The sequence below is a fragment of the Tympanuchus pallidicinctus genome, unplaced genomic scaffold, assembly GCF_026119805.1.
Source record: "Tympanuchus pallidicinctus isolate F22 unplaced genomic scaffold, pur_lepc_1.0 scaffold8, whole genome shotgun sequence".
Classification (NCBI taxonomy): domain Eukaryota; kingdom Metazoa; phylum Chordata; class Aves; order Galliformes; family Phasianidae; genus Tympanuchus; species Tympanuchus pallidicinctus.
The window spans coordinates 6,179,963-6,324,141 of record NW_026294802.1 but is presented as its reverse complement, the minus strand read 5'-3'; the positions used below and the strand labels follow the sequence as shown (position 1 = coordinate 6,324,141).

Here is a 144,179-nt window from a genome sequence, read left to right as displayed (position 1 = left end):
ACTATCCATACTGCTTTCAAAGTCTGGTTCAGTGAATGTAAGAATGGCAGTGCAGTTATCAGAATAAAAATTAATCTAGGTGATTTGGTGCCCAGAACTGATCGCTTAGAAGTTTAGCAATGAGCACTAGCTCATGGATTCATAATAACATATCTTGGGCCAAGATAATAGCTAGCTACTGGCAAGAGATAAAGTTCCTGCTCTTTCTCTGAGATTCAGTACCCCCAGCTCCTGGATTCACAAACTCTTGCCTGTACATTTCTGGTGCTCACTCAGTCATGCAGCACGCAAACTCACCGAAATAGCAGAAAACTATTATAACAGCAGAAACAGCACTTAAAAACAGAAATGAAAAATAAAAATAAAAATGAGAAAGTGATTTTGTATTTGGTGAGTTGATCTGGCTTGCCCTATGATCAGTCAGGTACCAAGACAAACTGAGGGTTCAAGCACTTGGAGTCAATGAAGGTGGGAGGGAAAAGCAGGGAAATCTAGATAGGAGAAGGAAATGAAAATGGAAATACCTAATTCAAAAATTATCATCTGTGCAAGTTTTTTGTGCTTTTTTTTTTTTTTTTTTTTTCTTTTCTTTACATAAGTGCATTACTTTCTACATTTTTACCTCGAGTTTCATTGGCTATTTTATTATTTGGTCAATCACCATCATGCAGTTCTGTGGCAATTCAGTGTATCCAGCACTGTAGGCAGCATTAGATCTTAGTATTCAGAACCTAGGAGGACAATGACAGCTACTGCCTTCCATTGTGAAAACAGATCACATAGCTCAATGCACTCTTTCCTACTTTTTAAGTACTTACCTTGAGAGAGCCCTTCCTTCCAACTTGAGAGATCTAAAAGGATTTTCATATGGAGGCTCGTTGCCACCTTTTCAGGTGACAGATGGACCACTAGGGCATTGATTTTGTCCACATGATGGATAATTTTCCTGAGCAAAAGTCATGTTGATACATATATCATATTTAGTATTCACTTCTTTCTTTTTTTCTATCACTGCATCTTTATGTGAGTTGGGAATTCTTCTGTGATTTTCATGCAGGAACAGAGAGTCGTTAAATACTGGGGCCATACTGCCACCTTCCATTGCTCCAGCACTTCAGTGATGCTGTGCTTTACACATCATGGCTGTTCCTCAGACAATAATCTTTAAGCTCTAGAATAAATATCATCTATTCCAAGTAATTTTCATTGTTCTTTTTTTATTATTATTATTATTTGTTTCAAGCTATCCAGTATTGATTCTTTGAGTCAGTCCTTTCTGATGAAGAATGTCTCTACTGTATAAAGTCCAGAGGCAGCCATGGCCATTAAATACCTCTGAAAATCTCTGCGGTTAGCAATATTTCCAGTCAAAAATATTAAACAAATAGTCTCTGTTGTAGGCAAAAACTCCTCTGAACAGGCAGTGCATATTTGTGTGCATGCACGTAAAGGCTGAATGTCCAAATATCCCGGCTGGAGAAAGACCTTGGGAATAGTGAGATCTGTTGAGACAAATGCTAAGGGATGCCCAGGACCTTGGCTGATAACACTAGAGACTGACAGTGGCAAGCAGCTGCACAGCAGAAACTTGACTTGCTGCCTGACCTTCCCAGACCAGAAAGGACTTCCCATCTAGGAAGGGAAATGCAGACCTAAGGAAGACAGTGCTTCTGGGACAGCAGGCAAGCATGTGAAATAGCTAGGTAGGATCAGAGCTCTAACCTTGAATGTTTTTGAATAGACTCCAATATCCAAATTCATATGAGTTCTGATTTTGTCTGTGTCTCATGAATCAAGCCCACTACATCTTTCCTCATTTATTTATTGTATAACAGATAACGGTAAATTGAGGTTTAATTTCCCTCTTTATGCTAAGAATCTTTAAGTGCACTTTCAATGTTTTGAAATATTGCTTCTCAATTACAAATATATCTGTTATTATTTTGAGAAAGATTGTATGTTTCCCTATTCACCTAATTCTCATAACTGAATAATAAATGAAAAAAGTCATTAATGTGCATCTTGCCCTAGAAGTTAAAGAACCATTAATACTGGGCAATGAATACAATTATAAATGCAATCAGAACTGGTGTTGCAATTATTTAAGCTGAAAGTGATTTCCTGGGGTGAGAGTACATCTAATTGAGCTCTGTTTTAAATCCAGTATGTTTTATTCTATGTCATTAATTCTCAGTTTGTAAATCAAACTTACATTTATTCTACAGCAAAACTAGTCTTTAGAAACCAATACTTCTTTTTCCTGATCAGAATCATATATTAGACTACAGGGTCTGAACAACTCCAGCTCACTCCGTATGTCCTTGTAGTATAGATGTTCTATCCCTTGGATCATTTCTGTAGCCCTGTGGTCATGCTCCAGCTGGTCCCGTGCCTCTCATGTCCCTGAAAACTTCTAAGCAGGAGTCAGAGGAGCAAAAGCCCTCCCAGAGTAAAAGTGGATCGAGTCTGATGCCACCTCATGAAGCTGAATATGTAAACAAGTCTCTGGGGCCTGATGACATGCATCCCATGATTCTAAAGGAAATGACTGACGTGATTGCCAAGCCATCCTGTCATATTTGAAAAATCTTGACTGTCAGATGAAGACCTCAGTGACTGGAAAAAGGGAAACATCAGTCCCATTTTCAAGGGAGAAAGGAAGGTCTGGGGAGCTACAGGCTGTTAAGCTTCACATCTGGGCTGGGGAAGGCCATGGAGCAGATCCTCCTAGAAGAGATGTTAAGGCACATGGGATGAGGAGGTGATCCGAGACAGCCAGCATGGCTTCAGCAAAAGCAGATCACACCTGACCAATCTAGTGGCCTTCTATGATGGAGTGATGGCATAGGTGGACAAAGGAAGGGCTACTGATGTCATCTACCTGGACTTGTGCAAGGCCTTTGACATGGTCCGGCACCACATCCTTGTCTCTAAATTCGACAGATATGGATTTGAAGGCTGGACTATTTGGTGGGTAAATAATAGGTTGGATTGTCATAGCCAGAGGGTTGTTTCCAATGGATGTATGTTTAGGTGAAGGCCAGTCACAAGTGGTGTTTCCATGGGTCTGACTTGGGACCAGCATTCTTCAACATCTTTATCAATGACGTAGATAATGGGATTGAGTGCACCCTCAGCAAGCTTTCTGATGACACCGAGCTGAGTAGTGTAGCTGACACAGTAGAAGGGAGGGATGCCACCCAGAGAGACCTGGACAGACTTAAAAAGTAGGCCCATAAGAAACTAGAGAGGTTCAACAAGACCAAGTGCAAGGTGTTGGTTGCACTTGTGTCAAGGTAATCATAGCATCATAAAATGGCTTGGTTTGGAAGAGATCATTAAGTTCCAACATCCCTGCCATAGGTTTGTGGTTCCCAGGGTCCTCCTTTCTCCCTTTCTTGTAAATGAAAGGGATGTTTCCTCTTTTTCAGTCTCTAGGGACTTCACCTGACTGCCACAATCACAGATATGAAAACAGACTGGGAGAAGAACTCATTGAAAGCAGCCTTGTGGAGAAGAACTTAGAGTTCCGGTGAATAAAAAGCTGGACGTGAGCCAGCGGTGTACACTTGCAGCCTAGAAGGCCAGCAGCATCCTTGACTGCCTCAAAAGAGGGATGGTCAGCAGAGGCTCATGTGCAACTTACCATCCACCAGTACACCCACACCCTTTTTGGCAGGGCTATATCCTTACACCTCCCAGCTTGTCATGATTCAGGTGTAAGATCTTGCAATTGAATTTGTTGTTGTTTCAGAACAAGGGGTTCTGAAAGCAGGACAGGAGCTATTTCATTACTACCTCTTACTTGAGTTGGGTTCTGGCAGAGCTCAGTCCTTAACCCTGCTCTCCAGCATGTTGATGAATTTAGATTCTGTTTCCTAGCCAGCCTGCTTCAGAAAAGGAGTTTTGTACCCCAGAAGCTGTTCCTAAGTCTGACTCACAGGCACCTGACGTTCCTGTGGGTACCCAGAGGTATAGACAACTTCAGAGAATCAGCTATTTTGTTCTGATAAAGCTAAACTGGAATGACAGTTTGATTTGTTAGTTAATTACCAGCATTTTGCTTTTTTCTTGGAACATTGTTAGAATTTGGTTCATACTGACCTGCAGAAACTGCCTACTCACTTATTTATCTCTTCTAGTCAGCAACATGATGAATAGCAGCCAACATCATTGTAATGGCTTTGCAGATACATTCAAACCTGATGCCAAGCCATATATTAAGATTTCTCAGTGCAAATCAGAATTTGATAATAATAGCTATCTTCAGCTTTATGGTTTGAGGTGTAATAATAATCAATACCTGGGATCCAGGCAGGTTCAGGGTGATGATAACATACTGATTTTACCTGTGAGAATGATTGATCATGGACACAAATTATTGTCTGATTGGAGTGGATTCCCTATAAAGTAGAAATGTTCAAATCAAGGTTGCTTTCAGAAGTATGTAGTTGCTTCTGTCTCAACAGAAATTGTTACAGGAAAGAGTGATAGTAGGGATCAGATTGTATTATTGCAGTTTTCACTTTTGGTCTTAAAACTTCATACATTTTATTTCTTAGAATGGAAATGTTTGCATTTTGAATTATTTACCAGTTTGCATTTTTATTGTCTTTCTCCATATCTTCATTGCACAGTAAAAGTAAAAATAAAAAAAAAAAAAGTTTTGTACCTTTATATCTGAAGGGCAAAAAAGATTCCCATCTTTTCAAGCCATCTTTCATCTCTTATGAATTACTGATAAGGGCAGATTATCTTCTCCCTAAGTGTGTGCTGGGCTCAGATAGTCCACATCTCATTGTTATCCCTGTAGGTAACTGTTATACGCCTGAGTGCACAGAGAAAAGGACTGAATTTGTACTGGATTAGGTTTTGTGCTTTTTTTTTTTTCTGTTTTTTTTTCTTTTTTTCCTGTCTAGCAGGATTGGTAGAAAGAATAGATCTAACAAAATTAGTATGAACCCCAAAGTGAAAATATATTTAACAACCAATCTGAACACACTAAGACATAGCGTGCTATAACAAAGAGATTTCTTCAGTTTCAAGTCCCTTTCGGTCACAGGCAGGCATGCCAAAGTCCAAATAACAACTCTGGGATTTTCAATACACTCAGATAGTTTTTCCTCTTTCTCATTTCTCTGAGCTTGTGGCTAGTTCAGCAATTCTAAAGGAAATGCTAATTTCTGTTTTGTTTTGTGTGGCAGGTATCCACCCCGCACAGCTGTCACAGCAAGTCAGTACCCTCACCATTAATCTTTACAAAACCACTCAACTCCTGCACTTCCATGGAAAACTCATACAGGATTTTACAGGAGGAAGTGTGCATGTATGCAGATTTTCATGCAGGTAGTTTCCAATAGCCTGGGTGTCCAACTAGCTGTTTTCTCGGTTCCTCTCATGGCTTTTGCAGAAAATATGTTTTTCTGAAGATTTAGATTTTGGTGAGGGAAAATGGGAAGTCCCTAAATCATTGTTTTCCTGCAGTCAGCGCTGCTGGCTGGGGAGCATGAAATACGCTTACTTGACAATTTGTTGTAAAGGGATAGAATCAACAAATTTATTTTCCATCAATGACTGCAAACCTCCAGTTTCTCTTTTTTTCCTGCCTTCCCTATCTTAGCTTCTGATGGCCGTGGTCACTACAAGTCAATTTCAACTGACTGTTAATAGCTTTTTAATTACTTGTTAATTACCTTACTGGCCGTACCAGTAGAAGGAGATTTTTGCTTGATTTCAAAACTCTTTACATTCCCCATTGTCCCTGGTATAGGAATCAACAACTTTCAAATTAAAAAATTACTTGTATACAAAGGAAGATTTGAAGAGAGAAAAAAATGCACTGATCTTAGACGTGCTTTGGTACTTCCTCCTTTTGAAATACAGCCTAAAGGAAATAATTTCTTCACCTATTGCATCTAGGAAGCATTGTACTCAGAAGGTGGATGGGATCATGGTGTCTCCTGGGATTGCCTGTTAGTGATTTGTTACTGTCTTCCATGTCTTACAAAAACAAATTTTACAGGGCTATACTGTTATAAATTCAAATATTATAGGCTTGTTATAGCAAGTTATGGAAGATGTATGGTATAAAAGCAGATACAAAGCAAGACAATAACTTAAAAGCATTCATTCATTCAAATGGATCAGATACAGTAAGTAATTTCAGGGCCTGCACTAAATGTGCCTTCACTGTGCAGTTAGACCAGGCACCTCCATGGTTTTCTCCCCAGTTCTACTATTTGCATAGATAATCTCATGCAAGTGAGTCAATTAATCCCCCTCCAGGAAGTCCAGGGGCTGAAGAGGCCACATTCCAGGAGGTTGCTCTCTACAAAGTGATTACGAAGCAACAAGAATACAATTCTCCAATGCTCTTCCTAAAAGTCACTCAGAAAGATAGATATCATTTGACCCAATTAATAAGCACAATATCTGCACCTAGGGTTATAGAAGCTGCCTTCAAAGGCAGAAAGGACAGCTATTTAGCTAAAGATTTGCAAAGAGTATCTGTTTTGCCTATATTCTAGTTTGAGGGTGCTGAACATCTAAGATAACATAGGTAGTAGGTTTCTGCTTGAAATAGCAGTTCCTTTTGAAAGCTTCCATTCTCTCCTCTAGAAGCCCATAATTTCATTTATCAACTTAGTTGCCATATTTTGCAAAGGAAGCCTTAGAAATAAAAAAACTGCATTTACAAATAAATAACTGAAACCAGTAACTCAGAGGGGCAGCCACCCTCTTCTGGTAAAATTCCTTCCCCAAAAAGAAAAAAAACATCACTGAGGAACCCAGCTGAGCTTCCTGGCATTTTCATGCCCTTCTGAAGTTTAGCTCAAGTTTTCTTGATAAAGGGAAACTGAAATTATATTTTAAATTTAATTGCAACAAGAAGAATGATGATAAAGCTTCAAGCTTCTTTATTGCTGAAAAAAATGTTGTGGAACATTTAATAAAACATAGGATTAATTTGCCTGGGGAAGCTGTTGTGTCCCTGTTATCAACTTAATAATATATCAGAGTCAGATAGCTGTTGGTCAGTGTTGCTGCAGTACAGTATAACCTGCCTTGGGGCAGATGAACAAAATAGTTGATTTACTGAGGTCCCTCCCAGTCATAATTTTCTAAGACTGCATGCCATCCCAAGAAAAAAGCTTTCCATGCTGCTCAAGCACTTGGTGCTCTTCTACACATCTTAAGCCTTGTTATGTTCATGCATCCGATGAGATGGTGGAAAGGTGAACACTGTTTCTGCTCTGCCACTTGCAGTGGCTGACATAACCAATGCAATCCTCATCCAAGCAATTGGCTGAGCCTGGGCTTCAGTGTGGAGAGGGAATTCTTCACAGCTTCTTGATAATTAGGGAAGCGGGGAAGGCAGATGTTTAATGGAACAAGCCATTGTAGCAATTTAATGGTAAGTTTGCTCTGTGGAGAAGAACCACCCATTTGGGGGAATGTATCTACAGGCATTGTATCCTGCTTCAGTAGCTATTTACCTGGCTGATACCACAGATCTGCTCGGAAATTTAATTCATGTTTCTAGAATCATAGAATCATCATAGAATCATAGAATGGCCTGGGCTGAAAAGCACTTCAAAGATCATCTATTTTCAATGCCCCTGCTATGTTCAGGGTCACCAGCCACTAGACCAGGCTACGCAGAGCCACATCCAGCCTGGCCTTGAATGCCTCCAGGGATGGGGCATCCACCTCTCTGGGCAACTTGTTCCAGCATGTCACTACTCACTGTCTTAGTTTAAAACCATTTCCCCTTGTCCTATCACTATCCATCCTCGTAAACAGTCATTCTGCCTCCTGTTTATATGCTTCTTTCAAGTACTGGAGTCACAATGAGGTCTCCCCTGAGCCTTCTCTTCTCCAAGCTAAACAAGCCCAGTTCCCCCAACCTTTTCTCAGAGAGCTCCAGCCCCCTGATCATCTTAGTGGGCCTCCTCTGGACTCATTCCAAGGTGCTCTTTAACATCTTTATTAATGACTTCTATGAGGGAATTGAGTGCACCCTCAGCAAGTTTGCTGACGACACCAAGCTGAGTGGTGCGGTTGATACGGTGGAAGGAAGGGATGCCATTCAGAGGGACCTCGACAGGCTTGAGGGCTGGGCTCGGGTGAACCTAATGAGGTTCAACACGGCAAAGTGCAAGGTTTTGCATTTGGGCCGGAAGAACCCCAGGCACCCGTACAGGCTGGGAGGAGTGGGCCTTGAGAGCAGCTCGGCAGAGAAGGACCTCGGGGTCTGATGGACGAGAGACTGAACATGAGCCAGCAGTGCGCTCTGGCAGCTTGAAAGGCAAATGGGATCCTGGGCTCCATCAGGAGAGGGGTGGTCAGCAGGGAGAGGGAGGTGATTGTCCCTCTTTACTCGGCTCTTGTGAGGCCCCACCTGGAGTACTGTGTCCAGGTGTGGAGCCCTCAGTACAAGAAAGACATAGAGATCTTGGAAAGGGTCCAGAGGAGGGCGACTAAGATGATCAGGGGGCTGGAGCACCTCCCCTATGAGGACAGGCTGAGGGAATTGGGCTTGTTCAGCCTGGAGAAGAGAAGGCTGCGGGGCGACCTCATTGCAGCCTATCAATACCTGAAGGGAACCTACACCCAGGAGGGGAGTAAACTCTTCAGAAGGGCTGACAACAGCAGGACTAGGGGAAATGGATCCAAGTTGAAGGAGGGAAGATTTAGGTTGGATGTTAGGGGGAAGTTCTTCACAAGGAGAGTAGTTAGGCCCTGGAACGGGCTGCCCAGGGAGGTTGTGGATGCCCCGTCCTTGGACATGTTCAAGGCCAGGTTGGACGGGGTCCTGGGCAACCTGATCTGAATGTGTATGTTTGGTGGCCCTGCTAGGCAGGGGGGTTGGAACTACATGATCCTTGAGGTCCCTTCCAACCCAGGTGATTCTGTGATTCTGTGATTCTGTGAACTCTGCATCTTTCTTGTGCTAGGTGCCCTAGGCCATATAATTCACTTGTGGTAGTTGCTATAAGGTCCCATTCATTTCTTGTTTAAAAATTCCATAGTCTGTAGAGTATAAAACTGTTCAAAAGAAAAAATAAATCCTATATAGAGTAAAAAGTGTAAGTAAGTCAGATTTTCAAAGGGTATTACATTTTTCTTCTATTTTAATTTAGAATGACTATTCTATTCCCTATATACGTTGCATATGTATACTAAAAGCTTCTTAACCGTGTGAAATGCTTTACTTCCATCACTTCTGAGATGAAGAATGAACAGATGCTGTTAGCAACTGATAAAGCACACTTCATTTAAGGTTAATCTGTATTGTTTGTGTCATTACAACAAATTGCTTAGCATTCACCTTAAAATTTCTACTGGAATACAAACTAAGTACAAATGTAGCAGTAATGAAATATTAGGCTTTCTCGTGCTATAAAATTTTGTGTGTAAAATACCTATAACTGTGTGGACTGAAAAATAATTTCTTCATGCAGTTCTTTTAAAATTAACATCTTACTGAAAGAAGCAGAGTAGAATGAACTTCTATTTAACACAAATTTTTGTTATGGGCTGTAACATAACATGCAGTTTTCCCAGGTGATTTACCACATAAGTAATCTGAGCTAACAAACATTATTGTAATTCCTTGCATTTACATAAGGGTGTTCTGGAGCAATTGATCCCATAGTGGTATGCATTATCCCACACTGCTTTAGAAATGTGCATATGTATCAAAATGCTAATGTAAGTAGCAGATAAAATGCTTTAAGAGTAAAATTTCTACCACTGCAGAAAGAAAGAAAGGCAGCTAAAGAGCTGCCTGGAAAAATAATTACAGGTACAAAAATTACATCGATATTGTTTTGTCATCACTTTAGGATCTCCTTGAGTCCATTACTACAAGATTAATCTCCCTTTCCTTTATCTCAAACAGCTCATCTAGTCTGTCAGGGGCTCTCAGTAGTGTATAGAGGGCCAGGGATGTGTCTGGGAACTGATGTACCTCAGCTGCTGCCACAGGATAAAGTATGATCCAGGAGAACCTCTCCACCCTTTCCACCATGGGTTGTTGTAGTTAGCTTATAACGTGCCTCCTCAGTTTTTGGAAGGCTATGAGGTAGTAACCTATCTTCTGACTGGTTCACAGATAAAGAAATCTTGTCCATTTCCACAGTTTTAAGTACAAATCTTCATATACTGCAAAGACTTAATCAAAGTAAGCACAAATCAGAGTGTGTGGAATTTGAATTGCTCAAAGGATCTCCTAGACACTCATTCCAGGAGAAAACATAATTCACTAAAAGTGCAAGTACAGCTTCTGAGGCCCATTAAGCCTATTTTCTAGAACAGGAGAACTTAAGAGACAAGACTTACCTCTCTATTTTTCTTCATTTTTCTCTATATATCAGAAAAGGGGAGGGGAGGGGAGGGGAGGGGAGGGGATGGGAGAGGAGGGAATGGGAGAGGAGAGGAGAGGAGAGGAGAGGAGAGGAGAGGAGAGGAGAGGAGAGGAGAGGAGAGGAGAGGAGAGGAGAGGAGAGGAGAGGAGAGGAGAGGAGAGGAGAGGAGAGGAGAGGAGAGGAGAGGAGAGGAGAGGAGAGGAGAGGAGAGGAGAAAAAATAATGATTGAGCTTTGAAGCCTAAGTCTGATCTGCTTCCTTCTCATTTTGCTCTTCTATGAAGTGCACGTAGATCTCTGTGTTGCAGAGTCCATACCATCCACAAAAGAAAACAAGGAAGTGTATTGGTAGCATTGCTGAGATAGCATCTCTAAAGGCAGGAGGGTCAGTGGAGGAGTCAACAATACAATGATTTTACAAGACACTTAAACAAATATCAAGCTTTAAATGTGAAATGTCCTCTTCAACCAGTGTAGAAACAGGACCTTTGTCAACAAAGCTGTTCATATTAAAAAGCTTTCCAGAGAGTGCAGTAAAACAGATGAGCTGGTAGCTTTTGGCTTCTGGAGGAGAATAACTTACAATCATTGTATGAGTCATGGAGACAGGCAGATACAAATATGCTTGTTAGCTCCAAGGAAAAAAAATATTCTGCACTGGAGATCAGCATTCTCATCAGGCCACCACTCTGCCACATCTTGTATACATTCCTAGCTCAGGGCAGATAAATAGGTCATTTGAGAGAAATGGACTTCAAAGAATTACAAAACCGGAGCAAAGGACATGCACTGCCTCACTGCTGATTTTTCTCATTACTTTCAAAGCTACTGTTCAAGGGCTTGGGTTTGTGCTTAGATATACTATATACAATTCAAAATCAAAATTCTAAAATAATGTAGTTACAGCTCAGTGAAGGTTTGTGCTTCTTTTCACAGACAATGGAGCATAGAGAACCTTTCAGGACAAGAGTTGGTTGCTTATTTTCTGTTCTCTAAAAGGAGGTGTTTTGTCTTCTCAGAGTGAAGACTTATATTTCCACCAGGGAGTAGAGCAGAGAAAATGAACAAGAAAAGACTGATGGACTGTTCTTCCATGAATTTATCTCCTTGCTTTTGTAATCCACATATACCTTTGACCTCCTGAGCTTCCAAAGGCAGAGATTTTTAGAATGCAGTATATGTAAATGTTCTTCCTTTAGTGATTCTTCCTTTTATGAAAAGAAAAAAGAAAAAAAAAAAAAAGGTTTATGAAGTCTAGGGAGATGTATTTGTTTACAGTAACATTCATGCAGTTCTCCTATTGTTTAAAAATTGATAGACTCAGCTATTTGGACACGGCAAATAGTAAGTACTAAATCATTTTCACTGGTTACCTGAGCTGCATATCTGTGAAAATCTGTAATATAATACACACAGAGAAGAGAAACTGATACAAAGCACAACAATACAGCCACATGTCTTCAAACAGGAGAAAGTAGTGGGAAAAATTCTTTGTCCAGAATTTTATTTCTTGGAACATTTTGCCAGGATATGATCTCAAAACTGTTAGGAGGTTGTCCTGTGATTCCACTTTGGATGGCATCACCTCTCCCTACAGCTAATCAAATAGAACTCGTCTGCCTGGCAGAAGTAACCGTATACTCCAACCTCTGTTCTTTTTGCAGGTTACAAGGATCATAAGGAAATCTCAGGAGGCTAAAACCCGAGACAAGTCAGCAATAACAGTAGGCCCCAAATAGACCTTCCAAGGTGGCTCTTATAGGCACCAGTAGTTCATGAATGTGAGTGGCACATTTCCTTCCTTCACTACTGCCTCTTCTGCTCTAGAGAACCAGACTTTCCTTCTCTTATAATGAGAGCTAAAGGAATCAACAGCTCTTCTAAGATAAAAGTTACAGTGGATACACTGGATAACCACTATGGTGTGACCAGGGCTATAGAATTATTTCAAAGAGTCTAGATTGGATACTCGTGCTCTACATTGTATACACATGCACATAAATCAGAAAGCTTGTGTGATATCGTGACACCATTCGTATGCCAGGTTAAGAGGTCCATAAGAAAGGAATTAGAGTTATTCTCTGAGGATTAGTCTGACTACCTTGCAGTTGCCTTAAGTGAAAACATAGAAATAACAAGCTACAATAGTAGCTTATGTGAAGAGGTTGTCTTATTCTTTTCAGATGTCTTTCTTTCTGAAATGTACAGACATAAAATCAGATCACTTTCCAGAATCAGAATATTGCTTCTTTCTTCCAAATCCTTTGTTCTTCAGGGACAGTGAACTAACACTGCAATCAGTCAGTGTCTAACAAAAGCAAGGTACAGTAACATAACAGAAACAGTCTCTTTTACTGTGCAATTTATATAATCCCTTGAGCACTATATAGAAGATCTCAAATAGGCTGACTTGCATTCTCACCCTTCCAGTATGCCATACATGCCCTAGAAATGTTGTGAGATTTACTGTTATGCCACTGATGATGAGAAATGTACTGTAAGCTTTACTTCTGGAGACTGAATCTTGCTGAACTGATTTTTTCTCTTTATAACACTTCCTATCTTTTTAAAGGGATTTCCTTGACATTTCACACACCTTAAAAAAATGTGCATCTGACTGAAATAACCAGGGCTTCTGTCACTGGTAATGGCAAAATGAAACAAAAATGAAACAAAACCTCAGCTTCTGTCCACTCTGAGTAAAAATTTTCTTTGCACCATTTTCATGTGCTTTTCATGGACTACAGTGAGGAAGTGGTTGTCAAAAAACATCTTCACACTAAATTCCAGGAAATATTTCCTCATGGTCTTATCCTAATCAATAAACTTTGAATCTCATCAATGCTCATTTATCTTTGCTGAACTGGCAAAGGAGAAGTGGATTTTTGAGATGAACACTTATCTCAGTCTCAGCCAGACAGAGGTTACTGCCTCTTTGAAATATCTTCTGGCAGACATGAATTCTAAGCAGCCACAAATGATGATTTTCGTTCAATATAGACTGAATCAAAATTCAATCAATTTTGAAATAAAAACAAGAGGTGATGAAGCTCAATCTTGTCAATTTCCTAAGTGTCTTCAACTTGCTAAACTTAATCATATGTTACTGATATTGACCTTTCTTTCCTTGACATCAGGAAAAGGGTGGACCTACTGAATTCTTTTCCTCCAACCTGATGGGGTTGCCTACAATTCCAGCAGACTGTAGGATGTAGATAATGATATGAATTCCCTCTCTAATGATCAAACACAGACGATCCCATTGACACTCATTGACAAAAGCCCACAATGAAAATGCTGGACTAGAAACAATGTGATTTCTATGCTATATATTCCTCCCTGTGCTTGAGGGAAAATGGAAAAACTTCGCACATGGATAAAGAATGATATTACTTTCTGGCTATTATGGAGTTCTATATTCTAAGGTATTTTTTAAAGATGAACTAGAATGCATGCATTTTTGAACATGAAATTATATAGAATTTGACCAGATCTGCTGAACTATAACCAGAAATTGCTGTTACAACACATCAAAAAGACATTTAAACAAATTGGGGCCATTTGATCACTAAAAATACAAGTTCAGCAGATATAAAGAGTCTTGAGTGAATACCTGACAGACATCAAGAGCTGAGCAAAATTAATCCACCTTTCAGTAGAAGTTACACTAATTAACAGATTACAGACATAGTTCTAAACAGATTATGTGCCCCATATACCCCCAGATATTCTTGTGTATCAGAGCAGTGAAAATATTCAGTTGTTCAAGTTTCTCTCCACATTTATGCTAAAAAGCCCACTTCTGCTGGTATAGCTACAAAATGGCTTACTAGTTCTCCTGAGGAGGAAGTCAGTGTTTGTTGGACGTTAGCTGGCTGCTGTATTCTTTGCTTGTGACAGCTAACCAAAGGGGAAAACATAAACACAAGTCCTTTTGGTCTGGGGTCAGACTACAGGATGGCCCTATAAATATATAGCTAACTTTTCTTACATCAGGATGAAGAAATCAGTCTATCAATTTGTTTGTGTCTCAACTATTCTCACCCTCACCCTCTCAGAACATGACACTGCTCTGCTTGTGGCTTATTTGTTTTTTTTTGTTCATGTGCTTTTTTTTCATATATATGTATGTCCTTTCTCAGCCATAGCATTCTGAGTATTATGAGCATAGAAACAACAGTGAAAGTATATGAAAAATTTATTTCCTTTACTCTCTCCTTGCAGTTATGTTTTCACTGCTTCAATAAATAGTAAAATCATTCCTTTCACACATCATTACCATTGAAAAGATTAAAATAGACTGGATATAAGAAAAATAAAAGTTCCTCAAACCAAGGAGAAGGTTCTGCATGTACCCATCAGCCCCAAATTCCAGCATGTGGTCTCTCCTTGCTCAGAAATGTCTGTATCTTTCCAGAAGACAGGAGGTAGTCTCCCTCATACAGCCCAAGCAGCCATGAATGTGTTGAAATATGAGCAGTGAAAACAAAAATGGATCATTAAAACCAAGATAAAGCGAAACAGAATACAAAATAAAACAAAACTAACAGCACGCAGAGAAAAAAAAAGAAAAATAAACAATGTGAAGGCTCTTTGCCTGTAATCTGTCAACAGCTCCAGAAAATCAAGCAGTCTCTAATCTGATATCCAGAACAAGGCAAGAGGCTGGAAAGGGCCAATATTTCAGTGCCTGAGCAGTTTTTTAGTTCATTTGTGCCTGTGCTATTACACAGAAGAATGTGTTATGATTTGTACCGGGAGCGATAGTTCATTATCCCAAAGATTATGTTGAACAGCTTCATTACACACACAATGGATTCATATAGCTGCTGCCTACCTTTTGTGAGACAAGCTTTAAGAGCAATCTATTGCTTCCTGGACATTTGATGAAAATATATTTAGACTCTTTTCTCTAAACACAGGTTTATTTGATAGGTTCCATGTCCTAATTATAACATTTCACTGCACGATAAATTGAACTCAAGAAAGAGCTATTATCCATGGTCTGCTCAGCACTTGGTACAGTGGGGTCATTTTCATGATTGAGGCCTTGCTGCTCCATTACGATGCAAATTATTTTAGAATAATAATAGGAAAACTATTTCTTGTTGATTGTGATGTCTAAGCTATTTTGTAAGCAATATATGATAGCTCACGTTGTGTCTTATTCAGAGCAAAATTGCTGTGGTTTCTTTCTTATGCACAATGCTATACATGAGGCACGTGGTTTTTCTCGAGTCTGTGGTGTCTTTGTGTGTACATCTACATTGCATTACAAATACTCATTTGCTAAAATAACCCTAGGTATGTCATCCAGAGCTATGTCCTTGGCAATCTCACATAACTGCTGAAAGCTCCAATTCTATTCTGGCAATCTTTGCTTTTGCTCAGTAAGTTCCTCAGCTTTCAGTGCTGTTGCTAGTTAGCCAGCAAATGATCTCCAGCAGTATTAACCAGAAAAGTCAGGCTGCACACAAGAGACTCTTCAGCAGTGTGCATCTGACCTTCACTGGTCCAAGTCAAAGCCACACAGGCACAAGATGTTGGGTAATCTCTGCTGTGTCTCACACTGTGTCTGTCTCTTTTACTTTACTCCCTTTAAAGTCAGGTAGGTAACATTAAGAGATGGAAATTTTCCCCTGACTCCATCTGAATATTAAGGACAGCCCTTAAACTCTCTGGGAACAGACAAGTATGTGAGCTAGATCATGCTGCTTAACACAATTTGTCTTCATGAAAACTCTTGTCAAAAGTAAACACCTGCTAAAAGCTGTTTAGGTCTGCTGTAATTCCACTGCTTGACTTGCCATATTAAAAACATAATTAAGGAGCTTATGTCGTGTGTCATAACTGCTCACTACTTTGTTTTTGTAGGTCATATCTTACTTATGCTATTGTCCCAGGGTACTCACTGGACCTACAATATTCAGAAACTCAACAATTACTGTGCCACTCTAGGCTAAGCTAGAATAGGCTAAAGTTGGAGAGGAGAGGAGAGGAGAGGAGAGGAGAGGAGAGGAGAGGAGAGGAGAGGAGAGGAGAGGAGAGGAGAGGAGAGGAGAGGAGAGGAGAGGAGAGGAGAGGAGAGGAGAGGAGAGGAGAGGAGAGGAGAGGAGAGGAGAGGAGAGGAGAGGAGAGAATTCTGAAGGCTGCTTGAATTAATTGATAATTTCTTTTTTACTTTGAGGCCTTTTTTTTCAGCATGTTGGTAATTTGACACATTTTGCTATATTTAGAATAGGTTTGGGAAATGAAGACGAGCCACAAATCTATAATTAAAATCTTGGTTTTTCATCTTAACCATCATGACCAGATTTCTTTACTCCTGTGACCACAGAATGTCCTATTATGGGTGTGTACTCCAGAACGTTATTTAAATTCTATCTCCCTGGGTAGCTAGGGATTGCATCAGAAACAATCACTGCACAGTGCCATGTTTCTGTTACTCTGCAGGTTTAAATGTCAGACTGATATGAAGACAGATGCAATTACTGAATCATTCAGATTTTAAGGTTATTGTGATAAACACAATTGATTTTAATTCTAATATTTCTGTTTCCAGAAGATATAACAATGTTTTCCTAAAAGCAATTCCTTAGGAAATGATATATTTTCTGTGAATTTTAGTTCTATGCAGTTGTTTGAGTTAAAGCTTGTAATGTGGGTACTACAAGGTAATGTTTTACCTTGTATTTCTATACTCAAAAATGCTAGCTGTTTAAACATGACTTGTACTGTGAATTTCCTGGGCCTCACAACAATTAAAACAGTGTTGTAACAACTTATTTCTTAGCTTTTGGTTACATGCCCACACATTAAGTTCTACATTTTAAAAATAAAATATTTATGCCTGAACGCTCTAAAATAGTTTAATATGAATTTTAAAACTTAGATACAATGCACATCTGTCAATATTGCCAAGGATTTGTTGCTAGCTAATTTGTAAATCTTTTCAATTCTCTTGTAACAGTGAAGCCCCAGAGTAGTGCAAAGACTGTGACCAGAGAAACTGAGAACCCAACTGAGAAAGCACCATGCAGCCAGTGATGAAGTCATTATGTAGTTTGCAGTTTCTTTGCTGTCTTGTAGGGTGTGATAACACAGTCATTTCAGGAGCTGCTGCTTGTGCTACTTAAACAGTGAGTGTTCTTAATTGGGATTATGGCCCTGAAACCTGAGATTGTTCAGCTCAGAGAAAATTAAGAGGGCATCTTATCAACGCTAGTATCTAACAGGTAGGGGTCAAGTGCTCAGTAACAGAACATGGAGCAATGGGCACAAACTGGAACACAGGAAGTTCCATCTGGACATGAGGAAAATCTTTATTACTGGGAGGGTGACAGAGCACTGGGACGGGCTGCCCAGAGAGGTGGTGCAGTCTGCTTCTCCAGAGATATTCAGAATGCATCTGGATGCTTTCCTGTGAACCTGCAATAGGGAACAAGCTTTAGCAGGGGATTGGACTAGATCAAGTCCAGATGTCCCTTCCCACCCTTGCAATTTTGTGGTTCTGTGAATGCCCTATCTTTGTTTCTTGGCCTCTCAAAATGAAGTTAGATTCTTCTTCGCAAAGAAGGTCTCTAATCCAATCTACAGCAAGTTCACCTGGGCTATAACTTACCCTTACTTGTAGTCTACCTGCTATTACTTCGAAATGCTTCCATGCTCCTTCACAGAGTCTTGCAAACTCCAGCCTGGTAATGTCTTAAACCATTCTATCTAGACCCTAAAAGTCTCCGCGAGTGAAATTATACAATATAAAGGAAGCCAAAAAAGCCTATGTTGCAAAGAACTCTGTAGTTTAAAAACTTCAGTGTTTTTACCTTAGCTCTGACAGTTCTTTCTACCTTATGCAGCCAAATACTAGTTACTAAAAAACTTCTGATAACATTGCAAAAGCTGCCAGAGCTCTGGGATGAGCTTTTATACTGGTAACAATGAAAAACACTGAAAACAATTTTTTATTTTTTTATTTTTTATTTTTTTTCTGTTTGGGAAAAAATACCAGTTTGCCATTGATAACCTTGGAAAGAACAAACTTCCTCTGTGCTGAGTTTGGGGTAACAAAACAAGCCTATGCACTCTCCATCCTGACTTATGAGGCACATATCAGATTACTCAATCCCTGTCTGTATTCTTTTCCTGGTGCCTCTTCTGTTCTATTAAATCTGGAAGATGGAAGGGAGATGTGAGTAGTGGCATATTCAGTCTCAAAGGTAATAGAGACTTGCCCTGTAAGGGATATTGATATTTTCTTTAGGACAAATCTTAGTTTATCAGAATATTAGCAGTATATTAGCAAACAATGCTGAGTACAGGATACAACATCGGAAGATGATATGTCATGATTAACATGCCTATCACCTGGAATGAGCTCCTATCACCTGGAAAAAATTTTGTTTCATGCTGTGGAGTTTGACCAAAAAGTTTTAAGATGTTCCCAGGATTTAATAATTTCTGTCTCCTCTGCAATGAAGGCTAAGAGACAAACAAGTAAATGCAAGATGTAGTACTGCTTGCCTTAGAAGTTTGGATTTCTTAGATTTGACATCCTCACGTGTTAATGTAACATTGTTGTAAAGCAAAGTTTTTTATGTATCCAGTTACTGGTAGGAGAAAATTCCTGGGAATGTTGATATTCTACTCTCTCAGGCCCTTAATTGAAAAAAAGTAACAGGATAGCTGTAAGCAGGTTCCCAGGAGTAAGACAAACCAAAATGCCAGCTATATCCAAGGTCTTGAGAAATATGTGCTAGTCCCCAAAGAGTAACACGTGGCTTTAAAGTCAACTGCTGCTGCTGCTGTGACAATTGGTGACTGACCAGCAGCCCTGGGTTGCATGGTGCTTTCAGTTGGCTCAGGATGGTGATTGAGAGTCATAATAACTTGGGTATGCTGGGCTGTGTCTGCTGTGTGTAGCTTTCATTTTTACTGCCTTTAAGTAACTATGCATTAGTCTGTGGCTCAGTTGTGTGCACATTTACTGGGAGGCTCACTAGATGTGTTACACAATTCATGCCTACATCAGGGTATTCACCATTTTCTCTGTGTTTCTCAGTGCCACTTGTTTCCTCTTTACTTAATATTGACACAGAAGTGAGTGCTGGAGTTGAAAGTCCTATAAGTGTTTTCCTCTACGTCAGTCAATCTGTCACACATTTTTTTAGGCAGGAGAATAACAGATGTTAAAATCAAATTATTTTTTAATGCTCATTGATAGAGTCAGATTGAATCTTCTCCTCATTTACAAGTAGAATTGTAAAGACCATACTGCAAAACACTAGAAATAAATAGAAATAAACATTCCATTGTATTGGTGGTCCTAAACACATGATTTCTTCTCTAGTTCGAACATATTGATGACTTCAGAAGACGCTTGCAACATCTCAGTTCTGTGACATGAGAACATCTGGTGTGACAGGCTAATGCCTCACTGAAGCAGTTAATCCTCATTTGTGGCATTGTAGGAATACATCTCTGATGGAGGGACAGAAAGTCTTATCCTTGTGAACAACAACACCTCAAATAACTCATGTTTGATTTTCCCACTGCTGGTTTCACGTCAGTCCTTAGCACAATTTCTGCTTATGCAGCTTTGCCATTGGCAGCTTTCTAGCGTGTCTCCACCAGTGCAGACCTGTGTTTTACAGTCAGGCGAGGCTGAAGATCTTTGAACAGTCATTTCTCAGCATTTTGTGAAATAAGTCTGAATATGTCAAGAGATGAAAACAATTATGTCAGACCATGTCAGTGTTTGCCTTCTGCAAAGAAAGCCTCCTAACAGATTGTGAATACTTCTCACCTAAAAACATTTTACACATTTTGCTTTATTTTCTGAGGGAAGAATAAAAGGATATGTATCTCCTTTAAGATACTTAACATGCAACAACTAGTATTAAATCAAATCCTTTTAAAACATTTCTGTCTGCAGGTCCCATTTGAGTAAGGAGATGAATGTTGTGATTTGGTAAGGAAACACATTGTTTAAACCAGTCTATCAATTTCTGGGGTAATAATACACTGATTTGTCTTTACCTGAATTTATATCTCGTTTTAGTTTCCTCAGTATCACTAAGAAGATTGTCTGGATCTTGTTTTCTTCTATTTCTTCCTGAAAAGAAAACCTTACACTCTCCTACTGCTCTGTGAGGCCATGCAATAGTTATAACAGCAAAGTTAGAGGTCACCCTTCTTAATTTCTTCCGGAATATTCATCAGTTTTGTTCAAAACACATCAGAGTGGGCAAAGATCTTAATGTAATCTGAAAGTATCCAGTTAGGCTACACTGAGTGGGCAATGAGTGTTGAATTCTTCAAATCCAGGTTTTGCTACATAAACTAGCAGTAATTATTGAACATGTATTCTAACCATCATCCAGAAGCAACTTGTGATATTCTTTCATTACCTGCCTTGCAAAGAAATTAGGACTGGGATTTAGGTCGGTGAGCCTTGCCTCTCTGGAAAGTGAGTGCCTGGGAAGATAATGGAACAGATCCTCCTAGAAGGCATGTTAAGATACATGAGGGATGAGTGGGTGATCCAAGACAGCCATCCTCTGATGGCCTTTTATGATGGAGTGATGGCATCAGTGGACAAAGGGAAAGTGATCCATGTAATCTATCCAGACTTGTGCAAGGCCTTTAACGTGGTGTCCCACAACATCCTTATCTCTAAATTGGAGAGATAGAGATTTGAGGGGTAGACTATTCATTGGATAAGAAATTGTTTGGAAGGCCGGAGACAGAGGGTTATGGTAAATGACACTATGGCGATGAGCAGTGTCCCCCAGGGGTCTGTCCTGGGACTGGTGCTCTTCAACATCTTTATCAATGACATCAGTGATGGACTCAAGTGCACCCTCAGCAAATTTACCAATGACACCAAGCTGAATAGTGCAGTTGACACAATAGAAGGGATGCCATTCAGAGGGACTTCAACAAACTCAAAAGGTGGAAAGGTGAGCCTGTATGAACCTAGTGAGGTTCAACATTGCAAAGTGCAAGGTTTTGCACTTGAGTTGGAGTAATTCCAGATATGCACACAGACTGGAAGAACGCCTTGAGAACAGCCCTGCAGAGGAGGACCTGGGGGTTCTGGAGGATGCAAAACTGAACATGAGCCAGCAGTGTGCTCTTGCAGCTCATAAGGCCAATGGTATCCTGGGTACCATCAGAAAAGGAATGGCTCAGGGAGAGGGAGGGAATTATCCCCTTTCTACTAATGTCCCTCTGCCCTAATGAGGACCTATCTGGAGTACTGTGTCCAGGTCTGGGGCCCCAATACAGGAAAGATGTGGAGCTGTTGGAGAGAATCCAGAGGAGGGCCAGGAAGATGATAAGGGGGCTGGAGATCCTCCCCTACAAAGACAGGCTGAGGGAATTGGGCTCGTTCAGCCTGGAGAAGAGAAGGCTGCACAGAGACTTCATTGCAGCCTTCCAGTATTTTAAAGGGGTTTATAAATAGGAGGGGAATAAACTTTTTATGAGAGTGGATAGTGATAGAACAAGTGGGAATGGTTTTAAGCTCAAGGAGGGAAGGTTTAGATTGGATATCAGGGAGAAGTTCTTCACAGAGAGAGCAGTGAGGTGCTGGAACAGGCTGCCCAGAGAGGTTGTTGATGCTCATCACCTCCACCCTTGGAGGTGTTCAAACCAGGTTGAATGGGCAATCCAATCTAGATCTGGAGTTTGGTGGCCCTGCCTATGGCAGGGGGTTGGAACTCCATGATCTTTGGGGTCCCTTCCAACCCAAGCCATTCTATGACTTCATGATTCTATGGTTAGTTGCCTACACACATGCCACTTGCCATTTTAGGCTCTGTAGGACTTATCATTTGGCCTCCAGTGATCACTCCATAAAGGCATAGGTTCACTTTTGATTCACACTGTATCTACCATACTTGGGAGGATTTTTCCAGTGCTTTAGAGCATCGAGGTCATACGTGTAGTGCCAATGTCCAGATTTACAATAAGCTTTCTGAGAGGCAGATCAGGAACTGCTGAAAAAAATCCATATTTTTCAAGGTAAGAGATAAAGTCGTATTAGCTAGAAAGTGATCAAGCTATTGGTTTGTGGCAGATAGCCTCCTTGATTCCTAAAGCCATACTGATTGCATTTTCTGCAGTGCTCCCATTCACTGTGCTTGCTTCCTGCTCTGCTTCTCTTGCAGCTGTTCACCCAGCACTCTTTCCTGAAGGCTGCTGACTCTAAAACAGTCAACCTCTTATTCGCAGGAGTAGCTTTCTTATTTCAGGGAATATGTGTACATGGTGGAAGTAATGACTCCACTTAATGGATTTGCAGGATTGAGGCCAAATCACTCAACCTCTTCGAGGGTGGGATTGTCCGTGAATAATCTATGTATTTGGCATATAAATTAAGAGTCTATTACAATTATAATAAATAATCAAATCCATGATTTTGTACATGGAAAGCTGGGAGCTTAAAAACTAGCACATAAAACATGAGGAGTCAGAAATTTGCCCTAGGGCTAATGCCTAGTTTTAAATAAATCCTTGAAAATTCTGGCTTTCAGTTCCATTCCAGGTCATGCACCTCTATGTCTTGCCATCCTCTTTCTAGATTACTTCATTGCTTCTTTTTCTGCATTTCTTCTGCTTCTTCCATCATAATGTTTTTTATGTCACAGTATCTAGGGCTGTACCTTCAAATAAAAAGGAAAACACTTCAATGTCGCTACTTACTTTCCTTATTTCCTTGTTTTACAGCCCTACATGTCAAACCTTTTCTTCCAGGGATGTTATCGGGGCAAGCTGCAGTACTATTCTCCGTACTCTGGTACTTGCTCTACAACACAGCTCAGAGATTGACATTAGTTCCATTAAAAAACAAACAAAAAATTGTTTTTCTCTATAATTAAAATAAATTTCCTCTTTCTCAAAAAACAACAGAATGCATTTCATTTTGTTTAGCAACTTTGTATGCTCAATTTTTTAATTACCACAGAACAGAAACATTTGTGTGAATTTGTTGTTGTTTTTTTTTTAATTACCATCTGCTAATCATGAAAACCAAAGGCATTTTTGCTTTCTTATTTTCAGACACATTACTAATCTGAGTTCAAGAATGAAAGAATTGCAGGCAGGATATTGATATATTTTGATATTATACTTTGCATCAGTAAAGAGAGAGAAAATGCTGCATTGTTTTAGGTATTTCTAATGTAATCACACATAGAAAACAGCCATTTCAAGGCCCAGAGCAACCTTACCTTCCTCAGCACATGAGATATGTTCCCTTGTATAAAATTTCTACCATAGTTTCTGTAATACTGCAACTTCTTTCCCTCTGGCACAGTAAAAGTCTGAATTTACATTTTGGCTGTGGTCTTGATTGCTACATTAGGGATGTTATAATGCGAAGCTGTTGCTGCTACACAAATACCTTTTTTTGTTGGCGGTGGTTTGGTTGCAGAAAGATAAATAAATAAAAAACATAGATGGAATATATTCTCCAATGTAAAACTTAACTGAACTTCACTGTAATCCTAGTTAAATCATTCCTCAGACTGTGCATCCTGTGGGAACAATAAGGAGATATATGGCAATGCATATTCCTCAACCTACAGAGGGAAAGAGAGATCAGAAATGTATACTCTTTAAAGGTAAAATCCACAGAGAGAAGCATTAGCATTTACATTATTCTAGTGCCCTTTAGATGAGATTCAGATTTAACTTTCCAAATTACCATCTTCAGGCAATTTGCTCTCTGAAAGTCAGGGAGTGCTGTTCTGTATGCCTAGTGCAATGTTTAGTCATTAATATTCAAAACAATGTCCCAAAGTTATGATATTGTTCTTTATTTGCCAAAACTTTATTAGTTTTAGTAGTAGTATTTAGTATTTAGTTTTAGTAGTTATTAGTAGAGATTCCCTACTCAAAGTTGGAATCACTGGAAAAAATGTCATACCATTTAGGTGTGAACTGTTTCCTGCAATATCCAAATGCCCAATAATACATTTATATAATTTCAGCTAGACACAACTCCATGCAGCTCAACTGGATTTTGCAGAAATTTCTTGGCAACACATAAAACATGTCTCCTCCAGAGAAACATAGCATTTACACTAAACAACAGACAGCAGTGATATATCGAAGAACTCTAAATGTGGATCAACATTTCAGTGCTCCAACATTTGATTTGCCTTTAGGTGCTGTCGTGACAGCTTTTCACTTGGGACAGGAGTTCCTGTCCAGGCAAGTGGCCGCTCATCCACTACATCTATCCATCTTTTTTAACACTTGTGCCCAAGTGTGCCTACAAATGGTATATCTCAGTGAATGGTGCTGGTATATGCTTGAAACTCAGGTAAAGGGAGGACTCCAGTGAGGTCTTTGCAATTGTAATTGTAATTGTAGTCATTAATCTAGTTACTACATTGGACGATGTTCTGTGATCCTTAAAATCAGGTTTCATATTCCTTTCTGCCTTGGAAGTTAGTATTTCATGTAATGCTCTAGATGCTCTATCATGTTAACAGCGTCAACACATTTTTCATACTATAAGAGCTTTGTTTAAACTACCTTATTTCCTCAGCCTGGCAAAAGAATTTGTCTCATTAAGAGCCTTTCAGTGGTCAAAACTAGTTCTCAGCATAGACCTAACTCTGTACTCTGCAAACTGAGATCAAGGAGATAACAACTCTTCTTTGAGTTTAAACATTTAACTATACAATCCTACCATAATGATTTTTCTTTCTTATATTACATTATTTAAAGCAACAGGTTCATCTGGAGGTTTGTTCTCTTCCACTGCAGAAAAATGACCAGGTCCAATGTCACAGATTTGACCAACAGCTGCAAGAGTGGAGGCCCCTGCCACTCACCATGTCAGATGAAACCATACAACCCTGTATTTGGTTCCTCTGAGTGCAGAAGCTAAATAGTGTCTCCTCTCACCACTCTCTTCCTCTCAGTCTCATTGGCTCATTTCATCTACTGTTTCCTCCTCCCACTTGAGCTGGCATTAGAGATGTGCCAGGAAATTCTCTATATCAGCTCTGCTTCCCCAGAATTGGTGAGAACCAGCCTGATGAGATGAAGCAGCCTTCCGGCTTGAAAGGAATTCACTGGAAAGACAGACCAGCAAGAAGGAAAAAGGCACAATGGGGAAGTGTGTTCTTTTATAATAACACCCTACTGCGAAGGCCAATCTTGATGCTTGCCCTCCTTTAGTCATTTGTGCCCTGCAGTCTTCACTCATGCCTGTGTTGGTAGAGGAGGAAAACAGAAAAGAGACTGAAGTGAAGCTGCATGATAATGCCTGACCAGCAGTGCATAAGAGCTGGAATGCGGGGGTGATGGGAGCACAGGAGCCTTGAAGACTGTGAATCAGAATTTCCATCCCAGTGAAATCATTTATTTATTTATTTATTTATTTATTTTTATTAAAATAATATTAACATTTTGTAAACTTATCATGCTTTTGTTTTAATATTTTGACTGAAAGGAACAGTTTATATGTTCCCAAATTAGAATGTTTTGTTTGCTGAACTCAGCTGAAACCTTTTATTTGAAGCTCGTTCAAAACGAACGTGTCTCTGCCAATGATGCAGCAAACTGCCGACTTTCCACTTGCTTTGAGAAATAAAGAGTGAGATAAAGGAGATTTGCCTGTAATGGAGCATGATGAATAAGCAATATGAATTCTGACATAACAGAATTTGAAGTGTTCAAGAAGAACATTCTTCTGAATATACTGTTATGCCATGCAGTCCTTCTGTTTGGGAGACAGGGTACACTGGCATGGCAGACACAAAGGAACAGCATATTTCCACTCAGCCAGATGCAGCAATGGGTCTCCAGCAGTGCTGTCTTCCCATAAATGAAACTTGTTGCAGCAGATCAGCACGTGTTTTGTTTCAAAAAGTACCCATTGCAAACTTTAAGAAAAGAAAGATAAGTTCATGGTGTACAAGAAAAAATGAGAAGTATCATTGTTGCAGGGTTCTCTATTTAACATAACAGGAGTACTCAATGTGCACTACTTTCTTTTATAAGTTGCCGGGATCACTGCCAAATACTCAATACTGTATGAAACTTTTAACTATTTTTATCCCATTCCAACAGATAAAATTGTTTTTGAAAGTTCCCGTAGGCATTTTCATATCAATAGCACAATGCTTATTTTAGACATTTTAAAAACTAAGCTAAGTCCCAGATTTCAGTTTATGTTCCTTCCTTTGCAACAACCCCTAGGACACCTAAATCATCCAGCATCTGGAGCACTGGGCCTGGGAGATGAGATTCCCAGGTTCTATGGCTCTGCAGCCTAGCAGCTAAATGAGTCTGATGCCAATTTCACTTCCCTGTACTGACAAATTGTTGGTCTTGCCCTACTAAGCCTGAATTTTTAAGTGCTCACACTGAACATCCCAACGCTCCAGGTTCCTGCTGTAGATGTAGGATCCTAGCAGTGACTAGCACTGCTTACATGCATCAGCTAAGTGCAAGCACTCCAACAGCTTTTAAACTCAATTTCATCAGTGGCGAATTAAAACACTTGGCAGTTAGTATCAGATGATACCAAAAGTATTTGGTGGAGCTGAGACTTGAATGCAAGCCCGTGAATTAGGAAAGACACTGTAGGCCACTGACTATCTGAAATGACTACTACATGTGGAAAACTTCAATACTGAATCACTTGTTACACAGCAGCAATGATATCATCTGGCACTGGAGAAAGGTGTTCAGTGCCTTCACACTGTTTGCAGTTCTCAGACTGAAACCAGTAGAACCACAAGGAATACAGAGCAAGTTTCGTCATTCCACTAATTTCTCCTGAGTACCAGTTTCACACTGTGATGGGATTTTCTCTTTGTCTTTGAAGGTCAAATATTAGTTTTGGTTTTTTGTTGCTTTTTTTTTTTTGAATTGCTATTATTTTTATTAAATGTTGAGTCACAGAACAGCTTTCTTGTCTGTAGATATAACTACAGATCATGGATGATAATTCAGATAGACTGCTAGGATAATGGTAATATCCTAGGATATGGAAATATTTATAGGCACGTGCAAGCAAAATAGTCTTTACAAATGCCAGCCTCTACTGGCACTTGTCACAAACAATGTGGGTTAGATGATATAAAGAGCTTGACACTGTGATGGCTGGAGGAACATTTGGAATGCACACAAGAAAGACAGAAACTGACAGAATTTTCCAGGCATATTTTAACAAGGAGCTTCCTTGTCTCCATTTTTCTCCCTGAGCTCAGGATGGAGCTCACGGTATTCATCCCATTGAATGGCAAAAATAGCTTTTCCTTTACATACCAGATAAAGTGGTCACCAAACTTAAGAGTACTGTTCCAAAAACGTGTTCTTCAAGCACCAGTCAGGAATATTCAAGCCCACAGCAACCTACCTTGTAGATGGCATGGACAGGAATTCTCCAAGGGCTGGGAAAGTAAGTAATGAGAGGAGAATGGCAAGTTATGATATGAACTAATTTAGACTGGAATATTTATTTCTACAAAGTAAGTTAATTTGTTCTATTACTATCATACTGCTGAAATGATCAGCTCTGATGCAAGTGTGTTCAACAGTTTTTGATTGCAGAATACAGGGGCATTTCCTAAAATGTCAAGATGGGCAGTCAGAACATGGCTCAGCACTTGGAATGGGAGTACATGCAGAGAGGGCATTGTCACTCCATCACTTCAGGCTGCTCAGGGAACTAGTTAATAATGTCCCCTGGGAAAGTAGTTTTGAAGGCGTTGGGGTCCATCAGTGCTGGTCACTCTTTAAGTACAATTTCTTAAGAGCACAAGAACAGAATGTCAGAAGTCAAACAGGAAGGAAAGAAAGTTTACTTGGCTGAGCAGTTATCTTCTAGTAAATACAGGACTGTCAGTGTCACTTCAGTACCTGGTAAAATAGAGAAGATTATTCTGGGAATTACTGAGAAATATCTGAAGAGAATGAAGTCACTGGTCATAGCCAACATGCACTCAGGGGGGGAAAGCCTTGTTTAGCAGACTTAATATCTTTTTATGACAAGATTACACACCTACTTGTCCAAGGAAAGTCAGCTGATGTAATCGTCCTGGATTTTACTAAAACTTTCAGTATTATTTCTCACAGTACACTTATGGACAAAATGCTCAGCATAAGTCTAGACAAAAAAATAATGTGATGGGTGAACAGCTGACTGATGGGTTAGACTCAAAGGGTTGAAGTAAATGAGGTTACATCAAGCTGGTGGCCAGTCACTAGTGGAGCTCCTCAGAGTTCCATTTTAAGGCCAGTTCTTTTAAACATTTGCATCAATGACTTTGTTAAAAGACTTGAAGTCATATTAAGTAAGACTGTGGGTAACACTACACTGGGAGGAGCTGTTCTCTTCCTCAGAGAGGCCTTGCAGAGAGGTCTTGACAAATTAGATGGCTGGGCAAACCATGTGAAGTTTAATAAGAGCAAGTGCTGGATTCTGCATATGGGACAAAGCAACCCCTGATCTATGTACAAACTGGGGGACAATGCAGGAGAGTAGCTCCAAAGAAAGGGATCTGGGAGTCCTAGTTGATGGCAGGTTGAATCTGAGTCAGTCGTGTGCCTTGGTGTGGCCAGAAGGTCCAGCCATATCCTGGGGTGCATCAGGCCCAGCACTGCCACCAGACAAGGGAAGAGATTGTCTTGCTCTGCTCTGTGCTGTGTGGCCTCACCACAAGCGCTGGGTGCAGGTTTGGGGCACCACAATGTAAGAAGGACATAAAACTATCAAAGAACTTCCAAAAGACGGCTATAAAGATATGGTAGGGTCTGGAAAGCAATGTGTGAGGAGCAGCTGAGGTCCCTGGTTTTGCTCAGCGCAGAGCAGAGGAGCTGAGGGGAGGCCTGATGGCGGCTGCAGCTCCTCATAGGGAGTGGAGGGCAGCGCTGAGCTCTGCTCTGTGTGACAGCGACAGGGCCGAGGGAACGGCATGGAGCTGTCAGGGGAGGGCAGCTGGGGGTCAGGGACAGGGTCTGCACCAGAGGGTGGTGGGCATGGAACGGGCTGCCCAGGGCAGTGGGCACAGCCCTGAGTGCTGGAGTTCAAGGGGCATTTAGACAATACATCTCAAGATATATGATTTGAGTTTTGGGTGGTCCTATGCGGAGCCAGAAATTAGACTCCATAATCTATGTGGGCTCCTTCCAATGCAGGGTATTCTGTGATTCCATGATCCTGTTCTGCATGCAGAAGACATTATTCTATGTGTTTAGCATGAAGCTATCATAAGAAAAGTGTGCCATCTTGTGGGAAAATAGAGAATATATTAAATCATGTTCTCATGTACATTTCACATACATTAATCAAAATGAAGAGCATGAACAAATGTTTGAGGGAATATTCAGGATGTTGTTAACCAAAGAGGAACTCCTCAGCATTAAAACAAAATAAAATCTTCAATAGACAGGTTTAACTTTCTGATCAAATGATTTACGTGGATTTTATAATTCTCAGAGATGATGAACTCAACCAGGAGATTTATCTCCGAAAATTTCCAGACTGGTGGATTAATCCCAGTCAGCTGTGAATTCCTTTAGCAGGCAAGCAGTTATAGGACAAATCAGCATAACCCAGCTAAGACATACTATCTTAATCTAACAGCTTTTTCTTAAAAAAGTATATGCAAGTTGATCAAAAGAGACAGAAATAAAAATTAGTAGAAAAGGAAGAAACAAGAACTACTTGCAGAACAGAACTTGAATCAGCAGGGCCTCAGTCTTTGTAATTGTTGGCAAAGAACAAGCCGGAAAGACTTCATATCCAAGAGAATCCAAAGATATTAGCAGTGTAAAATGAAAACTAGGCAATAGAAATGAATGTCTTGGTTGGAGATCAAATACTCTACATCTTATCATTGGATCTGTGTAGTTTGGAAAAGTGATACTTTTCAAGCAGAGATTTGGATGTGAGTATTAGTGGACTGCTGTTGCTAAGCAGTCCTGCTGATAAAAGCATCATGAGGCAGAGAAGATGAGACAAGAGTAACATGCATGTGTGGGGTCAGGGCTTAGAGGCAAAGAAGAAAGGTGAAGAAGCTTGTCCAGTAGCAAAGGAAAGAATAAATAGTAGACATCTTTAGTAGACATCTGTGGAAAAAAATGTCGTACTGTACTCTTTCCCACCCCAATTGCTAATGAGCCTGCCAATGGCCTATGCAGCATGGAGGGAACACACTGCTCATCTCTTTTCCTAACAGTTGGCTCAATAACTATGATACAGATCTTCGAAAACATGGAAGTTAATAAACTCTTTCCAGTTCAGGCTGTTCAAGACTCAGAGTTGGACTTACCCTTTGATACAAAGAAAAGTGTCAGATCAGTCTCATTAGCTGTTCTACATTCCTAAAGCCTTCAAAGGACAACAACAACAACAGAAAATAAGAAAGAAAGTTCCACTGAATTGAATATAAAAGGAAAATAAAACAGCAAACAAAAACAAGGGCTAAGACCAGAAGCACTGCTATAAAATCATATTTGAGGCATGCATGCTTTGAATTGAAAAAATGACCAAAAGATACTAAGCAATTGAAGGAAAAAGGATATTAACAAAACAAAACAAAACAACAACTACAAAAACCAGAGTGGCGGAAGTCTTATCAACCAACAGAAAAGAATATCTCATTTTTTTCTGATGTTTTTTCTATCTTGTTACTTTGAAAAACTTTCTTTGTTATTTAAAGTCCCTCCAGATAAGACTGTATCCAACATATCAAAGAGAAAATTTTTCAGTTTTTAAAATTTATTTTAGTAATAAGCATGCTCATTACAAATTAAAGAGAAGGTCCAATATCAAAACAAGCAATGATTTCATGTGATATGTCCGAAGTATTGACAGAGCTCATTCTGAGTGAAAGCAGGCTCATAGAGTGGAGCAAAGCTCACACCAATGTCCGGATGCTGAAGTATAGGGCATAATTGTTTTCTGTCTTCTGGAAGTTGGTGAAGAAGTGAACTCCAGAGCCTTCTTTAGTTTTAGCTAATCTAAATTGCTTTTGAAGGAGCCTAGATCTCCCTACAGATCAGAGCTGTAAGTTAAGGACTTCAGTTAAATGAAGTTCAGGAGGAAAAGAGAGGAGGGAAGGGAAAGAAAGGGAAGGGGAGGGAAAGAGAGGGGAGGAGGGAAGAGGAGGGGAGGCCACTGTGCTGAGTGGCCTCTTTGTCAACTCAGCACAGATATTTAATTGTATTCCGATTTCTTTTTTTGCACAATTTAATTAGTTTCTTAAAAGAAAATGTAGTAGCATTGTTGCATATTTACTCTAAATTCCTTCCAGTTGGTTTTGACCATTCTAAAATTATAACTTACTTTTGAGTTTTGGCTAAGGATCATTTTTTCTCACTGTAGTTCCTGACTAGAACAGGGCAATGTCATCATCCACTGATGCTAGGGAGCACATGATAAGTTCTGGCAATGCCAGGGAGCAGACAGAAAGCTCTTTGGAGGAAGAAGGATGTTTGTGAGATAGGAACTCACTTGTCCTTGCATTAACATAGACTACCATGGGCCAGTAGGTAATGTGCACTGATTATACCACGTACCTCTTGTTCTCCTTCGTTTCTCCTGGCAATGGACACTCTTCTGGCCCCTTTCCCAGCCCATGCTATTCAACTTGAGACAACTCCAAACCACAAAATTGAATCCAATTTAAATTTCTCAAAGGTTGGGATGGGATTTTAGTTACGTATTTAGTTAAGAAGGCTGCTTCTTGTAACAAAATCACTTCTTTGAAAAATTTAAAATCTAACATACATCTTATGTTGCTGACAAGTCCAAGTATGGCATTATTCCAATGATTTTTTTTTTTTTTTTTTTCAGTTGAGCCCAAACTCCCAAGAAGAACTAACATACAGCTCCACTAACAGGACTTTTAGATGGTTTTGCTGCCTTATTTCCTCAGCACCTTTGGAAACTTACAGCCTTATGATTTCTAAAAAGCTCACTTCTAAGGCAGATCATCTATCTTCCCTGCCCCATCTCTCTAGAAATTCTTCTCTCTACTCTTTCTAGTCTCAAGTTCTGCATTCTTTAAACAAACAAACACGCAAACAACAAAATCCAAAGCTGTTTTACATTACATGTATCGTATTTTCCTCTTTGAAAATTCACGGAATGAGGTGGAGGTAGGAGGAAATGTTTGCCTCCTCCTAACCCATACTCACAGTCCAAGGGAACCAATTAACAAGCCAGAGAATCATTAAAGGTGTATTACTAATCTGCTTGGGCCAGTACGAGCCTAGGGCAACCACTAGCAAATGAAGGAAATAAGTTATTGTATGGTTTAGAATGAGTCCCTGGAGGTTTTAGATCAGAACTTCAAAACTCTAGCAGGCAATTTTTTGTCCTTTTTGTTCTTTTCCAGAAAGGAAAAGTAGGTGACCTTATTTCAGCTTCTAAAAGTTTTCACAAGCTACAGTGCAAGACAAATTTTACCTACTCTGCCTGATGACAGCATCTGTTTTCTGAACCTGGATCTAGTTGGTGCTAGGCTGTGCTAAGATGAATTGCACAGGCAGTTTTATGTCTCTGTCCTTTAAACCACATTGTTTTTAAGAAGTAGTTCACAGTATTTTTATAATTTTTATAATTTTTTTTACTGGTTTTCCAGTCTGTCTTAGGATTTCATTTTTGCCAGATATTGTAATCATTGGAAGTAAAATTTTCACTGCATTTACTTCCTTCTGTGAAAAAAGGAAGCTCATTCATTTCTAAAGACTGAACATTATGTGAAATATGTGCTGAAAATCTCTGTTGTCTGTATATGTCTTATGGGCACATATTCACTCTTAAACATTTGTGCTATTGTGCTGTTTATTTGTGCTATTGTACTGTTCTCCAGACCTCTTTGGAGACCATAGACCATAGCTTTTTCTTTGTGCTCCTTGTTTAACCTCAGGAGGCAGCTAAGCCCCACACGGTTGCTCTCTCAGTCTCCTCAGATGTGACAGGAAAGAGAATTGGGAAAGCAAAAGTGTGAGAGCTCATGGATTGAGGTAAAGTCAGTTTATTAGGTAAAGCAAAAGCCACATATGCAAACATAGCAGAAGAAGAGAATTCATTTGCTACTTCCCATCAGTAGGCAGCCATTCAGCCACCTCCAGGATGTGCTCTTCTATTCCTCCTTCTTGGATATCATATGGCATGGGATATCTGTTTGGCCAGTTTGAGTCAGGTGTCCTGGCTCTGTCCTGTCCCAGCTCTTTGTACATGCCAGCTGGCTTGCTGATAGGGCAGCATTAGAACAGTGACATCCTTGACTCTGCAAGTTCTGCTCAGCAATAGCTAAATCACTTGTGTGTTACCTATATTATTCTCATCAAAAATACAAAATGTAAAATACAAGCCTTTACTAAGAATATTAACTATCCCAGCCAAAACCATGGCATCCCTCTACCAAGAAATAGACCCCCTATCAAATTTCTTACTTGCTAATTAGAAAGTTTTCCTCTCTATGCATGTTTCTTCCATATTCTGCTTCCTTGAGCCATATCTATCTATAAATGGGTGCAGGAAAGAAGAGATTGAATTATAGTGCTGTAACTGTTACCGTACAAGATCCCAAGGGACAAAAACTAATGGGAGACCACTGTTCCCCTTCATCTCATCCCCTCAGTGAATGCAGATGCTCTCAAGTTTCCCCTTTTTATTTCCAGAGGCTTTGTTTGAGGTTGAGGTTTGGTCAGGAATTGTCATTGTAGCTGGCAGCTCGGGTATGGCTGAACTTTGAATCTGTTTGATAGTTAGCAAGAAAAGATTCTGTAGGACCAACAGAGAAGAAGCTACTATAGACATTACTCTGAAGCATGTGCAACAAAACTCTAAGAAATAGGGACACAAACAGGGAAACTAAGTTAACAAACACTTTAGCATGATCACTGATGGACAACTGCCTTTTAAAGCCAGACCAGCCCCATTATAGCTCCTCATTTATTATTCTTCCCACCCATCCCAAATGCTCTAGTCAATATATTTTATATGAATACATGCTGTCAGCTGTTCCTGTGATCATATTCATATACATATTCAGCAAGGAGAGAAGATGTGTCATAAAAGTCCTCTTGCTAACTAACGTCAAGAGTCAGGATGACTGTACCCTAGCAGCCAATCCAGATCAGGAGCTAAAGCAAGGGATTAATCTGATGAAAGGTGCAGATAAGCCTCATTTTCAAACTGCAACTGACTTCACTGGGAATCTGACCAGAGAAAGAGCTGCTGAATTTTGCCTGAGCAATTTAAATAACATGGGAAAACTTGGTCAGTTTCTTAACTAGACAGTCTCTTTAGATTTAACCCAACTTCATCAAAAAGCCTCTTACTCTGTACTGAGAAGCCCAGTATTGAGCAATGAGACTGTGAAAAGATGCACTTTGGGTATGTCCTGTAGTTAAAATAATCAGTGATTGTGATTTTGCTTAGAAAATCTCTTAACAGACAATTGAAGCAGTGTTCATCTTTTGATATCCTTGTTTAGACAAGATCCAGAGCCACCTGCTCTTGATCAGGGTGTTGAATCTCCAAAGGCCCCTTCCAAATTTCATTTTTCTATAGTTCTGTGAAACCAGTGTTACAGAAAAGCTCTAGTACAGCATATCTTATGTGTTATTTATGAGTGTTAAAATTGACTCACTTCAGATCCTCCTCCAGACTTCACTACTTGTGTGATTTCATCAATTTCTAGAGCACTGCTAAATGAGTGAGGCAGTGCAGAGCATATATGTATATAATGTACCTGCTCAGACTTCACTGGGACAAAAGAATCAGCCTATTGTATAGGACAGTATATACCAGAAGATGGAAATACTAAATACTCTGTTGCTTAGTGACTTGTCACACTGTTCCTTTCACCAAAAATGAGACAAGTTGTGACAAAAATTATTTTGTTCATGCAGAGATGACATTCTATCTTCTCATCCTAATACGGCCCTAATCAAGTGATCTTCAGTGTTTATGTACATGCAGTTTACAAATTTCTGTTGCAGTGTCTTTGTGGTGACTGTTTTAGTCAGCAGGGTCAAAGACTTGGGACATTTATGAGTTATGTGACAAATGAGAGTGTCACAACTGTTTATGTGACTTCAGACTGAACTTGCTAAGTTATTTGGATATCTAAACATGCAAAGGAACACCAAAGGGGGTTTCTGAGAGTCCCTCTACTGATGTAAACAAGCACTTACACTTTAAAGGCCCAACTCTGCAAAAGGACTGACATTTAAGCTGAAATTTAGGTTCCTTTGTCCAAGATTTATGTTCTGATCATCTTCTATTTGTTTGAAGGAGCTCCTAATCAGTGTTCTCTCAAGGAGGTGTTAGGGTTCTGACAGTTCTTTCTGTTGAAGGAGTAATTTTGCTTGAAATAACTGAACTATGTCAGGCCTAGAGAGAGACACCGAACATGACAACCCCAAAGACCGAAAGGTAGGAAAAGTGAATCCATGGAGGAAAAAGTGAAATACCTTCCAGAAAGAATGAGTATTTAATCCTTTTGGTTATTTTACAAATAAATAACAGCTTAATTAAATTTGCCTTAGGACCAGTGTGCAAGTACAAGCACTCAGCTAGAAGGTACAAGGCTCCAGTTCCTAACCTCAGACTTATTTCCACTTCCTTTAAGGATTAAAATAATGATGTTCATTCCTTGATTTTTTTTGGCTGGGCTAGCCAAGGGGAGGCAAAGCTTGCCTGCTTATGTGAAGGAAAGGCCTCGTGCTCTCATATCACTTGACTATGGTTGTGCCTTGGGGCTGTATATCCAGGCTATGAAGAGCTACTCAGCACATACACTGTGTCACTGAACTGTAGAATCATAGAACACCCTGGATTCAAAGAAACTTAAAGCTTATCCATTTCCAACCCCCTGCTATGGGAAAGGTTCACACCCACCAGCTCAGGCTGCCCGAGGCCCCTTCCTACTTGGCCTTGAGCACCTCCAGGGATGGGGTATCCACAGCTTCTCTGCATAGATTGTGCCAGTGCCTCTCCACCCCCGATTGAAGATTTTCTTCCTAACATCTCATGTAAATCTTCCCTCTTAGTTTAAAGCCATTTGCCTTTGTCCAATCACTGTCAGACCATGCAAAGTTGATCTGACTCCTGCTTATAAGCTCCTTTGAAGTACTGGAAGGCCACAGTGAGGTCTCCCCAGGGTCTTCTCTTCTCCAGGCTGAATGAGCCCAGCTCACTCAGCTTGTCTTTGGAAGGGAGGTTCTCCAGCCTTCTGTTCATCTTCACAGACCTCGTCTGAACCCACAGCAACAGCTCCACACCATTCCTGTGCAGGGGGCCTGAGCATGGATGCAGTACTTCAGATAGGGCCTTACAAGGGGAGAGCAGAGTGAGACAATTACCTCCTTCTCCCTGCTGGCCACGTCTCTGTTGATGCAACTCGGGATACAGCTGGCCTGCTGGGCTGCAAGCTCACACTGCTGGTTCATGTCAAGTTAGTCGGTAGTCCTAACTCTTCCCAGAAATGTCTCTCTTTGACATGCATGCAGTAAATCAGCAGCTCTCTCCTTGGGATTTTATTTATGAGAAAGTTACTAAGTATATTTGTACTGGTTTTATATTTAGTTATTTATCGGTATTATATTTAGTTCCTGAGAGGATTAAACTGTGTATTTTCTCATAGCTTAGTATCACCGAGAAAAGCACCATTGTTGAAAATCTTATTAAAGGTTATTTCATATCTTTCTGCCTCTGTTTATGGCAATGTTAACTATAGTGGTGAATAAACATGTATCTACTTAATGTTAGGGGCTCCTTTTACTGTTCCTTTTTTCAGTTAGAGTCAGGTTAGAAATCCAGCTTTAACATCTAGTTATTACTGTCCTGATCTCAGTTGGTAGCAAGAGGGATAACACCTGCCTCAGAGTTCTCTGATCCTTTGTATTATTTACAGAATTACAGAGAGTTGTTAAGAGGAAAAGCTGGACTTTTGTTCTTGTTTTAGTATTTTTTCTTATTCGTTATTAGTGAAGTTCTGAAAAGAAAAGAAAGGAATAAGGGCTTATGTTTAGTGAGCATGCACAAGGGAGGCTGATGTGTGCTTTACCTTTGGTTTGGTTATCTTTGGTTGTTTTTAGTAGTAAGCAGATGTAAAGTTCTGATGATAATTCCTAGACTAATCTGTGCCTGGAAGAGAGATAGCAGGCTGCTAGTCTGCTTTATTTCTCCACTAGTGGAAATCTCACTCTTGCTTTTTTCCTGAGAAAAGCAGGGAGAACAGTACTATGCATTCCCCTGTCAGGGCAGGGGTACAGCAGCAGTAACTGGTATATAGCTGGTAGGTAACCCTGCTTCTTGGGCAGAGTGAGCTGAATTCTTCTGTTCTGCTGCAGTTTCAACCAGTTTTCATAAGCTGCAGGCAGGAGGGATGCTTTTGTAATCATGTGAACATCTAAGAGTAAGAAGGGAAAAAAGAATAATCCTGTGCTAAGGAGCTTGAGATTTAAATACAAGCACATTGTTTCAGGATTTAAACGGATTAGCACAATGTAACATGAACACTGGGCTAGCTAACTCTGACCTTCCCAGCTCCCTCAGCCATACCTAAGTTAAATGGCCACATATGGAGGATCACAGTTCTCTCTTGCTCTCTACAGGTCTGTGCTCTACAGTTCTGTTGCTATCAGCTGCAGTTATCAACACAGGCTGCACATCCAACACAGGCCAAAGCAATACATTTCTCCTCCATCAAGAGCACTAAGAGAGAATTTCTGTAAACAACAGACTTTCCCAAAACAAATTTTTTAATGAATCCCTTAAAACTAGTAATTCTATAAACTTAGCTGATACTCGAAGATGATGGCATGCTATTTGGGCATGCTAGTGATGGGAAAATGGTTGGAAAAGTTGATCTTTGTGGTCTTCACCAATCTTAATGATTCTATGACTTGCTGTTTCCTGACTTGCTGAAAACTCAACTCCTTCAGGCTACCTCTGGGTCACAACAGATCACATCAAATCTTTTGTCCTCCTCATCTTGCTCTCAACAAGAATCCTCAGCTGCACAGCCTTTTCAGTGGCTTACTTCAGTACTGGCAATGCAGCTAGTTTGCTATCTGAAAAAAAAAAAAAAAGGGCATTATCCTGCAATTATTTCCAGTCCCACTCCTTCCCCAAACAACTTTATTCTAATAACATTACATTTTCCAGTTTGTGTCTTTCTTATTATCCATTAAGGAAGAACAGCTTGTTCACAACATATTGTAACAGTCCTTGATGTATTCATCAACCAAAACTGATGCACAGTATTATGTATTACCACACTTGTATTATTCCATAGTGACTTCATGTCTATCATGATAAAAATAGATCACATTAGTCTATTGACAAGAAGCATTGTCGCGTTTAGGAGGTGGCTGTGCCTAGGTAGGAGCTTATGTCACTAATGCTATTCAAGAAGTTATTCTTACGAGAAGCATCAAATACTGTTTATATGTGAAGCATAGAAGCATTCTTTTCAAGGTTTGAAAATGAGATTGTTTGTGCTTTCAATTTCATTTAAAATTCTATGGGAAAAAAAACAAAACTTGAAGATGTCTCACTGTCTCACAAGACAGTGTACATGTACATACCATTCTTTTGTATCTTTCTATATAAAGCAGCTATCAGTTGTGTTTTCTGAATCAATTGGCTCAGCCAAGTAAATATCATTAAGTTCTTGTTCAAGTGTCTTTCCAGCATTTTTTTTTTTCCCAGATTGGAAAAATCTTCAGCTTTGAGCCTGCTTGCTAGGTTACAGGTTAAGACAGTGCTCTGTAGTTAGATCCCAATAAACTCAATTAGTTTGAATAACCACTCAGCAAGACACAGTGATTTTGATTAATAGAAAACATTGATTAGAAGACTGACTAGGTTCAGTATTTTATGAACGTTTGTATCTTCAGCTTAATTACAATCATGTGTTCCATAACCAACTGAATGTCAACCCACATTCTCAAGCAGGTGAGAAAGTCTGGGAAAAAAGCCTCTCTGAGCTCAGGTCTCCACTTGAGTTTTAGTGCTAATTAAGACTGCAGTAAAAAAAAGCTCTCCAAGTTCCATGAGACATCAGTGCAATGAAGCTTGTTCAGCCCATCAATTTCAGTGCATTTTTCTGTCAGGCAATAAAGCACTGATTTTGAACAAACAAACACCAAACGATTAAGTAATTCCATATACAATAATAGATGCATCTATAACAATGTAGGAGTTTCTATAACAATATGTATAGTGCATTTCTTCTATGCGCATAAAATAAATCATAAAGTACTAGAAGGTAACAACATAGATTAGGTTTTAGTTCAAAGTACAAAGAATGAAGAAATAAAATCTAATTTCTTGTTAAGGGCTCATGTTGAATTTTCCAGCATAATAGTTCGAAGTTTCCAGCATACGTTAAAGGTTAAAAAGTTGCTGAAAATGTATGTATGTGTGTGTGTATAATTATTAAAACAAAGGCCCTGTAAAGAGCATTGTTATTATTTCAAACCTTGTACTTCCTTCACTTTCAGTGTTGCTTGAAGAGGAGAAAAACAATGTATGAGTGTTTTAATAGTCACTTCAAGCTGATGAGAAAAGGTGACCTGTATTATTTTTGCAACAGGGCTTATAGATGTATAATGCTACATAGCAGATGTTATATCTTTTTTCATTCCATAGTTTCATTTACTAAAACAAGATTTTATGAGAATTTGATATTGTTGTCATTAACCTTCTCTCCTGAAAGCATTTACTATAACTTCTACCATCACTATTCCTTTCATTGGCACATACATATAAGGAAATTAAATCTTTTATTTATGTTTTTGATACACTGATGTTTTTTTCCTGTTATGCCTTGACTTAAGAAAAGACTCTATAAAATGATCAGTAAATCAAGCATGTGAAATATACCCATCCACTCCCAGAAACAGCCCTGGAATGCACATAAGTCTGAAAAGAGGAAAAAAGAGGAAATATTTTACCAAACAAACAAACAAAAAAAAAAAAAAAAAAAAAAAAGGAAGAAAAAAAAAACCTACAAACAACAACAACAACAAAAAATAGCTATTTTGTTTTGAATCACAGTTTTTCATCCTACCATATCCCCAGAGAAAGGGGTAGCTGCTTTCTACTCGAAGACACAGAAGAAGAAGAACCAAAGGCTATACAATAAAAGTGAGAGAAAAATAGACATTTTCTTTGTCAAAGGAAGACTGTTTCCAGTTTATTTGTCATACTGCATCTGTATTTTCTTCTGAATTTGTTGTGGCGTTTGTGTCAGCGCAGATTTCCCTCTAAGATTTCCCTTTAAGACAGCATTGTCTAGGGACTTGAAACACTTGAAAAAGCAAGAGAAGAGTTTTCAACAGATGGCTTACAGACTAAAACAGCAGAAACTTTGAAAGTAAAAGTACAGAAGGCTTAAGATGGTCTAATGAGTTCCTACCACTGTAAGGGGTAGGTCTCCCTTGGCTTCCCAGCCTCTTAAGATACCACTTCTGGGCTCAGCCACAAGCTTTCAATACCATGCCATGCCAGTGGATTTGCATGTCTGCTGGTGACTCCAAGGACCAGAGATCTCATTAAGTCAGTGAATCACTCAATTCTGTTGATTTGGCAACAGAAGTGACCAAAGAAATCAGGAAAGATCACTCAGTCATTGTTTCACTTTTGCCTGGAGTGAGGTATTGGATTGACTCAGGTATTCCTATAGTCTGACTTGAGCTCATGGTTTTGATGAAGGAAATACAGAATCCCGCTGTGATTCAGGTGCAAACAAACATAAGCCCTCTGTTTTAAAAAGAACTAAATCACTTTAATCTCAGGTTATGAGCTGTGGCAGTGATGGGAACATTCTCTTTTTTTTTTTTTTTTTTTTTTCTGCATTTATGATATTGCTTTTACATCCCTGTAAAAGAAATATTAGGCTATCAGAATGACAGTATGTGGCAAGAAGCAAAAATAATCTTGGAACACATAAGAACCACAAGAAAAAAATGGCCACACACAAAACTCTCATATTATATCCCATTTTTCTGTCTAATCCTGTACTATCTGAGACACCCACCCTTAAAAGGGTGCACATTTAATGCTTCATTGAATTCTACTTCTGTTACAACCTGAGAGCACTGAAAATGTTCTTGATTCAATTGCTGGAACCTTCTCAGTGATATCATATGAAACATCAGCTATCCAAGGTGTATCTTGATTAAAGGGACATTTCCCACATGAGGAAATTTGTGCCCAGGAAATGTAGTTATTTGTTCTTCACTGTGCTCGTGTGATTCCTCTGTACAAACTAGCAAAAAAAAACCACTACAACAACTTGAAGTTTTCCCTGAAGTCAAACAAATACAGGTATATTAGGAAGGAATTTTTTACTCAAAGGGTGGTGAGAAGAAGACTGCAGAAATAGTCTGCTCTGGTCTTGGTTGTTTTCATATAAAGGAAATCTGTAATCTCAGAAAGGATTAGACTCTTGCAGCTCATGGCTTAAGGGAGAGCATCTAACATCTCTGCTATAACTATGGGAGTTGACACCAAGAAACATCTACTGCTGCAGACCTTGTAAAATAAAAAAGGATCTTGGAGGGTAAGAGAAGTTGCATATGTGGTTTGAAAGGCAGCATTTGGCCACTGGGGATGCCTTTCATTCCAAAACAATATTCTCCTCTAGGATGCTGGCCAGTCAAGCAATTCCAGGCAGGCAGAAGTATGCCGCTCAATCCTTATATAACCCTCCTTGTGCCGTAGAACAAAAGAAATAAGTCCTTAATTGTTAAGATTCCTCTTCACCCATTCATTGGCCCACAAGTGATGTTTCCTTTACCAGGAACTTCATCACAATGCCAGTACTCATCAGGAAGGATTAACTAGCAAAGGGAAAGGATAACATGAATTTTGGTCTTCAGCCCAGCATGAAAAAAAGTTCTTCTCGTCAATACAACGACCCTTTTTCCTAGCTCAGAATGGAACTGTCTCACTTTTTGCACAAGCACACTTGCAGTTTCTCATGAAGTATTTCACAGCTACTAGGGCAGTGATAATGTAGTTCCACAATTACTCTTATGACATAGATCAATACTGAAGTGCCTGTTCAGCTAAGATATAAAAGGATTAATCTTTGCTCTCCTATTGCCAGCTAGCACGTCACCTTTTCCATGCCCTAGCATGCCTGAAAATCTTCATTCTGAAATAGTTTTCAGCAATCACAGAACAACAGTGATTCTATGATCTACATCGTGCCTCATTCATCCTGTCTTGCTGAGAAATTCTAAGATAGTAATATAATAAAGGCAGCACAATTTATCATTTATTTAGTCCCAGTCTAGTGCCTTGATCATCACAAAATCACCTTCTTTACCTCAACTTGGTTTGTAACCTCAGTGGAATTCATCTGTGCTAAATGTACACTTTGTATACTGAGGACTGGTTACTACAAAGTTTCCTTAGTGTATGTTTTAGCTTTCAGTTAAACATTTTACTTTTTTTCATGAAAAACAAAAGCTAAATTACCACAGACATCCTAGTACACCAGAAATGCATGGTAAATTATCTCTCTCCTCAGATTGGGTTAGTAATTACAGTGCAACAAATGAATAGCAAACACAGGCTTTTTCTGTGTGCATCCTATCTAATTATAAGTGAAGTTAATCAATGTGAAAGATGAAGCATAAGCCTTTAGAAGACTGTATGTGGAAGGGAGAAGGACACAAAAGAAGCACCCATCCATGCACTCGCTTCTTGCTGTCATTTCTATACTGAATCTTTTCTACCTTAAACTTGCCTGTATTTAGTCAGTAATCAAAAGAAATATTAAAACACTTCACAAGCAAATTACCCAATAAATCAATATGAATTCAGCCTTGGCTCACCTACTGAGCTTCTGAAAAAGATAAAACGCTGCAATAACAGCTTCCTGAAACTGCTGTGGGAGTGCTCACCTAGACTTCCATTTTCTAGGAAACTTTGGGAGTCTTGGGAATAAATGCCAGTGAGAATGTTCTTCCACAAAAAGTATGTGACTTTGTAATTTTATTATTTGCTGTGCGGCTTTAAATTAAAGCACTGTGATGTTGATAATGAGGCAGAATTTTTATAAGATGAATTAATCCCAGTTGCACTGTCTGAAAATACAGTTGTGGGTATGACCTTGTTTTTTTTTAAATAGCCATAAAAACAGTGCAGCTGGACATAAGATAAATAAAAAAACAGTGGCATAACCAAATGCAGAGTATGAATTCCTTTGAAGGCATCACCTTTTATGCCACTGAGATTATCCATTTCCTGTACTGCCTTTTTACTCTTGTGACTGTACTCTGTGCTTTGGTGTCTTCAGTACAGTTTAATTTCATATTAATTTCATTCCATGTAACTAGTAATAGGACAAGAGGGATTGGCCTCAAGCTGTGCCAAGGGAGATTCAAGTTGGATGTTAGAAAATACTGCTTCTCAGAAAGTGATCAGATGCTGGCACGGGCTGCCCAGGGAGGTGGTGGTGTCACCAACCCTGGAGGTGTTCAAGAAGCATTTAGATGTTGCACTGAGGGTCATGGTTTAGTGGGAAATATTGGTGATAGGTAGGCGACTGGACTGGATGATCTTAGAGATCTTTTCCAACCTTGGTGATTCTATGATTCTATGATCTGACTACAAAGCGTACATCAGCTGGAAATGCCATATTAGTCAATTGAAAACAGGAACATTTGGGCATTATTTGAACTTCAGTTTTCTGTGTTATGATGCTCTTTTCAGCTAGTTTTCAGCTAGTATTTATAATTTCATCAGAAAACATTAGTATTTTTAAAGCCTTAAAAAATCACCTAATCTGTAGCCAAATCCACAGGTTTGTTTATTTTTTCCTTGGAAGACAAGACAGGTAGGGTAACTCTTTAACTTTTTAAGTGTCTATAAAAGAAATTATATGAATTTGAAGTCTAATAGAAGAGACTTTTTGTGGCCCAAAAGTTCAGAATATGGGTTATGTTTCATGACTGAGAAAATATTTCAGAATAGGTTATTTCATATTTGAATTACGGTTTTTATTAGAAATACTTTTTTTTAAAGTTTTTACATGATGGTTTTTTTTTGTTTGTTTGGTTGGTTGTTTTTTTTTAAAAAAAATTTGTACTTATGATGGTGTCCAAAATAATAATTCAGATAATTTCTTTCTTTCATTTTTAATTCCCCATGGCTTCAAACAGATAACTCAAAGCTTCCTTAAACTTTGAAACAGGAAGAACACGTTTTGCTCCTTTATTTCAAGGAAAGAGAAAAATATTCTCATGAAAATAATTTTAAGTTAGTCCTCCAGTCTAGTACCAGCAGAAGGTAGGAAATTCAGTGCTTAACTGCAATATAAAGCTCAAGTATGTCTGTACTTATAAAGGTTTAACCTCTTTCTTCAATTTCACTGGGTTCTGAAATTGTGGAAAACTTAAAAGTAGACAAAATGTTCATGATTTTATTTCTCCATTTTGGGGTAAGTGGAAAATTAATCCCTTTCTGTCAGCGCAGAAACTTTGTTGACCAGCCCTGCAGTGCTTTTTAGCCCCCAGTTCTGTATTTTGCTAGCGGGGAAGGAGCAGCCCCTAGCCAAACTTGGAGGTCCACTTGCCATTGGCAGCACCCCAACTCCATCCTTTGATACAGACAGCCCCTAGGATGCAGGGAAAGAGGTTGGAAAGGTTGTGGATTCCTCTGTGAGTTTCCCTCTTCCTCCAGTATCAGCAGAGCTTCCAACTATAATACTGACCTTAGCTGAAAATACACCTATATATCATCTTTGCTGTTTGTATTGCTGAGCTAGAGCTCTCTCTGCATCTAATCTGAGTGGAAGCAGATGACTTTCCAGGTGAGAAAATGGCTTTTCTTTTCAGCTGTTGTCCTATGTACACGATGAGTTAGAGACTCAGGTCTCTAACTGACAAAGCTCAGACCTGAAAGCTCAGAAGGATCTACCAATTCAGCAACATCAGCAGTCTGTGCTTTTTTGGCAGCAGCTATCCATCTCAGTGAGGTATCCAGGGAGTGTTTTCCCAGTGCACTGCATGCTCATTTGAGTTACACTGAAATATAATATTTTCTTTCTGCCACACAATTCGAGATTTTCTTTTACAAATTTTTCAGAATGTACATTTTTATTTCTTAACCTTTTCCAAGGCTTCTCCAAATTTGCAGTCAGCAAGTATTTTCTTTCTTCTGATTTTATGCAGTCCTCACAAATTTACAGATATTTAGAAGGGCACTCACATTGCAGGCAGAATTTTAGTCCTGCAGTCAGTCATACATTGAGATTTTCTTTCTGAAAACAGGAATTCTTTTCCTCCAGTTTTGAACTAATACATAAGTACAAAAAATATACATATTCATTAAAAAAATATATCCAACATGGCTTAAAGATAGACCTTTTATATATATTTCAGAGATATTTTCTCTATGAAAAGCAGCCATCTAAACAGAAATAGCTCTAGGCTCAGGTTAATGGTTATAAGGCTCTAAAGAATATGACATTAATTTTCTCAAGACAGTTTAAACCAAATGGAATTCATATCAAAAAACAACATGCCTTCCTAGCTGGCACATGCACCAAAATCCAATGGCCTTATTTTCTTACCACAATCTGATAATTAATAAAGAAAAAGCAGCTCTCTTGTTAAGAACAAACAGTTCATTTAAATAGGATTCATAGCTTTAGTACCAAGTTTGAGATCTTGAAAATTTAATTTCTCTAGGGGAGGAAGAAGTGTTCTCCTTTCCTTGCCCAAATACAACCTTCAGTTGCACTAGCTGAGATGGGCTTCGGATATGTGTCATGACACAGCAAATGATGATTGTTTCATTTTGACTCCTGGGTGAGCATTCTGTACTCTGTGAGGACGGGATAGAAAACTGAACTGTTGGAAAAGGCTTGAAGTGCTGTGAATGGCCATCCACATACACAGGTAGTCTGCCAATGAAGGTGAGGGAACAGCAGCCTCAGCCCAAGCAGAGCCCAGGTTTTGACCATAGGTTTAGAAAACCTCCAATCCAGCTCCATATAGAAGCCTGCTTTAACTGTGCAGGAGAAGACTCAGGCTAAGACACAGTTACAAGATAAATAAGAACATATGTTTCCTAAAACATGTTTTTCTTTTCCCTCTCACAATGGTGAAAACTAATTTTAAAAGAATGTGCTCGTTATAAGGCTGACCAAGGTCCCATACGGGCGTCTTCCTAATTTTTTCAGTACTCTCAGGTGGGGTCTTGGACATTTTGGTCACTTTTTTTTGCCAGTAGGGTCAGCTGCTTCCTCTGTGTTGATGTGTGTGCATGTGAGAGAGGGAGACAACAGCAGGAAGGTGTTAGCATGTTTGTCTTCACTGCGCATCCTGGAATCTAGCAATGCCTTAGCAGGCTATTCAGCAAGCCACAGGGAGTAAGTGCTTGAAGATATTCCAATTAGGAGTGAACTAATGAGAGAGAGACCTCATCAGGGAAACCTCACTGTGGCCTTCCAGTAAATGAAGGGAGTTTACAAGCAAGAAGGGGACTGACATTTTAGGCAGGGTGAATGACTTTAAACTTAGATGGAAAATTTAGATTAGATGTTAGGAAGAAATTTTTTTACTCAGAGGGTAGTGAGACACTGGCACAAGCTGCCCAGAGAAGCTGTGGGCGCTCCATCCCTGGAGTAATTAAGGCTGGGTTGAATGGAGCCCTGGGCAGCCTGATGCAGTGGTTGGAGCCTTTTTCATGGCAGAGGCTTGGGGCTGGATAAGATTTGAGGTCTCTTCCAACCTAGGCCATTCTGTGATTCTACAGTCTTATGAGAGCATTTGGACAAGGAGGGAGGCAGACTAAACAACTGCATGTAAAGAGTTCAAAGTCACAAACCTGACATACAGCCCTTGTCTCCAAGTCTGCTCTCCTCCTGCCATTCACCCTGTCCTGGTATGGGAGGAAGCAGGAAGCTGGGTCCCTACAAGGGGAGACTGTGGGACACAGAGGAAGGAACAGCAAGTGGAGCAACTGTATTTGCTGGAGATAATTTAAATCCTTCCCACTTTGTGACTTTCTACAAGTCAACAGCATCTGAATGTCTTATCTCTTTTCTGGCAGTCAAATGCCAGACACAGTTACTTTCCATTCAGCTCTCCATAAAGACCTATTGGGTCTGTTGTGAATATTCTGCAATTAAAATGGGACTCTTGTTATGTGTAAGGGCCCCTCGTCTGAGAGTGTTTCAGGACCAAGCCCTAGTTTACCAGGAGAAAATTAGAACAACGTCAGAGCTATTATCTCCCTGGGACACATGCTTGAACCCATTTATCTGCTCAGTTTCTACTTTCCAACTAGAAGCAGTAGGAGATGAACATCCCCAGAGGGAGGGGGTGGAGGGAATGAAAGAGGTTATTGTCACAGAGGCAGTAACCTGCAAAATCTGCAAAGCTGCCTTCATCTTTTCCCTTTGCTGTCCAATGTTTCTTCAACTTAGCTCAGCTGTTGGTATTTTCCATTAGGCTTACTGTCAAAATAAAAATAAGAAGGGAAGATAGAGGCTGAAAGGGAGAGAGAGGGAGAAGAGAACAAACATCTTTAATTTATAATTTCAAAAAGGATTATGTTAAATTCCCTTTTTTATGCTTTCACAGTTTGCTAACATTTACATTTAATCTCACTTTGATACTTACCAGTATCTGCTTTAGCATAATCTGTCTCTTACCCTCATTCTTCTATTTTGACGAAAATGTGACATAACCACAAGATTCAGCTCTTAAAGATACAGGATCATATTTTGCTTTTCCCTCAGTTCTGCTGACAACAGCCAGCATTATTCCAGCAGATAGTCAGACCTTTCGCAAGGGAAGTGAATATCTTTGTGGGGTTCTCCATGGTGGGTCTGTTCCTGTTGTATTTTAATGATCAAGTGGTTATAGAAATCACAAAAGGAGGCTATCCTGTGAAGAGCTTAACAGTGATACAGAATGTACATTCAGAGGCTACTTGGGCATAGCAGTAGTCTCAAGAGGTACAGTATCTGGACATTTTCCCCAGCACAAGAAAGATGTGGAGCTATTGATCCAGAGAAAACCAAAAATACTCAGAGGACTGGAGCACTTCTTTTCTAAAGGCTGAGGGAGCTGGGCTTGTTCAGCCTGGAGAAGAAGGAGACCACACTGTAGTGTTCTAGTACTTGAGGGGAGCTTATAAGCAGGAGAGGGTCTGACATTCAACATGGTCTGACAGTGATAGCATGAGGGAGAAACTAAAAGAGAGAATACTCAAGTTAGATGTTAGGAAGAATTTTTTCACTCAGAGAACAGGGAGGCACTGGCATAAACTACCCAGAAAAGCTGTAGGTGCCCCATCTATGGTAGCAGACTGGACCAGGCTGGATGGAGCCCTGAGTGGCCTGATGTGGGTAGCAGCCCTGCCCACAGCAGGGGCTTGGGACTGGATAGGCTTTGAGGTCCGTTCCAACCAAAGCCATTCTATGATTCTGATTTTTTTCTACTCTTTTTTGAAGTGTTATTTGGTTTCTAAACCACCTTTTAATGCACACTATGCACTATACTTGTTACTACTATTGCTCAGAAAAAAATGGTCCTGCATGCTTGCAGCATCCAGCCATCTGCAGGCCCTCATTAGCAGAAGGCACAACATATTTCCTGGAAAAAAACAGGTCTGGGCCAGTGAGGTCAAGGAGGTCCCACCTGCACCAGCTGGATTGCCAAGAAGAGAGACCAGTTAAGGGCTCAGGGTTGTAATGAGTCTATAGGAGGTAAGGAAGCTGCACTGGCTGGAGAAGAGTAGCCTTCCACTTCCCCTAAAATAGAGCAGTGTCAAGTGAGGATGGAAGTATTCATGGCCTACTAAGCCCTTCAATAAATCAGCTCCTGTGAAAATATTAGGTAGGGACTTCCCAGTACCCTGAGGCTGTGTATTTTCCTAGTTAGGAGCAGATTTTTAATGCGTGTAGTTTGGTGTTGCTGAACCTCTACTCTTCGTTTTGGCTCAACAAGTCCCAGCTGAGTTCAAAGCATGCACTTGAGAGTCAGAAGAGAACAAAGGTAGGGCTTGGGAATGTGTTTCATTTCCCCTAACTGTAGGCATTTGTGATAAGGAAATCTGTAGCTGAGCAAGCTGTCTGCATTCCCTGGGCAGTCAGTGAAGAGTCACTTCAGACGTTGAGTCTGGGACTTGTAGAGCTGTACTGTGGCTACAGCAGAGGCTGGCTCCTCTATGAGAGCAAGGGGCAGGCCCAGTCTGTTCAGTACTTGATGCCAGCATAAAATTACTCCTTTTTTTTTTCTTTCTTTTCCAACTATTCTTTGCAGTTTGGCTCAAATTTGTGCTTCTATATTACAACTACACCTGCATTTGATAGGAGGGTACCTCTTTTGTGTTTCACATTTCTTCTCCAGAAAAATGGCTGCATATTTTTTGGTGTTCACAGGAATATGTTTAGTCAATGTATCAAAATGCATACAATTATTTACCATAACTTGAGTTAGCACTGTACTGCACCCTCCCTCTGCTCTGGTTTCAGCCGAAACGGCACTGACAGCACACTGATGTTGGGCTGTTGCTGACTGATGGGTGCACGCTTAGACCTGGGCTGGGCTGCTTGGTGCGGGGCAGGGCAGGCCATATTGCAAGCTATGCTGAGCCACATGCAGCCCGCAACCCACAGCCCACGTCCCATGGAGTGGACATTCCTGAGTTAATCCCATCATGTCATTGATGTTGCACAGCTCTCCTACTATGGGCCTTATGAGCAGACCCTACTGCAAACTGGCCTAAGTCTGGTGTCTTGCCAACTCCCATGCTATTCTCCTCTGACTCTGTTGATGGTTCTCACTATCTGCAGTCTGTAGAGCTGAAGCATTTGTCTTTTCTGCACTCTGGATAGCCATGCCACTGCACCCTCTCAATGCTGAGATCTTCCAGTTAGACCCGAGTTATTAGAGATACAAATTCTGCTTGCTGGAGCCTAATATCTGAAGGCTGACTTAAAGGCACAATGTTCAAACAACTGTATGAACATAGACATATGAGACAAACAGATTAAGTGTCTTGCTTTACATTAGATATTTACATGTTTCTCTAAAAAGAATATTCATGAAATCTGTATCTGTAGATTAAAACCTACCACTGCTTTCAATGGAGACTGATGTAATGATTTGGTTCCAGGGGAAGCCAAACTGGAAGCAACTCTTCAGCTGTTCGCAAAATCTTCCTGAACTCTGTGAGCTCAACTATCAGAAATACTAAATCCAGGCCATCCTTGATTTGGACTTCAGTATCCACACCATACTTAATTAGGTTTATTAAATTCTGTTCTGATATCTTGATACAGAAGACACAATTAATACTGAGTGAGAACTAGGCTTTCTGACCTATGAAAGCTTTTCTAACATCAGAAATGTTTTATTTGTGTTAAGACAAATCTAATATCTTTAAGAAGAAGAAAGAGAAAGGTTCTACTTCACTACTTTTGTGAAAGGGGTTTCACCTTTAGTAATTACTCATACAGAATGAAGAAGGCATTACTCAGGGATACAACATTTTCACTGGATGTGGAGGTGCCAGTTGCCTCAGTTAATATTGGTTTACTTGGAAGAAAGTTAGTGCTTACAACAGAAGTATCAGAAAAGCTCTCTTCAATGCAGTCAACAGACAGATAAGGATCTTGACTCAAATATGGGAATTACGAGGTGTTGAGTCCATGTTTTCCATACCTTGTAGCAATGCAGTGGAAAATTTCATCCATCCTGAGGCCTAGATGTTTGGCTAGCAGTTCTTGCTGGGGCATAGAAGCATTTTTTCCCAGAATTAGTACATGTTTCCCTTTAGAAAATTTCAGTTTTGTTTAACTGTTGTTTTCCATGAAGAAACATTCATTTCATCCAGTTCCCTACTAAGTCTGGACTACCTGAATTGCATTGATTTTCATATTTACAAAAGGGAGACAACACTTTCTACCTCTTCTTTGCATTAACACTATCATCTATAAGTACTTCTTGTTTTTTCCACAGGTTCTGCACAAGAAATGAGTTAATGTGACATCCACCACAGAGTGGCTATTGTGTAATACAGAAGCAGCTGGGAAACATGGTAGTGGTTCAACCTGAACTGAACTGAAGCGACTTAGCAACAGAGAATTGGCCATCTTTCAGACAAGAGCTAGATCTCTTACATGGTGTAATGTACCACTAGTTTATTAGGGGTTGGTAGCAAGCACAGAACTAATAAGACTGTTCTCTTATCTCTTGAAACCTGATAGCACACCCCAAGAGGCAAGGAGCAGCTGATACAGATTTTCACAAATGACAAATACAAATATCACAGAAGTAAGGTTGCTGCAATGTAAGTGATTCCATACTGCTTTGCCTCATAGGGATGAAAGAGAGTTTTGTTTCTCTTGGGGGGATCTGTTCTAAGTAGTATGCTCACATTCTCCATACATATACTCACATATCGTATACAATTATATGTGTAATTCTGGAAAGAATTTGCTGTTCTTTTTCCATTACATTTGATTTTAAGCTTTTGTGCCAAGCAGAGGATGGAGGAAAATGATAGTGCTTCAAAAAGAAATTAGCCCACATCCTACTAAGCAATAAGAAAGGTGATTTGTTGTGCTGCCACTTGTCCACTGTGCCATACAAAATCAAGAAATCTTGGCAGATAATAAGCACCATATGCTATTAATTTTGGCAGTTTGTGGGTGCGAGGCACAGGAGAGGAAACCAGTTCTTGAATGGGGCACAGAAATGTAACAGGCTGCACTGCAAACTGGATTTTCCCCTGAGGCAATGTCTGACACAATTGGCAGCTCATTTCTCTTGCCTTTGGATGTGAGCTACTGCTGAATGCCTCCCTTGTGCTAGGGCTGGTACTGAGCTCAGGGTGGGCCTCTTGCCAACGATCACAGTTCCCATTAACTGGAATATACATTTACTTGAGAGATTGTGGAGCTCTCAAGTGAGGGAATGATCTGCTGTGTGCATCCATTATTTCTCTGGAGAAGGAGCTCTGTTGTGTGCTTTTTATTCACTCACAGAATCTGTTTGTTTAGCTTGTTCTTGCTTTTTTTTTTTTTCTTCTTTTAGGAGGGGGGGGTCAGGAAGACAGGAACTGGCATTATTGAAAACAGTTTCATAAAGGCCCTGGGCCAGTTTCATCACTGTTCTTCAGCATTTCAGGCTGTACCACGACACTGGGCAGCCTCAGACTGCTGGGGATGGGGACATACCTAAGCAATAAGTAGCTCTCTGAGCCCTGCAGAGTAGCTGGTAGTTTGCATCTGCCTCTGCCTCACCATGTATGTATGTAAAAGGTGAGAAGATACCCTAGAATCCTGAGCAGAGAGAAGGATCAGAGCTGAGAAGACAGTATCTTGGAAGTGCAATAGTTCAAAGCAGTTGTAAGAGCTGTTCTGAACCTAAGACTCTATCCGTGGTTTAGATTCACTTTTGTTGCTTTATCCTTGAATGAGTTTGCCATCCTGGACAGTTCTTAGGTACAAGCATAGGTTGTTAAATCAATTGGCTGTGAATCCTGAAGCCTACAGTACAGTTTCTGGCTTTAAATGCTATTCACTTTATACATAAAGAAAAAAAAAATGTTCACGTGAGAAAATATGTCCTGAATAGCCATCCAACTCTGCATGTGATCAGGGCATTGATTTCTAGTTTGGTCTGTACAGTCTAAAAGATTTAATTGGTCTGTCTTGACCTCTTTTCCCTCTCCAGCCCGTGTATTATCTTCTGTTCTGTCAGTAAAGCCATGTGTCTCAGCTCTTCTCACTAGATCAAGTCATGATTCACAAAAGAGAGATGAGGAGAGCCCTGGAGAAATGAGGAGAGAGTATCTGCTGCTATTTTTCCTTCCCCACTCCCTTCCAATATAAAAATATGTCTTGAAGTTTAACTTCAAGGATTTGGCCCTTTTTTTCACCTCCTTAAGTCACTAGAAAATCTGTGTGCTAAATATCACAATTGATCAGGTCATTTGGCAATGAATTGGGATGTGGCCTGTTGAATAAAACAAAGGGAAAATACCTCTCTCTCCTCATCTTGGTGGCTCACTACAGAATCATGTCATGGAAGACTGATTCAACACCAAAAGTCCCAGAAGAAATTAAGTTATTGATGTGACACACTCTCTATTCAAAGCATTTTACAGCCTAAAGAGGTGAAGAGATGAGGAAAAAGGGCAGCATTGCCTTCCCTACACATGAAGAAGTCAGCGATTTACTCAAAGTGCATTTTACTTGAAGCTTATGCTGCACAGAGAAAGATGGGTCTGTGAATACCTCTTGAAGACCTTTGACACAAAATTCTTATTGTATTTGATAACCTTACTGCTTCAGAAAATAATTAATTTGTTCTCTAAAGGTCTGACAGCCAAGCATGCTGATAGTATGGAAAAATAATTTCTTTATCTCTGAAGATTTGAACGTGCTCAGTTGATCTGATGTGTCAGGTATTCATAAGGCTTTCTCTTTTTTCAGGATGTTTTATCTCCCTGCATCTTCCCTACCTGCAAAATAGATCGAAGGGCTCACTTAAACAGGTAGAAATGACTGGGATTTAATTTTTCAGAAAAAAATTAAATTGATCTAAGATTTTTGAATGTACAAATAAGCTTTATGGGGCAGCACTGCTCATTTTGTGAAGGGGAATACTTAGTCTACAGATTAAGGCATGTTAAAGTTCAGACATTGCTTTGCAGCTCAACTGTTGCATCTCTCCTTCTTTTGCCAAAGTGGCTGTTTGTGGAGAAAGGAAGAGCTAGAATACTCTACTTCTTCAATGTGAAGGGAAGGGTCTGAGTTTTTCTCATCATTCTCATGTTTGAAGTCACCAACGTTTCATTAAGGAGTTACACCAGTGCTACACTGCAGTCAGCAGAAAAAGTTTTCAGAGCAGGAACAACTGAGATTTAACCTTTATTTTGCACTTCCCATTGTTTTAAGCTTTATCGCAGACCTTCTGTGAAGAGCCCAGCTCTGTTCAGTGTCTCTGTCTGTATGTTAATTCCATAACCTTGTGTGCATCTGGCACTTATTCTTAATCCCACTCCTCTTCTGTCATCCTCTTTTAATGATCTAACTTCATCCCACTCCCATTTGACTCTTTATATAATGCAACTCCTTACCTCTAATGCTAACATCACCTAATCCATCTTTTCTGTGTCTCTAATATCACAGTTCTTGCAATTATTAGCCAGAGATTTTGCCTCTCTCCTTACTTCAGAACAATTCCTTCCACAGTTTTTGCAAATTCGGAGTTATACTCCAACTAAAACAGAAAATCTGTGGATCTTTGCTCTGGCTTTTCTTGACTTGTGATAATAAGCTTGTATTTATCATTTGGTGTTTCTTTCCACTCCAGAGATGGTATCAATTATTCTTGATTTTGTATTGTCAAATTCTGTTTTTCTTTTGGCTTGGATTTAACATTTCATGGCCATATTTACTGAAAAGATTTTTTTCTGATGTTCTGAGGATTCAGTCATAAAACTCCACCTGTGAATGTTCATTGTGGTCATTATTGACTTTCTAGGCTGAAAAGCAGGAAATTCTCTGCATAGCTGATCTTCCTTTATGTTTTTAGCAGTGACTTGTGACAAAAAATTCTAGTCTGCTTCATTTTAGACCTTGTCCTACAGTAAGTAGCTCTGCTAACAGCATTTTCTGTTGCTTAACTGCAAGTCATGGACTTAATGTTTGCATTGGCTTTGTGTCACTAGGGCTTATATTCATGACCAAGAGACTGCAAAAAAAGAAGAATAGATGGAATATTTTTAAAAGTTTAATCTTTCAAAAGGGTGGTGCTGTGTTACCCAGCAAGGGCTACTTCCTTATAAGCTGGTGTAAATCAGCATAGATTCTCAAAGATAGGTGGAGCTCTGGTGAATTTACATCAACAAATTCCCTTCAAGCCACAGTCTGTATTTTATAAGGTGCTGCCAGAGAAATAAGTCAGACTTTCATCAGTGACTTTCCATGATAAATTCTGTATTTCCATGCTGACTTCTGTAACTCCATGTTCCTTCCTTTGTGGGCTGGCTTGAGTACCATATCTTGACTGATGCTTGAGGAAAAGAATAAAAAAATTCAAACCAACTAACCAACCAAAAAAAAAAAAAAAAGAAACAACCACTTCCAACAACACCCTGCTTATTCTCTTAATAATTTGGGGCAAATATTTGAATTCCTCAGTTTTCATGTAGCCCTACACTCATTTGATCAAAACAACCTTCCTAGCACGTTAATTTTTATGAAGATCTGAATCAGGACTCTGGCTCAGCACTGCAGTGCTTAACTGTGATCATACTTTACTTTGAGCTGTATTCACAGCCCCAACTGCAGTATCTAGGATGTCTGTACAGTGCCTAGGAGAGAGTTTGATGTCTGAGAATAGTTCATGTAATCCAGGATGAAAACCAGAAAGATCTAAGCTAGTCAAGAGGAAATACCAAGGTAAAAGGAGCATATTAAATTCTGTATCTCTTTGGAGCTTCAAACTAGTGGAAGTTATTTGCCTCATGTTCATAAACATGAATCCTTCCCTGACTTTTTGTCTCTAATGTAGGAGAAGGATCTCTTCTTGGTTATTAGTTTGTGTGCATAACTAGGATTCAAGAAACTGTATTCAAATACCTCTTCTTCCTAAGGCAACTTGATCTTTCATTCTTCATATGCGTCTGGTGGCTATAATGTTATTCTGTTAATGGAATTAATCCTGCTCCAAAATAAAAGGAAGGAAAAAGTGGATATCTGAGTATCTGAGCAGATAACATGTATTTCATGTATGAATACTATCATCATGGCAGAAGTGTCATCCTTTCATTTTTTCTTTTTGCCAGAATGAATATTTAATTACCTCTTGTACATAGCAATAGATTCAGGCCACGTGGGATTCTGTTATCCAAACTGCTGCTGCAGGAAACTGCAAGAAGCAGTTGAGGGGCCATCTGAAGTTATCACCAATAATGAGATTCAGCTGCCAGTAGTGTGGTATTGAAAAAACTTTTCATCTCCTGTAAGTTCTTGTATGCAGCTATATCCTTATTGTGAGGGTACTACTTGGCATTTTGTACAAGCTTCTTTCTCTTCTTGGTAGACAACACTTGGTGCTGTTTGAGCTGTGTAGACTGGGACCTTATGTTTTGGGCAGAGAAATGAAAAGACTGGCCCTCAGTTTCTAAACCCAGCTCTGCCATCATTCACTAGCTCATTACATGAGTGAGTCAGTTCATGTGTATGTCTAAGATTATCCATCTCTATGGTGCAATGGATTCCAATGTCTGTGTCACACATAGACATTCCACTGTGCTGGCATACCAGCAGGCAGATGCCTCATGGCTTATTCAGTAGGGCAGGAGTCTGGCTGCAGAGCAGAGCTTCCAGTTCAGAGGAAGTTCTTCCCCACAGTTTTCAAACTGAACATAGATGAATCTGAAAAATTATATATATTAAAAAAAATATATAAAGATTTTTGTGGAATTAACGTAGTGACTGAGGTGTCAGGGCAGACTGGAACTCCATCTTGGGTTTGGCAGAAGTTCATCAAAGCCAAAACTGAACTGGCATGAGCTGGTATTCTCCAGTGAATCTTCTTGGAAGACCTAGTAGGCTGCTGATCTTGGATTATCTGGTGTCTTATTTCCCCATGTACTGTCTTTTTAGATTGAAAATTATTCCACAAAATGAGCTACTGAAGATAACATAGGGACACCTCACCTAAATTTTTGGTTACTACAGAGCATCCACTAGAAAATACAAGTTTTTTATGCTTCCAGCTTGCTGAAGTCCTTTGCCAAGATAATATCTATGATGGGAAAGAAGGGCAGCTTGGAGATACCACTACCAGCTCTCTGCCCCCACTGTGCATGGGCCACAAAAGGATGACTGACTTCTTCCCTGCTCAGCCTTTCATCCACACCTTTTCCTCCTTCCTTATTTTTCCTTATATTCTTTAAAAGGTGGTGGTGGAGCAGCAGTGTGTACTGACACTCACTGACAGCATCAGGATGGATGACTTGAATGGAAAAGCTTGGAGTCTAGTTGTATTGCTGAGAGTTATATGAATGTTTATTCTCACCTTAAGCAACCTGCATTTTCAGTGTCTGAAAGGACTCACAGGCACTGGAGTTCTGGAGGACTTGCAGTTCCAACACTAAAATGTATGAGAACTGCCAATCATACAAATTTACTTTAATATGATTGTGTCAATGTCTGGCACTATGCTGCTTTAAGATCTAAATATCAAGCAGCCTGGAGACTAGCTCTCTGCTTCCTGATTTCATCAACATGGTACACTTTCCCAGAAAACACATCTTCAGGATGAACTTCACCATAAAGCTCTTCAGCTTCAAATTTTCAAAGCAATTTAAGAGTGTTTAATACTTGTAATTATTGAGGATTTCTGTACTCTTTTAGCAATCATTGTAGTTGCTGTGATTCAAATCTTCAGCAAAGCCAGAAACTGCCTTGAGCCATAGCTGGGCAACGATCTAATAAAACATAGTCAAGAGATGAATAGAAGTTGTAGAATTGAAGTACCCTGGGCACGTTTGAAAGATTTATCTCCTAGTTTCATCTGGAGGGCTTTTTATAGAGAGAAGATATTGTTCTGTGTGTGTGCATCCATATGGGAGAGAAAAACATCTATAGTTTTAAGCGGTGGGAAGGGGCTGTTCATACTTCTTGAGGAGATGCCACAGGGAAAGCATTCTTTATTTTGCATGGTCCTGTTATATCTGCAGCCGAATTTCCTTTAAGAAAGCAGATGTGAGTACATCACTCATGGTCTTAATGCCAGATTTGCCCTGCAGTTGTGGTACATGCATAGCTGCAGTCTAACATGGACTATCTGAAGACTCCAGTCAAGGGTGAGATCTTGGACCACAGATGGGGAGAGTTTGTGTCTGAGATAAGGAAAGGCCACTAGAGAGGATCCTGCAGCCAGCCTCAGTTTAAGGATAAATAAATAAATAAATAAATAGCACACAAAATAATAACAATAGAAATAATATCACAGAAAATGTAGCTTCAGAGCAAAATCTCTGGCATCTGAAAAAGGAGATTTCTGTTGCTTCTCTGTTCTCCTGCTTTAGAGGCTGGAAGTAGAGTGGAAGATTAGAGAACTAAATTGCTGTGATTCTTCTCCTTTCCCTATATAGGCTAAATATATTAAGCAGTGACAGTGAATGAGTATAAGAAGTGTCCTGTTGCCAGCAAAAAAAGCAGGGCTTTTCCAGCAAAATAGTGTGAGACAGAGCCAATCTGAATTCCTCCATCCTCTCTTCTCAACAGCCTTTTCTTTAGATAAGGAGTGGAATGATACAGCACTTCAGAGCACATCTTTTACTCTCTACCCACTACAGGGATAGTCATTTTCTTGTGGTACCCTGTTTTCTTTTTCCTTTCTCTAGGCAATCTAAAAATGAGTTTATCCCTGCTTCATAACTACTGGACAAAGTTTTTGAGAAAGCTCTTTCCTAGCTATAACATTATATTCAGTCCCATCCTTAATATGTTAGGGAAACAGGATGATTATACAGCAAGAGTTAGTCACCCTCTGTTTTAATGATGTCTCTTGCCATCTCCTTGGCATGCAAAGTTCTGTCTTACATTCGTGCACTCATCATGTGGGAGTAACCTGAAGCAGTCTTAGCACAGGAAAATCTGTACGTGTAGGAAGACAAGGGGAGTCTCCTTAGGCAAGGCAACCTTATTTGACCCTCCTCCTTCCTTTACAGCTGGTATTACTTGAAGCTGGTGCAGAGAAGAATGAGGGTACTGAGGCAAAGGCCAGAATTTGGCATGAGTGAGGCAGGAGCTGAGCAGGTTTTCTCCTGCCTTCTTGCCAGTGCCTATTAATTCTGAGCCACATTGCTGTCTGTCATTCCAGCTCCTAATTCTTCCCCATAATTCTGGTATTTATAACTTCTAAGCTAGAGTCTTCTCTCATATATGCCAATTTTACACCAGTATAAATAAAGCCAGTGTATTTTTTCTGGCTTACACTTACCTATAAAAGATGTGAGCTAGGCTCATCACTTTGACGCACCAAATGGGGTATGGCCTTTACCTTGAATCTCTTAGGTACTCTCTGTGTCCTTCTTTTTCACCTGTCTATTCCAACATGCAGCAACTTGCTCTGAAGCTGTTGCTGGAGCTACATCAGAGAGTATGTACTTGTAGGTCCTCCATGCTATGTCTCTTTGTGATAACAGTACCAGTGTTGTTTTCATCAGGGCTAGTGTCAGTGAGGAAAAGACTGACAGTAACCTTTTTGTTCAGCCTCACCTCTCCACGTTCATCCTGGTTATTGCAGATTGTCCCACAGTCCCACTGAAGAGAGCCAGTTAAGGATTTGGACCTTTCTGTGCTCTGCAGTGGCCAAACAGAGGAAGTGGCCAGCACTTGTCCTGTAGAAGTCTAAGCACAAGCATTATACGTTCCTAATAAAGAACTGATTATGTGAATCACAGTAGCAAAATGTTCTTGCAGAACATATGCTCCACTCCCTGACTTAAGCATCCAAGTGCAGCTGTACATCATTCCAGAGAAGCTTTTTGACTTAGATCCAGGTTAGCACATACCTCCCTGTGTTACAGAAAAGTAGCAACATATCTAGCACTCAAGCGCACTTTAATGAAGTTTTTTGTGGCTGTTTTATTGGATGAAAATAAATTCCAACTGGCCCATATAACAAATGAAACTCAACTACAAAAATGTAATGATATTTATTCTCACAGCTGCCAGCAAACTCACATGCACCATGAGTCATTCCAGATGTGAATAAAAACAAAGTCTGTCTGTAAAAGTAAGTTTCCTGATCCCGAGGAGACTTGGTTTGGGAGAGGAGCTGCACACTGAATTCAGCTGCACTCAGAAGATCAGACAGGTTCTCCTTCAAAGGGGAAGGGGGTGGGGGGTAGGAAAAACCATTTATTTATTCCTGAAAAGAAGGGAGGTAGGAAAGAAAGAAACTAATATATAGCTAGACATACATATTTCACAGAAAAGGATGCTTTGGAAGACTTTGCTTCTGCTGCTGTTCTATTATAGTGCTCATGCCACTGTAAACTACAGATGGAGTAGAGGTAAGATTTAAGCATGAAGATTACTTATGAGAAAACTTTGAGTGTGTAGATTTGATCTGAAGTTATTTTGCATTATATATGAATGTATAATTCAACCTTTCTGGATCTGGAATTTTTTCTCCATCAAATGGGTTAGTTAAATAAATACACAGACAAATAGAAAATGTACCTGCACAAGTGCATAAAGGTAAAATGATATATTCTGCTATAATACAACCATATACAAGAGATATATCAAGAATATAACTGTGCTCTTTTCTCACTTTCTCCTTTCTCTTTCTCCTTTTTCTCTTGAATTAACAAGAATTACAAGTCATGAAGCCTCAAAGCAAGATCCTTTGCAACCACAGGTGGCATAGTTCTCTGCCCTATCAAGCAAACACCTGCTAATAGGAAACATAGCAAAGCAAAGTTTGTGCAAGGTGCCTAGAAGTGCCTATGATGTTATCTTGATAGATCAGTAGGCACAATACGGAGAAATCTAGCTAGGGTGTTACCAGTTTTCAGTGGACAATATTACAGCACATAGTCATGATATGTGTGTATTAATGTGTGTGAAAGTAATTTATAAACCTGTTTGGAACAATCAGATTTCATAGGAAGGTACTTCTTTGACAGCTAGTCATGATGGTCTTTGTTGTTGTTTTTTTCTCTTTTTTTTTTCAATTTTTTCCTCTGATATTTGGCACGAGTCCTGTAGCTACTTGGTAAATCTGCTGGAAATGGAGAAAGTAAACACCTCCCAAAAGGCATACTTTATTCTTATATAGAAATGTACATATTCTTAAAGGCACTGGAGTCTGTTAAAAAAGAAAAAGAAAAAAAAAAAGCAAAAACAACAACAAAACAATCCACTCTCTCCCACTCCATAGTTCTGATCTTCCATTCTTTCTCATATCTAATTTCTCTTCAATCTGCTCTTTGGATTTAGTTCAAATTTTGTTTGAGAGACAAATTCTGAGTGACGTAATGACGAGACATACAATTCTGTTCAGTCTGTATAAATATTTAATTCTTCCTTACAGCTAGTGGGAACCTTCTGATAGGGCACTGACCCAGGACTCAGAGTGACAGATTTTTTCTGCAGTTTTTCCATCAGCCTCTTGTATGATATGGGATGAGTAATTATATTTTCATGTACCTTACTTTCTTCTGACTTTAATAGAAGTATAAAAGAAGTTTAATAGAAGTAATAGTACTGATTGTTCCACTACTTCAGTTCTCTAGATACCTTTCCACTGAAGACACATAAAAAGGTGAGGAACTTAGAACTAAATCTGAATATCTGAAAAAAATCTATACATATATATATATATCCTACCTTTTGGTACATTTTTTCTATGAAGGGATAAATAAACGGGGAGGTGTCCATTACCATGAAATAGTCAGTATGCAATTTAACTCAAGGTTGTTCTTGGTGTTTGCTAACTCTCTTATTTTAATTAAAAAGCAAAAACATAACCATAAAAGAAATCCATACAACTAGAAAAGTCCAATTATAACCACCAGAACATTTAAAGGAAAATATCAGAACTCTATTCTTCCTTTTGTGAAAGCAGATTATTTTCAAGCTGGAGGCACTACCGCTTGGTTTTAGAGGCTTTGGAGGAAAAAGGAGATTCAGTCCCTGTTGTGATAAGGAGTTCCTTTCTTGCAAATATTAGAGATCAGCTGAGGAGGAAGCCAGACTAATTCTCCACAACTGCTGGGATTTTGCAGCACCAAATATATTTTAAAGGCTTGATTCTTTCAATAATAGCTACTTCAGAGTCACTTAAAATATCTATCTGTCAGCACAGTCAGTCCCATCTTATTCTGCAGTATTTAGGGGGTGAAAGAACCTTCCGAAGTTGTAAATTGCTCCAAAACGTCAGAGGAAATCTGACTGAATAGTGAGGCACGACACACCCTTCTGTGCATTTATTACTCTTCTTTCCTTCCACAAGTCTCTGGATTAATTCCAGTTACTTAAATCTTATCCAACTGCTAGTCTGTGTTCTGCAGTGGAAAAGCAGACAGATCAGCCTCTGGTCTGATGGAAATAAAATACAAATCTGCATATTAGCTCCATATTGACCAGTAGTTTGCAGAACAGTAGGACAGAGGGCCCTGATTTAATTAGCTACAGTTGATAGGTTCTTTTGTTTTTGTTTGTTTGTTTTTCCCAAAATAAATAAACAGTGTAAATTGGATAAAGCAAGATCTAGCTTATACTTTTTACTTTTCACTAGAGGTACTGGAGTACCTCCCATGCCCAGACCTGTAACAAAGTATTTAATCTTTGCTGGGGAAAAAAAAAAAAAAAAGCAAAAAAAAAAAAAAAAAAAAAGCAGTCATATGAGGAAAGATGAATATGCTTCCATTGACCGATAGGTAAATGGGAACTCCAGTCTGCCACCTCTCTTTGCTTTTATGAGCATCAATGAATAGCATAAAATAAAATAATCTGACAGGAAAATAGAGCTCTTTTTTCTTTTTTTTTTTTTTTTTTTTTTTTTTTTTCACTCCCTCATCCTTTTGCATGAAATATGTCATACTTCCCTCAGTCTGCTTTGATCCACCTGTGGACATTGCTCCAGAAGTTACAGGCAGATCTTAGTCACGAGGGTTGATGTGTTCAGAACATTAAAGATATCCTGCATTATACTGCATTGGTGCAACCTAACCCGTGCACTGGGAGCAATTTATGCAGCACAGTATGGAAAGGGCATAAAACTGATAGAGAGCATCCAAAGGAGGGCTATGAAGATGAAGAAGGGTCTGGAGGGCAAGGTGTGTGAGGAGCTGCTGAGGTTCCTGGTTTTGCTTAGACCAGAGCAGAGGTACTGAGGGGAGGCCTGATGGCGATTGCAGCTCCTCAGAGGGAGCAGAGGGGCAGCGCTGAGCTCTGCTCTGTGTGACAGCGACAGGGCCCAGGGGATTGGCAGCTGGGGTTTAGGGACAGGGTCTGCACCAGAGGGCGGTGGGCACGGAACGGGCTGCGCAGGGCAGTGGGCATGGCCCTGAGTGCAAGAGTTCTTCAAGGGGCACTGGGATGCTGCTCTCAGAGGGTTTGGATTTTGGATGGTGCTGTGTAGAGCCAGGAGTTGGCTCGCTGGTCCCTAGTGGATCCCTTCTAACTCAGGATATTCCATGATTTTATGATTTTTAGTGGTGACAGTGATTGAAATAATCACCTCAGCTTTCCTTAAGCCTTCTGTAGCCTCTGCTCTATGGCATTAGCTTCTTGCATTTGTGAAGTACAGGTCTAGGGACAAAACATAATGTTAGGCCTCTAGTAAACTGAATTCCCTATAGAGTGGTAGAGGTGATGTGATATTAATTTCAGAAAGGAAAAAAATAACAATTCCAGTTGTTAAGAAATGTGTTTACTGTAGGAAAAAAAAAAAAAAAAAAGAGTGAAAAAAAATAAAAATAGCACACACAACTGTAGTAATATGAGTCAATATCACTTCTTGTCATCCAGTTGCTTTCCTTGCACTGCTCTGACGACTACCAGTACACTGATGAGCAGAAGTGAGTTTCAGGGCTACATTACAAGAATTGCCTATTCCCTGAGTAGAAACTCTAGGGCAAGTCTTGTTAGTACATTTCATCTCAGCTGGCAATATTTTCTTTAAGGGCTTCCCAGTTCAAAGAAATGGCACACAAACAATACAACACCAGATTCGTGGTTGCTTGGGGAGAGAAGATGCAGTGCTATTCCTTGCGGCTGTGGCTTCTTGGACACTGAGAAACAGCTGTAGTGGTAATTACCTCTCACTGGGAATGAATTAGGAAATACTGGAAGACACACAATTGGAAGACATAAATTGTCAGTGAGAAAAGGATATACTAACTATAGTGACACCGATGAGGCTTCATGCTTTTGGGAATGGTTATGGTGTGCCTTTCAGGCTATCAGCATTATTATATGAAGCTATATCCAGATTTACCTGGTCTGCATGCATTATTCAATAAGTTTTTTCCAGAACCCTGGAGGAGTAAGTTGATCTCCTTAGAGGCTCTCTGCAGGAGCAATTACTTGGAAGAAGAGAAGGTCCATAGTCTTTGATTTCTGAACAATGGTGAATAGCTTTATTTTTTTTCTCTAGTGTTTTGGTAAATCAGTTTTTGAGTTTGATGAAGCATGAGAAACTCTTGCAGACTGCTTCTGCTGATAGGCTTAGCTGCAACAGACTGGAAGCTCCAGTGTCAAGAGAAGGAGGACTACACAGAAGACTAACTGCTTCCAGAGAACCATCCAGTCCTTTTACCAGGAAGTAGAATTTAAAATTTTCTCTACTATGTGATCATCTATATCTGCATACCAGGTTGGTTGGTGGCAATTTTGCCATATATATAAAAGATGAGTGCCTTGGATTTAAGATATGCACAGCATCTTTGAAATAGAATCATCTGGAACATCTAGAACAAGTTGCCCAGAGAGGTGGTAGATGTCCCATTCATGGAAACACTCAAAGTCAGGCTCTAAGCAAGCTGATCTAGCTGTAGATGTCCCTGCACATTGAAGGGTAGTTAGACAATATGACCTTTACAGGTTCCTTCCAAATCACATGATCCTATGATCTCCACACATTTTTGCCATATTTTGTTACAGCCAGGCACTCCCTTCTCAAATGACCTCTGGGATTCCACCACTGACAGTAATACTAGTTTGACTATGCTACTTTGGATGGCGTGAGGAAAAGGAATATGACTTGAACACAGCATGTAATTATGACATAAATGGTCAAACACATATTCGCGTACAAACCCAGAAGTTCTCAAATATACCAGGTGATGGTTTTGGCTTATTTTAAAGTAACCAAAGGTCTGGCTCAAGAAAAAAGGCAAATTATGCAATCTGGACTGCATACAGTTTTTTTTTTAAATGCAACATTTATTTACTTTGATTTTCATAAAGTTATTTTTATCCAATTCATAAAATATGTGTTGCACATAAAACTATGAAAGACATGAAATGTTATGGAACAGAGCCAAATCTTCCCATGCCTGGCGTAGGTTCCTTCTTGTGGAGAAAAATAACAGTGTTTCCCTTATCTCTGGCTCCCACGTGGTCACCTGGAGAATTGCATCATCTGTCCCACCTTCCCATCTTGTTGGACCTATTACACTGACATCGATTTGATCAATCTGCTGCAGAGGTTATTCTCACCTACCTTGCATCTGTTTCACAAGCCTTTAACAGTTCCTGAGAATGCGTGTTTGTAGGCTGTAGTGTTCTGGTTTGGAGGTTCATCTGCCCAATGCAAATCACAACTGCACTAAATATTGCCATTGTACCTACAAAAAGATGGTGACACTGCATGAATGGCAGTCAGGGATTGAAATTCAGAGGAATTAGCATTGAAAATGATGACCTGAAGAAGAGAGTTTTTATATCTGTGCTTTTATTTCCCCAGCAAAGAATTTTGCAACAGATGAGTATAAATCTATGTATATAATAGGTCCAAATAATAGGTCTTTAAAAAACATTAGGGAGGAGGCATTAGAGGAATGTTTCCTGCCCTTTCATAAGTTAGCAGTAGACAAACACAAAAACATGTTTTGAATCAAGAAAAAAAAAATTGAACATTAATGAATGAAGACAGCAACTAGGACATCTGTGCTGCACAGAGGTTTGTGGAGCAGAGATCACAAACCAGGAGTGGAAGCAGCACAGTATGGAGCAATGCAGGGACCTCAGCTGTATTACTGGCAGGTTGACAGTCACACACATGGCATGTGTCCAAGGGAAAGCGCTCTGCCTTTCAGCAGGTTTCACCTGGTTGGACCTAGTGCCACACTGATGTGACCATAGTGTCTGGCTCGAACATCTCTTCAGTGGGAAGAGAATTGAGGAAGGTGCTGAAAGGGAATTTATCATATCTCTAAAAGCTGCTTGGTGTTGAAAATACATCTAAACTACAATTGTCCCTGAATGAATTTCACCTGAATAGGAAAAATTTCCAACAGAGTAGGGCTATAACTGTAATCGAAATCCTTTTTAGCACATCCTGATTCCCCAGGTGCTTCTATAGCGCAGACTTAATTAATTTAACCTGTATGAAGATGACCCATGAATCAGAATTCACAATGGATACCTGAAACTGAAAGACATAAAAAGGATGCTTAGTAAATCACAATTGCCCTATTCTAGGGCAATTGTGCTAAACTGGGATGAGATCAGAGGAAGGACAGATTATAGAATTTTTCACATTTTAGTTTAGATCACAGATTTTGTACTCTATAAAGTAGTCATGCTGCTAACAAGGAAGGATCTAAATGATTCTGTGGCTCCTATTGCCACAGGAAGCAGTCAAAAGTTGGGTAAAACAGCTTATAGTGTCATAAATAGCTTGACAGAATCAAAAGTTGAAAGACAATTTTAATGACATCTAGGTAAGCAACTTTAGAACACGAGGAACACATGTAAGGTACAGCAGTTTTTTCTTCAGTATGTGTTAGACTAAGCGAGATGCACAAGCTGAAAGTGGACCAGTAGAATCTTCCCAATGATCTCAGTTCTATCCCAGTATGAGGACTGGTGAGCCAGTAAGGCACTCTTCTATTGACTTGGTGATTCTTTTTAGGATTCCGGCATGCCTAATGTGTGTTTGTGTTTGTCTCAGTCCCAGGTGTAGAATTGCCATGGGATTTGGATCAGTTTGCACAAGTATTCTTATCTCCCAGCCAGACTCTAGCTCAGAAGCAGCTCCTGCCATCCAAATTCCTCCTTACACTTTCAGGCTATAGTAACTCTTTCCCCTTACCTTTACCAGGCCACTCACTGCTCTGAATGCACAGTGTTCACCTTCACAGGTGAAGCAGCTCTGTCGTGAATGAAATAACTCATGTACCCTTTCAAAGACTGCAGAGCACTCAGAGTCCCTTCCTGATTATATTTACTCCACTACTGTGGCCCAAGATCCCACTTGTATCTGAGACTGTGTGAACACACATAGAAAAAAAGTCTTTCCTTCTCCAAAGAGCTTTCAGTGTAGTTAAGGAGGGGAAATGCTAACATCTCTTTTCTTTATGAGGCGCAGAGTAATTTAGTAATTTGTCTCAGACCTTTTCAGGATGACTGCGTGCATGTAGTCCAGTATGTTGGCATTACTGGTGATTTTTTTTTTCCCTTTTTGTGAAGCACAAAGTGTTTTTCTTGTTTTCTTGGAGCAGATCATGCCAGATTCAGCAGGAGGGTAATGACTTCTCAAGCAGAATGCAGTCTTGTCAGAAGCACTGAATAGTGTAGTGTCATTGAAAGGAAAGTCAGCAGGTCTTAACAAACATTATCAGGCTGTAGAGACTCTGATTACTCAGACTGTGCCTGGCAAGATGTAAATCACTGAGGTAAAATGCAGAACAGTGGAACAATTAACTCTGCATGCAATGCCAGTACCCAGGTTCAAGGCAGGGCAAGACTCAAATGCTGGGCTGGGATCCTGAAGACCAACACCGGGCTCTGTAAAACCATGTGCTATTCCTCTGCATCCCACTGAAGGGAGCCTTTGGGATGCAGAGAATCTAGAGAGTGTGTGGACCCCAGGTGCAGGGAGTTGAATGACTCTAGGTCTGGTGTGCGTAAGCCCATCTGTAGCTTGCTTTAAAAGCACTAATATGTGCACATTGACAGCAGTGATGTCAGTGGGAGTTTTGCCACTGTCTTGAAGAAGCCTATGATCTTGATTGTTCTCTATTACTTAATTTCCTAATAGCGCTGAGTATTAAAATATCCCAAACTCAAAGTGTTATTTGTTGGTTACAGTGTTTTTCAACAGGGTGGCACTGGTATAGGTGAAGTTCATGCAGGTCAGCTACATGGAAAGCTGGTGGTACAAAGTAGAGAAGGAGATATGTCAAGGTATTAAGAATGGGAAAAAAAAAGGCAAGTAGAATGAACTGCAGGTAAAAGTTGTAAGCAGACATGCAGACAAAATTTCACAAAGGGACAGTCATCTATGGGGTTTTCACTTCCACTGAAAGAAAACAAGTTGAAGGGATCCCATATGCCTCTGTTTTCCCTGTGTCCCTCATTAACCCCAAATTCTGTTTTACTTGGCTGTTTCTTTGGCAGCTTTATGGTACATCCCCCGCATTCTTGCTCCATAAGAAATACTGAACTAGCCTGAGTCTACAACCCAAGTCACAGGGCTTCTTTCCTACTCAATGCATTATCCTTTGGCAGCAGCTCTCCTTATATCCCCAAAGTGAAGTGGGTTGCAGCAGTAGTTTGTACCTCTCACCTTACTGCTGCTGTTCTTGTACCATAGAGGACTTTGTGCTGGGCTCAAGGCTAAAAAGAAATCCAAGGAGGAAGAAAGTGGAGTTAAATAAGCTCCACTATTCCCAGTTTCCACAAACATTCCTTTCCTGGCTCAGCTTGCTGGTTTGGTTTGGCAGTTCCCCAGTTCCCCTGAGATCAGCACACATACCACTCGTCCTCTGGAAATTCCTCACTGGCCACAGGGAAACAGGTCACCAGCCAGGATCTGGGCTCCAAATTCATGAGGCTCTCTCTTTTCAGAAGTAGCCAGGCGGGTAGCTGGAAAAGAGTTGCTGAGAAAGGGATAAATAAGGTCTTCAAAGCTCAGAGGTGATCTGGGGAGGAAGTAGGGGTGTTTGAAAGCAAAGGTGGCAAATGAAAGGTGTTAGTTTGAATGAAAGAAAAAGAGGAAGAGAAGGGGAATGTGGAGGGACAGAAGATGTGATAAATATGGATAAGAAAGACTAAAGCACACATATGCTTAAGATTAGGGTAGCATTCACCCCCTTGTCAGCATGGTATGCATCCCCATTTGAACCTGCTCTTCACCATCTGTCACAGCTGGTCTTCATCTATCTTCTCAGGCTCATGGGATGGCTGCATCCTCTGGGTCTGGCACTGCCAGCCTCAGCCTCTTTCTCAGGGATGTATTTGCTTCTGGTCCCCACCAACTTCTCTCTGCTCCAGGATGTTGAGATACAGCAGTCTGGGCAATTCACCACTGGTCGCAGTGTAAAAGGTAAAGTTACTACTGCTGAATCAGAAATGTGCCAGGGTGCTCACATACCTCTTTTTGCTCACCTCCCTTTGAGTTTTTAAAATTCTATATGTATGAAAGGAACTTTTTCCACTGTCCAAGAAACAGCCTGTTTTTCACATGGAAGTTGAAAGAAGCACATTCTTTTACAAGGTTATGGGACTGCAGTGTTCCCCAGTAAGACCAATTGTCTTCTGCCATTAACATCAGTCACAGCAACAGTAATATGGTTGTCCCTTTTTTCCCCCCTATCAGACTCTGGAGCCTTCATTTTCCTCCCTAGTTTCCATAATGCTCATAGCCATGACATTATGTTTTTGTTTGTGCCTGTCTCTTAAGACGCATAAAGTTACCTTTTATTGAACTTGTTTATTAAATGCAGATTCTCTGTCTGAGAGAATTTTTTTGACTTGAAACATCTCCTAAAATAAAAGACATTTAATGCATGCTTCATTTGTTGCTATTGTTCATGGCTTGGCACTGAACAAACTCCTTTTCCAGTTAAACACTACTTGTAGACATCCTAATATAGTACAGCATGTTTTAAGTGAAAGCATTCATTTTTCAAAGTCACAGCAACTTCTGGTTTTCTGGATTACCATGCTAACTTGGCAGAAAGTGATAAGTCTAATGACAAAAACGTATATGCAGGTTGTTTTGATGCTTTATTCAACCAGGGTTTTTGCTGGGACAGAATTAGCTTGGCTTGGACTCATTAAATCCAAAACTCATCTGGCTTCTCACAGCGATATGGAGTTAGAAAAGCACCCATGAGTTTTTCATCATCTGTGTGCCCCATAATGGGGCAATCAGTTCCAGTTAAGCCCAAGTCCCAAAGAGTGGTTTTGGCCAATGAGCAGAGACCCAAACCTGCCTTCTACCTCAGGAACCAAGCCTGTGGTTCTTGCCTGTGTTGCCCAGATCCTTTTCTTTATGAGGTCCCTGTCCCTCACTGTTCTCTGTCTCTCCCTAAAACCAAGCCCTGATGTACGAAGGGAAGACAGCAGCTGCTTGGCTGAGGTCTGGACAACAGCACATGTGGTGGATGTAGGGAATCCTCCAGGAACGCAGGAAGCTGAGAGGAAGATTCAGCTATTTATCAGTGCAGCTGAGAAAAAACAAGGCAGTCACAATCTGGCTGTAAATGGACTTGAGGCTTGTCTTGTCATGGTGTTGTATTTCTCATGTTCACAGTAAGGAAACTTTGTGGGCTCCAGATTACTAAGGAGACATATCCATGTGGTAAATTGCTAATTGTTAAGGGTACCCTAGATTTGCCTAGAAAGACACTCCTTTTCTAACCAGAAATAGTATTTATGGAGTGGGCTTTTTGATGTCTACTGAGAATTTCTGGATGCCCTTCAAACCCTGAATGGCTGATACATGTGCCACAGACCATCAGTCCAGCACTGATCCTGGCATGTCAGCCCTAATCTCTGTGCATGCTGTTCATGGCCAGCATGTCCCAGCAGAGGTGAAGTCCAAAATAAATACGTGTATATATATATATGTATTCTACAAAGGAACATACAGGGACTCTTAATCAAAGCATCACCATCAAAGCAGATGGTGTTCCATTTGCACAAATTTGTAGGTGGGGTAAACATAACCAATTCATCACATGTATTAGATACCCCATACTCATCCCTCCTTTCTATTTATTTGATGCAAATTTAAGACCATCACATCAATCTGGCTCTTTACTCCAGACATAATGTCCTATGGTTTTCACTTATGATTGCTTTCATGTTGACAAACAAGACAATAACCATCAAAGGAACAAATGTGTCTCCCCCAGCACTTCTATGTATGAATATTGCTGAACCCAGTGCTGGACCTTAGTACCCCCAGAATGCCTGCCCATTGAGGTGGAAGAGTGCTGACCTTCTAGCTGCAATTCAGCCAAGATCAGCTATTTAATTATATTTCATTTAATGTATCTTCTTCCAAAATTTAATTCATTTCTTTTTGCATGCTTTTGTTTACCAAATAAAGCATGTATTAGCTATATGAAGCTATAAATCATCTTCTGAATGTCCCTCTCCCAACAAACAGGAGTGTTATCTGCAGACTAATGCAATGGGTCATGGCTGCTTGATCAGATACAGGGTGTCTGAGGTGCTTACCCCACTATTTTACATTCTTCTTCCTTTATGCAGTGCTTAGAGGTCAAAACAGAATTAAAAGAGTACTGGGGCTCCCATTTAGAAATAAAAATACGAGGCCAAGCTGTCCCTACCTCTTTTGGCAGTCATGCTAAATGTCAACCTAACACTATAAACGATTGGTTTGTTTTATGTGTAGTGTGTGTTTCAGTACCTGAAACAACGATTGCCTCTCGCCTCCAATCCAGAATCAGTAATAACACAGTCATTATGTAATGTTATGATAGCATAAGATGAATATCAATCATGTACTCAGATCTTGATGATCTCTCTCAGCTTCCCTTCACTACCATTAAGCTGAGGAAGAAGTGTCATGCAGAATTATCACATGATGAAATTTGATTTTTGCAAAGAGTGTTTCTCTAGTCAGAAGACAAAAGAGTCAGAATCACCTAATAGTGCCAATTCACCAAGTGTATACTTATTGGTAAAAGCTATTCTAAGCAAGCACATTCCATTATGAAATCTTTAAAGATTTTAAATTAGTGAGAAGAAAGCCCAAATCTGGGTAGAAGCATGTTAATATTCACAATGTAAGTATGACAATAACTTCTATACACTGCTTCTCTACAGTCATGTCTTCTTTTCCCATTCCCCTACACTGAAGAGTTAAACCTAAGAATAAACTTCCAGCTGGTTTCAGTCAGCAACATGCTAGATGTTTGCACTCGAAATCAAGTCTTTTTCCCTTCATCCATTTCATTCTTCCAAAGAAAAAACATTAGATCATTAGCATTTTTTCGTTAAAAACTTATTTAGACTATTTTCCTGGAAGTAAAATTCCATTTTACAAGTTAGAACAGATTGCATGAAAAGGAAAAAAAGCTCTTAAAACAATATCTGACAAACAAATGGGCAGGGTCTTCTCGCCTGGACACCATTGTGTGATGACATTTGTAGGTGACAGGAAATGGAAGAGCAGAAGCTGTAGAGTTTTGAATTTTCACCAGTTTCAGGAGAAGCTCCCAATGTTTGATACTTTTTAGGTTCTTGGAAGAAGCACTTTTGTAAGATTTTGTAAGATTTCTGGAAGCCTGGATCTACCTTATAGAATTAGGGAATCAATTGGGATGGAACAGACTCTTAAGGGCCACCAAATCCAACTCCCCTGCAATGAACAGGAACACTCGCAGGTAAATCAGGTTGTCCAGAGCCCCATCCAGTCTGACCTTAGGTGTCTCCTGGGAAGGGGCATCTGGGCAATCTCAGCTACTTTCTCAGACTTCTTTATCTTCACTGCTAAAAAACACACAATACTTTGAAAATACGTTATCCTCAAACATAATTCACTTCTTCATGAAAAGGACAAGATATCCCTCTGTTGTTTTTTTTTGTTTGTTTATCAGGCAATGCTGTTTTATACATTTTTACAATCCAGCTTTTATTCATGTCATTAAGAAAATCATCAGCAGGTGTACTGACATCTGGAGCTCAATGAACAGCTGGAAAGACAGCTGGGGTTTTACTGTTCTTGAGAAAAAGTAAAATCCTGAAGTAGTGGAAGCAGACAAATAAGATTTATGTGTTCTGCTCCTACAGAGGAGTTTGGTGAAGACTTGAAGGAAGGAGGAAGAAAATTTTGATTCAATCTAATCTGAGGGAGAATTGAAAATTGAAAATTTTTATGTTTATTTGTCATCAGTTTGAGCCATGATACCGATAAATAGTCTGAGGAATAGCTTGTCATTTTGCATGTCTGCAACTATATGTGGGTGAGAAGTTCGTGCACAATTTGAAAAATAAATATTTTGTTGTCAGCTTAATAGCAGTTCCTAGATTGACAGGTATATGCTGGAATCTACCTGCTAGTAGAAGGTATTCACAAATGGCTTAAATGAATAATTTCAAGGACTCCATCTTTTCTGTTTCTCTTTACCTCAGCTAACAGTTCCATGATCTCAGTGGAGTAGTTCCCACAGTATGATTCATCACAGGACAACCAAATCAACAGCAGCAAGAATCCTTCATTATTTTCTTTATTCTGCAGATAAGCATATGGCCATAGATTTAAAGTCAGAAAGCCCATTTATTTTTCAGTTTGGCCACCTGCATAGACTTTCATGCAGTGACCTTTACTACAGGTCCAGTGCATTGTGTTTCATTATTGCAAATAAGACTGATGGGTGAACTGAAAGGCACCAGGAGACAGAAATCTGTTAATTCTCCTGTTAGCATGTAGTAGGGACTGCCATTCTCCGGGTTGAAAAGGCAGGCTAATCTTAAAGAGAGCTTCTAAATCTGTGTAGTACTCGTTGTCCAACTGATAACCAAGATATTACTTCCACTTTCTGTATAGAACATTTTATGAAATTAGTCAACAACAGCAATAAGTAATTCCACTGAAGAAACTGAACTGCAGTTCATGATTGTGACAAAATCCATACTACTCCCTGCTTGATCTGTGGTTCAGACTGGATGTTTGATTCCTTTCTCAGCATTCAGGCTTGGAATAAATTTGAGATATTCTTCACTCCTGTCAATTTTACTCTCTTAAAAGATAAGGGGAGTATAAGCCTAGAAGAGAAGGAAATAGTCGGCAGCCTGTTGTCCTGCAGCCTATCTTCATCTCTGGCAGAAGCAACTGCATTTAATGAGTTGGCCATTCTCTAAATGAGCACATGAACTTGATGGCTAGATCAAGGATAGGTCCTCTGCTTTTCTTAACCAGAGCTACCACCTACCCTTACATCATTTGAGACCTGGAATAATCACTAAATATCCGAAGATCTGTTGGACCACATTTACACTGGGAGTTGCTCACAAGGAGGAGCACTGCTGGCAGAGCAGCTGTGAAGGGGAATAAGGGAGCTAAAAGCTACCACACTTTTTTTTTTTTTTCTTTTCTTTTATTTCAGCATTCATTCACAACCAGCCAGATTCCTGGCTTGGCTCACTGTGCGGTTGCACAAAGCAGAGTTGGCCGAAAGGAAAGGAGGGAGAGCATGGCTGGAGGCAGGCACATGGGACTGCTCCTTACAGCTGTAGCTGGGCTGAGGTCAGCCTGAGCAAAAGCCTAGCCACACAGTCACCTTTTCCTTCCTGGAAATCAAAGGGACCTGACTGAAAAAGAAAGTACAAAAAGATGCTACTCAATCTTCGAACACCAGTGCCTAGCTGCACTTTTCCCTCCCTCCTTCTCTTCATGGTAAAATTGGAAGTTCATCATTATATCCCCTCATTTGAAGAAAGTATTTTTAAATGGATTGATTTAAGATTGTTTTCTACTTTCCCATTGCAAAAGGCACTTGGAGAGAAGTTCTGGAAATCACTGTTATGCAAATAAGGAAGGAAAGGTGGTTCTTACAGTGAGAATGGAAATATAAAGCACTAGTTTGTTTCCCACCTTTACCTGAGGTGGGAAAATATCTTATTGCCTCTTTGTTAGGTCTGTGCAAAGGGTTAGTATTATTTTTCCTTATTGCTGTGTTTCACTCATATACTACACTGTCCACCACAGCCTATCTCCAGTTCCTGAACTATGTCAGTAAAATGAAGTACAAAACATTTCACTTCTCTCATTCAGTTTCTCTGTGTATATTTTTTCTCTTCATCTCAGCTTCAGCAGCTTTGCTCCAGCATATTAAAAGCTTATTTGGGACACCTGCAAGATTTTATGAGCATAAATAATTTCAGGCAGGGATCTTCTCTTCATGACCAAGGTAAAAATAAATAGCACAGCATACATTTCTCCAGGCTGGGAACAAGTGAAAATGCTGCGTAATGGAAATCCCATGTGAGGAAATAAATTTTGAGACCCCTTCAGTTGGTTGACACTAGTCAAATATTACAAACCGTTTACATAAACCATAAAAGATATACTGCTACTCTCACAAGTGCAGGCTCAGATGGACTATTTCCTTCTCTAGTAGTATGCATTACTGTAAATAGAAGTTTTTTTGATCTTTTTAATACCCCTTTAAATTTCCTACTCATGCCTAGTAAATAGAAAGGCTACTACCTTTGTTTAATGTAGGAACTTCACTATACACAATCTAAAATAATGTAATCTAATTTAATCTAGCCCAGTCTAGACTAGTCTCATATACTTTAAAGTAATATATCACAGGATATTTATGAAATGCAGAAGTATAAGGTAGGTTGGATCCTCCTGTATGGAATTAAGACACCCATTTAGAATTTTTTTTTTTTTTTTAAAAAGAGGTAAAATAATGAAGTAACTTTGAAAGAACTGATTAGGTCATTAACTATGGAATTATATACAACTTGTCATTAATTCTAAGATTTTTTAACTTTTTTTTTTTTTTCTAAAAACTGAGTTGGCTGTTGCTGTTTTTCATAGGAAGATCTCTTCATGTCTATATTGACAACAGTCAGACTTTTAGGATGGAGCCTTTCTCTTTTTAAGCTTCAGTTTATAACTGAAGAGGAAATAAATGCCTATTCTCACTCTTAGCCAACAGGCAGGAAAAAAAAAAAAAAAAAAAAAAAAAAAAAAAGGATAATTTTCATTTTAGATTTCATTCTTAGGAGCTAATATACCAGCAATATGGAGCTAAAAGTACAAAGACAAAAATTCTCTTGGTAGTTGCTTTTAAAAAGTGTGCTACTTCATCTTGCTTTGTAATTAAAATGTCTTCTCCATCTCACTACTGTGCTCTCCTGAGGGGCACTGGGATTTCATGTCCTAATAATAGAGATTTTAATGTATTAAAGCTGGAATGCACAAGTCTTTGCATAGCACTTGTTGTCATGGGAGCTACTTGTGTAAGTAACTGCAATTCCATATACAGATTTCAGAAGCTGGCCTGTAGCACTGCTGTGGTTTTCCTTGTCTATTTTTTTTTTTTTTTTAATTATAATTTATTTATTTCGTATGTGCTTCCTTTCTTTCTGTTCTTCTTATTCTTTCTCCAGATTCCCATTCATTTAATTTCTCCTGCAAAGTATTCAATTATTTCTAATACAGCAATTTTGATACAGGAAGGCAAAATATCTGAAAGTGTAAAGAAACCGTACTTGAGCAAACTTCATTGCAATGCTGGCCAGCTAAAACTCTAGTCCTGTCCCAGGAGAGACCACAGGCCCAGGATACCTTAAACATCTTGTATAGATCCTTCTGGGGACAAAGCCAAGCAAGAAATAAAGATGGTTGAAGTTACTGCGCATAGATCTGCTCATTACTTAATAACACTCTACATTCAGTGGACTACAGCACAACTTTTGCTGCCTGCCACAAAGCTCTCACAGGCTAACAGCACTCCACTATGGAGGAAGTAATCCTTTTGGAATCAAGATCTGCCCCACAGCCAGAGCAGGTAGTTTCTAAGGGCAACAAAATATTCAGTGACTTTGAATGACTGCAGGAAAGTAAAGGCACAAATTTCACAGACTGAGGCAGTTAACTTCTGATAGTGAGTTGTTACTCTAGCAATGGAGAAACTCAGCCCAAATTAAAACTGTTTATGCATAAAATATACTCTGATCTGATTACAAACTCTTGTAAGTGAAGTGATGAAAGAGAAACTTGAAACAAAAAGCTTTCAGACTTTTGCAAAGCTTTTGCAGACTTCAACACTCATTTAATCTTCTCTGCAGTGTATGGTCAAGAAAAAATGTGGGGATCAATATCAAAGCAATGCTTCCCATAATCTCTTGAAGAAAATCCTCTTGCAAGCATTTCTGATATTTGCCCTAAGACCCAAGGTAGCAGTGATCCCTAGGAAATGTGCTGCAACCTACACAAGTTCAACCAGTCTAGATTACAAATAATTTTTATGTGACATTATAATAGCTGCTGTCTGCCTATACAATCACCCTGTGGGCAGTGTTCAGATCATTTGCTCTGCCAAATACTTGAAATTCTCTTGAATAAGGAAGAAAGGAGAAAATCATTTAACAGGTTACCAACAAATATCTTCTCTGACAGGATCCTCTGGGTGTGCTGAGATCCATTTAGTGCAAATTCCAAACAGATTAAACAAAAATATCACGACACCAAGAAAATTTTCATTTTCCTAATGGAACCAGCATGTGCTCCATGCTGATCAACAACAAGCTAAAAATTGCTAAGCATTGGAGCTGATTTTTTTTTTTTTTTACTTTTGTAGAAGGTTGCATAAAAAAGAAAAGAAAAAGAAAAAGAAAAAAAAAAAGGAAAAAAAAAGACTGAGTAAGCCACAGATTTTTTCATTCTTTTTTCTAATTATGTGATTTTTAGACTATAACTGGAATATAATTCAAATGCTGTGTTTCTCAAAGATTGTCATAAACCAGAACAAAAAATAAAAATAATAAATAAAGAGAAATTGCTGTAATTATGATTTAGGATGCATTAACTTCCTTTTGTTGAGGCCTGGAAGTCATGACTTCAAAAGCTTTAGGCAAGAAAGCTTCAAAAGCTTTAGGCAAAAAAGGGAAATTTTTGCTGTGAGGGGTCAAGTTGGATGTACCACCAAGTGTGTAGCAATTTCTCACAGCTAACCAGTGGAACTAGATGATTCTATGATTCTAATGATTCTATGACAGTAACAAGTGTTTAGTATATGGCTAATGAGGTCTTAGTATATGGCTAATGAGGTCCAGAAAATTATGGCACAGTTCTTAAGAAAGATGAAAGCATCTTTAAAAAAAATCATAGAATCGTAGAATGGTTTGGGTTGGAAGGGACCTTTAAGATAATCTAGTTTCAACCCTCCCACTACAGGCAAAGATCCCTCCCTCTAGACCAGGTTGTTCAAAGCCCCATCCAGCCCGGCCTTGAATGCCTCCAGGGAGGGGGCATCCACAATCTTCCTGGAGAATCTGTTCCAGTGTCTCACCATCATCACAGTAAAGAATTTCTTCCTAATATCTAATCCAAAGCTACCCTCTTTCAGTTTAAAGCAGTTTCCCCTCGTCCTGTTGCTACCTGCCCTTATAAGAAGACCCTCCCCAGCTTTCCCCAGCTTTTGATATATTGACAGCTTCAGATTTTTTTTTTCAGACATCACATTTAAACAATAAAGAAATCTCAAAGCTGTTGTGAGCTAAATAGTTAGAAGCAGGACAATTAGTTGGCAAACCCTACTGTAGCTGTTGTTAGTCCTCAAGGAGAAGTGGAGTTGAGTTAGCAGTCATACAAGAGTGGCTACACTCCTGCAGGGAACAGTGGGGAGGAAGATGGGTAGTCCTTCACTACTTTTTGAGATCACTTTCAGCCACCTTCAAGATTAGACTTGTTGGCTGAGCACCAGTTCCAAGCCCATGCATACCCCTGGGCACAGGATGAGGCCATTCTGGGTGAGGCTTGGGAGCAAGTGGCTATGTTCAGACACTGCTCCATCTTTCTGCATTAGCTATGCATTTTCACCAGCTATGAACAGAGCTTGCACGATGCACTCAGAAAAATCTGCACCAGAGGAGGTAACTCACAGTTGTGTTGCCACTGCTGAAATGCACCACCTCACCATGCTCACATTCACTGTTCGGTTTCTGTAAACATTCAGCAAGTGTTAATGAATGTCACTGGATGCCATTTTTTCCACAAAGAGGAATTCATTTTCCACATCTTTCAGTCATCCACACTTCCATGTCAAACACCTTTTGTCAGACTGCCGTTCTGCTGCCATCTGTCACATGGCAACAAAATGTAATGGAATACTGGTGGAAAGATTCAACCTATACTACTGTACCAACAACCTCTGGCATCATGGGTCGATATAATAAAATAAGAGGCATTACTTTCAGAGCAGCCCTCATATAATTGAAAATGCTTTCAACAAGATTAATCAAAACCTTTTTGTTCCACGTCATTTCATACGTGATATACTTTTTATTATGTGACCACTCAATCTTTTCAGAGGAGTACCCATAACTCAGTTGGAGATCACTCAGTACATGTTGGGGGTTGGACTCGATGATCTCTGGAGGTCCCTTCCAACCCCTACAATTCTGTGATTCTGTGATTCTGTGATTTGTAATAGAACTAGAAACAATGAATCAGAAGTTTCTCCATTGCATTAGAGCTCTGGGTTGGGCCTTCTCTATCAGCACTGATCAGGGATCTCTTGTCTTCAGACATTCACAGCCACTGAAATGAATTGTTTGTATCGTCACCACAAAATGATGCACATTGGTCTGAATCTTTCTATGACAAGGAGAAGAAAATGGCTAAGAAATGGTAACTGTTTCAGTGAAGGAAAGAGGTGGTAGCTAATCTGCTACTCACTGATACGGCTCATCTAAATTATCTCAGATCTGGAAGTAGATGAGGGTGGAAATAAGGTCAGCAGAAGAATTTAAAGTGGAACTTGCAATCACCAAATGCAGAAACTTGCAGCAAATCTTTCCCCGATTCAGTTTTTGTGCTAAACTTTTAAGTGTGTTATATCAATGTGACAAAAGTCAGATAGCACTGGCTCTAAATGCTCACTTGGTCTCTGAGGAATTTGTGAATTCATGAGGAGGATGGTGGAGGAACAGGGAGTAGAAGGATTTAACTACTGCGCAGGAAGAGAGAGAGAGAAAGAGAAGGAATCAAATAAAACGTGGAGCAGGAAAATCAGATCACCATGACAAATACAAATGAGTTCAGAAAGAGTTTCTGAGTAGAGTTTGCAAGAATGGTAACAAAGTTTAATATGCTGTGGGAACAAGATAATGAGATCAGGGAGTCAGTGCTAATCTGACCACTATAGAGGTATGGTACGCATACAAAGCCCTTTCTCACAACACAGCAGCTCAGCCCTGAGTCTGTTTGAATCTCCTAACGTAATCCATGTTATCCTGGGAACAGCTGGTTAGGAAAACCCAGCTGCCTGCTGTGATGTTACCTGTGATTCTGTAAGTAGGTCAGTGCTCAGTCAATAATACATTATTCAGTATCCTGAGGATTGCTTAAGTTAGGCATTTCTGTTCGTGCGGTGATGGGCTAAATCTGAAGTCTTCCCGCCAAGGTCTCTGGTTGGAATCTGCACTTGGCCTGAAAGCTAAAAGCGGTAAGTGTGATGATAATAAGCATAACAGCACCAAAACTAGATGCCACAGACAGATTTTCCGTGGCTCATGGAATATTTTAGATGTAAATTCATCTGCATATGTATAGGTACTTTGCACTCTGGCGCTGTTTCCATTGAAAGGGCATATAAAAGATATAAAAATGAATCGTCATCATTATGGGCTGGACTTCTGCCAGCTGCTTAGTAATTAGAAATTTAATTGCCCAGTGATAAAAGTTTTAATTACTCGGCAATTAGTACTGAAAGTTTCAAGTGCTTCACAAACAACTCGATTGCATTCCTCAACTGCCAATAATGAAGGATGAAATAGCTCTAGGATGTCTCAGCAAAGCTCTCAGCAAGAGGGATGAACAGCAATGACAGAACAGCAGCAAAATAAGCCCTGCTTGTCGGTGACTAGCCAGTTTGGCTCGGTCAAGGGTGGTGAGCACTGGAATAGGTTGCTCAGAGAGCTGGTAGGTGCCTCATCTCTGGGGACACTCAAGGTCAGGCTGGATGGGGCTCCAAGCACCTTGATCGACCTGTGGGTGTCCCTGTTCATTGCAGGAGAGTTGGACCAAATGGCCTTTAAGGATCCCTTGCAACTCAAACAATTCTATGATTCTATGAAACCCAAACTGTTGGATAGCTGAATTCTCTTTTCCAAGAGCAGGAAGGCCATAGGGAGGATGCTAGAGAGGAGGTTGCTACCAACACAGGGCATATTGACTGCCAGGCGAAGAACTGCCCTAGGTGATGCCTGTTCTTTTGATCACTTCCTCCCTCCCATAGTACTCCAAACACAGAGTCAAAGGGACTAAATCTGAATTGTCTCACTACAGGAAGGCAAACTCACACCCAGAGCAAAACCTTCAGTCAACTTGTGACCTGTACCATTACTTGATGCATTCACTCTTTCAGGCTTTTAGTCACATACAGTGCAAGCACCATTCAGTTTCTTAAGGAAGTTTTAATCTTAATTTATATGAATTTGATATGAAGCATCTAGCTCTGGAGGTGTTTTAATAAATTGCCTGACTCTCACCACTGCAGGATTTACAAGGGTTGCTCTGAAAGTAATGCCTTCTATTTTATTATGTTGGAGCATGAAACCAGAGGCAGATGTTGGTGGTGTGACAGTAGAGGTTGAACATTCTACCAATATTCCCCTACATTTTATTGCAATGTGACAAAGGGCAGCAGAGGGACAGTCTGACAAAATGATGTCTGACATGAAAGTGCAGATAAAGCAAGGGTGTGGAATTGAATTCTTCCATGTGAAAAAAATGGCACCCACTGACATTCATTCATGCTTGCTGAATGTTTATGGAGACCATACACTGGATGAGCACAGTGAGGTGGTGGGTGGTGTAGATTTTTACAGGTTTTTTGTAGGTGTGGCATGCAGGCTCTTGTTCGTAGCTGGCAAAAATACATAGCTAATGGTGGTGACAGAATTGAAAAATAGTGTTTTGTAGCTGAGAATTTGCTATATCAAGTAGTGTTATTGTGCTCTTTCCATCTGCTGTAGTTTCCATAGAAATCAATAGGAGGCATTACTTTCGGAGCAACCTATGTATTTACAGTTTGTAGTATCCAGCTGAAGTTTATTTATTGCAACATCACAAACTATTTTAACTATACTATATTCCCCAGCTAGCTCAAGTCGAAAATACTCTCTCCTGGGTCAAGCATGAACTACTTTATACCTGGTATTATCCAATTAATTTTCCATATGCCAGATAGCAAAGGTCCTAATTAAGTAAATCTCTTAGGGCCTAGTTTCTTTCTCCTGGAATTGCTAGAACTTAAATATCATTAACAAGTCAAACGTTAACGAAGTCAACAGTTGGCAACAGTCCAGGAAACAGAACTGCATTTAGGCTACAGAGTTTAGAAAGAACTGCATATTTGTGTTCTTTTTCAGTAATCAAAGAAGAAAATTATCTGAGGAATTGTTTGGTCAGGGAGCAGGGACAATTTTTGCACAAAATAATCACAGATACTGCAGAATTTTTTTGCATGTCCAGCAAAGAGTTCTTTAAATAACATTCAGGTTTTCGACAGACAGCGTGCAAAATCCATCATGAGGACTTTGGCAAAACAAGACAAAATTGAGCTAGTAAAAATATTTCATGGAAAAAAAATATGGTAGACTGAGGATGAGATTAAACTTCTCAGAAATTTAAAATAAGCTGAATGTTCTATTAAATGTTACTTGTAAATGTACATACATATATTGGGATTGAGAGGAGAGGGGGGAGACAGTGAGGGAGATCACAGTGTCTTCCAAAACTTTTTCTCCTTTTTTAAACTGTTTTCCAAATTTAGCTACTGTTGAAAAACAGCTAAGGTTTAGAAGTGAAGCTTATGAGAAAATGCAGCAATAATCGTGCAAGCATGGCTTAAAAAAATGCCTTCCTTTTCCTGGGCATTAGAAGAAATCCAGCAAACACTAAACATCAACATCCAAATCATATGCATATAACACTGAATTAAATATTTTTTCCCCTAAACTCCAAAAGGAATTTACACCTTTAAATAGTACTTGGCCAGTAATTATAGTAACTCAAAGCCTTTAAGTGGTCTGTAATACCACATCAGATGTTTTCTATACTCCTGACTATCAAGGTCATTGATTCTGCAAAGTCTTTTCCCAACTGATGTGCTGGGTTCAGGGAATATATCTATGCTTGCTTTCTTATTTCAATAGTTCGTTTTGAAGCAGTGAATAAATATCTGATCGTTGACTGTGTCTAGCTTTAAGACTGCATAGTATTAAGGTCATAATAAATCGGGATTCACCTCACTGAATGTAGCTGTCTTGTGCAAGCTGGTACCAGGCTTAATGTAGAGACATAAACATCTCCGAAGGATGAGTCACTCCTTCCAGACATAAATACCGGGGACAAATGAGGTGATCTAGGAGCTATCAAGTACAGAGAGATCAACTTCTAGACAGCAGAAACAAGGAGAAATGTAAAGTCTTATAACTGTGACAGCTGGAGAATGGCCTGAACAACACAAGTTGCATGTAGTTTTAGCATTGGTTTCCCCTTGCTGAACTAAGAGAGGAACACACATTTCAGGCTGTGGCTCAGAGTCCCAGGCTGGATCATAAATGACACTCTGCTGGATACTGGATACAACACAAGGAGCTGGTCTCTTCTCCCAGCATGTTGCAATCAAAACAGCCCATGTATCCCATTTATTTACAGTGAGAAATTGTACTTTATAATGTTTTTGCAGTAGGCAGTTATTTAGCTCAATCAACTACTGAAAAAGTCCCATGTTTGGCACCGTGTAGAATTTCTCTTTTCCCATTACTATTTTCCAGCTATGCTTTACCCAGCTGCTCAACGGTTGAAGAGGTCCTCAGCTGCCTTCCTTAATCCAGTGCTACAAAACTCCCTGGAAGATGTGGTGCTGCTATATGAGGTTCAGTATATGGGAACAAATGGTACCTCAAGTGCTAACCAAATTCTGAGGTTATTGTACATGATGGGATTACCTATTACCTGTCTTCGTGCCACCTTTACTCACCCCAGTCATAAACTCACTGAACCTTAACCCTATATACTACCTCTTCAGAAGGGAGAAAACAGACATGTATACACCAAATAACAAACACCAAGCTCTTTCAGTACTTAAGCAGGCAGCAGCTGCCCACACAGTACTTCAAATGTGTTCTAGCTTACAGACAGATACAGGGAAAGTCAGAGCAAACAGCTTACCACTGAAAGTAGCTTTCTTCCAGAATAATCGTATATTAACAACACAATGCATTTTAATTCTTTGGTCTGAGTCTCAGTCCCAAATTACTTGTTCAATCAATTAAAACAACAAGTATCAATCACTGCAAAATAATTCCAAGGGCATGACTGTTATCTTCAAAGATATTCAGGTCCTCTCTTGCCCAGCAGTGGAGACTACAATTCTACTACACAGTCCCGAACAGTGTTGTATGATTAGCTAAAGGAAAGTAGCCAAACTGAAGAATGGCCAAATCTAGTTATCCTACATGTTCAGAAACTGTTACTGGATGTTCAAGAAAGGAAGATGGGCTGGGAAGCCATTGCTGTCTCTGTCAGAGTAGACGGTATTTCCCAGTTGTGTTGCTGCCCCCATCTCTAAATCACATGTGATACCAGCAGCAACACATGCCTGTTTTGGACAAAAGAAGACTACCTGCTTTTTCCTTTTCTCTCTCCTTTCCCCATAGCTGGTCTCTAGTTTCCCTAGAGATGGATGCAATAGAGGAATCCAACATTCACATATAGATATCTGATCTGCCCCAGCTTCAGTCAGTGGCACATGAGGTTTTTCTTAATCTCACCTATAACAAAATCCCAAGGACATGTTGTTAATTTGTGTTAACTCTGCCTAGAGTCTCTTGCAGAAGATAAGCAGCTTTCTGTGTTCTGATTTTGTGACAGTTTCTTTTAGCTGAGCTTGACATTGACAAAGGTCAGAGGATCTCCATCAAAGATGAGGAGCTGGCTTCGCTTAGGAAGGCTGCTGAGTTTGACACCATCTGCAATGAGGTCATTCCCAAGAGCATCACAGAGATCCGCAGGCTGAGTAGCAGGCTGTCCTCTTACCCAAGAGTCCTCAAGAAAGAAGACTTTGAAAGGACAGTGCTGACCATGGTCTACGCAGCCTACAGGGCTGCTCAGTCCCAGGGACACCAGAAGGACACTTGGGCGGAATCCTTTGTCAATCTTTACAAAGCACTGAAGAATGACTTGATGTTTCCATACAACAAAGAGACATCATAGAAGGAGACTCGAAACAGCAGCTGCTCAGCCATTTCTTCTGGTTGATGAGGGGCACACTTAGCACGTCCACCCCTTCATTCTATGAAAGGTTTAACAGCCCGCTTCATGAGAGATTATTTGTTTTCTAGCTCCCTCTTGTGGAATTCACTTTATAGATACATGTTAAATGGGGAAAAAGCTTGTCTTCAATCTCCCCAGTTTTTGTTTGTTTGTTTGTTTGTTTGTTTTGTTGTTGTTCTTTTTTGTGTTGGCTTTGAGGCATTTTCTGTAAAAGGAAAATAAGGAAGTCTGGTGTATATCCCAGACAGGTATGCCCTTATTTCATCTGTGTGTTTCTTATAAGCAATGTGCACGTGTGCTGGAGAATGCTGCTTTCCTCGCTGAGGAAATAACTTCATATTTCAGCTGCTCAGTAAAAGAATACTAAAAAGAGATGCAAAGGCCTTCTGTAAAAGGAAGAGGTTTCATAACTGTCAGCCTTCAGAAATTATGGAAAATATATGCATTCCAAATATTCCTGTAAACAAGCACTGTCTGACTCACTTCATTTGGCTGAGCCAGTTTTTAATCACAATAACATTCGCAGAAAACAAAGGGCATTGTGACTACCAGCAGCAAACAATGCCTGTGAACATATTCCCCAGTCCCCAGAACCACCCTCCCAATGTCTTTCATTATTTGCACATGACTTTGCTTCTGCTCCTTTATTTTTGAGTTGAACATGGATTTATCCTCTGTGGAGTAAAAGGCAAAACAAAAGCTCTATTTAATTTAATGATGACAATTTATTTTCTGATTCTATCACTTGAACTTAGATCATCTAAATCAGTGTGTCAGAATCCCTCTGAGGAAGGGGAAGAAGGTGGATTAAAACATACATGGTGCTGAATTCATCAGTGTGGCTCATTTCTGATTGTAAATTATGTTGTTCACCTGTGTATATGTGTGTGTGTTTGTGTGAGTGCATGAAGAGTCTTATTTTATTCACTCAGGAAATAATTATATCCAAGCACCTGGAAGGAAAGGCTTTTCTTCAGTCTGGTGGTGGGAATAGTAAATGTGGGAGCAGAGGAAAAGCAGTACTTGTTTATAGCAAAGCCTGTTTGTAGAAGTCGTGCAACAGATTGTTATAAACTGTTAAAGAAAAAGTGTGGAGACTGTGGCTTTAATGGACAGAGAAAGGAACGACATCTTGTGACAGAAATGGCAAACAATGAAGGATCCAAACTCTTCATACTTTGTCCACAGGTTATATGGATACTGGTTCTCTACTGGCGTTCGAGTTGTTTCTGCTTCCACAGTGTAAGAAAGAGATGAGCATACCTCATCCTTTTATACCAGCACTCTTTCTATTTACATAATTTCTTAAGGAGAAAAAAAGCAAACCAAAACTGAGGCTGTAAAGGATGACTGAGGATACCAAATCAGTTCCTGAGACATGTTTAATTGCTTCTGCATCACAGCTATGATGTGCTTCCATACATAGGGTGGGGTACTGTGGGTGCCCCATCTCTGGAGGTTTTCAAGCCAGGTTGGATGGGGCCTTGGGTGGCCTAATCTAGTGGAAAGTGTCCCTGACCACAGCAGGGGTATTGGAACTCTAGGGGCTTTGAGGTCCCTTCCAACCCAAACTATTCTGTGATTCTATGATTCTATAATCTGGGCAAATGGAGCAATAAGATCTACATCTCTTAACAGGAATACTCCAAGGCCTGGAGAAAAAAAAGCCCATCCAAAGCCATTTAAAAAGAAACACTCAATCAGTCAAAGCACACTGGGTTTGGCAATTGCTTGTGGGAATGGGGGCTCACAGCAGCCTTAGGGACAGGTTGAAAATGGCAAGAACATCTGGAAAAATGGCATATGAAAGTCAGAATCAATCTTTTTTGTTGTTAGCAGTTTCACTATGAGCATGCATGAGTACACACAGTTGCAGGTACATACACATGCGTAGTTTCGCTTTTGCATCTGAAGGCTTTTGGTGGTCATTTTTGACATCTGGCAGGTATACTTCAAAGGAAGCTGAAAATCTTAGCTACAAAGCTATGAGGCACAAATACCTCCATCTTCAGTACTTGCGTACATGGATCAGTGCCCACAAAGAAGCCTTGCACTACAGCTCACATACCTTTCAAAGCCTCCAGCATAAACATTCTTGATGTTTGTTCTTTCTTCCCTTTTCATGCTTTAGAAAGAGAGGGAGCACATTTCTGCCTTTACAGCTTTGCTGCTTCTTGGCTCCCTAAAACACCACTTGCTTGTAGAGCCACAAACAGGGGCCATTCATAAATCCTTTACAGACAGTGAGTCCAAATCTGCAAAGATAACAGGGAAGAGCATCTCAGAAAATCTTAATTACTGGCAGTCATCCTCCAGAGAAATATTTCCCGGCCACCCCACAACAGAACTGTCTGGCAGGCAGTATCACAGGTCCTTCAGAAAGGAATTGCAGATAGTTTTGAATACAAAGTCATTCCCAATAGCATGCATACTTTACAGGTTGGTAGTTGAAACCTTTATCTCTGCAGCATAAAATAAAGTTTTTCTGAGTTTGTTTTGCCCCTTTCATTATTGCAGGAAAAGAAATTTATTTCTCAGGAATGTGCTTGGACTGCCCAATTTATTTAAGAGAAAACAATTACTGTAATAATAAAATATTCTACATAAAACTAATTGTATTTCCGTTGTATTGATTTCAGCAGATTTGCAGACTGGCAGCAAGAAAAATTGGTTATCCCAATCTATAAAACTCGGTGGGATCAGTGGTACAGGAGAGAAGGGGGCATAAAACATTCCCTTTAATGGTTGAGAGGTGGAAATAAATTGGGAGCAAGACTGTCTTTTTTATCCAGAGTTTGAATGGGAAGTAGCACTGTCTCTGGGCAGCATTCTGGGTTTAGGGCAGCTTCCCTCAGTATTGCATTTCCTGCCTCAGGTCCAGGGAGCCTGTTTCTAAAAGAGAGGGAGAAGCTCTGTTATCTATGCTTTGCTCCACTTGCCTTTCATTTCTTCAGAATGAGTCATGTTCATAGATGGTCCCTCTCCCATGGGGCAGAGTCATTTCATTGCCTTTTTTTTAAAGAGGAGTCTTTTGTTCACCCTTTGACCTTGCAGATCATGAAGAAGTAAAATAAAGCATAGTTTTGTTCATCTAAAAGAAAATTGTATATTTTTTTTCTTTTTTACTCTGGAGTATTTTTGACATCCTTTAAGTGGGGGGTGTTTTCTTTGTGGTTTTGTTTTGTTTTCATTTTTGTTTTGTTTTGAAGCAACTACTGAAACATATAAATTCCCTGGCTGTATTGTTCTACTGGCAATTTTTACATTGATCAGATTTTTGCTTTCAGATTTAATTGCTAAACTTACCTTGAGGTTCTCAAGGTGCTGATGCCTGATGGCAGTTTCAAGGCATAGAAATACTACACAGTCCTGGAAACACTTATGAATTTCAGGAAAAAAATAGTGTTATGCATGGAAAACATTAGGTGTGAGATATATGGTAAATGGGTGATTACTGGTGGCACATGGGTCAGTAGATTAACTCTTCTGATTTCTTTCTATTCCATGAGACCATTAGTCACAGAAGAACTGTAGAAATGCTCCTCCAATTGAAGATCAGAGTAGATAGACTAAAAATTCTTAATTTGATCCTGTCTCTTACTGTCACTAATGAAACACGTATCAATGCAGAGATTAGCCCATGCCCATGAATAAGTGACATTCATGGGTTAAAATGGAAGAAATATAGAAGACAAAAGTTACTCTTTATAAAAAATATGTATTCATCAGCACAGGGAGACTAAAACAAGAACAAACTGTCAATTGGAAAAAGATCTCCTTGTACAGAAGAAAGAGAAGGTGGCTGATTTTTTCAAATGCTCTGACTAGGTTTTAGATAATGAGCTGAGCAAATACAGCCTCCTGCAGTCCTTGTTGGTGAATTAGAGTTGGGGAAAAAAAAAAAAAAAAAAAGGTTTTAAGGTTTTTTGGGGGTTGTGGCTTTTTTTTCTTTTTTTTTTTTCTTGAGACTGAGTATAATCTGTATTGGAATTACTACCCTGTGAATTCCAAGCTCAGGGCAAAAGTAGGCGAAAGGTAGATTCAGAGGAGAAGCTAAAACTACAAAGAGACAAAAATCTGAACAGAATGGAATATGACGAACTGTAATTGGTTTGTTTTCTATTTTTTATTTTATTAAGAAAGAATTCCTACAAATTTGTTTCTGTGCAGTGAACAATAAATAATTTTCCAGCAAAAAAGAAACCTATATTTGAGAAATTCAGACTAGCTACCAGGGAAAAAAAAGCAGCACACCAGAAGATATCCCACCCAGCTTACGAAAACAGAAATTACTTTGCTGAAAATCAGATGATGGAAGAAAAGAGCCTTTCAAAATATGGGGATAAGGATGGAACACAGTCATAACCGTGACTCTGAATTAAAAAGAGAAAATGTCAAATGATCATTATGATCCAATTTGCAAACATCGTGTTATGGTGTGAAAGTCATTTGGATGTGCTGGTGAGCCCTACAAAAACTGAATGCCTTTTTAACAGAAAAATCATTAGAGTTTCTCTTCAAAACAGCAGACTGAAGAATAAGCAAATTAAGGGAGCTATCTGAGGTGGCTGTGTGAAAATAGGAAACGAGGCAGAGAGAACCCTGTCTGCAAAATCCAGGCAAAGGCAAAGGAGAACGTGGAGTGGAAACTGGACAATCTGAAGAAATTCAAAGAAAAGAAGATCACCAGTGAAGGGTATGGCAGTGGTGAAGGAGATTCTCCGATCCAGAAACATCTTGCTCGTTGTTCTCATTCCACTTCTGCTGCTTCCTCTGCCACTTTTGTACCCCTGCAGCGTAAGTACATTTTCTTTTTCTACAAAGCCTCTGAGTACAGCAGGCGCTCTAGCTGGATAAGCCTACAGTGGACAAAAAGAGAGGCAAGGATCTAAAAAAAAAACAACGTTTCTCTCTGAAATATCAAGGACTCAGATTTGAAGGAGTGAAAGTTATTGGGCAGTCATCGCAATAACAATCAGAGCTATTATGAACAATGTCACAAGCAGAGATGAAGAACCAGGTGAAGACTTATTTTAAGACAGACACTTTGCATCTCTACTGTTTCTTTAGCGGTGTGTGTGAGGGAGAGGTGTTTAAAATGAATGCTAAGAGTGCCTTTCATTTTTAATAACAAATACGCATGGAAGAACTTTCCATTTGGTGCGTGTAGAACAGTTGTTCAAGTGAACTAGGAGCTAGGACTTGGTAGGACAACACGTGGCATCTGCTACAATAAAGCAAGTGTATGTACTGACATACTGCAGTTCTGACATTGGCTAACAAGTGATAGCTCAGAGGCATTCACAACAATACAAAGGAGGGAATCTTTGCTTAACACATAAGCAAGGCAATGGCAATGAATACCCCTGGTTAACTTCTCTCCATGCATATCTCTGCTGTGGTCAAGCATAAAATAATAGTGTACCCATACCATATAGAAATGGTGATGTTTAACTTGCCAACATTTGCACTGTCTTAAAAATTCTGTAGCTCTGGCTTTCACTGTGCTAGACATAAATCTAGCTGAATGGTGCAGCAATTTCCATTCCTTCTTTTACCCTGTTAAAGATTAATTCTTCTTTCTAGCACTAGAGGATTTATGAATACTACCACTGTTATCAAATGACAGTTCAAAGGATTAGAAAACTGTAGGTTTTTGTTTGGAAAGAAAAAACAGGATTCACAGAAAGATAATGTTTTTACACCAGTGAATTGTATTTTACAGTTTGAATGAGTTCTCCTGCACTCTTATAGTGGTTTTATATCTCTTGTGACTTGAGCGAGAATGGATGACAAGAAATTGTACTTTCTTCAGAGAACAGTAATGCCCCCCTTTTTTAAAAAGGATTTCATCTCCCCCAGTGCCATTGAAGGGGCAACATAAAGAACAGATTTTCTGTGACATGCTTGTATGATACTGAAACTACAGCATGCTCTGTATCCCCTGAGACCTTCTCAAAGGCAACACAAGATTCACTGCATTGAGACTTGTTACCTATGTTTGCTCACTGCCAGACTCGAAGGAAATTCTGTAATAACCAAGGGATTTGTAGTGTTATGGTATGAGTTTTGGAACAAGAACTGCTATTATACTGCATGTGTTCCATTGCAATATTGTTCTGCACCTCATTGTGCTTCTGTACTGCAAAGTGACTTGAAAAGTCATCAGATGATATTTTATATTCATTTTGCATATGAGTGAATACTGCAGATGGTAAAGCATAGCTGTTAATCTGGCCCAGAGCTGGACAAATATTTATAATGCCATTGAGAAAACATCTATAGTTAATAAACTCATTTGACAGGATACTATTCAAGTGCTTTAAGCTAGTATTTACTTTGCTACAATGCATTGACTAAGATTACGTCTTAAATCTGAAGATTAAATTTGCCTCCTGATGATTTTCTTATATTTTCACTTATCAGACAATTATAGTAGCTTTCAGTTTCACAGAGAGCAGAATTACTAGGTGAATTATGTTTGCATTTCTGCAGGGAATCAGCTATAGCCTCTTTGGTGATAGCACAGCTCTGGAAATGGGGTAATGTTATATGTGTAATGTAAAGGGACATCAGAAGGAGCATGGGGACTCAGAACTCTTTATAGGTAAGGTTTATGGGAATAATGTCCACGGCTTTCTATTATTTTGTGACAGTAAATGATTGGGCAGAAAATAAACCTGAGGAAATTTGTTTGAACTCTTCCCAAAATTGATACCTGAAATGTGACTTCTGCAGCAGGTTTGAGACACTCATAGACATTTTCTATACCATGACAAATGCAGAAAAAAAGTCTTTTCCAGACAGTGATATTTTCTCATTCTCGTAATCTCCTTAGCTGTGAATGGTGACTATTTCTACCATATTTGTTTCATCCTTATCCTTTTTTTTTTTTTTTTTTTATCAAACCACTGGTGATACCATTAGCATTTTACATGAATAGAGTCAGTACTGGGTATGGTCTACTGAGGCCCTGGGTACTATGTTTGCAGTAAGTCCAGTTAAGGACCACTGATTATTCCTCAAAAGGCAGCATGCACAGAACAGCTACGGCTGGCATATTGTCATTTACCTTTATTTTTGCTGTACACCCTCTAAAAAGAGGAAATTGCACTGTGACCCTGTCAGCAAAAAGATAGCAGACCAGAGGCTGAACTATCACTTCTTGCATAGCTTAACCACATGCCTATATGCAAAATATGCATTGCAGATTTTTATATGGGTAAATCTTGAATCCAGACTTTATTGTTAGTGAGTATTCTGAGATTCTCAGATGGTTTGACTACAAATGTTTTGTGTGTTGAGCATATTATGGAAGTTTCAGCCATGGCATTCCTTTCAGTCCTCTTTTCTTTGTTTATAAGATGCAGACTGAAGGTAGGTGGAAGCCCCACCAGCCATCACATAAAAGCTCACTGAAATGTATTTTCCTATTCTGGGCTTCATTCCCTTCTTAGGTATGTTTAACATTCATTTTCACCTCTGCAAAAGAAGTAAAAGAATGAAAAGAATAAATAAACTACATAGCCATTATTTCAATACAGTACTTAGTAGCTCTGGTAACTATTACATAAATACAGAAATTGAATTCAATTGAATAGAAAAGATTAATTTATTTCTTCTTTCGAAAGAGCTTGTTTAGAGCACTGAGAATAAATAACAGTAATAGGAAATAAGTAGCATAAAGATTTAGTGCCTATCCCAAGTAATTTTTCTTAGAGAGGTGACTTCCCTATGTCCTATTTCATTTCCACTATTAGTCTATTGCTACATGCATACAGATGATATAGAATAACTATGCTCAAAGAAATTCTAGAGAAAAATATTTTTGTAAGGAGAAAATAGTTTGGGATCAGGTTAGTATAAAAACATTATTAAGAATTTTGTCAAAATATATCTCTAGTTTTTTATATCTGCCCCATTTTAAAATAAAAATTAATGCTGTTCCATTCAAGCAATTTTGTCTTCAATATTGCTGGACATCATGGAGCCCATGTTAAAAAAATATAAAAAATAAAAAAATATATATATGTATAAATATGTATGTTTTTGTGTGGTGCAGGATTTCAAATGGTACTTTTGGGTACTTTCCTACCCAAAAAAGAAACACTTCAGAGCTAAATTTGTCAACTTGTCCAGTAGCATTCCAGATACTCTCAATAGTCTCTAAAATCATTGGACTTTATCTGATTAAAGAAAATTATATTTCTTAGTATCTCTTTTTTATTATTATTATTTTTTTATTTTTATTTTTATTTTCAGGCTCTAGTTACTTGGATTAGAACTATTAAATGTTATAATTTTCTGAATTAGGAGTCAGAACAAGGTCTGATAGCTAACTTTAACCCATGTTTCTGAGTAAGCTTGGCTACAATTTTCAATCAAGTAAAAGAAATGATACATGGTAATATATCTTGACATTTTCTCTGGGTTTTGTTCTGCTTGTTATTACCATATTGTATTGTTGTACTGAAAAAAAAAAAAAAAAAGAAGTGGAACAGCTGAATGTGATTCTTCATACATCAGAGACAATGTAAAAAAATACATATAGAGATTTAAAGAGAAGTTAGTTATTGGTTCATTCCAATGAATCCATGCCCCTGTTTAGACTCACCTTTGACAGTCATACAAGCCCATTGATTTGCACAAAGACCTTTGGAATTTCCTACAGGTGACTTCTTGAAAGCTGTTTAATTTGTGAATCAGAAAAGAAAAATAAGAAAATCCTACTTGATCTATTTGAACAACCCACTTATAACGAATGCATTTTCTAAACCATAGCCATTGTGAGCTGTGAATCCATATGACGATGTCGTCATAGAAAACATCCAGGAAATAATGAAGGGCAGATATATAGCTAGTGTAAATCAATACGAACATAATGGCTTCTGTAGAACTTCTGGGTAACCTCAATACCTAATTTGACTTCAAATTTGCAAACAGGGAAATAAAATATTTTTCCTGAAGTCAATTCCTCTGGTTATTAACAGGAAATATTTCTAAGTTTTTAAGAAAAGTAAAAGAAAAAAGGGTCCCACTTAAAGCCATAAATAAAGGCATATCTATCTAAAAAAGCATATGTTTTCCTGTAAAAATGTCCAGGAGATACCATCTCACTCCATCTCTCACCAGTTTTAGCCCTGACGAAAAAGAACCTGGGTGTACTGGTAGATGGCAAACTGGACATGAGCCAGCAAAATGCCCTTGCAGCCCTTAATCCCAAACATATCCTGGGCTGCATCAAAACAAGAATGGCCAGCAGGGCAAGGGAGGTGATCCTGCCCCTCTATTCTGCAGTGGTGAGACCTCACTTGGAGTACTGCATCCAGGTGTGGAGTCGTCAGTACAGCAGAGGTGTGAGCCTCTCGGACAGCATCCAAAGGAGAGCCACAAGTATGATCCCAGGGATGGAATACCTCCCCTGTGAGGACAGGCTGAGAGAGCTGGGGCTGTTCAGCCTGGAGAAGAGAAGGTTGCAAGGTCATGTGATAGAGGCCTTTCAATATCTAAAGGAGAGCTACAGGAAAGAAGGGGCAGACTCTTTAGCAGGGTCTATGGTAATAAAACAAGGGAAAATGGCTTCAAGTTTAAATAGGAGACATTCCAGTTGGATATAATGAAAAAGTCTTTTACAGTGGAGGTGGTGAGGCACCAGAATATATGGAGTATTTCAGGGTGAGCCTGGATCAGGTCCTGGGCAACCTGATATACCTGTGAGCGTCCCTGTTCATTGCAGGGGAGTTGGACTAGATGGCATTTAATAATCCCTTCTAACTCTAAGGAGTCTATGATTCTAAAGCTCGGGACCACATTCTCATGGCTTTGTGTCCCAAGATTTTGGAAAGTAGCAAGTTTGCTACTTGATTAACCACATGACCCAGTGGCCTGTAAACCCCTCTGAACTTTGGTCTTTCTTTTCCCAGAGAACTGCAGAAATTACCTGGGAAAATACAGCCAAATATTTCCCAGAAGAACCACTGTGTAGCTTTGTCCATTTGATACCATATGTGAATACTTTTGAATTATTCTGAAAACTCCTCATTCCTGTGCATGCCCAACACTGGGAGAAAAGCCAGGTAGACGTACAGGCTCCATGGGGCAAATCTGAGGAGTCGTGGAGAAATTTTTGTTATATACTGGGTTATTTCAAGCAAACAAATCCATCAGTGAACAATGATTTTGCTGATAAATAAGTATACTCAAATATTTTGCACTAGTTTCTGTGCCAAGATTTTCATTAGCAACATCTTCTTCAGGTATTGGCCTTTCTGTTTGCAGCTTAGATTTCACATCCAATCAGCTGTGCTTTAGAACATCCTTGTGTGAACCTTGTTGAATTCTGAGGTGCTGGTACATGCTGCCCAGAGATATGGATGCTTCATCCCTGGAGGCATTCAAGGTCAGATTGGATGTGTCCCAGGGAACTTGATCTGGCAGATGGTAGCCCTGCCCATCGCAGGGGATTGGAACTACATGGGCTTTATGGTCCATTCCAACCCAAGCCATTCTATGATTCTATGATTCTTGTAATCCAGGCACCCTCAGCCTGATGAGTCCTGTGAACATATTCACAAAGGTTTTCACAGCAGGTTGTATGACAGCAACATTTAACAACAGTGCTTTCTCCATACAGGAAGCCTCATGTGCCTACGTGTTGATTGTGACAGCTGTATACTGGGTTTCCGAAGCAGTACCTCTTGGTGCAGCAGCCTTAATTCCTGCTTTCCTATACCCACTTTTTGGAGTCATGAAGTCCAGTGAGGTAAGACCAGCGTGCACACTTTTGTCATTTCGTCTTTTTACTCTCAGTTAATTATATGATTAAAGCAAATTTTAGTGGACTAGCAAGAATGAGTCTGGGAGGAAGAAGTGTACATCTTACAATAAGTAACATGGACCAACCAGCCCTTACTTGCATTGAAAACTAGACATAGGAAAGGACATGGTAGCCAAAGAAGTGTCCATCCTATTGGCTACTGCATCACCAGCATTCCTAACACATACTGCACCATGATTCGACCTTTCACTTCCTCCGAAAAGTACATATGGGATAAACTGGAAAGTTTACTTCCAATGAGGGATGGAAAATGTATAAGCCTTACAGAATCACAGAATCACAGAATCAAAAAATCCTAGAAGGGGCCTCAAAGATAATCTAGTTCCAACTATAGAAAGGGTTGCCAATCACTAAATTGGGTATTAGTTCAGGTTACCTAGAGTCCCTTCCAACCTGATCTTGAATATTTTCAGGAATGGGGCATCCACACAGCTTCTCTGGGAAACCCATTACAGTGCCTATAGATGATGTACAAGGTATGAGACCACATATACTAAAAAGTATTACCATGTAATACTAGGAAGATGCCTAGTACTTTTTCCAACCAGTAATCCTACTGGTGCCTTGAAGTCATCAGTTCTCAGGAAAAAGAGTAGCTGTACAAAAAGTCTCTTTGAATTTGCTTAATTGAGTTTCTCTTGAATGTCATTTTCTTTCAGGATATGCCAAGAATTCCTTCAATTTCATCTGCTGCTTTTATTTCTTACATTTTTCCATCTCCCTTTCTTTTTTTTTTTTTTTTTTTTTTCTTTTTTTTTTGTTGAATGAAGTAGCACCACACTTGGTTTATTAGAATTAGAAATATAGGTAGCACAGAAGAATATATAGCAACCATAAGGTTGGTTAAAATTCTAACACAGTCTGGCAATGTGCAGACTCATAAACATCTCTAATCAAACACAAAACAAGAGTTTTATGACATCTCTTATTCCTTCCAGTACTGCAACAATTGTATAATATAATCAAATACATTTCCCCATCTGCATATTTCAATTTCAGGATCTTTTTCTTAACATAAAGGTTAGCACAAAACATTGTAGCATATCAGAGAAAGAAAATTTAGGGGCAGCCTCACAACTTCAATGTAACATTAAATTAAATGATATTGGGATTACTGCAGAGAATGTATTATTTACTTTAGGAAACAGAAGTAAAATCCTGTTTATTAAAATAAGCAAAGCTGATGGTTGCAGTATTTCCAGTCTCCTGTTCTAAAGCACCACAGAAACTGGGTCTCATACCTTGGAGTTCAAGCTACACTTCACTCACAGGCCTTGAGAGCATGAATCTGGGTGTTGCGTGTGTGTTGTATGTATAAATAAGAACCTTAGTATTCGCTTGTTTCTCAAAATTGGCTGTGAAAGGGATAAAGCAAAACAACAGATTCTTTGTGCTGCTGGCTTGGTAGATTCCTTTCATTCAGTTCAAGATTTTTTGAACAAAGTATTAGGAAAATAAAGTTAATGAGAAAGAAACCAGTAGAAGAAAGCCAAAAAAAAAGTGATATTTGAAAGCTCTGGCATACAACTATGATGGCCAAGTCTACTAAGGATACTAGGGGTATTTGTTAAATAAATGTAACAATATCCTTAACACTTACTGCAACATGCACAAAATAACACTAGTGCCATTTGTATATTTTTATCAGAGTGTAAGAATAATGGAGGATAATGGAAGGAATATGGCTTAAACTGTTTTAAAATGGTAGGGCCTACACTTGTTTACAGCAAAAGGCATTTATACAGACTGGAAGGAGCAGTCCCTGAGAGCAGCCCTGCAGAGAAGGACCTGGGGGTACCGATGGATGAAAAACTGAACATGAGGCAGCAGTGTGCTCTTGCAGCTCTGAAAGCAAATGGTATCTTGGGCTACATAACAAGAGGGGTGGCCAGCAGGGATGGGGAGGTGATTGTCCCCCTCTACTCTGCTCTTGTGAGACCCCATCTGGAGTACTGCATCCTACTATGGAGCCCCAGAACAAGAAGGACAGAGAGCTGTTGGAGAGGGTCCAGAGGAGAGCCACAAATTTGATCAGGGGGCTGGAGCACCTCCCCTATGAAGGGCTGAGGGAGCTGGGCTTGTTCAGCCTGGAGGAAAGAAGGCTGCAGGGTGACCTCATTGCAGCCTTTCAGTACCTAAAAGGGTCCTACAAGGAGGAGGGGAATCAACTCTTTGAAAGGGTTGATAACAGCAGGACAAGAGGAAGTGGTTTTGAGGGAGGGGAGATTTAGGTTGGATGTCAGGGGGAAGTTCTTTACAGAGAGAGTGGTGAGGTGCTGGAACAGGCTGCCCAGAGAGGCTGTGGATGCCCCGTCCCTGGAGGTGCTCAAGGCCAGGCTGGATGGGCCCCTGGGCAGCCTGGTCTAGAATTAAATGGGGAGGTTGGTGGCCCTGCATGTGGCAGGGGGGTTGGAGATTCATGATCCTTGAGGTCCATTCCAACCCTGGCTATTCTGTGATTCTGTGATTCTGTGAAACCAAAGAGTCTGTGTTTAAGAAAACAATTGTAGACCTATCTCATGAAGCATTTTGTTTAAATAAAATAAAATATTCAGCTAGATTCCAAACATTCACTTATTTATAAATTTTATTTTCTCCTGTTTTGTTTGTTTTCACCAAAAAAGTGTGTGATTTTTTTTCTTATTATTTTTGCAGTAGTTTCACAGAGTATCTTCTTGTGTTTTAGCAAGTCACACATTCAAGAATTCTGCTTTGGATTTGTTCCTGCATTGTCTCTGAATATTTTCTTAAGCCGTAGTTGATTTTTGATCATCCCTTCCAGATTGAAGTTCTCTTTATTTCAAATTTTGCCTTCTTTCCCTAACACAATGCAAGTGGATTTCCACTCTGAAAAGTTCTGGCACAGTATCTTCAGACCATCAAAGCAATATCACAACCTTTATTCATTGCATTCAGAGTGCATGTCCCCAAATAGCTTTTTTTTTTTTTTTTCCCCTGAAGCCACAGGTTCTAGAGATGCCAAATTTTGCACAACGATTGAACATGACTTAAGAAATACAAACAAGACAGACAATTATATTTCCATAACCAAAAAGCAGATGACACACATAAATAAGGTGCTCTCATAGCAGAATTTTGTGTCTGTTTCAATTTGTGCCTCATTGAGCTACAACTAACTCCAGGCAATGCACATCCTGAGCAAAGAAGTAAGATTTCTCTCAATCTCTTCAAAGCTGAGAAATCTACAAACAAGAGGGGATGCAGCTCTATTACTTGTAAATGCCAAATGAGAGAGATTGAAGACAGCACTATGACTTCTGAATTCTTCAGTTTCCCTGGCTTGCTGTGATTCTTCTTGTGGGAGTGTAGAAACCCACAATATTTCTTACTCTTCAGCATGATCTTTGTGTTGGCTAGCTACTGTGTTTTTTAACAGATTATTTCCCCCATGTTCTTAATGCAGGTGGCTGCTGAATATTTCAAGAACACAACTTTGCTCCTCATGGGTGTGATTTGTGTGGCAGCTTCTGTAGAAAAATGGAATCTCCATAAACGTATTGCTCTGAGAATGGTCATGATGGCTGGAGCAAAGCCAGGCATGTGAGTGGATCTTCAGATTTCAGGGCAATCTGAGGTTAATAGAGGCAGCTTGTAAAAGCAAATAACTCAAGCTCCTCTATCCACAGACAAAACCCAGCTGGGTTTGGGGCAACTGTTCCTACCCACTATCCCTGTCAGAATTTGAAAGCTTTCAAACATTCTCAGCAATTTTTCTGCCACCTCCTCCTCCTCCTCCTTGACTTATATAATTCCATTGCTTTCTATTTTCAGCTGATTCTTTGTTCCTAATCTCTCTGTTCCCTCTTTGTTTGTTTAGCAAATATAAAATAATTCTTAAGGTATCCCTGAATGCACTGAAAATCAGTCTTTCTCAGGTCACTGGTTTCCAAGTGGGGAAACAAAGGGTTTTCAGTGATATATGATCTTATGACAATTCTTAACACAAAGCAGCATTTTATCTATGCACACAATAGTATTTTGGTACCAAGAAAAAGAAAAAGACCCTACCTATATGCTTACCATCTGACTAATAAAAAGGTTAGGTAGGAAGGCCTTTAGTATTTGTGAAAGTGCCTCAAAGTCTCACTGTGTTACACTTCAGGTTGCTTCTTTGCTTTATGTGTTGCACCACGGTGCTTTCCATGTGGCTTTCCAACACATCCACCACAGCCATGGTGATGCCAATTGTGGAGGCAGTGCTCCAGGAACTAGTGAATGCTGAGGAGGAGCGTGATGTCATCAGTACTGCAGGCAGCACCACTATTGAAGAAAACGAGCCAATAGGTATTTGCCAATATTGGCCATTTTGTTCTCATTTATCAGTGACCAGAATGATTGATATATATTATTCAAATTCTCCCCAGATCATAGCTGTTTGATTTGCACTGCCAAATATATTGGTCCATTCTTTTTCTTTTTGCATGTTGATATTTCTTCCAAAATTGAAAGACAGTTTTGCCTTGAAACGGGCAGAGGCCCAAACACATGCTCTGTGACTATCCCAAGCTTGCCTTTCTACTCCTGCACTTCCAAGCTGCCCAGTTCAGACCAGGTGCCAGAAAAAATTTCTTCTGCACTGGTTTGAGCTTTAGCGGTTTCTGACATTCCCAGAAAGAAAGAATTTGGGAAGAAAAAAATCTCCCATTTCTTTCAATTCACAAATTCCAGGCTGAACAACGACGTTATCTAACCTTACTTAAATTCTGGCATCGAGGCCTTAAGTCCCACAGGCATGACAATATTTTAATTGTAAGAGGCATGCTCTGAGGACAATAAAACACAACTAAATGCCACATAAGTGTCACAGAGTTACCTGAGAAGGTCCAGACCAGCTTTCGCTTGCAATAGTTTCTCCAAGTTTAGTCACCCAAAGGCTCAGATCAGTTCTTACCACAAGCCTCCTGTTCCTTCTTTACAGGTCTCAACGAAAAGCATGACCAACCTTCACTGGAGCTTATCTTCATCAATGAGGAGTAAGAATGAACCCCGTACGACTGGAGATTTGAGCCCTACACAGGTTGCAATGAAATGAACTGAGGAATAGAGCAGGAAGGGCGTGGAAAAGCTTATAAATTGATGTTTTACATGTAACTGACAAAGAAGGCTGATATGAGAAATAGGATTGATGTAATGGTCTGGATCTCACTAATGTTTGCAGGGATCTATTTATTTATTTATTTATTTTAACATTATTACCACTATAAAGTGAAGGAAATACCCACTTACAGAGGATTCTTGAGGGAAGCCTTAACTGCCAAGAGTATTCAAGAAACAGATGATGGCAGAGAGAAAAAAAAAAAAAAAAAAAAAAAAAGGAAAGAAAAGAAAAGAAAAGAACTGCAAAAGATTTATTTGAATGCAGCCAAACTTCTTCAGAAGTTTATAACACTAAAAGATTGAACCAGGCCTCTATTTTTGGTAAAATAAGAGCAGATAAAGGAAAGGACTAATTTTTAATTTTGAGTTATCAGATAAACAAGTCAGATACGCAGGAGTCTATATAAAGTTCTTGTTCTCCAACTGCAATACAGGCTTAATTCTGAGAAGCATCTTCTTAAAAGGTACGGGGTTAAAACATACAGTTTCTTCTTTAGCTTCTTCTGTTTCATTCACAAGAGTACAAAATAAAAGACAAATAAGTTCTGGTTACATCATTTAAGATTTTCTTTAAAACAAACATTATCATTCAAGTAGCTCATGTTGACAACTTGAAGTTAGCTTGCAAGTTCTAAATAACTTTCTTATTAGTCTGGAGAATAATGAGCTCTCTAATAATTTGTCTTTTTATCCTCTCTTTTTATACCATACATATTTTCTTCAGTATAAAGGAAATCTTTCATTTTGGTATTATGCCATTAATTACTTTAAGACTTATTGAAAAATATGTGAGAAATATTTCATAACAGAACTATTATTAAAACAGTATTACTTGAAAAAAAAAACCTTGAAACTTATTGGGAAACGTAGCCCACATTCTGAAATTAAATCTGATTTCAAGGTAAAGAAAAGTAAAAGCTCTTTGTATTATTTGCATGGACCACATGCTACCCATGACAGATCTTAGTGAAAGCTTTAGTGTGGCACGGGACGGTGCTCATAAAAAGCATTGAAGAGGCTGATGGAGGAAGAACTTGAATAGAACAAGATGGAGGTAGCATTGGCTTGCCTGGTAATTCACTTCATTGTGAATGGAGTCCATTCCTAGAACAGAGTATATACTACTGTGAATACATATAACTCTCCTGGATGGAAGTGGAACTGCCTTGCTACCAGGCTAGAGAGAGTCCAATTGCAACATAATTGGAAATAATGGTTTTAAGTTTAGGGAGGGGAGATTTAGGTTGGATGTCAGGGGGAAGTTCTTTACAGAGAGAGTGGTGAGGTGCTGGAACAGGCTGCCCAGAGAGGCTGTGGATGCCCCGTCCCTGGAGGTGTTCAAGGCCAGGTTGGATGGGGCCCTGGGCAGCCTGGTCTGGTATTAAACGGGGAGGTTGTTGGCCCTGCATGTGGCAGGGGGGTTGGAGATTCATGATCCTTGAGGTCCATTCCAACCCTGGCCATTCTGTGATCCTGTGGTAATAATTGTTCCCATGTATCTGCCCAAGATACCACAAAAGAGATACTAATAATTGGTATTCTTCACCATTTTAGTAGGCATTACATCTCCTGCAGCTGTTGCCTCTCCTTCTCTTGATTTGCGCCTTTTGGGGGAGCTGGGTGAATAGACCGTTTTAAAGTATACTTTCCTTTCTTTGTTTTTAGTGCTACTACTACTGACTTCAACTCCTTGATGCATTCAAAGGTATTGTCATAGGTAGTACCTGCATATTCTGAGCTACACTGTTTGCTAATACCATCAGAACACAGTACACACAGCTCTACAACTCCTTCCTTTATTTCAAACAAGAAGTGGTTGTTGTGTGAGAGTACATAGCACAGAATGTTCTGCTTCATATTTAACCTTTCAGACTTCTTGCACAAATCACAATGGGAAACATTAACGCCACAGGGTTTATTTCAAGTGCTGCCAAGGATCCAGTCAGTAAACTAATTATTCCATCCAGACTCTCAGTTTTTAGCAAGTTCAGGTAAGGACTTTTATTGTCCAGTTACCATCAAGTTCTGCAGTTGAGATGCCTCGGTTAATTAGAACTACACATCTTACAAAGTCACCATCTCTAGCAAAGGCACTCTTAGATTCTGCTACATGATAGGGGAGAAAACTGATGTATATATATATATGTTTTCTGAATTGTAACATCACAACATCATTTTGTTTTGAAAACAAAAGCAGTATTTAAAAAAAAAAAATCTCGTGTTTTTCCAGTGTGGTTCAATTCTGAAGTTTTGGTGGTTTTGCAGTGTTTTGGTTTCATTTGTTTGTTTGTTTTGAAAGTCCACAGCCCATGAGTTTTATAAAGCAATATCAGTCTAAGTGCCTCTAAATAAACAGAAACAGAAGAAAGACTAATCTAAAGGCATTTGCCTCCTTACAGACTATGAATAGTGTGCATATGATAGCCAACCCGATTGGAACGATGAAATCCAAGAGCAATGGGCAGCAACTACCTCAGGTAAGATGTTAGAAATGGAGGGTAAAGGAAGGGACAGAGATGAGCATTATCTGTTTATCACTGCTTCATTTTTATTCCTTGTAAGCTGCTTTTAATGAAATCATTCTCTATCATTTTACAGCAGTTACTTTTTAGCTCTATGTTAATTCTTGTTCCCATTTAGAATTCCTCAGCACAGGTATTTTTGTACAGCCATCTTCCAGTAAGACATTTCTGAATGGCTTGTACAATTCATTTAGCTTTATAATCAGTAATGTGACCACAAGTTTCACTTCTTATTTCACTGCTCTACCCACTTTATTTCAGCAAATCGTTCCTGGAAAATGGTGCAACAGAAAAAGAAGAGCAATCCTTGACTCACAATGTCCTACTCAGAACTAAACTAACAAGAGACATGGATCATTTAATTGTTCAGTCAGTGGGTTTGGCAGTCTTAGTATTCATCTCCTTATTGTACTGCCAAATATTCTCCATCAAAATCCTCTACTACATTACACGACTGCAGTATTTCTACTTTTCCTCAGTGCCTCCAAGCAGTGACTGTTTTTTCTACTGTGGTTATACAACTCCTAAATGCATAAGTTAATGCTCAAGAAAGATTAGACTAAAATCAACACATGCATTTGCATTAGCAGTTCTAATGAATCTAAGTGTATGTTTCTAAACTGAATGCAATTCTCTTGTTATTTAATTTCCTCTTGCACCCATTTGCCATTTGCATTCACTGATTATTTTGTAGGTAGTATGCTCTCTTCACTTTTAACCTACAGGGACATGAATCAGAGAACTCTGACAAGGATGACAAGCATGATTTACAGCATGACTGATTTTATGACATAAACACAAATCCAAATTAATGATTTAACAGATCTATTTGACTCCCGTGATACCTTTTTCCTGATCATAAACTATAGCCTTAGTTGCATGTAAAGTGCTCTGAGTTTCTCTACCTTTACAATATAACTGCTTGATTTAGTAGCATGGAGCTTTTCTTGTCACTGTTAAGAAAACTTGTTTTGGAGCAATATTTTTTCTGTAGCTTTTCTTTCATGGCCCAGCCTCTTCCATGTACTTTCTGAGAATCATTCTTTAGGAGAGGCCCTGAGCCAGTCTGAGTGCCAAAAGTCCACCAAGCATTTGTCTGGTGGCTGTTCGTAAGCCTTAGGGATTACAGATTCCTTCTTCTGCAATGCTGGCATCCTGCCTCTGCAGCCCACAAAGGCCTTTTGGTATCCAGCTGAGATTCCAGTCAGAACTGGAGCCGACCCAAACTGTGGCCAGAAGTCCGATTACTGTCTATTCCATATTTCGCCGCAGACCAGGCAATTTCGGGCTCTGAGACAGGTTTCTAGCTCTGATCCCAACTAATACCAATGAAGAAAAAAATCTGCTCCCTCTTTTTATTAGCGCTGTGGCATTAGAGAAAGCAGGGAGCGGGCTGCTGTTCTCATCTCTTTCTCTCCTTGATCAATGTATCCCCTCACAGGCTCAGATACTAGTCCTACCTCCTAAGCCCTCTGAACTGGACCTGAGCACTAAGTACCGGTATCAGTCCAGACATGACCACATGATCTGCAAATGCCTCTCACTGAGTATCTCCTATGCAGCAACTATTGGAGGACTGACAACCATCATAGGGACTTCAACTAGCCTCATATTCTTAGAGCACTTCAACAAGTAAGTGACACTGTGGGTGAAAATATGATTGGTCAATATCATCCCTGTGACTCTCCCTGTGAGTTATTTATTCTCTCAGGGAACTATTCTAAGATGATCTCAATAAAGACAATTTTGTTTCCTTTCCTACTTTAACATTTTTTGCCAATGATTAAAGATTGTAAGGGGGAGCTTAAGTTAATATTTATATCCATATCTTTCTCCCATGCAAAATAAAAATTTCTCAACATTTCTCTTGAGCAACTTCTTCTGATACGAAAAATTGATTATCAAGAAGGCAGCAGGTTCCTTCAGAAATTAAGCACTAAAGCCATGCAGACAAAAGAATGAAGAAAAATGGAAATCTGTGCAAAAGATGAAAAGTCATAAAACTTGCTTCAAGTTATTTTTTGGCTTCATAGCAAGCTGGTTCTCATGGTGAACCTAGAATCATCATTGGTAATACTTGTGCTGTTTAACATGCAGTGCAGAAATATGTACATTTAGAAGTGTGGCCTTACACCTTTGCTTCATGGATGATGGGAAGCAGCTCTGAACTAAATATTTCCTCTATCATATATGCCCAGAGCTCTCAAAGGCATGAATGTCATCTCTGTCAGAAGGCTGATGAAAGTTCTCCTCACTCACTGATCTGTAACCAGGCTCACACCTGATTCTGATCATCTACTGCTGTGGCTGTAACATTTTCCTGCATTTGACATTTTGAAATGCTGGCAGCAATGATAACTAAATTCAGAACCCATCTTTAGCCCATGAATCTGGATTTCACAAAACTTCCGAAGACCATGCTTTTTTGACACTTCCACCAAATGCATATATCAGACATCTTTGTCAGAACCTAGCAGACTATAGTGATTATTTTTGTGGTCCAGAATAAGACACACATAGAGATTCTGAGTGAAATCATTCTTAGTTCTACTGACTAGGACTTTGAATAATAAACTCAGATAGAGACAGGATTTAATTCCTGGTAATTGCAATGATTTTTGAAACTGGATGGAGAATCTAGACCATCTGGTCTTAAAGGTGTGAAGTTCTATCTGGTTCATCTCAGGCATGGTCAGTGACTGGCATTTTTTGACCAATGGCTTTACTATGAACAAGTATTGTATTTGTCACATTTATATACTGATGAATTTTTTCTGTCATGCCATAACATATATGAACGTAAATATATGTTTGTACTTCTGTACATATTGGAAATGTTCTTTTACCATTCTAAACTCTCACATAATGTCTTTGTGTTGTTGTTTTTTTTCTTTACAGCCAATACCCAAATGCTGAAGTGATGAATTTTGGAACCTGGTTTTTGTTCAGTTTCCCCATTTCCCTCATCATGTTGGTCCTTACTTGGTTCTGGATGCACTGGTTATTCTTGGGCTGCAAGTGAGTGCAAGACGTTCAAGATGAATTGATAACAAAAACAGGGCATCACTGACCTCATTAGAGTGAATCTCATTAGAGCTTTTCTAGTTCAAATGATTAAAGCTAAGGTACAACTTTCTTCTTGATAGAAACAATTACAAGAGGAAATAATATTTTTTAGTTGTGACAGATAGGCAGCAGTGCTCATTATTGTTGCACAAGAGTGAAGTGCTTAGGTATTGGTGATGGAAACCTTTACTATGCACTCAACTGATTTTTTTTTTTATTTAAACTCTCATAACTGGGTCTCATCATGGACCAAAAATCTTGATAAAAGTCCTTTTGGAAAGGTACAACTGAAAAGATGAATAGGAAACAATAACAGTAATTGAACAATTTACTTTTCAGATCTGCCTTCAGATAGATGAAGTTAATATAAGACAGTTAAAATTAATGGTAAACAAACTCCATTTATATATTTGATCTTAAAGGAAGAAGAACTCTTAGGCTGAGGTAAATACCCCTTGAAACCACCAGTTCTGAGATCCGAAACAAGAACAATTTCGGTCTTCTATATCATATGTATTCTCTTTGCAGAAGCACTCAGCAAAGCTAATGAAAATTGACAAAGTATATGCATTTAGAGTGAATTAGTTAATCTGCATTAAAATGCATTGCATACATATTTATTCAGAATTAAAGTGGCCTTAATTTGATTTAGTTTACTCTTAAAAGTAAGATGAACTGACATCACTAATTTATTTCACCTATGAAAGTGTATAAAATGATAATCAATTCTGCTTACAGCTGACCTTGGGTTGATTTTAAGACGTAATTTAGAGGTGAATAACTTCCATGTCCTTCAGTCCCCTGAGTGTTTTAGTTCCAAATTAAAAGGCTAAAATAAATGTCTTTTTCTTTCTATTTTTTTTTTAAATTTTATTTATTTATTTAATCTTGAGTGGAAACAAGCCCTAACACCACTTTCAATTACTTTCTGCTTTTTAAAATAAAAGCCATTGAAATTCCACATTGCATCCAAGACCTCATGCTGATTAATGTTTTTGTAGATAATACCAGAGATTGAACCATTATTGACTTCTTGAGAAGTGCTGGTTGGTTCCAAAACTCTTAAATCTTTGTTCATTTAAAGTCATTAAAGAATGTGTTATGTTAAGCATGTGGATACAATACTATAACTTCACACAGTCCTAAGCCTAGCAACACTGAGAGCATGTTGAAACAGCTGTTAATGCTTATATATAAATGTTTATTGAATTCCCATAATGTTCATGTTGCATGTTCTTCCTCCTAGGAAGCCCAGTGTTTTCATTCTGACTTGGGCTGATTGAAACATTTCAGACTTTTGTTGTAGGTTCTAGACAAATTCAAAGGAGATGGAGAATAGACCCACCAAACAAGCATTGCCAAAAAAAGCAGAGCTAGGAGTAGAATTGTCATTATGGAAGTGGCCATTAAAAAGCATATTTCTTTTCTCCTCCAGCAGATGCATGACCAATGGTGAATTTTACTGGAGTCTAAGAGCAAAGTTTGCAAGGAAATTTAAATGTGCACAGGAGTGCTATGTGAGTTTAAAACAAGAGACACATAGGTACTCAGTTGCTAGGGACATGAAAACGGAGATGTTTTTGTTAATCAGAAATGGTCAACCTGCATCTTTAGCTACCCAAACTATGCAGATAATTTGACCTTTGTCAAACACACCGTTTGGCCAATGTGGTAGCACAGGTCTCACTCTTGTGGGGCAACAAAGGAGACAATAAAATGAAAGAAACTTTAAAACCAGACCATTTCACCTTCGACACACTTACTTCACAGCTGCTGCAATCTATTTTACGCTGGCTTAGCTGCAGAAGTTTCTCAACCCACTCCATACACCCCTGTCCAATAGATAGTACAGGTGGTACAAAAAAGCAGAGTTGTGGCCCAAAGCAGAGCAAAGTGACACAGTAGGAAAGAATAAAAAGAAAATGTTTATGTGAACTGGAAAGAATATTCCTTTCAATTAGGAATCCTTTGCTATAACGTGAAGGCTAGCTGCATAAACTAGGTGCTTTGCCTAATTTGCATATAAATGTATAGCAAATTTAAATGTGTTCCAATGTTAAATGCACTTGTGCTTGTGTTTACCTGACAGATGTACAGCCAGTTTTCACCATGAGAAAACATATTGACAGTCTTGGACCCTGTGGCAGAGGCAATGTGGTCTTGCTCTTGGTTTGGAGAATGTTAGGAAGAGTAGAAGCAGACAAATTATGAAAGCTATTGGGTTCCTCAGCATAACTTTTATCATTACTTAGTTAATCCTGAACATTCAAGTGAAACTTGGACTCAGAAGCCAGATCAGGACATATGCATGTTGGCTACCCTTGATCCTAGTGGAACCCATATAAATCCTTCACACCCAATAAAATTATTGATAGTTGATCACAGTCTTTCTATGGGATAGTATAAACTAGATCTAGTCTTTTGGAGGTTTGGGGCACTGGAAAAAATCTGGCCACCAGCAGCCATCTGAGGAAGCCTACAGAAAGGGAGTTCAGCCACAGCCTGGGGAGGCTCAGTGATATCAGTCAGGATTAGACCGGGCTCCACAAGGACCTTCAGACCACGTGTAGGATTTTTTCTCAGAAAGACCTGGAAAATAGACTATGCAAAGGTCACAAGCAATGGTTTCCCTTTCCACTGCCATGAGGCCCAAATCACAATTTTACCTAGGAAGAATTGCAACTGAAGTTTTCAGTTTGTTTCTTTATTGTTATTTTTCTTACAGCTTTTCACTTCACTTCATGCCATTGTCTAATTTTACTGTGCTATTTACCTCAGTTTTAAGGAAACCTGTTCTTTGAGCAAAAAGAAGAAAACCAAACGGGAAGAAATGTCAGAGAGAAGAATTCATGAAGAGTATAAGAAACTGGGGAATGTCAGGTAAAACAGACCTCAGGAAATAGCCTGATTAGCCAGGACTACATGCAAAAATATTGGTATGGATTTACATTTTGATTTGCAAATACTGTTATATGTTGCTATAAGCATAACTATGCTTATTACATTCTTTGAAAGGTTCAGTACCAAGTGCTTACAGAAGAATAGAAACATGAGCTTTACCTTGTATCCAGATAATGATGCAAATACATAACAAGCATTTATAAATTTTTTCCTTTAGCTCCTGCCCATGAAGAACTGAATTGAAAATAATGATATTTTAGCTCGTGTTTACTGAATTTACTTGGTTTTCAGTTGAGAGCCAAATGCAGAATTCCTTAATTCAAGTGATTTTTTTTTCTAATTTCCTCATGTTTTTTTATTTCTTCTCTTAGAAACCTTTCTAATTCCTTATTTCTTCTCAAATCTGCTCTCAGGTTTTCAGACTGACACCTGTAATAGTTAGTTTGGTTCGTTTTGTTTCTAGCTATCCCGAGATGGTGACAGGATTTTTCTTCATCCTGATGACCTTGCTTTGGTTTACTCGTGAGCCTGGCTTTGTACCAGGCTGGTCGTCATTTTTTGAAAAGTAAGTGAAGTTCCCTAAGCAACTACATCTTCAGACTTTATGCCATAAGTTCTGTCTACAAAATGTTATTATCCACCATTAACAAGGTAGTGAAAATTGAATATTTATTCCTGCTTTTTAAACTACAGCTGTTCTCTCAGCAGCAAATTCTTTTCTTGCTTATGAGTAAGGCAGAGGGAACTAAGCAGACAAATTAAAACATATTTCCAATGTAATAAGTAGGAAGGGCAGATGCTGAAGTTTAATGCATTCATAGAGATGGTATCATGGAATATATTGATTATATAATTCAAATTAAAATGTCTGGTTTTTTTTTAAATTTTATACTGAATAATATTTTGACAAAACAATGTACGTTTGAGAAAATAAAATTTATCAAGAAAATATTTATTTTGGTTGAATATTACACAGAAAATTGAAACAACTAATGTTATTTTTTTTATTACAAATAATATTGACAAAAATCTATTTAAGTAACATTAACAAAGAATACATACCAAAGATTATATAAATGAAGTTAAATTTTCTTCAGGTTTCCACTGTATAAAATTATTTTGACATCTCATCCCAATTTTGACTGAAAAATGGTCTTTACTTTTGGGATTTCCTGAGGGTATTTGTAGTTTGACACATCTCAAAGTATATTATCAAACTGAGATTTAGAAGTTTAATTTAAAAACAGTCTTGTTCACTTTTAAGGATCTTTTAGGTTTGCCTTTTCCTGAGAACGTGTTTATTCTTTACTGTTTCTAGCAAGCACATTTTTTTTCTGTACATCAAAGTTAATATTTAAAACAGAAAGGGATATCTTTTTCACTAGAATGTTAAAAAATATTGACACGGATTGCAGTTAGCTAAATACATATTGCTATATTGAATAAAAATCTTATCTGTATCCTTAATGTGAAGATATATTTTTCTAGAAGACTTCAGATGTGGAAATAAAAATTCAGCTCTAAATGCTAGAGCACAAGGTTGGACGTGGTGATCTCCAGAAGTTCCATCCGACCTCAGCTGTGTTGCAATTCTGGGATTCTGTAACTGCTAAGAGATAGTTTACAAAGGCTTTCTAAGTGTGTTTTTATGGTAACCCCATTGCTTCTTTCTCAGGAAAGGTTACCGGACTGATGCCACTGTTTCTGTTTTTCTTGGTTTCCTCCTTTTCCTCATTCCAGCAAAAAAGCCATGTTTTGGAAAAAAAGAAAAAGGTAAAGTACATGCGGCAAGAAAGAGAGCTGGCATGTTTTTCTTTAACTATGTTTTTCTGGTTTCTGCAAAACGTTTGATGAATACATTTTAATTGTGGAATTGTAGACGTATTTTCTCTGATACCATCCCTTGCATCAGTCTCCTCTTGTTTTCTTGTACTTTTATTCATATGGTCTTATCTAGCAGATTACCAACAGGTTTTATCTGTACTTATAGAGTTTTCAAAATTTAAGAAAGAGTTTTAGGAAAGATTGAGATGTAGTTCTATCCTGAGAGTGCAGAGATTTGCAAAATTGGCTGAAGATAACATCTAGTAAATAATCCAGTCTTTATTTGTATGGAAGAAATAAATGATAATCTCGTTAAAAAGATGTAAAAAGGTAACAGTTGTTAATGTCTGGCAGTTGTAATTTTTGGCAATGCTTCTCTTTGCTGTTATCCCAGTAATAATAATGATTAATTAGCAGCATTCATTTTTGATGGTGTTCAGAAGTGCTGATCAGTCTGCTGTGCCAGACTTTCAGCAATCATTTATGAAAACATGATTTCCTGCATAGTGTTATGTAAAAATTACAAATGTGTATAGATATGTTTGGTTTTTATACTGAAATACATGCAAAATACAGGAAAAATAATACCCTCTATCTCTTACTTCCATAATATACTCAAGCATCTCAGCAAACTGTCATCAGCTAAAGCCTAGGAAAGTAAATGCACATTGTTAAACTTCATGACTTAGTGGAGAGAGCAAATGCCTTCCTTTGAGAAAATAATCCCATTGTATCTCCATCTTTGTGATCTACACATAATTTGCATGTGCACATACACAACGGAGAAGATTGTCTCTTGAAAAGCTGTAGCATAAGGCAGAAGGGTTTACAACTATTCACATCAACAGAGCAGCCAAAGAGAGGTCAGGATATTTGGAATCAGAATGATGCAATTTCTGAAGCTGAGATAACCTGAGAGATAACCTAAACTCTTTTTCACCTCTCATAGACAGTTCTCAAGATAACTCCCAAGAATATTGCACTACTACTAGTAGTGCAAAATACGTGAAGATCTTTGCATAAATGCCAGTTCAATTTTAATCATGCATGTGCCTTATTTTGATATAGGAGATGCTGAAAGGTCAACAGACACCAACACACTGGACCCCATCATCACCTGGAAGGACTTCCAGAAGACCATGCCCTGGGAAATTGTAGTGTTGGTTGGAGGCGGTTATGCTTTAGCAGCTGGATGCAAGGTACTGATTTAGATTATATTTCCCTTCTTAAAAAGTGAATAAAGAAAACTGAATTTCTATCTTTTGTATGTGCTCCAAATTGGGATTACAGTGCAGAAACTTTCAAGTTTGTACATCTGCTCTCTCAACAGAAAGCTACCTAACAAAGGGCTCAAATCAGTTTTGTAAGTATAGCCTTCTATTGCCATTTCAGATTTTCTAGAAGAACTACATACTCCTACATGGCTGGGAGAAGTCAAAGATCTGAGGGACACATCTGAAGGACCCTTTCTCAATGAGCAGCTAAGCAGCTTGGGGAAAACATCTCAGCTGCCACAGGATGCTCATATTTAGAAAACAGTCACGCTTCTAGTGCTGATAAGACAAATCATGCTCTGGGCTGTACTGAATATATCTCCTTGCAGTACAATTTATGAAAACACACCTAGCTCTCCTGCAGAGACCTATGTGTAGGCAACTAAATCTCCGTATCTTCATCTCAAAATTTTAACTAACATTAGGTGGTCCTTCATTACCAATTTATAATACTTCAGTTCATATATTGAAGAAAGGGGAAAAATCAGTCTTGGTGCAGATTCAAGTTATTAACTGTCAAATGTATCTCTGTGGTACTATGGACAATTCTTTATTAGACATTACACTGAAATCCAGTTTACTAAACAAAAGGTAATGGAGAAAAGATTGATCTTAATTTTGTTTACTTGCTGGTGACATTCTCTGACTATCCTGAAGAAAACAATCCCGTTAACAAGCATCCTACTTAAGTCAATGCTGTGCTTATGTCCTTTCCTCAGACTTCTGGCCTCTCTACATGGATTGGGCGCCAAATGCTGTCCCTGAGCAGCCTTCCCTACTGGGCTGTAACTCTGCTGGCCTGCATTTTAGTGTCCCTGGTAACAGAGTTTGTTAGCAATCCAGCAACCATAACCATATTTCTACCTATTTTATGCAGCATGGTGAGTATAAACAACAGCAGTTTTAATCTGTTGTTTCCTGTTGCATCCATGGCACTCAGATCACAAAAAATTTAGCCTACATTCCTCAACTCCATACCCCCCAAAAAAACAACGTAACAAAAAAATAACCTCACAACAACAACCTGAAAGGCAACTTTAGTCCTGATAAATTTATTCAAGACGTCTAGGACAATATAAAAACATAGCTCCTACCATGAGGAATAGATGGACTAAATACAAAGAAAGATGACCACGCAATTGAAGCCTATGAAGTGAAGTCTAAATAAATCTTCAAATATCAATGTTATTTTAAATACATTATTCATTAATTAGTAGTTACCCACTCACCACATGTAAGGAAAGACTAATCAAGAATTTCATATCATCAGATTAAAATGGATTCAAGGGGATGATCTGGTAAGCATGCTAACACACAACATCAAAAGCAGAGATTATTGTAAGGAACAGAGGATAAATTCAGAATACTGGTATCAAAAGCAGAGAAAAGAGATGCAAATTTCATTCTATATTGGAATAGCAGCTCCAGAAAACTGTCTCATTTCTTTTCTTTTATGTAATGTGTACCTTTTCTTACTAAGAATGTAGAACATGAATTGTGGTTACCTGCTACAACAGTTTTATGAGGTTGTCCCTAAGTACATCATGTGAACAACTCTGAGTTAATATGAATATATTATCAGATTAAAATAAATAATTGTGTTAGTGTGGCTTATGAGTACAAATTTACCTCTGTGCTCCACAGAGGCTCTTCTAAAGAGAAATTTAGAGTGGTAATCTACTTTAAGTATTCTGAACTGGCATCTTAAGATGTCAGGCTTTCTTTATTGACTCTGAAAGTAACCTGGAGATGCTTTCCTCTCCAGTTAGCCTTGAGAATATAGTTTCCCTTTGCCATAGAAGTAGGCTACAGCAACACAGACTAAAATGCAAAATTTCACCACCAGTGAAGGGTCTAATGCAAGAACAATTCTTTAGATCGCTCTGAAAGTATGTTCCACCAGTACTACCTTCTCACAGTGCAAATTTGGACCACAGACAGCTGGGTCCCAGATGAATGGAGGCTTGCCACGTGACTCCCATCTACAACAAGGAGGATCTGGGGAACTATGAGCCTGTCAGCCTGACCTTGGTGCTGGGAAAGGTTATGGAACAGATCATCTTGAGTGTAATCACATGGTATGTGCAGGACAACCAGGAAATTGGGCCCAGACAATCTGGGTTCATGTAAGGCAGCTCCTGCATGACCAACGTCATCTCCTTCTACAGCCAGGTGCCCCACCTGGTGGATGAGAGACATAGTCTACCTAGACTTCAGTAAAGCCTTTGACACTGTCTCCCACAGTAATCTCCTAGGGAAAGCAGGCAGCACATGGCTTGGATAAGTACATTCTTTGCTGGGTAAAAAACTGGCTGGAGGGCTGGGCCCAGAGAGTCTTGTCGAATAGAGTTAAACAGAGCTGGCAATTGGTCACAAGCAGTGTTCCCCAGGGGTCAGTATTCAAACTTGTCCTGTATATCTTTATTGATATTGATATATTTATTGACTGATTGGAGGGAAGGAATCTGGGGGTGCTTCTTGGTGCTTGGCTGAAGATGAGCCAGCAGTGTGCCCAGGTGGCCAAGGCCAAATGGGTCCTGGCTTGTATCAGAAATAGTGCTGCCATCAGGAACAGGGAGGAAATTGTCCCTCTGTATTCAGCAGTGCTGAGGCTGCATCTTTAGTACTGTGTTCAGTTTTGAGCCTCTCACTACAAAAAGGACATTGAGGCCCCGGAGGGGTATTCAAAGAAGGGCAACAAAACTGGTGAGGAAGCTCGAGCACAAAACTTATGGGGAGAAGCTGAGAAAATTGCCATTGTTCAGTGTGGAGCAGAGGGAACTCGGGAGAGATCTTATAGCTCTCTATGACTACCTAAAAGGAGGTTGTGGTGAAGTAGGAGTTGACTTCTCCCAGGTAACAATGATAGGATAAGAGGGAATAGCCTCAAATTGTGCCAGGGGAAGTTTAGGTTGGATATTAGGAAACATTTATTCTCCAAAAGAATATCAGGCACTGGAACAGGCTGCCCAGAGAGGTGGTTGAGTGTTTGAGGAATTTGTATGCAAAACGTGGTTTAAGTAAGCAATATTGGTGGTGGGTGGAAGGTTGAACTGAATTGTATTAGAGGTCTTTTCCAATCTTTATGGTTCTGTGATTTTACAGTTCTTTCTTAACCATAGTTAGGAAGACTTTAAGAATTGTTTCAGTATCTTTAGTAGCTGAAATAAAAAAAAAAATCCATAATGCCAACATCTTGTTATCTGTCTTGGAGGACGACTGAAGCAGTACTTAGTGATCAGATCAAGAACACACAGCATAGAATGACATGGGGAACAAGTAGGAAAAAGACAAAGAATGGCCCAACAGTAGCAATATGCAATCACTGTGGAGTTACTTTAGCGTTAAATAGCTGAACAGAAATCCTATGAGGTTTACCAACTCCAAATTGCACCATTTTCCTACCAAACAAACAGAAGTACTTTCATGCTTATGTGTAAAAATGAGGGAGCTGAGATTTATAGCCTTGTTATCTTTATATGAAGCAGATAAGTTCTTTTCAGCTTATTTATGAGTATTGGCTCTTGCTGGTTAAGTAAAACTTCTCTCCCTGCTCCTCTCCTTCCAGTCAGAAACCCTGCTTATCAACCCTTTATACACCCTGATTCCTGTCACCATGTGTATCTCCTTTGCGGTGATGCTGCCCGTGGGTAATCCTCCAAATGCCATTGTCTTCAGTTATGGGCATTGCCAGATTAAAGATATGGTGAGTTCTGAGATTGGGTATATCCTCTCATTCTTCATGCAATCCCTGTGCCTTGTACCCACGCACAGTAGCCTACAATAACAATAATGGCACTGGTGTTAACATAGTCATACTTGTCTACTCTGCTGCTATGGCACAGAGGTAACAGGTTAAGAACAGTTAGACACCTCCTGTAGGGTATACATATTTCTCATCTTTGTCTTTATGAATATAATGGTCAAACAGGTATCAAACAACAGGAGTACAAAAGACTTTGTGGTGACCTGTTAGGACAAGCACAACGGCAGTTGCAGAAGAAACAGACTGAACAGTAGGGTGCTTAGGGAAGTCAGGAGAGTACAAGAAATCAGTTTTATCATGTTGTTCCACACTGAATCACACAATTATCACCAATCATGCAGTTATCCCTCTTCTATGTGTGGTTTAAAAACCCATTCTGATACGTGATTGAAAAGTTCAAGCAATAAACTAAGCAGTTTTCTGATGAGCTGCATCAACCTCTGACTATCAGTCCTGAATATTCTCACAGCTTACACTTTGATACATAATACCGAGTCCTTTTTTTCTATCTGTTTAGAAATTAGTGTATATATATATTATTACTATACATATAAATACATACAAATATATTCCATCAGGTTTCTTCACCATGCCCACTGTTACCTCTTTTGCCTTCTCTGTTTCTATTTTAACTGATTTTGATCAAGCATCACTGATGCATTCTGATAAATTTTGTTTTTGCAGGTGATAGCTGGTCTGGGAGTAAATCTGATTGGTCTGGCTGTTGTCATGGTGGCAATCAACACGTGGGGAATTAGACTCTTCCAGCTGAATACTTTTCCAGAATGGGCAGCAGTAAGCAATGTCACTAGCCAGACATAATCTCCAACTAGAAAAAAAAAAAAAAAAAATTAAAAAGAAAAAAAAATAGTGCCAGACCAAAGAGAGTTCAGACAAAATACTAAATGTGAATTGCACCCATGAAAGAAAGGAGAAAATTTGTGCATGTGTAGAACCAAGATCCAGGGCAAAACCACAAAGAAAACTCATAGTGAGATCTTCTGCATAAGTCTGTTCTGAAAGGCAATGTGAGAGATTAGTTTTCCCCTATTGTTGCTTTCCTACAAGACTGGTGATATTGTATTCCAGTATAGAATACAAGTATACGTACGCTACTGTATTCAAGAGTTGACTTCAATTTTACTGCTGACACTTACAGAGAATGAAAAGCAACTCTTGTTTCCAAACTCAGAGTTATTGAAGCTTGCTTCTTTTGAAGGCAAATCCTTTTTCTTCTTTTGAGCTAAGTCATCAATGTATTGGAAAAAAAAACCCACTCTGCCAGTTAATCAATATGACCTGGAAAGAAATACAGCTACCAATCTTCAGGTACAACATTTCAAAGGGATATCAGAAACCACAAAACAGACAGGAAGGGGAAGTATCCTGGTCAGGAGAATTGCTTTTCTTTGTTTGTTTGTTTTGTTTTCCACAGCACTAGTATAAAGTTTCCAGTATTGCAGTACTTGCAATCCCCTATATAAAGCTTTGATCAGTATCTCCTCTCCTTATTACTGCAGTGAGAGCTTTTTCAGAAAGGAAACTGACCAAAAAAAACATTACCTGGTCAACAGACCCATTACTCTCCTCTCTTTTTTTGACTCAGATTAGATAGTTATGCACTTACAATTTCCCTGAAAGAGAAAGTAACAAGATAGTGCTGCTCCATGAGTAAGAAGGGAGTGTACTGAAGTGAGATGTGCTGACATAGCTCCTCATCATGTGTATTCACTTGAACATCACACCACCCTGCTCTCTAACAGCCCAGGGAGCAGGAATTTCAATCGTGGGAAACTGTCAGATAAAGCAGATAATTAGCGGACCAAAAGGTCAATCTTTTTATCATATGCAAAGTGAATGTCCTGCTTTTCTGACTGGACTCATGTGTTATCTAGTAAACCCTCTCTTGCATTATGTACTGTTTTAAATCATTTATATATAATTTTTTAAATGACAGTGCCTTTAAGCTGTATATTAAGATGATTGGCTCTTGTGTAACCACCTTCTTCATATATATACTTCAATAAATTTGTATGCTTTCTACATATAATCTAGGCTCTCTAGATGTTAGTGTGAATGCTTGTGCCGCATAAATAAGATGTCAATAAAATAAATTATTCACTACTGCATATTTTTGTGCTTTATGAGAATATAAATAAGACACATTTCTTCTCATAACCCACCAAGACCTTATGGAAGCAGTGCTGAGACAGCAGGAGCTGTTGGATTATGGCTTCTATCAAAACAGAGAAATTTCCCAGTTATGTCTTTTGAGTAAACACATGCAAAAAGAGGTCTCTTGTCACTGTCATGTCCCATCATGAAGGCAGTGTGCCACACTGGCACTTTCTCCACTGAGCTTCTGATTTATAGTGAACAAATCTTAACACTGTAGCTGGTAGAATAATGTTTCATGTCTCAAGAAAGAAAAACAGAGCATGATAGCTGTACATTCACAGGGTTTGTTCAATTCCTTCTTGCTTGCAGAAAGACTAAATAATAGTATGATTTTTTTTGCAGTTATTATCTTGCTACTTGGCTTGCACCTTTGATTCCAAAAATGCAGTTCATAGAGAAAGGTGATGAAATCAGGGTGATGAAATATTGCAAAATCCCTGTTTTCACATGGAAAACCAACAGTATATTCCACTCCAGCATTTGGCCTCACAAAGATTGCTATCAGGGAGGCTGGGAAAAGGGTAAGCTAGAAGAATGAAACTTCTTCTGTTCTTGAGGCAATCTGCATTGATGAGAAGTAACTCTATGATGTGTCTTTGTCTTAGTAATTCAGCCTGAATTATCATTTTTTATTATTATTACTTTTGAGAAGAATCAGCTCCACATTAGAAGAACACCAGAGTTCCATGAACCCAGTGAGAGAAAATAACAAAGAAAATATGTAATCTAAGTGAGGGAAAAGTTACAAAAGTTACTAATGCAGTTTTGGTTTGAGTCAGTGATTTAAAGGAGTTGTGTTACGTAGGTATTTTCCAGATTTATTAAATACTAAAGTCGGAACTGAGTTTGGTGGGAGCGTCTATTCTGAAGGTAATTTATGATATCTGTTTTATTTTTCAAGAAAATAAAACTGGCTGTCTGTGATTAATGTATGTTTCAGGTGAAAAAGCAAACAACATCCACAACTATTTTATCTCAGTACAAATTCAATAAAAAGTGACCTTGGCTTGGGATTTGTAAAGGTTAGCATATTCCACTCTATAGCATAGTAAGTGGAATTTGTTGCCCATCTGAAGCAAAAATAGAAAGAGCATTAAGGGAACTGTCTCTGTGTAGTTTACCAGTACTATCTACGTTACCATATACACCATAACTTCCTAATATCTGAAGTAATTCTACCACATATGGAGCAGCTATTAATTTTTACATAGAAATACGAGTTCACAGTCATGTTTCTACAAATACAGATAAAATTCAGGCTTATAAAATCAACTCCTTGTTAATTTTGAAAACTCTGATTTCTTCCTTTACAACATTTCAATCTCAAAGTTAATCTAAGGGCCATCTGTTCTTTGGGCCAACAGGAGTCTGGGCCATTCAAAGCACATTTCCAGATGCTTGACATGTATAACATTGCTCAATAGAGCATACACTGAGAAGTCTTAACAGCTGTTACTGCACACAGCTGCCAGTACCACATGACAAAGGAGAACCACAAAGAAGAACCACAGTGGAAAAATTCTTCCATCACAAAGGCAATGAAATTTTTGAGGATCACCATAATTCCCTGCAACACCGCCACTTAGAAGTGTGCTGTGGTGATAAATCAGTTCTACATTACTTTACTCATCAGACATCAAAACAGTTAACTTTATTAAGATGGTTCATGAACTACATATTTTTCCTTTCACCAGAAAGAAGAGCTCTCTTATAGAACGTTCTCAACAATATGCTAAAGTAACAGGAGTCATGTGTTCTTACCTGAATTCACTATAAAAGCTTCTGATGTAGATAATGCTACTTAATGTAAAACCATAAACTGGTAGCTTCATGAATTCTTGTCCTATGCTTAATTAACTCCTCTTCAGCATAATCTATCTTTTAGACAAGTAGACTGGAGATATTCGAGCTTTAATTAATTCACATGGGGTTCAGAAAGCCAATGCCAGAGCCCTGAGTATAATAAAGAGCCATTATAGCCCTTACTGGTCTCACCTGGGATTCCCACCCATGCTATCCTCCCTTGGACCAAGCCACGCTTGGGCACAGATCTGGGACTTCAGCTTCAAAACTGCTATGCCGAGTTCTGGATCAGGACGTGAGCACACTGGAGTGACTTTGGCCCAAGGGCAACAAAGATCATGGGAATGAAGTACACCCATCTTACCAGGGTCTGTGGTTCTGTGACAGAATATGGCACCACTGAGCAGACAGCTCAGTGAAGTTGTGTGTGGTAAAGCGCTAGAACTCCTCTCAAAACTCTACTTTCCTTATTTGAACACTGATGACCCACAAGCTAATAATCATCCTTGCTATCTTCTGTCTTCCCAATATTAAACTTCTACTGTATTCAAAAGAAAAGGAGCAGCATTTTCCCTAGGGTACTGTTTTCCATCACAGGATATGTCTCAATCTAGAGTAAATATTTTAAGTCTGTTAGTAGCTTATATGTTCCTTTCTTCTGCCTTTGCTTCAAATCTTCAGCTCCTTTGAGAAGGCCCAGAATAATCAACAATGGAAAAGGGATCCAACTGCGTTTATCCTAAGAGGTTGTAGAAAGGAAGATGGTATATTTTAGCAGATCATTCCAGATATTCATAGTTACTGTGGATTTCTGCACATTCAAAATGTGCGAGAAACTTTCTCCTAGATGTCATGAAAGTGTGACCTGATACAGCAGCACCAAAGTCCCTCTGAACAGTCTGATGCAAGATCTGCATCAAGCAGTCATTATCCATGTGGAATTTTTGCCATTGAAACATAACATAAAGTTAACCTTTAGTATCATCTAGGATAACCTCAGGCTGAATCACTCATGTAAAATGAGTGATGACATAGGTCACTCTGAAAGTAATATCCATGGAAACTGCAACAGATACAAAGAGCACAATAACACTACTTGACGGAGCAAATGCCCAGCTACAAAACACTATTTTTCAACACAGTCATCACCATGAGCTAAGCAATGAACAAGAGCCTGAATGATACACTCAAGATCTATATGGCCATGTGGAACATGGCTTGTCTTCCACATCGCTGTCATCATAGTTGAAGTGCACCACTCACCATCTCACTGTGCTCACATTCGCTCTTTGGACTCCATAAACATTCATCAAAGAATGCCAATGAGTGCCGTTTTTTCTGCATAGAAGAATTCTAGGACACAACTCTCTTCCATAAGCACTTCCATGTCAGATGTCATTTTGTCAGATCTCCCTTCTGCTGCCACTTGTTTCATGACAATAAAATGTAATGGGATATTGGTGGGAAGGTTCAACCTCTATTGCTATATCACCAACATCTGCTTCTGATATCATGGACCAACATAATAAAATATTGCTTTTGGAGCAGGCCTTGTATTAGACAGTAATTGCAAAGTTGACAAGAACTGTGTTGCAGTATGTTATCTAACATTCCAGCTTATTATAATAGGAAAAAAAAAAGACAGCTTGAGCTAAAATGGAAAGTGTTACAAGCCTTGCAAAATGCTTAAGAAGTCTTGTCTCTAATATTAATACACAAATATTGTTTGTACAGCACTATAGCTGTAGCTGTTTTGCTTCATAATCTGATAGGAAAAAAAGGTGCTGACATGCTTGGAATGTTCAGCTGAAAATTTCTGCTCCAAAGCTGTTATTCTAGAATAACACAGTCCTATCTGGCACCAAATGCAGGGATTTTGAGCATTATTCCTCTTCTCATCACTCTGTAAAGAACCATAAGGACATACAGAATGTTTGTTGAAATAACTAGTTCAATATTACGTTAGTATAATTTTATGTGACAACCAAAGAAATGCAAGTAGGTTAGAGCCAGTATTTTTCAACATTCTCCTCAAGACTACAAAGTAGAGGACAGTAGAAGATATACACACACACGCACACATTTTTAAAACAACAACAAAAACAAAAAACAGAAGCTGAGGGAAATTTAGTTCATTACATTCATGAAGGCAGCGAAAACAGCCGTACAGTGCTGTCTCGCTTCATGGAAAAGCTTCTGTGTGTGGAAGATAGGTCTTTCAGTCTGGTTTGTAGTCTGTGAAAGCTAATTAAAACTCTTCAAAGACCAGAGTACACTTTACTAGTTCAGTAATAGGTAAACATGGCTGTACTTGATTTGCAAACTCCCTTCACAAATTACCTCCTTACAGTCTTCAACATATACTGCTAGCATGAATTTTCTACTAACTTATATTAGGTAGTCAAAAATATTTATCTTTCTTTTCAGTTTGTTATTGTTTACTATAGGAAGAGTCTGTAGCATAGCTGCTAAGATTGTCCAACTTGAGATGGCTTTAAATTTGTCAAGTATTTATAGGGCAGGTGAAAAAATGGAAGGGTGGGAAATCATGAGCAATATATATCTTAGCTATTTATATTCTCTAAGGAGAACCTTACGATGACAAATACTTTCTCAGGACTGCATTGCTGAAGAGCTCTATCATCACCAAACTTTGGAAAATGAAGTGAAAGTTTGGTGTAAGATTTTTGTAAACATCTTTGATGATTCTGTGAAAATTCCTGAGCTCAGAATCCACCCAGACGTATTCAAGTTAATGGGTTCAGAGCGTGAGGGGAGGGGGTGGAAATCATAATGAACACACAGGGAGTCCTGTATTTAACAGCTTAAAAGATGTGTGCACCTGGAGCAGCACAATTCACTGTGCCTATAGAACAAAACAGCATTCTTTGTAGCAAAGACAAAATTTGTACTTCAAGTTCAGCTGAAGATTGTCAAGTGGACAGGGATTTAAATAACCTTTGAGAATTGACAAGACTCTTCTATTTTACAGGAAAAAAAAAGGAGGTTAAATGTTATTAATTTAGTGATTTGTCAAATAAAGCTAACATCTATTCAAATTTCTGCAATATTTTCTTAGAAATTTAAAATAGATCTTGTGCAAAACTATGCTTTCCAAATGCAGGCTTTGCTTTCCATTCTAACAGAAGACGACAGTGGTAACATGATGTGTATTTTCAAAGATCTTAGTGGCTAGAAAAAAGTGATGAGGAACATACCAGACTGACAAGAAGTACAGCAGAGAAGTGGTTCTAATGCTAAGAAAATACATGGTAGACAATTGAGCCAAACAAAAAGCCAATGGGCTGAAGACCACGCAGAACACTGAAGAAGTGATAGAGAATATAAGATATATTTGACAAAAGCAGAATCACAGAATATTCTGAGTTGGAAGGAACGCACAAGGATCACTGAAACCAACTCCTGGCTCCAAGCAAGAACAAGTATGTAAACTGGGCCATTAAATGCACTGAGTCAATGGCTTGCAGGTGCCTACTGTAACCACATTCCTTGGTTACCATGATTCCCTTTCCAAGCTAAGGCCGGCGTCACATTCTACCCATCATTCCAAAGACATCCTCAGGTTTAAAAAAAAAAAAAAGTAGAAAATAGAGACAGGCAATAGTAGAATAAACAATAAAATGTGGCTTAAAGTTGGCAATGTCTTATGCCTTCTGGAATCACAGAATGGCTGGGTTGAAAAGCATCTCAAAAGATCATCTACTTTCAACCCCCCTACTGTGGGTAGAGTTGCCCATTAGACCAGGCTGCCCAGAGCCACATCCAGCCTGGCCTTGAATGTCTCCAGGGATGGGGCATCCACAACATCCTTGGGCAACCTGTTCCAGTGTTTCAACACCCTCTGTTTGAAAAACTTCATCCTAATATCTAACCTAAATCACCCTTGTCTTAGTTTAAAACCATTTCCCCCCTTGTCCTATCACTATCAATCCATGTAAACAGCCATTCCCCCTCCTGTTTATATGCTCCCTTCAAGGACTGGAAAGCCACAGTGAGGTCTCCCCAGAGCCTTCTCCACACTTGTACAAATGTTACACTGGTGGAAGTGATCATTTAACATAATGGAAAAAATGGGAACTTCTCCCTCCATCCAGGCTCATAGTTTGAAAAATGTACGTTACTGTCATGTCCCCCATTTCAGAATCCCAGGAAGTTCCCATCTCCAATAAGGGAATGCAGATCTAAGAAATACTCGCAACAAATTACAAGAAATCCTGAAAGTTACTTCTTGATGCATTTAATTTCTTTTGCGATCTAGTTCTAGGATCTAGAGTATTACAAAGTGTGAGGTATACATAATAACAGGACTAACACTATTTTCCAGTTGGATCAGGTAAAAATGGGTTACAAAATACTAGGAAAAGCAATAACAAAAAATACAAATGATCTTATCCAGTCACATTATCAGTTGCAAATCCAGAATTCTGAAACCCTTGAAAATCAGTCCCAGGAAAAGTTCATGGTTGCTTTTTCAAAACAAGGACATTCTGGCTCTAGCAGACTAAAAGTGGAGGAACTTCCCATGCCAAATCTCTACTTGATCTTTGTCAATAGAAGGGTAAATTGCATCCTTGATGCATGCGCTGAAGTGACCTGGGTAACACTGCTCTCTTAGGACTTGTCACTGGGAGGTTTCTTCTTAGCTTCCACATCTTTCTTAAAATCTTCAAGCTTCTTCGCAATGTTAGGAATCTTTAAAGACAAAAACAAGAGAGAAACAAAATTGAACAACAACAAAATGATTCATGTGATCTGAAGAGTAGGTAAGATCATACCATAAACACTGCAAGAAATTCTAAGAAGTTTAAACCACTTTCTAAAAGATGCTTGTTTTTAAGATCTGTTAATTTTCACAAAAGTTAAGAGCATTAAGCAAATGGCAGAGAAAAGAAGCTCACCTGGACTTCAGGAAATATTTTTGACTAGGAGGATTGTTAAGGAAAAAGACAGCCAGTATTGGGGAGAAGAGAGGAAGTTACTTCAGAGGAAATTCCTTAAGATCTTAAGATAAGCCTGGTTTTCTCACTGACAGGAGGAACTGCCAAAGAATAAATGATTCCAACACTGATGCATAGGCATCATAATGAATTTGGAAGGAAAGGTAGACTGTGCTACGCTAGCCAAAAAAACCCTACTCATAATACAAAACAACCTTCCCTTCCCCCCCCTCTCCCCCCCCCCCAAAAAAAAAAAAAAAAAAAGAGAGAGAAAAGATGTTCAAGAACAACTAATATCTTCTAAAAAAATGTGTGAAGCAATCCATCTCTCGATCTGTTTTGCAGATACGAAAATTCCCCACTGGGAAAGTTTACTGCATTGAAAATTGGCAACCTTATGCAGTTTCATACTTGAATGAAAAATTCAATTTATCACTTGCTAACTTCAAATTTTCAGCTTTCTTTTACAAATAAAAGCATTTTGAGAAAGCAATCAGTCAGCATTGACCACTTGGGGGAAAGAAAAAAAAAAAAGAACTTTTAATGTGAGGACAGACTCACAACTTGAACTAAAACTGAAGCAACACCACAGGATTTTGGACTCAGTGATCCTCATGAGTCCCTTCCAACTCAGGATATTCCTGTAATTTTGTAAGCTAAATGAGTAAATGAAAACAAATGAACATTTCCATTGGTATTTATGACTTTCTTTACAATCATGAATATTTACTACACTCATGCCCTGATCATACAGCAGGATATTCAACTCAAACTGACATCCTTTGCTTGGATGGTTTGATAGTGATAGTACAGAAGATGTCAGAAACTTCTCTCTTCCTTTTTGAGAAAGCTAAATTAAAAGCCATAAATCCGTAACATGCCTGACATCTACAATAAACCAAAAGAAGTCCGCTGCTATCAGCAGAATTATCCACATGCTTATAACTAAGCACAGTTCTATATGGATGCCAAATTAAGACCTCAGTAAGACAAGTCCACCTTCCATGCAATCTAAGAAAAATATTTTTTTGATACCAGCAATAAAATTACCATTTTAATACTTGAAGTCGTGATATTGCCAGTAAACCGTTTCCTCCAAATCAAAAGCAGAAGTCGCCCTCTTGTGGAAACACATTATTAGTGCTTCCAGAAAAGTACTCCATTACGTTTACAGCACATATTGATACACAATATTTTCTTTTGACCACATTTCTATAAATTTTAAAAAACACTAATTGTAAAAGAGACAACAGAATATTGTTACAGTTGTTGGATTGACTGGACAGAAAGCATCACAGAATTTTGCCTCTGACTAGTGGACAAAAAATAAGAATTCTGCTAGTAAGATGACTGAAGATACTGAAGATGAGAGGCATAAATGTCATCACAGACTTAAAAAAAATATATCTGGTGAGGCTTAAGCTTTAGTTTGGTATAGATTTCAAAATAAAGGAAACAACTTTATGTTAAATTTTACTCCTTTAGCCTGAAAGAAACCAAGTGGAACTGATTTAATAAAGAAATTTACCAATATATATGCCCAGCTACAGTAACTGTGCTCTAGAATTACTTGAGGGTTTAATCACTACTTTCATACAGATGACACAGCAAGCAGACCGATGTTTTGGTTCCATTTGAATTTGAGATCACCTGTAGCTAAAGTTAGTACAATTTGTATTCCGTTCAAATCCAATACAAACATCGAAATAAAGACTGATTCAATTTTGATTGAGGGAAAACATTTTAACATTTTCAATTCAAATTAAGTTCAACTCTAAGAATACAAGGATACATACATCGTAGTTCTGAGCCAGATACATCCCAACCACATTGCCAAGAGTAAAACCAAGCTGTAAAGGAAAGAAGAGAATAGTTAGTGCCCTTCTACCTAAAGCCTTTTGATTAAATTGAAAATTAAAAAAATTAAAAACTGAAGAAATTTCAATTACAGTCATACTTTTGCATCATTCTTTCAAAGAGAGATACAGTTTGACTCAACTGCCTCGACAGAAAAATCTTATAATAATTTCCAAAATACAGCACAACTGTGTTTTAAATATATATCTCCAAGACTGTATGCATAAGCCCATGATCATCTTTGTCTGCAAAATTCTTTACACACCTATAAAGTCAGGAAATAACTTCCATAACAGTGGAAAAGTACAACATCACAACAGCTGGGGCCCACGTATCTCGATGACTGTGGTCCACAGTTGAAAATCCAAGAGCAATACCTCAGTAAAACAACATTCCATGTTACAGAGAGGACAGGCCACAGAATGACTCAACACATTAATAATACACAGTAACAGAACTGAAATTTTAGAACAGAAAGGTTCTAAAAGTACTTTAAAAGGTTCTTCTCCATCAACTATCACGATACAGAACTGCACTGTCACTGAGGGGAGGTTCCTCACCCCTCTCTACTTTGCTCCAGCACTCTACTGCAGCTACTTCTACAACACCAGCACCTGTACACCCCCTAGATAAGTTTTCATCCAAATCTACTCTGATCTAAAGTGGGAAAGCACTGATAGTTGCAAGCAGGTACAACTATTTTTGACAACAAACTAGTAGTTGCTTAAAGTTTGGCTGTGAAACTGCAACCTGGAAGGGGAGCAAGAGCAAAATGGAAGCACAGTTCCAGTTCTATCCCCCTCCTTGACAGTTGAAGAAAATCCTCATGCATAACATCACTCTGGGAGGAAAATGAATTCATCTCTTCAAAGACAGCCTACATGATTTTCAGTCAGGAGCTCCAAAAGGTTCTGGATAATTAGTTATTACATTCCGCAGTAAGATACTAACCTATGAAAGCTCTTTTGATAGTTTTGGGAGACTACCAATGCTGTGCCTCCATTCCAGTTCTATTTAAGAAAATTATTATTGCTTATAGCCTCTGCTGCCAAAATAAGAATATTTTAAGAAAATTAAAACTAGTGTCCACAACGACTTTACCATCACATCTGAGTAGACATCTTTTCCATACCCAAAAGAGGATACAGAACATCTCATTTTTACAGTGACTCAGACTCCACAAATACCAGTGCTGAAACCTAGCTACAGAAAACAAAACCTTGTTGAAAGCTGCCCCATGAGCCACAACTGCATAACTTCAGTATTTTCTTGCACAGATTTTTGATCTTATAATCTATTTATAATTACTTCCTAAGGAGCTGTTTACAATTTAAGAAGAATCATTGCTCTTTTTGTGTATACTGCAACGGTTTTAACTTGCTATTGCAGTTAAGTAAGTACTTTGGAAGACATTAATAAATGTTGCACCAAGTGTACCAGACTTATGACTCCTCTTGATGTAGTGTATCACTCCAACAAGTTTCCTCAACCTCTAGCATATGTATCTTTGGGAATTCACTTGAAAACACAAACCAAGTCCTTGCTTATGAGCAGGTTTCTCAATTTTTGCCATAGAATATTTCCAATGATGGGTCAACTATCTCATATTCTGCCAGATGATAGGCCTTACTCAGTACGGCTGACATTAGTAATCCATTTAAGTATATGCCTTAATTGAAAAGTCCAGCACTGCATTCAAAAGCAAGCTACCCAGTTATGTTTACGTTAATAATTAACAATTCAAGCAGAGGGAAAAGTCCCACTATTCAGACTTCTGTAATTTGGACTGCATAAAAATACAGCCAATTAAATGTGTATGTTAATTAGCAACAATAAAGCTGATGAAAGTGCTGGGTCTTCCAATACCCAAAATTTCAAGTTGCATTTTAAGCAAACTTTTATGCTTAACTCTGGGTAACAAAAATGTAAGGTTGTTAAGATTATCCTTTTATCTCCCTGCAACAGCCCTGACAAGGGACAGCAAAAAGTCAAACACCCAATCTACACCCAAAGAGGAAGAAAATTCAGAACTAATATATTACTTCTTAAACTTTCAGGCACTAATTGAGAAGCCATAATAAAAGGCTTTCATCTAGCAACTGGAAAAAAGAAAAAAAAAAAAAAAAAGGAATAAATATTAGCAGCAAGCAGTAGAGTTGATAAACACAGAAACTTTGAGGTGACTGTATTTTCATTGTTACTGTGTCTTCAATGGAGTGAAGGCAGACAAAGATACAGAAATGACAGGCTTTCATAACTGCTGATTGTTCCATTTTGTTTTGAACTTGAGATACAAAATAACACTTATCTTTTCAACTCATAAAATCATGCAAGACTCAGAACTCACAAAGGGCCATCTCTTCTATCAACAGTGAGTATGGAACTTATTAACCATCTGACTCACTCTTCCCCTATTTAAAGATTAAAGGATGTCATTAAGTATTTGAGAATAATGAAAATCTAGAATAGACCTTCCAATGATTTGCAGGCCACTAGAATGAAAAATGGGAGTCTGCTTCTGTGCTCTGTTACAGCAGAGAGCAGCATCTTTTATTATTACTTTGGTCTGCTAATGTCACATTTGTCAGTGAAAATCTCAGTGTTAAATAATGAATTAAGAGCAGGCAGGCATCAAACTTCATACATCCAGAAGAATTATGGAGTCATCTAGTTTGGAAAAGACCACTGAGATCACCTTGTCCAACACCAGCTCATCCCAACCATGCCCCTCAGTGCCACATTCACATGGCTCTTGAACACCTCCAGGGACAGTGACTCCACTACCACTCTCTGGGCAGCCCATGTCACTGCAGCACCACTTCTGAGGAGAAATTGTTCCTAATATCCAACCTAAACTTCCTCTGGTGCAACTCGAGGACATTACCTCCTGTCGAATCGCTGTTCCCTGGGTTAAGGGGCCGATCCTCACCTCACATAAAGCACATACAGGGACAGAAAAAAAAAAAAATTAAAATGAAAAGAAAAATAAGTGTAGAAACATCTCATCTATTAATTCTTCTGTTGGAGGGGCTTAATGCATGGCAGTGATTAAGCATTACTGCTTGCCTTAACATATATGTAAGAGAACTTGCATCTTCCTAATGCTGAAAATCATCACTCTCTTAACAGGAGCGAGCAAGGCACACCTGTAGTGCTAAGAAATCAGAGCAAAAAGAGGATACAACAGCGAGCAAGGAAAACGTGCTGAACCTTAACGACAAACTAAAGGCATGACTTGGAGAGAAATAAGGCATAAACTCCCCATTTTCAGAACGGCTGAGAATAACCTCCGTGCATGGCGATGAACCAAAGCCAACCACCCGTCACAGCAGTAAGAGGGGCGGGGGCACTGCCAGACCCTCGCTTTCCCCACGTGAGGCCCATCCGGAGCGGTCGCCGCCGCCGCCCGCCCCGCGGCTTAACCCTCGCCCCGCCGCCCGCCGCCCCTTCGCTCCATTCCGTTCTGCTCCGCTCCGCCCCGCCCCGCCACGAAATGGCGGCGCCGCCGCCGCCTCGCGGAGCCTCACCAAGAACTGCAGCATGGCGTCCGCCTGCCTGACTGCCTGCTTTCCAGCCGGGGAAGTCAGGCGGGCGGCGGTGGCTCCTCTTCCGGGTCCCGGCCCGCCCTCGCCGCCCTGACGGTGGGGCACGCCGAGCTCGGGAGGAGCCACCGCGGGGAGGGTTCGCCCACCGCCGCCCCGAGCTCCGACCCTGCCCTGATTATAGACCTCACCCGGCAGGCAGAGCGTAGCTCTGTGGACATCCCACATCTCCTTGCCACTTTTTGAGATAAAAAAATGGGGCAAAGGGGGCTGCTGGACACCACCTGGCAACCAGGGAGGGGTCTGGTGGCAGCCATCGAGCCTGGCATTTCTAAGGTGGCTGCTGAGAAGTTAAATAAGAATCTGAGTATTTACATTGTGAACAATTTTGAGCTGAATCGTAGAATCTTTAGAATTGGGAAGGGACCTCTGAAGGCCATCTAGTCCCCTGCAATGAACAGGGACACCACAGTTAGATCAGGTTGCCCAGGGTTTGATCCAGCCTCACCTTGAAATTCTCCAGGGACGGGACATCAACCACATCACTATGTAACGTGCTCCAGTGCTTCCCCACCATCATAGTGAGATATTTTTTCCTTGTATCTAACCTAAATCTGCCTTCCCTGAGCTTGAAGATCTTAAGGAAATGTCAGGGGAGTCAGACACTCAGATGTAGGTGAAATCGTGAATGATTTGAGCATCCTCTGGTTTGGTGCCTTAGGAAATATGGGTCTCCCATGCCAGAGAACACTGAAAAGTTTTCAGCAGTGTGAGAATAGCAAAGCAAAGCAAGGCAGCCAGGAGGAGAGAGGGGTGGGGTACCAAACAGCAGCCACCAGGGCCTACGAAGGGATAATAGATAGAGCTAGGCCATTCACAGCTGGGTGGATGAGAAGGACAAGATGAAACAAGAGGCCTGAACGGGATTTAAGGACAGACTGTTGCCTCATGAGGGAAAGGAGTGGCAGAGATTGTGCCATCTCCATTCTTGGAGGTTTTCATATAGTGGGTGGCAACGCTGCTCACAGCAGGGGGCTTGGAAATGGATGATATTTAAGGTCCTGTCCAACACAAACCATTCTATGGTTCAAGACCTGAATGGGTAAAACACTGAGCAACTCAATTGGAGCTCAGAACAAACCCTGCCTTGAGCAGGAGATCAGGCTGGGGCCTTTCTGAGGCCTCCTCCCATGTGAATCATCCAATCGCCTATGATCTTAGAAGAGCTTTCAAAAGGTCTTTATTTTTTTTCTTCCCTGCTCACACGAATAAAAAATGGAGAATAGTCGTCCTTTGTAAAACACACTAAATTTAATTTCTTCTAAAGGCTACACTAAATTAGTTGAGATTTGGGCTGCAAATGTCAGACAGATTCGTCCTGCTGAAAGAATTTGGAGACAGTAACAATGTACCAGAAATCTGTTTTGTGACATGAAGTTTCAAATGAAGGAAAGGAAGGGGGAAAAAAAAAAAACACCACTTGGCTATTGTGAAATCATTAGTCACCTCTACTCTGAAACAAAGTTAATTCTATAATTCTCAAAGAATTAGAAACTGAATAGCAAGCTTTCTTTCCAGAGCAGGAACCTGATGAGGTAAAAAAGTATCTTCCAACTAATTTAGGAAAGGAAGCACAGGAAGATACAAAGTGACATCTTCGTTGGGGCTGGTGGCACTAGCCAGGAGCAGAGCAAGGGGCAATTTTCAGGTTGCTACTGAGTTGCATTTCCCTCCTTGGGTGAGACCTGGTATCAGACAATAGCAAGCTGCGGCTCATGTCAGTGTAGCACAACAGCCAGGACTGGATTCCTTGCTTCCTCAATCTTTCTTGTGAATTCTGCCTTCTGCTCCCAGAACCACTGAAAATTACCTTGCTCCTGGAATCATAGAATCATAAAAACATAGAATGGTTTGGATTGGAAGGGGCCTTTAGGATCATCTAGATTCAACATTCCTGCTATATAGGCAGGGTCACCTCCCTCTAGACCAGGTTGCTCAAAGCCCCATCCAGCCTGGCCTTGAACACCTCCAGGGAGGAGGCATCCACAACCTCACTGGGAAACCTGTTCCACTGTGTCACCACCATCACAGTAAACAATTTCTTGCTAATATCTAGACTAAATCTACCCTCTTCCAGCTTAAAACCATTTTCCCTTGTCCTGTCGCTACTTGCCCTTATAAAAAATCCCTCCCCAGCTTTCCTGTAGGCTTCCTTTGTGTACTGGAAGGCCACTATAAGATCTCTTTGCAGCCTTCTCTACTCTAGGCTGAAAAGCCCCAACTCTCTCAGCCTGTCCCTGTAGGTGTGATGCTCAAGCCTTCTGATCATCTTCATGGCCTTCTTCTGGACCTGCTCCAATTTCATTCTTGTGTTCGGAACTCCACAACTGGATGCAATACTCCTGGTGAAGTCTCACAAGAGCAGAGTAGAGGGGCAGATTTCCCCCCCTTGACCTGCTGGTCACACTTCTCTTGATGCACCTGAGGATATGTTTGACCTTCTGGGCTGCAAATACACGTTGTCACTCCCAAATCCTTCTCAGGGCCGCTTTCAAGCCATTCTCCACCCAAGCTGTATCTGTGCATGGGATTGCCCTGACCCAGATGTAGAACCTTGCACTTGGCCTTGTTGAAATTCATGAGGTTGGCATGGACCCATTTCTCAAGCCTGTCCTGGTCACTCTGAATAGCTTCCTTTCCCTCTAGCATGTCAACTGTACTACTCAGTTTAGTGTAGTCTGCAAACTTGCTGGGGGTGTACTCCATCCTGCTGTCCATGTCACCTACAAAGATGTTAAATTACAGCAGTAGCAGCACCAATTCCTGAGGAAGGCCACTCATCACTGGTCTCCGCTTGGACATCGAGCACTGACTACAATTCTCTCAGTGTGACCATCCAGCCAATTTCTCATCCAGCAAGAGGTTCATCCATCAAATCAAGGTTTTTCTCCAATTTCACAACTAGAATGTTGTCTGGGACAATGTCAAAAGCTTTGCTCAAGTCCAGGTCGATTACATCAGTTTCTCTTCCTTCATCCACTGATGCTGTAGCTCCATCATAAAAGGCCACCAAGATTGTCAGGTATAACTTGCCCTTAGAGAAGCTATGTTGATTACCACCGATTACCTCATCTTTATTTTTCACATGCCTTAGTAGGGCCTTAGGGAAACAATTATAAATCACCCAATAATAACTTTTTTTCCCCAAATACTAAGGCACTCAGCACACCTATAGCACTAAGGAAATGTTACAGATTCTAGGCTTTGCACATGACAGGTCAGAAGAAGAAAACAGGACTTCTAATAACAGTAATGCCTCCACAGTATCACCACAAGGAGGTAGGCTTTTCCTGTTTTTTGCTCATTGGTAGTGATGTTATTATGCTTAGACTATAATGGGTAAAACATCTGCTGGACAGTCATCACTCAACAATACTGTACATAGCTCCTTCCTTCTGTGACATTTAATGGGTGGCCAAAAACTTTTTTTTTTCCTTTAAAATAAGTCAATTCCATTTACACTAGCCAACACTGAATCATATTTAGTTAGAGACTGTAGAAGTATGGTGGGTGGAATATTTTACTGGAAGGAAGAACTCAGTCCATTTCTGATGTATGAATGCAACTATCACACTTGAATAGCTGGAAGAAAAAAGAAAAGGAATAACCAACAGCCCTTACTTTATTGAGCTCCTTCAAAATTTGTCTTAACTTCAGAGTCTCACAGACTGGCAACACTCACTCCAACCTGCACTTATTTAGTCTTGGAGAGAAGAAGTGATCAGGAACATGCACATAAAACTCCCTGTCTCCAGCTCTGCTGATGCTATTCTGGGCAATGTTCAGGGAGTAGAAGGAGTCTGTTGTGTTTTATGGCAGCTGTTTTGTTTTGCCTGCTTGGAGCTTGGTCAGTAACATGGTCTGCTCTTAATTTGTTTTGTTTCATTATTCCCTGCTTGTTCTGTCAGGGACAATACAAGTAATAATCCTTTTCAGATCAGGGGCTCAAGGCTGTCTGGCTCTTTCAAAGCAGCTGTTGCAGCACTTTTACTCTTGTAGTTTCCAGCTGTTGCCATAGAGACTGGAAGCAGAGATGTACTGAATAAGGAGAGAATAAGGAGCAGTGACTCAAACAGAAATGCATTGAGCTTGTGATGCCAAGATGGCTACAATCAGCTGACTGCCCTCAGGAAACCTGGGATGAGTCAGATTGACAGGTGTTCTACAGCATTTTTTGCTTTACCTCCTTCCACCTTGCTGTCATACACATGTATTTTAGGAAACGGAGTTCTTTACATAGGAGAGGAAGAAGTCCAAACCCAGAAATGTGAAAATCTGCAAGACAAGGATGTACAAGTCAAGGAGCAGCAATGAAATCCTGGGAACTATTGTGTGCATTCAGTCAAAACTGAATCTGAAATGCTAAAAAACAAGAACAGTGAGTTCTTCAGTCACCTGCAAACAAATCATTCAGATAGTCTGATAATTTTGAGCAGTATGTATGTGCAGGGAAGCCGTAATGACCACAGTAATACACATAAATAAATCAGCAATATCTTTAAGATTCCAATTTTAAAGAAGAATTATGAAGAATAAACTACTTAAAAAAATGAATAAGGTTGGAAAGTTCATCTTTCTAATTGAAATGCTGACAAACAAATTATCATTTCTAATCCTTCTGCTGCTACAGAAGACTTTTTCAATGCTATCTTCTTTACTCAGGTGCTCTAGAGGTATGGTTGAGAACTTTAGCTATGCTGAAAATTGTTTGACAGGAAGTACTGACTGTTCTGCATTATTTTCAATTGCTGAAACATATTTGAAAATGCATTCATGTTCATCTAATGTTTTTAACATACATGTGCATGTCTGTCTGAAGTCTTCTCTATGGCACACACTCAAGAGTCTCTTCCCTGAACAATAGTAATTAAATTACTCCTTTTTATAATAAGTTAGGACATATCAGGACATACAATTTTTCTTGTTAAGTCCAGTAGAAAAAGAAAGTTGTTATGTCATAGTACTATGAGAAATGCTATAAAAGAAGAGGAAAGTGATTTATGTCCCAGACTGTACACATACTCTCTCCATAAACATTTGACCTAGTATAGACAAGTGGTGGGCTTCTCACTCTTCATTCCAACTTGCTTTTGCTGTATAGTCAGTAAATATGATGTTACCTGACTTGAAAGCAGCAACAGTAAAAAAATTGATGCAAAGACTCACGTAATTGTGTTGCAAGTGTTTGAGAGTTCATTTGGATAAAGAAGTGGCACTGATGTTTTAACCATCATGAGGATATAGTTGAGTCAAGGTTGGAAGAGAGGGATATTATTTTAGTAGTCTGACTGAAACTGTGGGGAAAGTGGTAAGTCATGAGCCATAGAAGTTCTTTATCAGCTCTGAATAGTAACAGTGAAAAACAATATACTTGCACCTTCGCTGGAGCAAATAAGCCCTCAGAGTACATGAATCTTCTAATGTTTCAATGTTTAAATGTCAATGGAGTCCTTTAACCTTTTATTTCCACTATAAAGCTGAAAAGGGGATTAAGTAGTTTTCTTGAACTAGAAATTCTGTGAAATAGACACCAGATGGAGCCAGAAAACCACATATTAAAACTTTTGTTCATGAGTTACTTTGTTCAAGCCTCAGATTTTGATTTTCTTTAGTCGATTGTCAATTATATCAACCTATGATATGGTTGTACCGTTTTGGAGGAGCTCTACTTTGGAGCTCTACAGGAGGTTTCTTCTTTGGCTTCCCCATGGGAACACATACCATCTTAGTTCACAGTAGACAGAATGTATTAGACGCACAGTAAGTATAGAACAATATAAATAAGAAATCAGAACTGCAAGGCAACCAGCTTATCAAAAGCTGCATAGAACCTACCACCTTTAAATACATCAAGTGTAGCTACATGGCTGAAAAAAAAATGAAAAAGCTTTTCAGTTTGTACTTCCTCAAAGAGTTTCAGTGGTAATGTAGCATGATGTTAGCTTGAACACGTTGAATGCGTATTTTTCAAAATAACTTCTTCTCTCCACTCTATCCTCTTAGGTGCTGTAATCCAAAGACACTATGGAGTTATCAGATCAGTGGCTATTTTCATTATTCACTGAAAAATATGAGATTTCACTGACTCGCTATGCAAGACTGAAGTTTAAGGCCAAGTTTTCAAATGCCGTTACTAGCTAAAAGAGAGAATCATTTATACCTACCCTTCTGAAATTTAATTTTTATATAGAACACTATGAATTTCAAACAAGTTGCCTAATTTCACAAAGAAAAACAAACAAACAAAAAAAACCCAACCAACCAACCAACCAAACAAACAAACAAAAAATACCCCAACCTGTCAGTTGTCCTAATTCAAAAGACAGGCTGAAGTTATATATGAAGTTCCATAAATAATGTATCATTTAGATTTCAACTATTCTGTTGTGTTTCAGTCAGGAATCAAAGCAAGCTGCCTGAGAGGCTGTGCCATCTCTATCTGTGTAGGTTTTCAAGTCTCAGTTGAATAAGGCTCTGTGCAACCTAACCTAAGCTCAGAGCTGCTGCTTAGAGCTGAAGAAGGGATTTTCAATGGTGGTTTCCTCTTGAATTTTCCTATCCTATAATTTTATGATGGCTTTCTGTTTAGAATCAGAATCAGTAATTCCTTTCTCCTTCCTTCTAGTGGAGGAAATAGATTTTTCAGCATCACCAAATCTTGCACCCAAAAATCTTGAAATGCTCTTCTACTGTGCCAAAGTACAAATCTACCTAGTAAATCTTCCAGCATGTTAAGAAAGGAAAAAAAACACAGCTCCTAAAGCTTTTTAATTTTATATTTAGACAAGTAATGGAGAGTCTTGAATGCAAATGAATCGTAGTTTTTAATCTTACCCTCCAACTACAGATCTGGAAACATTCTCTAAACTCCTTCCCCACCTGAGATGTTCACATAAGTGTATGCCTCTGGGACAAGGGATTCAAGAATGTTAAAGGCTAATTTAAGCAAGTTGAGCACTGATAGCTTTTAGCTCTAGTTGCTGAACTATGGCCTGTCAAGGGCAGTAATATGAGAAACACTTTAATTTCCTAATGATCACTGAGAAGCATAATCACATGAAAAGATAATAAACGTCATGAATTCCATTCTGTGCCAGACCTACAGAGGTCATGAGTGCTGACTGCAGAGATTCAGCTCACAGTTTTAGGCTATAACTGCGCATGCAGCTATGGGAGCTCATGGTTCTGCTCCCCAGGTTTGGTCTGGAGACAATTGTCACAATCACATCAGGTATGAGATAGTGGAAAAGTAGCCCTATCAATCATAGGATGACAACAATACAAGCATGCTAATTTTCTGGAATAACATTACAGTTTTTAAGAATTCTAGTCCTACCGAATGTGCATGAAAATAAGCAAAGAAAAGCTTATTTATAGCTAAGCTTATTTGCTACTTTTGGGTAGCACTTGTGGGAGTGCAGCAAGCTCTGTCAGACTTGGATTTGGAGACAGAATGAGGAGAAATGTTCTGGGGTCCTCCAAGCTTTGGCTACAGGGCTTCTCCACTGCTTGGTCCTGTCCAGCTCAAGACTGTCCCAACTGCAGTCACAGCTCAGCTACCAGCTCAGCCAGGTCTCTGTCTCATCAGGACATGCTGGACCACCACCCTCGCTGCCCAGCATCCTCCTTACACCCACCTGGCAGCCCACCATTATGCCTCTGGGCAGCTACTTTGCTCTAATGAGCCAGAGAGTAATTGTTTAGCTATTAGAGAAAAAGAAAATAACGAATCTGACCAAATCTGTGCAATCTTTTTCTTCTTTGTGGAAGAAAAATCAGAGCTTTCTTAGCAACTATGAAAAGAAGTATGTGATATAATTAAAAGCATATGATTAGAACGTGTCTGGTAGAACACCTGAATAACAACCTGAGATTTACATACAGATACATCTTTAGGCTGTGAGTGGGGAGAGTATTTATTGCACAGGATGAGTGTTGCTCTCACCAGTGCTTTCTTCTTCATTAGCTGTTCTTTGTCACTGCTGGTTCTCTGGCAGAAAACCAAGCTCAAAAAAGCTTTGGAGGTGAACTGGAGCTCACTCATTTTCTCAAGTGCAGAAGAAGTACATGCTTTAAAGTAATGTTAAATTAGACTGTAATTTGGCATAAATCTGTGCTGGAAAGAGCAGTCCTTGTCCTCTCTTACTTGGGCAAATGAAAAACAGGTCCTACTTAAAGAAATATCCTTTGTCCTACTTAGTTTTACTTAGCTTTTCAAGTGACTTAGCTTTTCAAGTGACTAAAAATTCAAGTGCAGTGTCTTGAACCTAGGTCATGGCAACTCCTGTTATTGGTACAAGCTGGGTAATGTAAGGATGGAGTACAGCCCTGCAAAAGATAGATCTGGGGATACCGTTGGATGGCAAGCTGGACATGAGCCAGCAAAATGCCCTCGCATCCCAGAAAGCCAATTGTATCCTGGACTGCAACAAAAGAAGCATGGCCAGCAGGGCAAGGAATATGGTCCTGTCCCTCTGCTCTGTGCTGGTGAGACCCCAGCTGGAGTGCTCCATCCAGATGTGGAGTCCTCAGTACAGGAGAGATGTGGACCTGTTAGAGTGCTCCCAGACGAGGACCACGAAAATGTCCTAAGGGATTAAACATTTTCCTTATGAGAACAGGCTGAGAGCTGGAGCTGTTCAGTCTGGAGAATAGAACATTCCAGGGAAACCTGAACCATCTGTGTCTGAAGGGGAGGATATAGGAAAGAAGAGGATAGATTCTTTACAAGGGTCTGTCATGATAGGACAATGGAAATGGTGTAAAGCTAAAGGAGAGAAGATTTAGATCAGATCTAAGGAAGAAATTGTTTGCAGTAAGAGTGATGAGGCACTGGAGCAGGTTGCCCAGAGAAGTAATCATGCCCCATCCCTGCAGACACCCAATGTCAGGCTTAACAGGGATGTGAACAGCCTGATCTACCTGTGGGTGTTTCTGTTCATTGTAGGGGAGTTGGAGACCAGATGGCCTATAAGGGCTCATTCCAACTGAAATGATTCTGTGATTCTATGATTCAATTATTTAGTTGTTTGTGTGACAGATGCCTGGCAAAGTATCAAAAGCATATATTGTCCTTTCAATGACAATAGGGGTTTATTTTTATCACCATCGTTTTTGAAGTTCTTAGATGTAATTTCTGCTGCTACTAATAACAATAAAATATCACATTGAGATGATGGCTGAAAATGTATAACTGTAACAAACATATTCAAGGACCTTCCAAAAGCTTCTGGGAAGAAGATTATGATGTTGTATATAAGTAAAATTCATGTAAATGAAACACCATATGGAATTTCAGATTGATGATCAGTAGATGGTGCTCTTCTCTCAAGTTAGATCTTCAGAAATATTTTCAAAGTATCTAAGATTTTATCATCCTTTTGCAAACTTTTTATCCCACAGTTAGATAATATTTATTAAAAACAGAATTTTAAGTGCTCTTCTTTCCAAAAGTCCACTGAATTTCCTAACAGGTAGAGAGCCATTGGGTTAACTGACCCTTTATCACAATTGTAGGAACAATCTAATTACAATGTTGCACTTTACCAAGCAGCTCTTCAAAAGCAATAAGATTATCTGTTGGGACTTCACTAAGCTTTCCCCTTTCTAACATATGGTTGGTTGTTCTGCTTTTCATGAAAGCAAAATAAAACAAACTGATTGTGTGGTCCGGTGTTTTTTTTTCTTAGATTTCATTTCTTTAATTTACTAGAATAATCTGAATAACATAGGTTGTGGAGTCAAAATATTTTACCAACTGTTCTCCTTACAGTAGCAATACCAAAAAGAGGAGAATTTTTAAAGGATCCCAAAATCAGTCAGAAACTTGTGTCTTGGATAGACTTCTATGTTTACAATGAGTAGTTCAGGCGAGTTCACAGGACGAGTCACAGCATGTAGACCTTTGTCGCTGTGGCTCTAAACATTTGATTTTGACTGATGCAAGCAAATCAAATGTGATGCCCTCCTCTGATCCTTGTTTGTTTCTTTATAGGCTTCAGTGAAAATGAAAAACCTGCACACGTCTCACACAAAACTGAGAAATCTGACTTACTTGATTCAAATTATTTGATATTTACTTTCTTTCACATTTTTGTGACTGTTATCACAGTCATGCAAGTGATCAGAGTTTAAATGATTTACTAACTTTAAAAGAAATACTGTGTTGAAACTTCCTATGTATCCTTCACTGAACAAAATGACCCAAATGGCCAAATCTACAAGGCACAACAGCTGTGAATTCTCTTTGTCTGCCCTGACTATGCCCACTGTCTGCTATACCTGGAAACCTTGGATCTCTCCTATCGGATAGTTATAGCCCCACGATATCTCAAGCCTTCTCCTGGATTTGGGGTTTGAGCTAAATATTTAAGTGGAGCCCAATGAACATTTAGTATTTCAGCTGCTAGTAAAATTTAAAATACTTCATATGCCTTTCTGAATGCTGCTTATAATTGTATTATGAGATTTTAGTATAATGGCTGGTCTTACGCTCATTAATACAGTGTATGAGAAAGTCAGCATCTGGAGCTAGCAAAAGGAAAGAAAGTAAAAAACACTTTAAGTGAAAAATTCAAATACTTCTTAAATCCCTATAAGAAACCCTTTATCACCACAGATTTTAATGTTCTTTTGATAATAATTATTTTCATCCTATCAGACTTTCAAAACAATCCGAATTATGAGAACATTTTGACCACTCTTCAGCAGCCCTCTAGTGTGTGCCAGGTCTCATCTAACAGCTACCCATACAGAATGGAAAATTTACAAGAATTTAATAACCTACAAGCCAGAACAAAAAATCTGGCATTTCTCCACGTTTACTGACTTTTTAAACTATTTGAATGGTTTGTCTGTTTTGGCCAATGTGACGTTAAAGAAAGTACAAAAATCACTGTAATTTTAGACAGCTAAAATCAAGGATATTGCAGGATCTGAGACTCTAGATTAAGCAAAGATTTATTTATTTATTTGTTTGTTTGTTTCCAGATTAGTCAGTAGAAGATCAGCACTATTCTCTGTACATGTCTGAAATACGTCGCTCAGAACAGGTATTTTAGTTCTGTTTCAGTAACTAAGTGCTCCCATTTTCGTAGGTCCATTCAAGTGTGTAGAATGACATCATAGGTGACATCTTTTGCTTCAACAGCATAATTTTTTAAGATGGACAGATAGATAATTTCTGTTGTGCTTGGGGACATTTCAGCTTCATAGATGTTATTCTGTGGGTGATGAAATGTAATTTAAAGGCCTAACTCCAAATTATGAGAAGCATTGGGCATTTGAGACCAAATTCAGAAAGGAACTAGTGTTATGCCTTGTCTCTTGAAAGGTTACTGAAATAACACAGTGAGAAAATCCAGTCAACCCCAACTTCTCTCTGGTAGAGTTTGAAGAAATAGCAAGGCAAGCTCCCTGTTGCCATGAACAGACATTAGTATTCACGCTATCTTATACATATACTGTTCAAATAATAAACCATGTTCATGTATGTCATTATTTAGCACTGTATATATTTTAACATGGCGCGAAAATATAAATGTAATTTAATGATTAATGTTCTGATGATCACTCCTAAGGAAACATTTCAATTTTTTCTTTCCTTTCAGTTTGATGCATCTGTTGCTGTTGATATTTAATTTCTGAATGGAGAGGAATGAATAAGCTCAGTGATGAATTGCTGTGTGTATTTGATTCTGTGTGCTTGTGGGAGGCTAGACAAAGGTGTCTTTAAGAGCTTTGTGAAGTGCTATTATATTGTACAATGTGTTCGAGTTCTTCCAAGTCCTTATCATAATGTTCCTTACCTCTGCAAACAATCATAGGCCAGCAGTGTAGCATATATTTTCTGAACATATTATTTCCATTTTTCAGAGGAAAAAAAAAAACAATAGGAAGACATAAGTGTTCCAGTCTCATCTAAAATGTTTTGTCTTGGCCATATATTCAATGCTGCATATAATTAGATATTCTTATTGTGACCCTATGTGACAATGCTTGCACATTGGTGCTAGGTATCTAACCAAGCGTTTTGGCCTTTTTTTGCTAATTTCATCATACTAGTTGTTTCAGGAGATGTGACCCCTGTCATTGTAGGTCCTGCTGTTTTTCAGGCAGCTCTCTACAGAACCCTATTTAGAGAATCTTTTTTGATGCTTTATTACATGGAAGCAGAAGTTATTCTTCAAATACAAAGACCTGTGCTGCTCAAGAGGTATCTTAACTTGTCACTACCAGTTCTGAGTTCTTTTCATGTTAATCCATGTCCTGCCACTTGGGTCAAAGTAAAGAGGTTTTGGCAGCATCCATATTAGAGTGAATATTAATAAACAATGTGATAGTTAATGAAGATGAGGATACAGACTTGAATCAGATATTGAATGCATGGTCCTGTTGCCTTAGTTACCATTTGTTCCACACTGAGGATTTAACTTAACCCAATAGTTAATGCAGATTTAACCCTCAAGTATTCAGATACTTCCTTATTATAGTAAATTGAAATATTTATTAGAGCCTGAATAAAACTGCAGGAACAAATGGTAGCTAATTTATAATATTATATCAAATCTTTGGCTCAGTTCACTGTTCACCTGTTAAATATCCACATTTTCCCCTACCCTTTTTGTTTTAGATCCCTGAGCATGATAGTCAAAAGCCTCATTAAAAATCACCTTTTATCAAAGGCTGTTTCTGTGGAAACGCTCAGGCAAACAAACATCTTTCTGAGGTTGCTGTAAAACCAAGAAACATGAAAAACAAAGCTGTTTTTCCCTTTCTGTTCCTTATCTACATCACATATCTATTTGCACATACAATTCTCTTATCCATAATGAAGAAAGATGTCTAGATTTATCTTCCACTTTCTAACATCTTCCTTTAGTGTAGCCTGTAGAAAATAATAGTTATCCATAGAACAGAAAACCATGGGTAACAACTAGAAAAGAGAATCTTTGTATCAGACTGAAAAATAACTTAAAGACCTCTTTTTCAACATTTCTATAAGGTGAATGAGGGACCAGGATCATTTTTCAGTTTAGTGCAGTAGCCTCTCCTCTCATTCTCCTCTCAGTTGGATTTCCA

General features: G+C 39.2%; 3 protein-coding genes across 3 annotated transcripts; 2 read left to right on the top strand and 1 right to left on the bottom strand.

The window, feature by feature from the left end:
* The first annotated feature begins 60,194 nt into the window (after positions 1-60,194).
* FAM180A (family with sequence similarity 180 member A) lies at positions 60,195-87,375 on the top strand. Its single transcript, XM_052668936.1, has 3 exons — positions 60,195-60,446; positions 83,893-83,993; positions 84,992-87,375. Exons 1-3 carry the CDS (start codon positions 60,371-60,373, stop codon positions 85,331-85,333), a joined length of 519 nt encoding a protein of 172 aa, XP_052524896.1. The 5' UTR covers positions 60,195-60,370; the 3' UTR covers positions 85,334-87,375.
* A 2,716-nt stretch (positions 87,376-90,091) lies between these two features.
* Positions 90,092-117,523, top strand: SLC13A4 (solute carrier family 13 member 4). The gene is made up of 14 exons (XM_052667904.1): positions 90,092-90,190; positions 96,027-96,155; positions 99,655-99,791; positions 100,354-100,535; positions 101,170-101,224; positions 103,220-103,339; positions 104,132-104,243; positions 105,312-105,502; positions 109,715-109,816; positions 110,301-110,402; positions 111,513-111,610; positions 112,730-112,860; positions 116,504-116,641; positions 117,386-117,523. The coding sequence occupies exons 1-14, from the start codon at positions 90,092-90,094 to the stop codon at positions 117,521-117,523; spliced, it is 1,734 nt and encodes a 577-aa protein (XP_052523864.1).
* Positions 117,524-124,924: 7,401 nt separating this feature from the next.
* Positions 124,925-131,155, bottom strand: STMP1 (short transmembrane mitochondrial protein 1). Its single transcript, XM_052668691.1, has 3 exons — positions 131,025-131,155; positions 127,437-127,490; positions 124,925-125,395 (listed from the first exon to the last, which is right to left on the bottom strand). The coding sequence occupies exons 1-3, from the start codon at positions 131,037-131,039 to the stop codon at positions 125,315-125,317; spliced, it is 150 nt and encodes a 49-aa protein (XP_052524651.1). The 5' UTR covers positions 131,040-131,155; the 3' UTR covers positions 124,925-125,314.
* Positions 131,156-144,179: the final 13,024 nt, after the last annotated feature.

What these genes read in the sequence shown, in the direction of transcription:
- STMP1 (XM_052668691.1), bottom strand. An exon ending in ATCTGGCTCAGAACTACGAT is followed by an intron (nt 125,396 to 127,436) that starts GTATGTATCCTT and finishes TTGTCTTTAAAG; the next exon opens with ATTCCTAACATTGCGAAGAA.
- FAM180A (XM_052668936.1), top strand. Translation starts at nt 60,371, where the DNA reads ATGCTTTGGAAGACTTTGCTTCTGCTGCTGTTCTATTATAGTGCTCAT. An exon ending in AAACTACAGATGGAGTAGAG is followed by an intron (nt 60,447 to 83,892) that starts GTAAGATTTAAG and finishes ACTATTTTCCAG; the next exon opens with CTATGCTTTACCCAGCTGCT. An exon ending in ATGTGGTGCTGCTATATGAG is followed by an intron (nt 83,994 to 84,991) that starts GTTCAGTATATG and finishes ATTTTGTGACAG; the next exon opens with TTTCTTTTAGCTGAGCTTGA.
- SLC13A4 (XM_052667904.1), top strand. Translation starts at nt 90,092, where the DNA reads ATGGCAGTGGTGAAGGAGATTCTCCGATCCAGAAACATCTTGCTCGTT. An exon ending in TGAAGAAAACGAGCCAATAG is followed by an intron (nt 100,536 to 101,169) that starts GTATTTGCCAAT and finishes CCTTCTTTACAG; the next exon opens with GTCTCAACGAAAAGCATGAC. An exon ending in TTTTGGAAAAAAAGAAAAAG is followed by an intron (nt 111,611 to 112,729) that starts GTAAAGTACATG and finishes ATTTTGATATAG; the next exon opens with GAGATGCTGAAAGGTCAACA.